At 52.2% G+C, this 117,674-nt stretch overlaps 3 protein-coding genes and 1 long non-coding RNA gene across 7 annotated transcripts in view; 2 read left to right on the top strand and 2 right to left on the bottom strand.

Annotated features, from left to right (window-relative positions):
• The first annotated feature begins 7,086 nt into the window (after nucleotides 1–7,086).
• Nucleotides 7,087–18,368, top strand: HTR6 (5-hydroxytryptamine receptor 6). Its single transcript, XM_072828068.1, has 3 exons — nucleotides 7,087–7,804; nucleotides 16,067–16,225; nucleotides 16,427–18,368. The coding sequence occupies exons 1-3, from the start codon at nucleotides 7,091–7,093 to the stop codon at nucleotides 16,874–16,876; spliced, it is 1,323 nt and encodes a 440-aa protein (XP_072684169.1). The 5' UTR covers nucleotides 7,087–7,090; the 3' UTR covers nucleotides 16,877–18,368.
• A 543-nt stretch (nucleotides 18,369–18,911) lies between these two features.
• On the bottom strand, nucleotides 18,912–109,829 carry TMCO4 (transmembrane and coiled-coil domains 4). 3 transcript variants are annotated; one of them, XM_072828064.1, is made up of 16 exons: nucleotides 109,763–109,829; nucleotides 103,717–103,823; nucleotides 100,078–100,225; nucleotides 94,442–94,619; nucleotides 89,104–89,278; nucleotides 87,720–87,747; nucleotides 77,000–77,132; nucleotides 69,746–69,843; nucleotides 69,335–69,478; nucleotides 68,465–68,584; nucleotides 64,127–64,291; nucleotides 63,108–63,244; nucleotides 60,659–60,743; nucleotides 31,234–31,351; nucleotides 25,613–25,730; nucleotides 18,912–20,031 (listed from the first exon to the last, which is right to left on the bottom strand). In XM_072828064.1, exons 4-16 carry the CDS (start codon nucleotides 94,570–94,572, stop codon nucleotides 19,657–19,659), a joined length of 1,827 nt encoding a protein of 608 aa, XP_072684165.1. In that variant the 5' UTR covers nucleotides 94,573–94,619; nucleotides 100,078–100,225; nucleotides 103,717–103,823; nucleotides 109,763–109,829; the 3' UTR covers nucleotides 18,912–19,656. The 3 variants fall into 3 exon arrangements, with proteins under 3 accessions (XP_072684165.1, XP_072684164.1, XP_072684167.1); XM_072828063.1 differs by having other exon boundaries at nucleotides 100,078–100,173; XM_072828066.1 differs by lacking the exon at nucleotides 94,442–94,619 and having other exon boundaries at nucleotides 100,078–100,173.
• On the top strand, nucleotides 92,745–96,117 carry LOC140634305 (uncharacterized). Of its 2 annotated transcripts, none has more exons than XR_012031824.1 (3): nucleotides 92,745–92,859; nucleotides 92,960–93,102; nucleotides 95,157–96,117. It is a non-coding gene; the product is annotated as an uncharacterized lncRNA (long non-coding RNA). The 2 variants fall into 2 exon arrangements; XR_012031825.1 differs by having other exon boundaries at nucleotides 92,960–93,129.
• A 7,717-nt stretch (nucleotides 109,830–117,546) lies between the features above and the next one.
• RNF186 (ring finger protein 186) overlaps nucleotides 117,547–117,674 on the bottom strand; it is a 9,228-nt gene continuing 9,100 nt past the window's right edge. Inside the window, exon 1 of the mRNA XM_072828067.1 lies at nucleotides 117,547–117,674. This exon is cut by the window's right edge and continues 9,100 nt beyond it. The gene's annotated coding sequence lies outside the window, so the exon portion shown is untranslated.

Genomic DNA, 117,674 nt, shown 5'->3' with positions numbered 1-117,674 from the left:
TATAGACACCTTGGGTGGGCCTCCAGACCAGGCACTTCCAACCTTCACCCCTGGTCCCCTTGGGCCTGCCTCATGTCTCTTCCCCCTCACAGTGACTCAGCATCAGCCTTTCTCTAGACCCCAGCCTAGCCTGGCCCAGAAAAAGGGGAAAGAGACAAAACCGGTGGTTATAGATGAATATACAAGTGGGGTGCAGTGGGGTGCTGTGCTAAGTACTTTACACAGAGGAACGCACTCAGTCCTCAGCACCGGCCCGTGATGCGGATATTGCCTGCGCCGTACAGAGAAAGCATCTGAAGTGGCCAGCGGTGGTCCTCCGTCCAGGGCCAGCGGTTGACGACGGCAGCCTCAGGCCTCGAGCCCAGGCCTGGTCACTGCTGTCGGGATCACCTTAGCGGTTGTCACTTGTCCACCTCCTACTCTGTGCCAGGTGGGTGCCAGACCGCCTCACAATGACCTGTGGGTTGGGGATCGTTACCCCCATCCCATTTGGTCCCCCCGAATTCTCCATCATTGAGAACAGCAGGGCCTGTGGGGTGGCTGAGGGCCTCGACCCTTTCTTCCTCACGCCCAGGGCTGTGAACACCACTACCAGGCAATTCACGTGTATTATTTCGAATCTGGAAAATCCTTTTGCGCCTAAACCCGTTTATGTTATGCTGCCGGCGTGCTGCTGTGCCTGGGCCCGCAAGCCGCGGCACCCACATTTCTAATCTAGGGGCCCTCTGGTGGCTCGGTTGTGTACCGCACGCATGACTTCCTCGCGACACCGCGTCCCCTCCGGGCGGCTCTGCGCTGTTGGGCAGGTGGACGGCGCCCCCTGGAGTTGTGCGGACATAACCATCCCCCGGGGCCCTGACGTGGAGTTGGCCTGGAGAGGAGGACACGTCCTGCTGGCAGACTTCAGTGGCCCCCAGTCTGGTAGGGACAAGGCCTGGTCGTCTTCGCGGCCATTCTACACGCCTGGAGGTGAGGCCCGACCCGAGGGCACAGAGAAGATGCTGTGGGGCTTCCGGGGACTCCGAGACTCCAGGTCCCCCCGAGGCCCTGTGCCCGGTGCTGGACCCCTGAGAAGCAAGCCCCGCGTTGGCAGGATGACTCTTGGTCAGGAGCCGCCTGCATCCTGTGTTGGAACCAGGCACGGGTGACAGAAATGAAGAGTCCCCTTGGGAGGAAAGCAGGAAGGTGGGCTGGCGTGGTGGTGGCACGTCTGGAAGGCCAGCCAGTGTTCAGACTTCCGACTTTGCAGAGCCCAGAGGGGCCTGCGCAGAGCTGGGTTCCCGGGAGAGTGGAGACGGGCGGTGGTGACTGCAACAGTCTGGGCCGGAGCTGAGACCCAAGAGGCCGCGGCGCTGGGGACACGGGGCCAGGCAGGAGGGCGCCGCTGATTGGATGCGGGAGCAGCAAGTGGGTGGAGCCAGGTGTGAGCCAGACACTTGTGCCCGCATGCCAACGGGCCTCAGATGGGGCGTAGTGACTCTGATTTGCCTGCCAACCTCAAGCTGCACCCCCAAGAAAGCCCAGAAAAAACATTGCAGATCCTCCCCTAAGCCTCGCTCCCGCTGCCCCTCAGCAAGGGAGCAGAGACCTGAAATCTTTAGGAGGGAGGAACCTGACAGCACAGGCCCCTCTGCAAGGGCCGATAATTAGCACCAGCTAAACCCCATTGTTTGCCTACATGGAGCCTACGACCCCCAGCTCGTTTTCTTCCCCTGCTCTAAGCCTCTGGGAATCCCCAGTCAGCCTGGGTTCAGATCCGGGGCCACTTCTAGCTGTGTCACCCTGGAGCCGGGTCAGTTAAGCCCCCTGAGGTTGGGTTTGCCCGTCTGCAAAATGGAGACCAGTGACCACACCTCTCTCACTCCCGGGGTCCTGGTGAGCTTCACATAAATTAAGGGACAAGTGGAGCTTGGCCCAGTGCCTGGTGGGTAGCAAGACCTTGAAAAATGCCAGCGGTTGAGGCACCTGGCTGGCTCAGTTCGGAGAGCCCGTGACTCTTGATCTCAGGATCTTGAGTTCAAGCCCCACGTTGGGTGTGGAGCTTACATTACAGAACAAAACACACGCAAGAAAAATGCCAGTTGACAGCGTAATGATTTTTTTAAAATTGTATTTATTTATTAATGAGAAGCACAGAGAGAGGGGCAGAGACACAGGCAGAGGGAGAAGCAGGCTCCACGCAGGGAGCCCGATGTGGGACCCGATCCCGGGCCTCCAGGATCACGCCCTGGGCTGAAGGCGGTGCCAAGCTGCTGAGCCACCCGGGCTGCCCGACAGCGTAATGATTGAGAACGAATGATTGGGTCACAACTGCTGCTGGCGAGGCTGATAGTTTTGTTCATTCATTCATTGAACAGATGTTTGTTGAGAGCCCATTATGTGCTGAGGATACGGCAGTGAACGGAACAGACAAATCCCCGACCTCGGGGAGTTTATCCAGTTAATCAACGCCTTCTGCGACAGCAGCTCTGAGCAGGCCTCACAGCCTCCCCGCATCGCGGTGTCTCCACCCCCGTAATGCGGAGCTCCGGTGGGCCTGGAGGTCCGGGGCAGAGGACTTCTGAAGAGTCAGCTGTTCCGTCGTGGCATCAGCTTTTTCCTCCAGAGAGGGAGCTCCCCGTGGCTAGAAGTAAGCAAGCAAAGGCCTCTGAGCATCCCCGAAGGTCCCTATCTACCCTGAGAGGTTAAGGAAATCTAGGGCTTTATGATTCCATGACAGATATGATAAACGTAGGAGCACACACACAACTCTTGAGGGCCGCCCGGGGGGCTCCGTGGTTGAGCGTCTGCCTTTGGCTCAGGTCGTGATCCCCATTCAGGGATCGAGTCCCGCATCCGGCTCCTTGAGAGGAGCCTGTTTCTCCCTCTGTCTATGTCTCTGCCTCTCTCTTGTGTCTATAGTGAATAAATAAATAAAATCTTAAAAAAACAACAAATTTTTGAGAAGTTCTTAAATTCAAGATAACAGTGTGGCCACAAGGTGGCACCACCACCCAGGCCCAATCTTGGAAAAAAAAAAAATTATAGTTAAGGGGCGCCTGAGTGGTGCAGTGGGTTATGCGTCTGACTCTTGGATTTGGCTCAGATTGTGATCTCAGAGTCGTGAGATCAAGCTCCTGTCGGACTCCACGCTCAGTGCGGAGTCTGCTTACAACTCTCTCCCTCTCCCTCCAGAGTGCATGGGCTCTAACAAATAAATCTTTTAAAAAAATTATAGTTAAGTACAGATCATAATAAAACAAATGTCTGTGAAGCTGTCACAAGTATCAACAAAGTTGTCATTTTTTTTTTAATAGGCCTTAAAAAAAAATAAGGCCCCAAGAGCACAGAGCCAGTAAGCAAGAGCAACGGGATTCCAAGTCTGATCTTTAGGATTTTTTCAGCCTGGTGCTTGATATCCTGTCCTCTGGGGCAGGGCAGAGATTTTCACAGGGGTGTCACATGGGAGGGAGGACAGGCCTTCTCCTGCTTTCATGGACTATCCGTGGGCACAACTGGAACTCTAGGCCCCAAAGGGTGGTTTGGGTGTGGATGGGGCACTGCAGGGTCTTGAAGTTTTTCTGTCTTGGGTGCTGGACAGTCCTTAATTTCAGTTCCATGGGGTCTCTTGCTGCTGGTGACCTTGGGTGGGGCCTTCGGCCTCTCTGAGCCCCAGTTCAACACCTACTTGTCAGCATTATTGTAGTGGTAGGAACAAGGGGATAAAGCCCCCGGAACTAACAGGAATTGTACACATGGGAGGTACGACTTTTCTGTTTCTGTGGAGGGAAAAACACCCTCTTCCCCTTATTTTTTTTTAATTTTTTATTTATTTATGATAGTCACACAGAGAGAGAGAGAGAGAGGCAGAGACACAGGCAGAGGGAGAAGCAGGCTCCATGCACCGGGAGCCCGATGTGGGATTCGATCCTGGGTCTCCAGGATCGTGCCCTGGGCTAAAGGCAGGCGCCAAACCGCTGCGCCACCCAGGGATCCCACCCTCTTCCCCTTAGATTCCCTTTTGTTGCTCTTCATTTTCTTTTTTTCTTTTCTTTTCTTTTTTGTTTTTAAAGATTTTATTTATTTATTCATGAGAGACACGGAGAGAGAGGCAGAGACATAGGCAGAGGGAGAAGCAGGCTCCATGCTGGAAGCCCGATGTGGGACTCGATCTCAGGTCTCCAGGATCACGCCCTGGGCCAAAGGCAGGTGCTAAACTTCTGAGCCGCCCAGGCTGCCCATTTTCTTTTTTTCTATAGCAGTGATCCCTTTATGATGACTGTAAGAGTCCGTTATGCTTGTTGTTTATTGTCTGTCTCCCTTCCACTAGACTGTAAACTCCACAAAGCTGGATCTTTGTCGTGGTCACTGGTCACTGTCGTGTCCTGATTGGCCAGAGCAGCATCTAACACCTAGGAGGTGCTCAATAAGCGTTGAATGAATGAGTGGAATCCGCAGTGTTGATCTGTGAAGAGTCTGGTAGACACACTCCTTCGCTAGGGGGGAGAGGCACACAGTGGGTCACCTTCATGGGGTGCTACACCCCTACCTGCAGTGTCTCTACCCCACCTGGCCTAGGGATCCCCAAATCCCTAATCCACATTCATTGTTAGACTGGCGGAACCAACAAATCGGGGGCTTCCGGGGCAGCCCGGGTGGCTCAGGGGTTTAGCGCCGCCTTCAGCCCAGGGTGTGATCCTGGAGACCTGGGATTGAGTCCCACGTCGGGCTCCCTGCTTGGAGCCTGCTTCTCCCTCTGCCTGTGTCTCTGCCTCTCTCTCTCTCTCTCTTTCTCTCTCTGTAGATCATTAATGTATGATACATATATCTCACATTTTCTATATCTCTCCATATTATATATAACATAATATAATACTTATATAAATATATATATATATATATGGAGAGAGAGAGAGAGAGATCATGTAATATATATACTGATGTAGGTAGGTAGATACGTAGATACATAGATAGATAACCACAGTGGAATATTTTATTCAGCCAGAAAGAAAAATAAATCTTGCCATTTGCAACAAATGGATGGACGTTAAGATATTATGCTAAGTGAAATAAGTCAGAGAAGGACAAACACCATATGATCCCCTTTATATATGGATTCTTTTTTTTAAATTTTTATTTATTTATGATAGTCACACAGAGAGAGAGAGAGAGAGAGAGAGGCAGAGACACAGGCAGCGGGAGAAGCAGGCTCCATGCACCGGGAGCCCGACGTGGGACTCAATCCCGGGTCTCCAAGATCATGCCCTGGGCCAAAGGCAGGCGCCAAACCGCTGCGCCACCCAGGGATCCCTATATATGGATTCTAAAACAAACAAAACCAAAGTCATAGGCTCAGAATAGGTTGGTGGTTGCCAGAGGCAGGGTTTGGAGAGTGGGCAAAATGGGTGAAAGTGGTCAGAAGGTACAAAATTCCAGTTATAAAATAATTAAGTCGGGGTACCTGGTGGCTCAGGTGGTTGAGTGTCTGCCTTCTGCTCAGGGCATGATCACGGGGTCCTGGGATCGAGTCCCCCATCTGGCTCCCTGCATGGAGCCTGCTTCTCCCTCTGTCTGTGTCTCTGCCTCTCTCTCAGTGTCTCTCTCTCTGTGTCTCTTGTGAATAAATAAATAAAATCTTAAAAAAAAAAAAATCAGGGGCTTCCTCCTTAGTGCCTGGTGCGGTCGCAGAGTGGTGGGTAGAAACCTCAAAGGACCCCGAGGAGGAGGAGGTAACCAGCTGTTTACAGGTTGGAAGGAAGCATTCTGGGGTCACTATATATTATGTGTAGTATGATCTACATGTCATACGTGCGCGTGTGTGTACACACCTGGGTGTTAAGCGAGCTCCCCAGCGGCTCTCAGGGGTCCCCGGAGCGCGCGGCGCCCCCCGCGGCAGGTGGGTGACCCCCCCCCCCCGGGGAGCAGTCCTCGATAAAACCGGCCGCGGCAGGTCGGAGAGGGGTGTGCGGGGGGGGGGGGGGGGTGCCGGGGTGCGGGGCGGGGGCTCGGCTCTCCCCGCCCACCGCGGGGCGGGGCGCAGGCTCGGCGGCTCCGGGACCGCGCGCCCCTGGAAGCGCCACCCGCCCCCCGCGCGCCTCCCGGGCTCCCTGGGCGCCCGCCCGGCCCGCGGCCGCCGCTGCCTCCCCCAGCCCCGCGGTCGCCGGCAGCGGAGCAGCTCCGAGCGCAGGTACCGAGCGCGGGCGGGCGCGGGGCGCGGGGCGCGGGGCGCGGGGCGCGGGACCCGGGACCCAAGGCGGAGGCGGCGCGGCCCCCGCTGCTCCGGTGCCCGCGGCCGCCCGGGCCGCCCCGCACGCCGCAGGGGACCGTGGCCGCCGCGCCCGGGCTGCCTCTGCGGCGGCGCGGACCCCCGCCCTCCCCACGCGGGGCTTCGCTCGCGGCCCCCGCCCTGCCGCCCCAAGTGCTCGCGGCTCCCCACGAGCGCGCGGGGCGCCCACCTGCCGCGGAGGGGCTGCCCTCGGCCGAGCGCACGGTGGGCCCCTGCACCCAGCGCCCGGCCCCGGCCCGGCCCACTTCCGCCCCCCCCCCCCCGCCCACCTGTCCACTCCGGGTCCCCTCGCGTCCCCGGCCCCTCCCCCCACTCGCCCCCTCTAGGGGACTCTGCTCCCACCTGTCCACTCCGGGTCACCTCGTGTCCCCGGCCCCTCCCCCCGCCCGCCCCCTCTAGGGGACTCTGCTCCCACCTGTCCACTCCGGGTCACCTCGTGTCCCCGGCCCCTCCCCCCGCCCGCCCCCTCTAGGGGACTCTGCTCCCACCTGTCCATTCCAGGTCACCTCGCGTCCCCGCCCCTTCTAGGAGACTCTGCTCCCACCTGTCCACTCCGGGTCACCTCGCGTCCCCGCCCCCTCCCCCGCCCCTCCCCCGGGGGGCTCTGCGCCTCCCATCAGGCGCCCCCTCCCCTACGTGTCCCCCCCTCCGTGCTCCTTGGGTCGCCGCCCCTCCACCCCGCCCTGCGCCCTGTCCCTGGCCTCCCACCTGACCCCTGCTGGCGGTTTACGCGCACCGCGGACCCCACGCCCTCCAGGTGCCTCGCCCAGGCCTGCGGACCCCTCCCGGGCCTGCCCTCCTCGCCCCCCGCCCCCCGCCGCCCCCATGGTCCCCGAGCCCGGCCCTGCCAGCAACAGCACCCCGGCCTGGGGCTCGGAGCCGCCGTCGGGGCCCGCGGGCAGCGGCTGGGTGGCGGCCGCGCTGTGCGTGGTCATCGCGCTGACGGCGGCGGCCAACTCGCTGCTCATCGCGCTCATCTGCACGCAGCCGGCGCTGCGCAACACGTCCAACTTCTTCCTGGTGTCGCTCTTCACGTCGGACCTGATGGTGGGGCTGGTGGTGATGCCGCCGGCCATGCTGAACGCGCTGTACGGGCGCTGGGTGCTGGCGCGCGGCCTGTGCCAGCTCTGGGCCGCCTTCGACGTCATGTGCTGCAGCGCCTCCATCCTCAACCTGTGCCTCATCAGCCTGGACCGTTACCTGCTCATCCTCTCGCCGCTGAGCTACAAGCTGCGCATGACGCCCCCGCGCGCCCTGGGGCTCGTCCTGGGCGCCTGGAGCCTGGCGGCGCTCGCTTCCTTCCTGCCGCTGCTGCTGGGCTGGCACCAGCTGGGCCGCGCGCGGGCCCCTGCCCCCGGCCAGTGCCGCCTGCTGGCCAGCCTGCCCTTCGTCCTCGTGGCGTCGGGCCTCACCTTCTTCCTGCCCTCGGGCGCCATCTGCTACACCTACTGCAGGATCCTGCTGGCCGCGCGCAAGCAGGCGGTGCAGGTGGCCTCCCTCACCACGGGCGCGGCCGGCCAGGCCTTGGAGACGCTGCAGGTACCTGGGGCGCGTGGGGAGACCCGGGCCGCGGGGTGGAGAGGAAAGAGCAGCCGTGGGGGGCCCGCCCCGCATGCATCTCACCATATATACGCAGGCTGGTGACCCCTGGGTGCCCATTTCCAGACGCAGCCCTCTTGGGTGCTCCAGACTCAGGGCTGTCTGCAGGACAGCGCCGTGGGCATGTGGGGCAGCTTCCAGAAAGTAAGGCGGGCCATGGGAATTCAGGGTTTCCCAACCCGCCCCACCTCCGCCTCCCCCGCCTTTCCCATCATGGCAGATGGAACCATCACGGCGTTACCCCACAGGAACGTAGGAATCATTTTTCTCCCTTCATGCTCACGGGGTTCATTATCAAGGCCCGTTGGTGCGGTCCCCCTAAAAGTGTACCTCCTCCAGTGCCGCCCTGGTCAACCAGGCCGCCGTTGCTTCTTTCCTGGAAGTCCCCACGAGTCTCCCTCGGGCTTTCCCCAGCTTCCACTGCGGACGCACTCCTGTCTGTTCTGGGCACAGGAGCCAGAGCAATGGACAAAACAAAAGTGATCCCGTCACTTTTAAGCTAAAAGAGGAGACGTCTCCCATCCCATGTCAGGATGTGGCCTGGGAATCTGGGCCTGCCAACCTCTGCAGCTCCACCTCCTCCCCCTGCCCTCCTTCCTTCTGCACCAGCCACGTGGCCCTCCTGGTGTTCCTGGAAGGCATCAGACTGACTCCTGTGTCCAGGACTTTGCATCGCTGTTCCCTCTGCCTGGAACGCTCTTCCCTTGGGGCTGCCTTGCCTGACTCTTTTTCAGCTCACGGGTCACCTCTTCCTAGAGTGTGTCCCTGTCCACCCTGTCTGCAGACCCATCTGCACTCCCTCACCCTGTTATTCTCTATCTTAACAACGGGTTTACTTGTTGACTCGTTCATTGTCTATCTCCTCCACTAGATTGTAGGGTGGGCACGACTGGGGCGGTTTTCATCGCCGCTGTACGCACTAGGTGCTTACTAATTACTTAGTAATTAGTGGTAAGGCCCTGCAGTGCTGCTCCTGTCACTTAGGCCATAAGGCATCACAGTCTTAGTGTCTATTGTCCTAATCCCCCAAGAAATGGTTGACCAGGCCTGAGCCCCAAAGGATGAGGTCATAGGCCCTGAGACTGGGCTCTCCGATCTTGATGTAGCCCCAGGAGGAGGCTCCTACGGGATGGGTGGGTACCTGGGGGTTTGGGGTGGATGGGGGCTGAAATACAGTCCCCCTGGTCCATGTGGCCCAGAGCTGCAGCCTCCCCATCAACCAGGGGAACAGGGCTTGGGGTGGACAGGAGGTCCTGGCTACAGTCCTACACCCTCCCTCTGTCTGTGCTCACTGGAGAATGTTCCAGAATCGCAGTAGGTGGCTGTGACCCTGACTTGGTTCCCCAGCAGTGGGAAGGCTGCCCTGGGCCATCCACACTCTCTCTCTGGGTTCTTTCAAAGGAGTGGTTCCCAAACTTGAGGCATCTGGAACCACCTTGGACTATCTATCTGCTTACTTTCCACCCACCCACACGCCTCAGGTGGCTTCCTTATCCTGTTTTTTTTGCATTTTCTCTCCATCACCTCACTTATCTTTTTACTTCCATGCATTTGTTTAGAAAGGAAACTTATCTCTTCCGGAAATGGAAACTTTTGCCATGCACAGAAGGCAAAGACAGCCTCAGTGAGCGGCAGGAACCCCGGCAGTGGCTTCACGGTCATGGTTGTAGTGGCCCAGCCCCAGGCTCGCTTCCTCTTTGGTGTTAGCGGATGTTAAAGACGTAGCAGCATCAACACCAACTTTCTCTTGACACAACCAGAAGAGCTGGAAGAGTGCTGGAAAAGGCCAATGTTCTCACTCTGGCATTCAGTTATTTTATGGGTCCATTTACCACTTCGGGTCATCTTCCACTTCTGCGCATTGGGGAGCTCGCTCTAGGGATTAAGGATGTGAGAAGGTGACTGGTCCTGGTGGGGCCGGGGTGGGACAGGTCTGGATTTTCTGTCCCCCATGATGCACTTTTCTGTCCATGAGGGTAAGTGGCTGGTACCAGGATCGAATGTGAGACTGTGGCCTCAGACGTGGGCAGGAGCCCAGGGGTGCTGACAGCTGCAGCCCCACAGTCTCTGAGTGCTCACTGTGTGCCAGGCCCCGAGCTAAGTCCTCCAAACACCCACCCAGGCAGGACTACCATCATCCTTGTTTGAGAGATGGGGGGCCTGAGGTTCAGAGAGAGAGAGAGAGAGAGATGGGAAGTGTCAGACCCAGCTGCTAAGCAAGCCTCCTGCATGCCTGTTTTCCTTATTGTCTGCACAACTGCCTACATTTGTGGAATTTGTTTCTGGGATATAGACTCCATCTTCCTGGGTCATGACCTCTTCCCTCCCACTCAAGCTGGCCTGCCCCCGAGACCGGGCTTCCAGCTGGGCAGTGGAGGCTTGAAGTGCCTGGACCTAAAGGAACTGATGAGGATGAACAAAACTTGGGGTGCATTGCTCTCCTTCCTCCTGTTTCAAGCCCGACCTCGCCCTTGGCTCCCTTCCCCAATCCAGCCGTTAGCTTCCCCACGGAGGGTGGAGGGAAAGGGGGATGCAGGTTCCTGAGGCCTCAGCTCCTCTGGGTCTGAGGACACGGTGACTGAGCAGGCACGAGCATTTTAGTCAGCCCCCCCAACCCCCATATCTATGTAAGTATGTGAACAGGCTTTTCAGAAGCCACTGATTAGCTCAGAGGTTTCGGCCCAGCTTTCCTGGCCCCTCGACTATGAGGTAGGGGGTCTTGCTTCCGGCCCAGGCAGAGACTGGGGAAGACGAGGGGGCGTGGGGAGAGCAGTTTCGGAGTGAGTGAGATGCGGCCAGGGTAGGGGCAGAGGGAGAGAGAGGCAGACAGAGCTGTGTGCCAGGGTGGCACGGTGCTCATCCTCGGGAGGGACCAGGGTGGGAGCTCCGGGGTGGAGGGCGGCCGGGGAGAAGGAATCTGTCGGGGAGTGTCCCTCCCCAGCCTCTTGGTCCGTGTGCCATGACCTGTGCCTTCGGTCCGGAACCCTTTCCCTGCTGCCCTGCTCTTCCCTGCTCCCACCCCTTTCTCTTCCAGGTCCTTCTCGCTGCCTTCCCTGCCTTCCCCATCCCCCCATCTTCCTCGCACCCCCTCTCCCATCAGTTTCTCCCCTTCTCCTCCTCCGCCAGCCTTCTCCACCCTCCCTCACCCAACTCTGCATCACTTTGTCTAAGCGATCTGTCTCCCCTTCCACCGCTGTCCTTCCTCCTCCTCAGAGGAGGCTGTGATCACAGAAATATCTCGGAGGAGGAGGAGGAGGGGGCTGAGCTGGGGAGAGGCTGACAGGAGCAGTGCCGAGCATGGCAGCCTCAGCTGCTGCGGGGAACAAGGTGGCCTGGAGCAGCAGAGCTGGGTGCAGGAGCTTGGGCTTCCAGCCGGTCAGGGGTTCAAATCCCGCCTCCTTTCCATCGCTGCTGATGATGTTGGGCAAGTCATTCGGCTCCCACGAGCCCAGGGGTAATGCCGCTTATCACATGAGGCTGTTTGAAGAGTCGGTGGGATAACATCTGTAAGCCTGGCACCTACTGGGTGCTCAACAAGTGTTAGTTCCGCCCCTTTCCTCTTGGTGGTAAGATGTGTGGTTCTGGAGAAATCATCCATTTGAGCCTCTCTAGGGAAAAAGCCCACGAAGGCTGCCAATAACAGTGTCATCGTCATAATCAAAGAGCTGAGCTGGACCCTAATAACGGAAATGCCGGCTGACTCTTACACGGGGCCTCCTGTGTGCCAGGCCCTGGTCAGGTGACTTTGTGCCTATTATCTTAGTCCTTACCACAAGCCTATGAGGCGGATGCCACTGTAAAATTGCCATTTTACAGATGCGACAGCTGAGGCACAGGGAGGTGAATCTCTTCGCTTGAGGTCACACAGCTAGGCAGCAACAGAGCCACCGTTTGAAACCAGACAGTCTGGCTCCAGAGTCTGTCTTAGAACCCTCGCACTACGAGTAGATGATCGGAACAATTTTTGAATTACACAAAAGAATACATAAATACACTTTAAAATAAAAGCCCAGGGGGTGCCTGGCTGGCCCATTCATTAGGGCATTTGACTCTTGATCCTGGGGTCATTGGATATAGAGCCTACTTAGAAAAAGGAATAAAAAAAAAAAAATCCAGCCAGAGAGATAAAGTGAAAGACCCTCCCAAATCCCACCCTGTCACCTTCTGTTCCCAGGGACACTCTTAACGATTTAGGATATGTCTTTCCACTCCTTTTTCTTTGCGTTTCCATGTTTGCTTATGCACCTGAAGGGACTTATTGCTCTTTGTTTCATGTATTTTTTAAGCAAATGGAGTCCTGTTGTATCAATTATTTTGCAACTTGCCATTACTACTTAATTTTGATATTATCTCTTGGAGATCTTTTCATTTGGCCAATTATATTCTCTTTTTTTAAAGATTTTATTTATTTATTCAGAAGAGACACACACATACAGAGAGGCAAAGACACAGTCAGAGGGAGAAGCAGGCTCCATGCAGGGAGCCCAACATGGGACTCAATCCCAGGACTTCAGGACCATGCCCTGAGTTGAAGGCAGGCGCTAAACCACCCACGGGTCCCCGGCCAATTATATTCTTTTAAACATCTGTGTCGTAGTCTATGGTGGGAATCTACCATGGTTTGTTTAACCACCATCCTTCCATGCACGTTTAGGCTGTTTCCAGTTTTTTCCAGGAATAGTGTTGTAATACACATTTCCATATATGCCGAGCGTGCAGACGTGCATGGGTATTTATTGAACGTAGGAACCTGTAAGTGGTGGAGCTGCCTCCTGGAAGGGCACTGACAGACTGTCTTCCAGGAGGCTGCCCTTGATGGCGACACATGCATGTATAAGGGGCACACAAACGCCAGGACATGGTGACAAGGGCAGAGGGAAGTGGGCAGGGTAAGGCTGGCGTCAGCTAGATCTCAGGGTGAGGCTGGGGACTGCCACTGACCTCTGCTTCATGAGGGCCTCTTGGTGACAGAGGTGGGGATTTCTATAACCTCCCCCCCCCCAACATGGAGGCGGTGTGATGGAGTGGAAGAAATGCAATTTCTGGAGTTAGAAATGACTCTGAATGCCTGACTTAACACTTAGCTGCTGTGTGACTTCTGGCAAGTTGTTTTGCCTCTCTGGACCTCACTGGCAAAAGGGGGAGAATAATACCTACCCCATGGAAAGACTTAATGGCTTGACTAATGCTGACATGTAGTAACTGTTCCCTAAATGCAGACGATGGTGCTGATTGGGGGTCACTTGGGGTGCTTTGCTTTGAGGCCTTGTACTGGGACGGTGTGAACTGGGCAAGGTCCTCTATCCTCTCTGAGCCTTGGTTTCCTTCTCTCTTCCTTTTGTCCTGTATTCTTGGGTCAACTCTTTAGGGAGAAGAAGAGAAAGAAAACCCAGGATTTTCCCAGGAAAATTCCTAGAGAGGGAATCCGAGGCCATCTTTAATTCCTTCTCTGGAACTCCCATCCTAGTGATTGCCTCCCACCCAAATATTTCTCCAGTGTCTCCGTTCCCCAGTGTCATAGAGCTCTGATAAGATCAGGGCTGTCTCTCGCTCCCCCAACCCCCACAGGTTACCAGAGGTCAGGGGGGTATCTGTGTGGGTGGCTCCTCTGGAGGTGGTGGCTCCCTCCTTCCCTACTGTCTGTCCCCATTGATGGCAGCAATATGAAGGTATGACAGATCTTTGGAGGAAGCAGGAGCCTCTCCTCCAAGCTGACCATGGTGGGGCCACAGAAGCCACCTAGAGTCTACTCTGGAAGGGAGAAAAGGAGAAGACGAAAGACAAAAGCAGAGCCTTTCCCCCTCCCTTGCTACAGCATGGTGAGTCAGAGCATTTGTCCTGACATCTGTCAGGCTGCTTGGGGAGCCTGAGCTGCTGGCAGAAGGACAGGGCCCCTGAGGGTGCTCAAAATTTCCCCAGCCTCCAACTCCACTTGAACCAACCTCAAGGCTACCATGTATGTAGCACATACTCTGTGTCAGGTGCTGTGCATGCATTTATTATCCACAGCCTCGCTACAACTCCACAAGCTGAGTATTGTTTTTCCCATTTTACAGATGTGGAAACAGAGACTGTCTCAAGATCACAGAGCGAGTAAGTGGTAGAGGCATGACTTGAAGCCAGATCACTTGTCTTTACAAGTCCAGCTCTGGCCTCCGCACAAGGCTGCCCCACCAAGACAGAGGAGGGGAAATCAAGGGCTTCTCTTAGGCTGCTCTTTGTGAATTTGTCCTTGGCATTCATATAACCAGATTTCACCTGGACCCACATACCGAGGGGGTGGGAGTGTGCTTCCTCTCTCCCCTCCTGCCCACTGCCATTCTGGACTCCGGCCTCTCCATCCCATAGAAGACAGCGTAGACCTGGGGTTTCAGCACCATGGACAGGACCCCAAGCCTGGCCACCCGGAGGAGGCGGGAAGAACAGGGCTGGGAAGGGAGCCCCTGCGCCTGAGAGCTGGGTGGGGGTTTGGCTTTGGTGCTCCCCGGGACTGACACATCTTCTTGGCTTTGCCTCCTCCGCCCCCTTTCCATCTGCGAAGGTTGCCTGGGAATCTGGTTCCCTTCCTGCCTCCTTCTAACTCTTCCAATTACCCTATACTCACTCAACCCACCTCTGGCTCCCTCAAGAGCTCAGCTGGGCTCTCCTGCAGTTTAGGAAATGGAGGAGGAGCGCCTGGCTGGCTCAGTTGGAGGAGCATGTGACTCTTGATCTTGGGGCTATGAGCTCAAGCCCCACGGTGGGTGTAGAGATTATAAATTTTTTTTTAAAGATTATTTAATAAAAATAAAATCTTAAAAAAGAAAAGGAAAAAAAAAGTTGGAGGAAGCCCTTGCTCCCAAAGTCCAGGTGTGTTCCCAGGGAACACATGAAACCTTTACACAGTTCAGTCAACTGTGCACACCTTGGCACGCTGGTATTTACTTAAACTGTAAATGTGGCTGGGTCTCACTTTGTGTAACACCGATGTACGAAACTCCAAATTGATTACAACACACAGTTTAGAGGGGGGCTTCGTGGCTGGACCTCACGGTGGTCTCGGAACCTGCTGGAAATGTGGGATGTTTTCTTCTCTGTGAGTGCATGTGTACAAATTTATAAGCTTTTTGTTCTTTGGGGAAATTTTAAAAAATAGATTTCATGGCTTCTCAATGAGCTCAGGAGGTTGAAAAAGTTAAAAGAACAGCTGGACTAAAGGATTGTCTGGTTCAGAGCTTTTTGATGTTTTGGGACTGCTGGTTGCCAGTTTGCAAAGTCAAATTTTAACCCCCTCATGCCTGTGTCCCTTTCGATGGCTGCTGCAGGGCAGCTCCCTTCTCCTTCTTTTCTGCCCCATACTCCAGCTCTTGAGGTTAACGTTTGGGAATGAAGATGTCTGTCTGTCCACAGTGTAATTTGAGTTGTCAAATGCCAAGGTCACTAGCACCCCTCGTAGTCTAAAATTGACTTCATTGCAAACATTTACTCTGTGCACATGTTTTCAGAAAAGCACTGTATCTTGTGTAGCACGAGGGTAGCGGTCCAGGCAAAATCATTACTCCCAAATATGAGGAGAATCCATATATGAAGAGACTGTCATGCTCTGGGCAGCAGCAGGATCTTTTTTGTCAAGTACTGTTTAATAGCAACTATTCTTGGAGGGCTAAAGGCTTTGTGTGGTGCTGGGGCTCATGGTCATGTGTGTTGACTGGTACCGAGTGTTGTCCTTTGTGAGGTGGGTGGCGGTGGCGGTGTGGGGGGGTCTTCTGAATTGTCTGATAGTGTTGCTCTGTCTCTCTGCCCTTCCTAGAGATCCTTGTGTCAGGATCAGGGCTCAGTCTATTGCTGAGCTCAGGCCACAGTCTGGGGCTAAGGTTGGGCTCAGTCTGGTCCAGGGTTAAGGCTCCGTTTGAGACCTTGGTTGTGTGGGTCTCAATCTATGGCAATTCTCAGGCTCAGTCTGGGACCATGAGCAGGGGCTTGGCTTATTGCTGATGTCAGCACTTGGTCTAGATCAAGGTTTACTCTGGAGTCCAGGTCAGGTCTACTATTGGGATATCTAGGACTACAGATGGGCTCAGTCAAGGCTCAGGAGGACTCGGTTTATTGCTGGGACTAAGGCTCCGCGTAGAATGAAGATCGAGGCTCAGTCTGTGGCTGGGATCAGGGTCAGACTGGGGCTCTTTCTCAGGTGACTTATGTGTGTGGCCTTGTGTTTGACAGGTGCCCAGGACCCCACGCCCAGGGATGGAGTCAGCCGATAGCAGGCGTCTGGCCACCAAGCACAGCAGGAAGGCCTTGAAGGCCAGTCTGACACTGGGCATCCTGTTGGGCATGTTCTTTGTGACCTGGCTGCCCTTCTTTGTGGCCAACATAGTCCAGGTAATGCCACCACAGGGGGCAGGTGAGTCCAGGCCTTGCTGGGGGAGGCCCCGAACTGCACCCCAGCCCGGACACGGGGATAGAGGAGGGCGGGCTGCCTCTCATGGCATATGTGTTTGTGGGTGCTTGTCCCATCCGTGCTGGCTGGGGTGGTCTGTGGCTCTGCTCCAGGGCCGAGCATGACGTACCCCATCTCTCCAGGCTGTGTGCGACTGCATCTCCCCAGACCTCTTCGATGTGCTCACATGGCTGGGTTACTGTAACAGCACCATGAACCCCATCATCTACCCACTCTTCATGCGGGACTTCAAACGGGCCCTGGGCAGGTTCTTGCCATGTCCCCACTGCCCCAGGGAACGCCGGGCCAGCCTTGCCTCACCCTCTATGCGAACCTCTCACAGCGGCCCCCGGCCGGGCCTGAGCCTGCAGCACGTGTTGCCACTGCCTCTGCCACCTGACTCCAATTCTGACTCAGGCTCGGGTTCCGGTGGCTCCTCAGGCCAGCAGCGCACGGCCCAGCCCCTGCTGCCTAGAGAGGCCCCCCGGGAGCCCCCGCCCCCCACCAGGGTTGCAGCTGTAGTCAATTTCTTCAACATCGATCCTGTCGAGCCCCAGCTGCAGCTGCACCCACTTGGCGCTCCCACGAACTGACGCGGGCTTGGAGCTGGTCAGTGGAGCGCTGGACTAGATGGGATGAAGTCCCCAAAGGCCTTGGACCAGCTCTTGGCTAAGGCTGGGAGGCTGCAGGTCTCCTGGAAGCCCTCTGAGTTCCAGTGGGGTGCACTGACCCAGCCCCCACTGCCCGCCCACTGGGAAAACAGCTGGCTCAGATAAAATTTTCTCCAGGATGCTCTTGCTGAGTGTGACCTGTGGGTGTGTGTGGAGGTGGCTGGAGGGCTCTGGCAGAGGGGAAAAGGACCTCTTGGTTCAAGTTAGGGTGAAGGCAATTATCTCCTTTGACATTTGATGAGACTGCAGGGGAGGGATGCCTCTATCTGCAGAGGTAGATTAGTGTTGGGCTGAATCCCTCACTCCTCCGGGGGCTGCCAGCATTAGTGTCACCTCCCTGCAGTTCGTTAAAAATGTACGCCTCTACCTACCCCCCACCCAAGACCCACTGAGTTAGAATCTGCACGTTAGCAGGAGCTCCAGGTGACATGTGTGCACATTATAGTTTGGGATGCGCTGGCTTGGATGATCTGTAACTGTGAGGATGATTTGCTGGTTTTCGGTCTAGCCACTGCCTCAGATGTGTGTGGGGCTGCACAGAAAAACACCTGCCCTGGGAGTCAGGAAGGCCTAAATTTGAATCTCTGCTCCATTACTCACTAGCTCTTGGACAGAAAGGTTCCTTAGCCTTTCAGAGCCTGGTATTCCATGTACAAAGTACCCAGTACCCACGGGTGGTGCTGCTGTAGGTGGTACTTGCTGTTGGTACAACTCCTGGTCATCCAGCACCCCCTGGCCTCTCGCTGTGGGCCCGGAGGGGCTGTTTGTTCCCACTGTTTTCCCATCTCCCTCCTCCCCTTCAGCCCTGGTCCACATCCCACCACCTGACTGACCATAGCTCCCCAACTCTTTGCTCTGGATGCCGAGTGGGGCTCCCATCCCCACTCCCAGGCTGCTCCACCACGACTCCTGGGGGCAAAGAGGGAGCTGGTGGTTTCTTGCTCAACACCAGGAATGGCTTTCCCTCCACCCTGAACTTCCTTGGACGTGGAAGGGAACCAGCTGATGGAGATAGACCAGCCCATGGCCCCACTGCCTCCTGGCATCCCTGGTCAGCCAGGGAAATAGAAGCGGCAGCCACTTGGGTCAGCAGAGCGGTCTCTGGTGTGGGTCGCTGCCCTCAGGCAGCTCGGTGGACCCTGGCACAGGGGCCTGGGTTGTTTTTGAGGGTGGGGGAAAAAATCTCTTGGTCCCCACAGTTTACCTGCCATGCGGTCCTTTTCATTCTGAGGCCCCATCAGGCCAAACTCCCAGGGAGCCCTCCACAGTGGCCTGGCGCTCTCCTTGGTGCTGATTAGATTCAACTCTGGCCCTGGGCACTGGCCACAGAGGGGCCATGGTGCTCGTTGGGGCTCCCTCTCTGCCCCCAGCCCTGCCTGAGTGGACTCCGAATAAACGCTACCTGAGGCGGTGACCGTGGTGTGGACTGGATTCACTTGAGGGGCCCCTGGGGTTGGAGAAGCATTTGGTGAAGTGGGATGAGACCTTGGGCAAAATGAGCCGTCTGAACTCCTAGCAGCCATTCTGTAAATATTTGTTGAATGAACAAGCAAGCGCGCATACGTGAGGATCCCCTCAGCTCTAATATTCTAGTTCCTTCTGCTGTCCCCCTCTGGGCTGCCTCCCCCAGAGCTTATCAATACTTTCTCTGCCCGAGCCTTGGTTTCCCCATTTGCACAATGGAGGAGAACCGTCTCTGGCCCCCTCATTCAGGGACACTGGAAGGAACACAGGAGGCTGAGATACAGTGGCCAAGAGTTCAGGCTCTGGAGCCTGAGTGGAGTTTGAGACTGACCAGCTGTGTGACCTTGAGCAGGCTACCTAACCTCTCTGGGTCTCAAGGACCTTCAGTAACATGAAGGTAATAATAGTAGCTATCTCCTAAGGTTATTGGTAGGTCAGCCGAGGAAACCCAGGTAAGCACTCTGTCCTTGGCAAATTCTCAATGAGTGGTAAGTTCTCTATGATTATTTTTATTATTATAATCATCACTCCCCTCCCTGCTGTAGGAAACCCTTGCCCCGTGGAATTCATTCTTGTCACCGGGCCCAATCCACACACACAGTGCACGCTGATTCAGCATATATTCACCACGCTGTGACAGTTACATCCAGGGCTACCACGTAGCACAACAAGGGCGGCGGCACCCTTCACATCACATCCTTGTGACCACACCCCAGTAGTTCTGCAGTGCACAGCTTGAGTGGCCGCACAAGGCACATCTGATCGTGCCTCCCAAGAGCAGAGAGTGAGCGGCTGGCTCCTCACCTGCACCTGCTCTGTAGGTGCATCAGTGATGCCTGGGGGCTGGCGGGCAGCCTGGCATGTGGATGGAAGAGCAGGCGTTCACCTGGATTTACTGGGACTGGGGGAGAGTGGTGGTGTGGGAGCCCCCTGGGCCCCCAGGTGGTCAGCCAGCCCCTACACCTGCAGCCCGAAATATGGGAAGCCCAAGGGTGGTAGAGTCCTGGAGCTCTAGACTGTGCTTGGTTGTCTCTGCAGGGCTCCAGCCTGGCTTCCTGGGGGAGGGAACACTGTCTCTCTGCCACTCCCCTCCTTCCAGTTCCTTTCTTTTCAATCCCAATGCCTTCCACTTGGGAAAGGTACAGGTGGAAATTCAGAGCTCGTGTGGGGCACCTGGTGGAGGGTAAGAGCGAGCTATGTGGAGGAACCTGGGAAGGCAGCTCAAGCCCCCTCTGCGGTCAGTCCAGCCCGGGGCAGGGCCCCTGGGTCTCGCTGGCACAATCCGGGCAGCCCAGTGGGTTGGGGTCCATGCCATGGCTGCAGATCTGGGGGCTCTTAGCCGGGCTGGTAGCGGCAGGAGGGGAGGCCCCTTCCTGGTCCAGCCCTGTTGGCACCTGGGCTCGGGTAGGGTCAGTGGATGTGGCCACTTTGGGGCTGTCTCCGGGTGTGGTCTTCTCTGATGACGAGGTGGTGGCTGCCCGGTGAGGCTCTTCTTGGGGCAGGCTGCCCGGGGCCAGCAGGAGCCCCTTTTCATCCCAGCCCGGCTTGGTGTGGATGCCCACAGTCTTCAGGATGACGTCCATCTTCTTGGCGTAGTCCAAGTGGCCGCTGACCTGTAGGAGGACAGTGAGCGAGGGTCATGGTGGGTGGTCAGAGCTTTGCCCTTCCCAGGGCGCCTAGCTAAGCTCCTGGGCCTCACCCTCTCCCTCAGTTACCTGATCACCAACGCCAAGACTCCAGCTCTCAATGACTCTCAAATCCAGAGTGGGGTGGGAAGCCTCTGGGGTGGGTTCATGGCCATTCTAGAATTTATTTTTATTAATTTATTTTTAGGTTTTACTTATTTATTCATGAGAGACACAGAGAGGGAGGCAGAGACACAGGCAGAAGGAGAAGCAGGCTCCCTGCAGGGAGTCTGAAGTGGGACTTCGATCCCATGACCCTGGGATCACGACCTGAGCTGAAGGCAGATGCTAAACCACTAAGCCACCCAGAGGCCCTCATTCTAGAATTTATTAAATAAAGATGAAAGATGTTTCTTTATAAAATCTGGGTCCTTTGGGGGCAGGAATTGTCACTAAGACAAAGGTTGAGAACAGAGAAGTGCCCACCTTCTTCCTCAGAGAATAGAGATACCCCCACTTTTGTGTTGGGATGTGTCAGTGAGTGAAGGGAAGGGGTGACTGGGAATGCCCTCTGCCTGACGGCGGTCATGGACAATGCCCGACACGTAGTATGTCCTTAGTACATTGTGGATGAACTCAGTGCACACGGTCCTTTGACAGGTATTGGCTGCTAACTGTTGATGAAGGAATAGAGCCTTCGAGAGGTAAGGTGACTTGCCCCAGGACATACAGCCAGGATCCGTCAGAGTTGGGTTTTGAATGTGGACCTACTGTCCTCATTGACAATGAGTTGGGGAGGGGAACTTTGAAAATCACTGTCGTTTTACCGAAGAGGAAAGCAAAGTCCAGAGAGGGATGGTGGTTTGCTTCGCGACACACAGCACGTGAGGAGCAAAGGCGCATGGGGCTCTGCTTGCAATGCTGCAGCTGGAGTCTGCTCAGCTCAGCTCGGCTCCTGAAATGCAGCCCTGCGCTCTCCCCCCTCAGTCCAGGGGGTCTGCTCAGGACAGAACCTTTCTTTTTGTTTAGAAAGAAGGCAGGAAAAACACGGGGGACCCTTAGGGAACCACACAAAGGCTCAGTTGATAACATCTGCATTTCCATTTGAATCACAAATCACACTGAGCTATTCAAATGTGTTTTCAAGAACACAAGATGACAATTCCCCGTATGGTTTTGTTATTTTCTTACAACCAGAACCTGCTGGCGACTCCCTTCCTTCCTTCCTTCCTTCCTTCCTTCCTTCCTTCCTTCCTTCCTTCCTTCCTTCCTTCCTTCCTTCCTTCCTTCCTTCCTTCCCTCCTTCCTTCCTTCCTTCCCTCTCTCTCTCTCTCTTTCTTTCTTCTTTCTTTCTTTCTTTCTTTCTTTTTCTCTCTTTCTCTCTTTCTTTCTTCTTTCTAGATTTTATTTATTTTAGAGAGAGCGAGAGAGAGCGAGCACGCAAGTGGGAAGGGTAGGGGGAGGAGAATCCCAAGCTGACTTCACACCCAGTACGGAGGCTGACGCAAGGCTCGATCCCAGGACCCTGAGATCATGGCCTGAGCGGAAAGCAAGGGTCAGATGTTGAACTGACTGTGCCGCCCAGGCGCCCCTCGTTCCTTTCTTTACAAACGCTTTAAAACAGTGTTCAGTGAACACGCACACGTATACATGCATATAAGGGGCTTTTCAGATCCCTGGGTTCAGGGTGGAGGTCAAGGTGGAGGTCAAGGCAGCGTCTTCCCACAGAGGGTGGACATTACTGGCTGCAAGGCCCTAGAAAGAACCTAAGTTTGGGGTCAGAGCAATGGGGTTCTGGCCTCAGCTTTCTCATACTAGTAGTGGGTGAGTCCTTACAATGTCCTGAACTCCAGCTTCTCCATCTGTGACATGAGGATCCTGACACCCATCCTGAAAGTCTACTACTAGAGTTCAAGGGCCTGGCACTTTGTAGGAATCAGCATATGTGACCTCTGACTATTATGTTCCATCTATGGCCCAAAACACTTTCAGAGGGACCTCACCCAATTCGAGTTAGTGATACGTAGCTCATGGGGTGGGAGGGAAGAAATAATACATACAAGCCACGAGGTACCGCACCTGGCACATGGCCAGAGCCATGTAACTAGGAGCTCCCTTGCCTTAGTGTCCTTGGGAGGGGTGATGGGGGACAGAGGGCGGGGTCCTAGTGGGGCCGATCCATTTGGGGACCCCAAATAGCTGCTCAAGCTCTAGCCATCGCGTCTCAATTCCAGCCAGCAGAAACCTAGACCCACAGGGACAAACAGCTGTTGAAGGGCTGGTGCTGGGCTGCTGCTGGGCCGGGTGGAGGCAGACAGGAAGGAAGGCAGGTGTTCGTGGCCCCTGGCTGTAGCTGATTCTGGGTGGAAATCCCACCGTGCAGCTCCTCCAGCCCTTCCTTGGCTCCACGCTGGCCTGGGTCTCAGCCAACCCTGGTCTCCAGCTGCCACTCTGCAAAGCCCCAGGGGGACAACTCGCTGGCAGAGTCCCAATGGAGGGAATCCCATCTCGAAGGGACGGGAGAACCGAGGTGAGGTGGGTGGGAGAAGGATCTCTCCTCGGTGGTGGGAAGGTCTGTGTGGCTGATGCACGACCACCTCCCTGGCTGCCTCCATGGAAACGCGCCACCTGTCCACATTCACCCTGGGTGTCACCGGGGCTGAGAAGCCCTCCCTGACCTTCCCACGCTGGCTAGGGACCGTCCCCGGGCTCCCCTGTGGCAGGTTCTCTGTGCCCATCATCTTCATCTGCTTGCTCGTCCGTGTTCTCTGACGGACTGTGGGCCGAGGGAGCGTAGGGAGCACTCCCGAGTCACTCCGCGCCACGCGCTGTCTGGACGGGCCTCAGCACCGCCCGCTGCTGCCTGGCGAGGCACCTGGGGACGTGCCCAAACCGGGCTGGCTGTCCCCCGCCTCCCCCGCCCCAGGCTCCTTCCAAGCCTACCAGGCCCCATCGGGTTCCTCTACCCCCTGGGCCTCAGTGTCCTCCTCTGTACAGTGGGGCCGGCACGGCACCTGCTCCATGTGTGCTGGTGTGAGCAGTCAGGGAGCTGACCCATGGGCCGGAGCCCTTGACCCGGAGCTAGAGGTCACTGACGGGACCCCACAGACCACGCAGGCCGCACAAGTGCGCTGGCGACGAGCCTGGGTTCTGGGGCTCCAGCACTCGCAGGCAGCCTCAGCTTCCCCGCCTGTGCATGGGGCCGCTCCGGGACCAGGGGCCTGGCACCTGCTGGCTTGGTTGTCATTAGCTCGTGCCCCGCCCTGTCCGAAGTTCTGGAAGTCCGCTGGCGTTTCCTCTGGGACGTGAGGAGTCAGGAGGCCCCTGTGCTGGGTCTCTCGTCTGCCCCCTTCCAGAAACTTCACGAGCCCACCCCTTCGGTGGCAAAAGCCCCACCTGCCGCACCCCTGTGCCCGCACAGCGGAGGCCGAAAGGCAGGTGGGGGGCCTGGCCTTCGTCTGCTTGCCTCCCCCCACGGGAGACGCCCCTCCCGTCCGTGGCCCGCAGGGAGGAGGCCCAGGCAGGCCTCTGCTCTGAGCACCAGGCGGCCTCTCCTCTCTGCCCGCAAGAATTTTCAAGAAAAACAGGAGGGCAGCACAAAGGCAATGCTGATTACCTCCAATTTACCCAGAAGAGAAAGGCACTGCTTTTCGTGCTGTGCTCCTGATGTGTGATACAGAGCTACGATCCCCTAGGAGCCGGGAAGCCGCTCCAGAGACGGTCTGAGGAGGGGGATGGTCTGAGACGGTCTCAGGGGCAAAAGAACCAAAGGTAGTGGCAGGGCCAGGAGGGGAGGGGATTGGCATCTAAATGAAGGCCTACTGTGGGCCAAGCATCCGACACGCGCTGCCTCCCCTGGAAGGCAATTCTCCACATTTCATAGATGAGAAACTGAGGCACAGAGAGGTTAAGCAATCGGCCCAAGGTCACACAGCCAGCACACCAGCGGCAGAGCCTGGCCTCTCTGGGGCCAAAGGCTGCGCTCTTGTCACCGTATCCCACTCAGGGGCATCCCAGGACAGAAAGCGGGTCTTGCCAGGGCCCTGTGGTGTTTACAGGGAATTTCATTTACAAGGAAGTTTCTTCTGATCCTTTTCACTTTTGATTTAATAGGACAGCAAGCCCTGGACATGGGGCAGGAGGCCTCGCTCTGGTCCTGGTGTCTGGTCACTCCCTGGCCCCCAGGGAGCTGGACAGCACAGCCCTGGGCCTGGTGGCAGGGCCCGGATCCACGGCCTCTGGCCGTATGAGCCCATTCTCTCAGGTCTGTTTTCCAGCCCGTGAGGTGCAGGTGCCCAATACGTACCAGGTGCCTGGCTCCGGCCCCCATCCAGGTGCGGGTGGGGGCTGCTGTGAAGCCCAGCGGGGAGCCCGGGTCCTCCCGAGTGCGCCTCCCCCACGGGGTCTGGGTGTCTGCTTGCAGGCAGGGTGGTGCCTTATGCGGACCCTGGGGAAACAGGGATGGGCCCGGGAGGCGCTTGGCCCTCGAGCCTGGCCGCCAACAGCGCAGGAACTGGAAACCAGCGCTCTGGCTCTCGTGGGGCCTTGCGTCGCCGGATCTGCACTGGCCGCAGTGGGCCTGTGATGCAGCTGCAGCTTAGCGCCCGCACCCTCCTGCCACCGAGCAGGAGTGATGCCCACTGGCCTCAGGCCTGGGTTTGAGTCCCGCTGTGTGGCCCTGGGCAAGTCCATCAGCCTCTCTGAGCCTCGTGTCCCCATCTGTACAGTGGGACGTGGTGCCGGCAAAGGCGGAGGGCAGAGCTGGACACGGACACCGTCCCACGCGAAGCTCTCAGCTCCCCGTGACAGGCACGTGCAGGTGGATGAGGTTCCTTCAAGCCTGAAGGGTGGCTCGAGAACCCCAAGCTCGGTTTGTCCCACCCTGTCCCCAGCAAGAATTCTTTTGAACCATCTGCATGCCCGACCTCAGCTTAGCCTTGGATGTCAAGGACCATGGGGGGGCGGTCAGGGGGGATTATTTCCCGGTGTCCCCTGCGGGGGCGGATGTCCTACATTATAAATAAACCCCAGATGATTCCAAGGTGGGGGTTCTGGGAACACCGTCCCTGCTCTGCATGGCAGAGGGGCACAGCCTGGCAGGCAGGGGCTTCTGTTGCGGTCCCGCCCCAATCCACCTGCGACCTGTGGGTGCTCTCGGTACTTGGGGGGGAACCGGGCTGTCCTGACGAGTAACTGGGGGTGGGGAGCGAGGGAGGGCACTACTGTAGGGTGCAGAGCGCGAGCTCTGGGGGTGCACACCTGGGCTACTCCCAAGCCTCAGTTTCCCAGTCTGTGACATGGGCACAACCATGACTGCCCCAGGGGCTGCGTGAGGATTAGAGACAATGTGCATAAAGGACCTGGTGACAAAGGCCCCAGCTCAGAGACGTGCCCGTCAACAGGAGTTACCTACCCCCCCTCCCCCCGCCTGCCCCAAGCAAATTCTTACAGTCTCCCTCCTCTGGGGTGAAATGGGCCAGTGTCCCAGGGCCCGGGGAGGGGGCGGCTGGGGTCCTGAAGCAGCCCCGCTGGCAAATGCAGGGCCCCAGGCAGGGTGGGCGATACTCACGACAGAGGACAGGTCCACGTTCTCCACCCTCCTGTCCTGCAGCAGCACGGGCCGTAGGCCGGCGACGCGGAGCCGCATGGACGACGTGCGGTACACGAAGCTCAGCAGCCAGTCCCCGCTGCGGGCAGAGACGGGGCGTCAGCCTCGGGAGCCCTGCACCTCGCCCCGGGATCCCCGGCGGGCCCGGGATCAAGTCCCGCCCCGGCAGTTGCTAGCTGCGTGAGCGTGGGCCAGCTGCCTGGCCCCCCAGCCTCGGTCTCCTCACCGCCTCTTACCTCCCAGGTGGGCAGGGGCGCACGGTGAGGCACCGCGTCATGGACACGGCGCTCACCCACGTGGATATTCGGGAAGCATCTGGTCCAATGTTGCCTCCCGCCCCAGGCCCTCTTGCTGGGCCTGGTCTTCCAGCGTCCAATGGGCTGTCATCCGTCCTTCCAGAATTCAGCTTGGACATCACCCCCCCAGGGAGTGCCCCTGAGCCCCTCCACCTGGTATTATTAATCCTTTAAGCCTCATGTGCTTGGAACATGTGCTCCTTTGGGGACATGAGTCCCATGTCCTCTGTGTGTCCATTCTTGGGTCTTTTTCCTTTTCTAGGCAGAGAACTTACTGACGGCAGGACTGCGCCTTCGTCCTATATCCTGTGTCCTGCGCTGGGGCGGCACTCCAGGGTGGGGGCCCAGCCAGGTAGGCTTCTGGCCCCCCCCGCCCCCAACCTTTGTTGAGGCAGCAACCACAACCAAACTCTGGATTTGCTGCCACATGGCCAGTGGGATGGCTGCCTCGGCTACTCACAGGCCTGGAGGCCACATGCAAGCAGGGGTCCCCCCTGGTCCTTTTACTGTCATCCCCTCCTCACAGGGTATTTGGAGCAGAGGCCACAGGAGCGCCCCAGGAGGCCCACCGTGGAGTTACGCGGGCCTGCCTCAGCTCACATCCTGGCTGTGCTGTGTGACCTTGGCCAGGCCCCTGAGCCTCTCTGAGCTTCAGTTTCCTTATGGTACCACAGGGAGCAGTAAGTACCGCTCGCCCTGGCTGGCTTCCAGAAGGTTCATGGAAGCTCAAGTAAGTGAACGGATTTGCAGAGAGCTTTATTAGTATATATTATATACACTTAAATATGCTTACTTTTCGGTAGTTTTGGCCTGAAGCTCCCCGCACACGGACCCTCCACTCCCCACGTTTAAGGAGGTTCCAAGCAAGTAGAACACCTCTGCAGGCCAATTACATGAAATCCTGGTTGGTGCTTAGTTTAAGCAAGAAACTACAGTGACTGCTGGTCTGTGTCCCCCCACACCCCCCAAGTCTCCCTCCTCTTCCTCCTCCTGCTTTCTCTCTAGAGAGATGGCTCGGGATCTCACAAAATAATTGAAAACCAAGTTTATTAGCCTCAGGTTTGCAGCAGAACAGATGGGTTTAATAAGTTTTTGCTGCTTTCATATCGCACCCGTGCAATCGTAATTCTTTCCCTTTGTTGTTCATGAAAAGCACCAAAAAATCATGTGCGATGTGAATGGGCCCAGTTATTATAACTGCTATAGTTTATTGGGCAACTACTATGTGCCAACCCTTTTCTAATCTTTCCAGAAGCCCTGTGCAGCAGGAGGGAATATTATTCCACAGATAACTGGCAGAGCCAAGATTTTAACTGGGGACCTTTTTTTTTTTTTTTTTTTTTTTTTACTAGATAAAAAGTAAGAGCATGAGTGGGGGTCAGGGTGGTGATGGTAGTGAGGGGCAGGGGCAGAGGGAGAGAGAGCTCCTCAGGCGGACTCCCCACTGAGCGTGGAGCATGACCTGGGGCTCGACCTCAGGACCCTGAGATTACGACCTGAGCCGAAATGAAGAGACGGATGCTTAACTGACTGCATCACCCAGGGGCCCCAGCTGAGGTCCTTCTGACATCAAAGCTTCGTCGGTTCTTTTTCTTCTCTTGTTTTTTAAAACTATCCTTATTTGGGCAGCCCGGGTGGCTCAGCAGTTTAGTGCCGCCTTCAGCCCAGGGCGTGATCCTGGAGACCTGGGATCGAGTCCCATGTCGGGCTCCCTGCATGGAGCCTGCTTCTCCCTCTGCCTGTGTCTCTACCTCTCTGTCTCTCTGTTTCTCATGAAAAAATAAATAAAATCTTAAAAAAAAAATCCTTATTTTAAAAAATCAAATTAAAATCTCTTTTTACCTCCAATCTTTAGGGGTGGCCGTTGTTACCAGTTTCCTATGGTCCTTCGGGACCTTCCTGCGCATTTACAGACACCTAGATACTCAGATGTACACACAGAAGTTTTTCCCCCTCATACATGGAATCCTAGTCTGTACCGCTGCACTTGCCTTTTCCCTTTTTTTCCCTCTGTACCTATTCTTCCATTTGTGGTCATTTAAATTGTTTTAAATATTTAGTTATAAATGAAGCTGCCACGATTCTCTGTACATCCATTTCTGTGCGTGTGTGTACCTAGTACAGCAGGATCACAGAAGTTAGAATGTGTGGGACCAGAAAACTGGGACATTAAAAATTTTGGTGGATATGGCCACTTGTTCTCCAAAGAGTATTTACTAAGTTCAACTGTCGCCAACAGCATATGGCGGTGCTGTTTCTCCACATCTTTACCAACGCCTGATGTTATTCATGTGTCAGATCTTTGATAATCTGATGGGTGATAAGTCGTATCTTACTGATTTTAATCTGCATTCATTTCATTCATGATGAGGTTGGGCATCTTTCAAAATATTTGTTGACTGTGGGGCGCCTGGGTGGCTCATCCAGTTAGGTGTCCGACTCTTGATTTTGGCTCAGGTCATGAACTCAGGGTCATGAGATCAAGCCTGCATCAGCTTCTGTGCTCAGGGGGCAGTCTGCTTGAGCTTCTCTTCTTCTCCTTCTGTCTTCCCATCCCCCAATGCACGCTCTCTCTCTCTCAAATAATTTTTAAATTTAAAAGTTAATTATTAAAAATTAATAATTTTACATTTAATAATAAATTTTATTTAATAATTAAAACTTATTTAATATTTATACATTTTTTAATTTTAAATTTAAAAAAATTTATTGACTATATTTATTCTGTGAGTTTATGTGTAGATATCCTTGGAACACTTTCTTATTAGCTTCATTGATTTGCATGAGCTCTTTATATATTATGTCTCTGTCTTTTGCTTCTTTGTTCTTCCTACCATATCCTAATTCTAAGAACTCAGCTTAGAGTATAAGTGATAGAGCCAAGCTGATGGTCAGAACTCCTGTGTCCTGGCTAACGGTCTCTGCCTGTGGCGGAGAATTATCTTTATCGTTAGCTCTGAACTACACAGCTGTTGCTCTGGGCGAAATCATCAAAATGATAAAGACTTTCCCAATTTTTTCCATTTAGTTTTGGGTCCTACTTTGGATGATCGGGCTTAGGTCAAAATTAAGGTAGACTGGTCTCAGTTTTCTCATTTGTAAAAGGGGATTAAAGTACTAACATCACAGGGTTTGGGGGAGGATTAAAGGAGATCATGACCCCAAAGACAGGGTCTGGCAGGCGGTAAGAGTCTAATACTCAGGATATCCGTCCCCCTCACATTGCGGCATGGTTGCCTTTTTTAGTTTTGACTTTTTGATAATTGTCGATTTCAATGTGTCCTTTTCTTTTCGTTTCTTTTCTTTTCTTTTTTTTTTTTTTTTAAGGATTTTATTTATTTATTCATGAGAGACACACAGAGAGAGGCAGAGACACAGGCAGAGAGAGAAGCAGGCTCCATGCAGGGAGCCTGATGGGGGACTCAATCCAAGGACCCTGGGATCATGCTCTGAGCCACCCAGGCGCCCCTCCACATGTCCTTTCCACTAGATGTGAGTCCCTCCCATCCTACCCATCTTTGTATCCCAGCCCAGCCACAGCCTCGGGCCCAGAATGCTGGATGATCCCGCCTTTCTTCTAACCTCAGCTGGGAGCCTCTTCCTCCCCACAAACCCGAAACATATTCTTTAGAATCAGGAATCCAGCACTTTGCTCTTTCTCTACTCTTTGCCTTTCCAACGATCGCCCCTGACCCCTGGCTTCAGCGGAAGCTGGTGACCCCACGGGCCCTCACTCCAGCTCTGCCTTCTCTGAGCTCTAGTGCCACGTTTCCTGCCGGTTGGTGGAAACGTCATGTTCGTGACCCAGTGGATCAGCTGCCTCCCCCGAGTCCTACCTCCTCGTTTTCTAAATTGTTGTATTTTAAGTTGTGTTCACAGAGTCTACAACTAGTCAGCCAACCTTCCTGTTTCCTAAACTCCAGACCTGTCCTCGGATCTGAGCCCAGAATGTCACCTTCTTGTCAACAGCCTGCGCTTTGATCCACAAAATGCAGATCCCTTATCTAAAATCTCGGAGGCTGACTGTGTTTCAGAATTCAGAATAATGCCTTGGATTTTAGGGAGGTGATCCAGCTTGTAGCCCGCACATCACATAATCCACCTGCAAGGTTTGGGGTGGGGCCCCAAAGTCATCCAGCCCAAAGCCCAGTGGGAGGAGTAAAGCCTAGAAACGTCTCTCGGCAGCTCAGGACGCACCAAACCTGGGGAAAAGCCTTTGATTTCAGAGCTTCTGGATTCTGGTGTCGCACTCGAGCTTCCAGATGCCTGACTGGAGCTGCCTGTTTTCCCGACCAGCTTCCCCACCAGGCACTGGGTTCCATGGGGCTGGGGCTCCTTCCCTAGTGCACCTGGCACGAGGCTGGTGCTCACGAGTGTGCTGAAGGACTATCCCAAGGCCGACGGTGCTGAGGATCCACAGTAACATCCCGTCACTCACAGAGCATGTGTGCACCATGTGCAACTCTGTGGATCACTTAACTATCATCACAGCCTGGGGGGAGTTCTACTATCATTTCGCTGTCCCCCCCGTACACATGGAGAAACTGAGGCCAGCATGAAGTCCTAGGTCTGTGCAATTCTAAATCACTGCTCTTAAACACTGTTACCCCATCCTCTGCCTCATTCGGAGGCTGATGGGCCCGAGCACCTTCTCAGGCTCAGTGGTGGGCTTCATCTTTTCTTCCCCAAAGTCTGGGGCATGGCCTTGACCAGAGTTCCCGAGGCATTCTTCTGCAAGGCCACACAAGGGGCACCTCCCTTCCAGCCTCGCTGCTGCCGGCCCTCAGGCTCCCCCAGGTCCTGCCAAGGGTTGTTGCGCGGCTTGGGTCCCTGCTCCTCCAAGGTGTGGGTCCCGGCTCCTCCAACCTTAACTGCCTCTTCCGTCACCCTGCCTAGCCTCAGGTGCTCTGAGAGCTCGGCCCACACGCCCGCCCACCCCTTCCCACGAGGCATCCACAGACCTCATGCTGGGGCCCCATCTTTGTTTTCCAGTCTGACCCACTCACCCACATCCTCCACCCCCAGATGATGGTGAACCCCGTGGTCTCTCCTGTCACCCTGCTAGCTGGACTCAGGCCTGACACAGGGAGACACTTTACCCTCATCCTATGGGGATGGAGGCTTCCCAGGTCAGAACGCCTTGTTCCTAGCAGGCCAGAGCCCCACTGGTCCCGGGATCCTCCAGGACAGGGGCCAGGCCTCGAACACCTGTGTCCCCAGCACTGGGCCCGGGCACGCTAAGTGCTCAGTTAGTACCATCACCTCCGGTGCAAGATCTGGACGGACCTGCAGTAGCCGTTAATGATTCTCCCCGACACCACCTTCCGGAAGGGCTCCCAGTGCTTGGCTTCTCCTTCCACGGGCGCACCCAGCAGGACGACGTCCTCGATGATCCCTTGGCAATCTAGGGAGAGAACCCAGGAGAGGCCGTCAGTGTCCCTGGCCGCAGTGCGTCCTGGAGGGGACTCTCCAAGAGATGGGTGTCACACACATATGTGCAAGCACACGTGCTCACCCCACACATATGCTCACACGTGTCTGTGCACAGGTAGTCACGGGGGCTTCCACCCACGGAGGCCCAGGCCCTGGGACTGCTCTCTTCCTGCAAAGCACCATTCTCCCCATTTTAGGGTTAAGAAGAACCACAGACATTGTCGAGGTCACGTGGCTAGGAAGTGACACGGCCTGAGCTGGGACCCAGATCTAGTCTCACCATCTGTGAAGCGCCCAACCAGCTATGGACTCGGAGGGGACATCTTCCTTCAGGAGGGACCGGTGGGCCCCGGGTCATTGTGCTTGCCAGGACGGAGACGCCACAGCCTGCCTTGGCAGCAGTTCCTTGGGGCCCGCGCAGCGTGGCGGGACAGTGGGAGGGAAGGGAAGGTGGGGCCGACTGGGTCCCAGGACAGGGGGTACATTCATCAGCTGCACTGACCAGTTGGTTCAGGAACATTTCGGGCGGGGTTATTCAAAGTGGGATCCAACCGACCAAGGCTGGCCCGTGGACTGTTTGTCCTTTCATTTATTAAAGATTTTATTTATTTGACAGAGAGAGAGCATGAGAGCGAGCACAAGCAGGGGGACTGGGAGGCCGAGGGAGAGGGAGGAGCAGGCTCCTCGCTGAGCAGGGAGCCCGATGCGGGGCTCGATCCCAGGACCGAGATCATGACCTGAGCTGAAGGCAGATGCTTACAGGCACCCCCGTCTGTCCTCTAAATACAGAGAGAGGGAAGCAGCAGTTCTCCCTCGTGGCGGACTAGGACCCAGCAGTTCACAGACGGGCGTGAGAGTGGACATTGAGAAGCACGGCTCCCGGCCAATGAGAGCTGCACATGCACCCCCGTCCGGTCCCCCTGTCCCGTCCCCCCGACTCTGTCACTCCCTGTCTTTTCCCCTGCTGTGGTTTTCTTCCTGTCGCATACTGTTTGCTCATGTTGTCTAGGTTCAGTGAGGGCAGGTGCTCGGCTGCCTCAGTCACAGCTGTGCGGCAGCGTCTAGAACAGTGCCTGGCAGGTGCCTGGTGCTCAGGAAAGATCTGAACGAACGAACGAAGAGTAAGTAAGGTGGCATCTCTCAGGGAAGCCAGTATAGGTACTTTGCAGTTGCAAGGCCCTAGCTTCAAATAACGTCTGAGTATGGGACTTGGCTGGGTCACTTGCCTCCTGGTGGGTAATGACCCTGGCCTTGAGGGTCTTTATTTATTATTTTTATTTTTTGAAAGAGATTTTACTTATTTATTCAGGAGAGACACACAGAGAGAGGCAGAGACACAGGCAGAGGGAGAAGCAGTTTCCCTGTGGGGAGCCCCAAGTGGGACTCGATCCCAGGACCCTGGGGTCATGACATGGGCTGAAGGCAGATGCTCAACCATGAAGCCATCCAGATGCCTCTGGCCCTGAGGGTCACAGTGTGGGAAAACCCCAGCACAGGTGATGCACAGGTGAAGTGAGTGTGCCCTCCCCCTGTCCCGCGCCTCCGCCTCCCCAAAGGTGGTTCTGTCTTAGGATTCTGAGTTTCTGCAGGTGCCGGGAAGCCCTATGCTCAGTGTCATTCCTGGGGAATGTGTCCAAGAGGGGTGTCCCTGCTCGCTGAGTGACACAGGCCTGGTGGCTTCCTCTCTCTGGGCTCCAGTTTCTAACCAGAGCACTTCCAACTACTCTGTTTGGGATTCCATGTCTGAGGAAAGGGTTCCAGGCTAACAGGTGTTTGGGAACCTCTGGAGTATCACGTGTTCTAAGAGCTCCTGTGTCTCTGATGTTGAAAGATGCCATGGCACAGAATTCTGATTTCGCTCCTTTTGCTTCCAGGAGGATGATAACCCGACAGAAGGGGATTTAAAACTTCGGGAAGCTGGCAGTGCGTGTGCTGAATAGAAAGGATGACTCAGTGGCCCCTCGGTGGATGGGCTATTTCAGGTGCTTATGTGGCTGGCAAAGCTGAAGAGAATGGGATTTTATCCTCCCCCCTTCTCTTTGTAGCCAAGGAAACTGGGTCTCAGAGGGGATGGGACATGTTCAAGGCCACACAGGAAGTGAGAATAAAACTGAGACCAAAGCCCAGACTGCACGGGCAGCAGCTGGGTCCCCGGGGCCATGCTCTCTGCTGTTTGCACTAACAACACGAAGCACCGTGATCACACGTGGGTCATCACTGCTCCCAGAGTGCCACGGAGGGCCACTGGCTGAGCTCAGCAGCTTTGTGGCCAGCCGTGGTAAAGCAGCATCCCTGGTGGGTGGCCCTGAGCCACTGCCAGGATCCTGGAAGCGGCTACTAGAAAGCTCATAGGAAAAACCAGAAAAGGTAGTTGCCTGTGACCTTGAACTGAGACCAGTAGTCGAACCTCACAAAACAGTCCAGGCCGGAGCCAAAGCAAGTCACGGTGGGCAGTGAGCTGGAATTGTATTTACCCATCAATGATGCCTGGCTGGCCCTTTGTCATCAGGCTGTTGGCCACACTCAGATGCATGCCCCAAAGAGGGTTTGCTCTCTGTGAGGTTGCAAACCTGGAGACAAGCCCTGCGGCAGGCTCTCGGTAACGCACCGGCGTTAGCTCAGGAGGTCGGTGAGAATTACTTTAGACCCATCCAAGGTAAAGTCCTCTACGGCAGGTCATCACCACCTGCCTGTTCCAGGGAATGGGATGGTCCAGCACGGAAATCTGGGGTCAGGAAAAAGAGGAACACTGGCTGCTGTAGTAGATGCTGGGAAGGAAAAAATGTCTAATTTCACCATCCGGTCCCAAACCTTATAATACCAGAACATTTCATTCTTTCAGGAAAAAAAGAAAATTCTCACTCAGGTCCAGCTTAGTATCAAGCTTAGTGTCCTCACTGCCTTCTTGCTGCAGGGACAACGAATGTTTGCCGAGACACGTTTGGATTTACTCCTATTGCTACCATCAAATTTTCTTCTTCTGAATTTTTTTTTTTTTTAAGAGAGAGAGAACACGTGCACTCTTGGGGGCAGGGGAGAGGCAGAGGGAGAGCAAGAGAATGTCAAGCAGAGCCCAATGTGGGGCTCGATCTCACGACCCTAAGATCATGACCTGAGCCACAATCAAGACTCAGATGCTTAACGGACTGAGCCACTCAGGTGCCCCTGTTCCTGTGAATTTTTAAGGTGTGAAGATAATTCTACAGCTTTACAAATAGATTTTTAATGTAAAGGGAGAGAGGGATACAACATGCATTCATTTATCTTCAAGTCAGGAGACTTGGAGGCTTTTGAGGCTTGGATTTCTCACTTAAAAAAAGATATTTATTTATTTTAGAAAGAGAGAGAGAGAGAGAGCAGGCACATGTGCAAGGGAACATAAGCAGGGGGGAGGGGAAATCCCAAACAGACTCCACACTGAGCCCAATGCAGGGCTCGATCAATGACCCCGAGATCATGACCTAAGCTGTAAAGAGTCAGATGCTCAGATGACTGGGCCCCCCCAGGCGCCCCAGATTTCTCACTTTTAAACACAACTCTGTGAAGACAAACCATGAGAGACTCCTGTCTCTGGGAAACAAAGGGTTGCAGAAAGGGAGGCAGGTGAGGGGATGGGGTAAAACTGGGTGATGGGCATTAAGGAGGGCACATGACGAGATGAGCACTGGGTGTTATACTATATGTTGGCAAATGGAATTTAAGTAAAATTAAAAAAATAAAGTGTTTAAAAAATTATAAAAAATAAAAACAATTATCTGTATATTTTTAATATCCTGCTTTGTTACCAGTGTTATAACTGGTGCAAAGGAGGCTCTGAGCCTCCAGGAGTTCGGAAAGAAAAGCCTGGCCAGTTACGTCTTTACCTCTGCACATCTAGTCCTTTCTGTTGCTCACATGTGTGGTGTAAAACGTTTCTTTCCCATACTTTCTTTGCTTCTACCTCTTAATTTGATTCTTAACACAGGAGCCAGAGTGATCCCTTTAAAATGCAAGCTGTAGGCATGAGGCGTCTTTCGGGGGGTGATGGAAATGTTCTAAAATTGGGTCGCGGTGACGGCTGCACAACTCTGTATGTTGAATAAAAGTTACTGAATCGTACACACAGAATGGGGGATTTTGGGGTCTGTAAATAATGCTGTAGGAAAGTCAGACCGTTTCACTCCTGCGCTCAAAACTCTCCTGTGGATCCCATGTTCCCTGGAGTCAAAGTCACTGTGACAGCCGTCAAGGGCCCAAGTGACCTTCCGGATGCTTCCACTTGCCCACTCTGCTCCAGCCACACCGGCCGGGCTGTTCCCTCTTCTTGAATGTTCTTCCCTCTAATACCCTCCCCCTCACCTCTTTGCTTAACTGCCACCCTCCCAGGGTAGACGAATGCACCCTCCCCCATGTGCCTCACCTTCCTTCTTTGATTTTTCTCCATTCCCTTAAGACTACCTGACTTTCTACCTGTTTTATTTTTAAAAGCCTCATTTATAGCCTGTCTCCTACTAGTATGCAGGCTCCCCAAGGGCTGAGATTGGTCTTTTTTTTCCCCTCTAGTGAATCCCCAGTGCCTGGAACAGTGCCTGGCACAGCTGCTGAGTGCGATAGCTATTTGTGGAATGAATGAAAGCAAGCAACGCAACTGAGCAGTGTGAACCTTTCACGTTGAGAATACATGCAAAGAGGCTACTTCTTTTTCTTTTCTTTTTTTTTGCTCTTGGCACAACTTCTTCCCAGCAGCTACAGCTGGGGATCTCCGAAGGCTGGATAAAAGCAAATGAAGATGCTAACCCAGCTGAAAATAAACGGACGCATCTTTAACTGCTGTTCTCAGCCCCTACAGTTGCTCAGTTCTAGAGCTCTGTTCTGGGGGAGCGGAATTTAGATAAATCAGTGTATATCTTGCTTGCCACACTTCTCACGACTGCAGTCTGAAACGGGCAGAAAGCAAGTAGTCTTCAAGTAGCTTCAGTGGTCTGAAACTACCACTGCCCTTGTCTCCTCCCCTGGCCTCAGAGGATGCGATCCAAAGGCTCACGGTAACCTTCCCAAGACCCTGATGTCAGCTGTATTTATAGACGCCCTTGCGTCTGGCCTACATACGAAGTCTCCAGGTCGCCAGCCCCTTCAGCTGATTCATGGTACAGCCCAGGGGTGCCCGATCTCTGGGGCCAGAGATCCAGAGCGACTCCAAGGACCTAAGAAACTGCACAAGCACCAACTGCTGTTGGCCAAGCCAATGTCTCCCATGACTCACACATCAGGTGTCATGATTTCAAGACTGTGCAGATGCTGCGGTGACTCACAGGATGCTTGGTAAGGCCGCTTTTGGTCATTTCATATCTCAACCAGGAGACCCTGACAATAGGACTGCCACCGGGGGCAGGTCTGTGAAGACATCTGCCATTAGAAAGGACCCACATGCTCAGGAAGGCTAGGACTCACCGGTCCAGGGAAAGCAGCCTGGCCTGTGGCATGAGAGAAACCTGTGTTCGAATCCCAACATCGCTGTGGTCTGAAATGAGGTCAGTCATTCAATAATGTGGATTCTCGGGGCACCTGGGTGGCTCAGTGGTTGAGCGTCTGCCTTCGGCTTGGGTTATGATCCCAGGGTCCTGGGATCGAGTCCCTATTGGGCTCCCCGTGGGGAGCCTGCTTCTCCCTCTGCCGTTAGCTGAGGAGGTCGGTGAGAATTACTTTACTTGTCCCTGCCTCTCTCTCTGTCTCTCATGAATAAATAAAATCTTAAAAAAAATAATGTGGATTCTCAGCTGCCTTATCTCAGCTGTCAGATGGAGAAAATATAATAATATTGATTCTCCAGGGCGGGAGAGAGAGGCCGTATGTTCAGGGCAGCGTCTGGCACAGGGCTTGGTCCGTGGTATCTATGTTCCCACATGATCGGTTTGGAACCAGGTGGAAATGGAGTGCACGAAGCAAGTTTTTGCAGATGGCCCGACCACTTAGAGAGGCATGCCTGTTTCTAGCCGGCCACTGGGCGCAGGTGCGGCGGTGGCTCAGCAGAGGGGGGCAGAGGCGATGCCCGGCAGAGGGTGGCAGGGAGAGCAGAGCCACTTCCTCATTAAAGCATAATCTTTAATTGTGATAAAATGCACAGAACATAAAATTTACCATCTAACCATCTTTAAGTGTACAGTTCAGTAGCCTTCAGTATGTTCCCATTGTCGCATTACCCAGCCTCACTTTTTATCAAGCAGAATTTAATTAATTAATTAATTAATTAATTAATTAATTAATTTATGATAGTCACAGAGAGAGAGAGAGAGAGAGAGAGAGGCAGAGACACAGGCAGAGGGAGAAGTAGGCTCCATGCACCGGGAGCCCGATGTGGGATTCGATCCTGGCTCTCCAGGATCGCGCCCTGGGCCAAAGGCAGGCGCCAAACCGCTGCGCCACCCAGGGATCCCTCAAGCGGAATTTAGATCTTGTCTTCACACGGTTCTGGCAGTTCACACTACACTCCTGACAAGACACTTTCATGCCCTGACACTCTGAAGATTGTCTTAGCTTTTCAAAAAACCCCCCCAAAACCAAGAACTGGGGGTGCCTGGGTGGCTCAGTTGGTTAAATGTCCGACCCTTGGTTTCAGCTCAAGTTGTGATCTCAGGGGTGTGAGACTGAACCCCAGGTTGGGCTTTGCGCTCACTGGGGAGTCTGCTTGAGACTCTCTCTTTCCCTCTGCCACTCCTTCTCCTCTTTCCATCTCTTAAAAAAAAAAAAAAAAAAAAGAAAAAAGAGAACTGAGAATAGACAGCGTCTTTATGACAGCAAATTTGTTTACACTATTGTGTTGGTCTTGAAAACTATACAGATTAAGTTTTGTGAAACTAAACAGTCTTACAACATACCCAGGAGGGTCGGTTCTTCCAAAGAGCCCCCTGGAGAATTTTTTTGTACAGCGAGGGGACCCTGTATCACTGGGGACGACCCCTCCTGGCTTGGCCTTTGTCATTTTGTCTTTTCCATACAGTAGGCTTTCTTAAAGTGAGGCAGGCCTGTGCAGAGCTTTTCAGGTATTTCCAAACAACTCCCTCTAGGAGTTCGCAGAAATCTCATCAAACGGCTGGAAAGGCGACATCACACACTCCCACATGCCTATCACGTTGCCAGTAATGAGATTCTCCTGGCCTGCAAAGACCAAAGGATCTCAAACTTGAGAAGCAAAAAAAGAAGCATTTTCTCTCTCCTGGCGCAGGGGCGGGTGGGGTGGGCATGTGTGTCGGGAGCGATAAGGTGGGAAACGGGGGAGGAAATTATCTCCTGACTGCGGGTCCAGAAAACAAACCTTGAAGGAAATGATATGAACTGCATCTAATACAAACAAAATCCACTCCAAAGACATGCACATGCATGCGCTAAACACACAGACAGAAGCAGCCAGAAAGGGAGGGAGCAGGTGGCCGGGCAAGAAGGGAGCTGGAGAAAGGGAAGCTCTGACTGTCCCCTGCCTGCCCAGGAATGAGGTTCACACTGGAAAGAATCGCCTCAGGGAGCCTGTCTGGATATACTGTAAGGATCTGGGATGAATCCTCTAGGAAAAGAGTAAGGCTTCATCCCCCACTTGGATTCCCGTCTCTTTGATCTAGCTGTGCAAGGTGGTAAGCCTGGCACCCGCATCCCGGGACCCTGGGAATTGATCTCCATGCCCCGCCTCTCCTTGCTCTGCTCCGGGGGACAGAAGCCTGGTCTGTCTGAGGACAAGGCAACTGGTGGGTGCAGTCCCCTGGAAGGGAAATAAATCACATCACACGTGATGTCTGCTATCATGGAGATGAGAGAGCCAGCTGACCGAACAGCAGTCCGCTCTGCATGTCAGCTGGTATCTAGGGACAGCTCAGAAGCAGTTTTCAGCCAAGTGGGAGCTTAGGGATTCAAGGGCCACGATGCCCAAATGCATCTGTGTGAGCTTACTGACAAGCTCTTTTGCCTTGGGTTTATCTCACAGACATTAGGGGTGGTGATGCTGGTCCAGCCTCGTAGGGGCTGGGCATGAGACTGGAGAGAGAAATCTTGCAGCAAAGGTGTTTTTTTTTTTTTTTTTAATTTTCGTAAACAAAATTCTAGAATTTGATTTTATAATTCCCTCCTGTTTCTTTATCATTATTACTGTCACCACAGCTTACTCTGAGAGAGGCTCAGTGCTTTATATGCATATTATTTCATTACTTCTCATAAGGATCCCAGGAGGTAGGTACAACTACTCCTATTCTATGATGGGAAAAGCTTGCCTCAGAGACACTAGGGTTTGTCCCAGTTCACACCGTAAGTGGCATCGTGGCATTTGATTATTCCTATGTGTTCTCTCCTACTCTCCTGTCCCCTCTTCCTTGTCTATCAAATATAAACTTGAACCAAAATCTATGTTTATGGATGACCGTGACATCTTCCACAATTGCATATGAAATGCGGGACACACACAGGCCGCCAAGATGAACATTTACAATTTGGTTGACTCAGGAGACGTATTAGTAGGTTAAAATTTGCTAAAAGGTTAATGATGTGTGCACAGGATAGCCATCCAGGCCACGGGTACGTGACCTTTTGTTTCGGTAATCTCTGGCTCATCTGACAAACCAAGTGGGTGCACAGATAATTGCTAAGAGAGAGAAAGCATGGTCCTGGGTTCTGGGCACTGTGCTCGATGTTCTTTCTATATCGTCACTGCTTTTTGTTTTTGTTTGTTTTTAAAGATTTTATTTTTAAGTAATCTCTACGCCAACGTGAGGCTCGAACCCACGACCCCGAGATCAAGAGTTGCTTGTTCCACCGACTGAGCCAGCCAGGAGCCCCATCCACTGCTTTTTGAAGTAGATCCTTGGTGGTTATTGCAGCAAAGGTCTCTTATAAACTTGCTCAGTGTGAAAATATCTGTATCTTGAACTATAGTTTCACCAAAGATAGAATTTTAGGTTGACTGCTCTTTTTCTTTTTCCTCTGGCTTCTATTGTTTTTTTCTTTTTTTTTCTGGCTTCTATTGTTATTCTGAGAAGTCTCATCAGCCTAGTTGAGCTTTCTTTGTAAGTGATGTTTTCTCCACCCCCCCTTTTTTTAAAAAAGATTTTATCTATTTATTCATGAGACTCATAGAGAGAGAGAGAGAGGCAGAGACACAGGCAGAGGGAGAAGCAGGCTCCATGCAGGGAGCCCGATGTGGGACTCGATCCCAGGACCCCAGGATCACACCCTGGGCTGAAGGTGGTGCTAAACCGCTGAGCCACCAGGGCTGCCCTCCCCTCTTTAAAAATCTTCTTTTCATCTTGCCAGTTCCACAATCTCACTATGATGGGTGTGGGTGTAAAACAGTTATCCGAAGACTCACGCTCCTTCAATCTCCAGAATCAATTCTGGAAAATGCTCGGTCAATAAAGCATATCTCTCTCCTGTTTTCATCTCTACTTCTTCTTCTTTTAAGGATTTTATTTATTTATTCATGAGAGACACACAGAGAGAGAGGCAGAGACTCTCTGGAAGCAGGCTCCCTGTGGGGAGCCCGATGTGGGACGCGATCCAAGGACCCTGGGATCACAACCCGAGTCAAAGGCAGATGCTCAATCACTGAGCCATCGAGGTGTCCCTCTCCTGCTGTCTTCTTTTGGCGCTGATACTAGGCAACTTTAAGCTCTGAACTTCTCTCCCTATCCTCCCTGGTGCATTGTGGGTAATTTCTTCACATCAATCTTCCGATTGATGATCTCTCTCTCTCCCTTTGTCTAATCTGCTGTTTAACTCATCCGCTAAGGTTTTCATCCCAATGACTTTGGTCTTTTCACTTCTAGAAGTTTCACTTGATTTATTTTCAAATCTCCCTGGTGGTTTTTTTTTTTTTTTCAGTAATGTCTTCTTTCAATTTATTTATAACATTTTAATTTAGGTCTTTAATAATTGTAAATCTTTTCTCTTCTCTTCTCTTCTCTTCTCTTCTCTTCTCTTCTCTTCTCTTCTCTTCTTCTCTTCTCTCTCTTCTCTTCTCTTTTTAGGGGGAGGCTCCTTTCCTTCCGACCATTCTACAAAGACTGAGAGTCTATTCCTGATGTTTGTTGTTTCTGTAACTTTCCCATCTGGTGGGTTTTTAACTTATGTTAAAAACTTGTTAACTCGTGTGGACTATGAGCTCATCTTTAAAGCTGGTCTTATGCAGAATCCATCTGTGTGGCCTGGTTGACGACTTATTTTCTCCAGAGTAGTTTGGTGTCAATTTTTTGACTTGGGGATTCTTGGATCCTGGGGTGTTAGAACCCTAAATCCATGTGAGGCATGGTCATGTGTCTCTGAATTCCCCAAGGAGACTTTTTTTTCTTTTCCTCCAGCCAGGGCACATGCTTACTACTCTCATTTTTTGCTTCCTCCTTGTTTCTCATCTCTGAATGATTTCCTTTAATTTTGGGGGTGCTGCTTTGCAACTCTTTATTTCATTTTGAAACAGATGGCATAGCGATTGCTAGTGAGAACAGTCAAGGCAGAGAGCACTGATCAATCTGCTGGTGGTATTAAGTCTGTATGACAAACTCCACCATCTCTTTTCATGAGCAGCCCTGCCAAACGGCAGAGCCCCAGGCTCTGGAAGGGCCAAGATCCAGCAGCAGCCGGCATCTTTGAGTGTCCCTGTGAGCAAGTGCGCATCCGTGGACCTCTCAGCCCAAGCCCAGGTCACCGGTGACACATCATGAACTTGCTCATCGTTCTTCAACCTCTCTGCCAATGACTTTTTCCACATGGGTCTCTCACGTGGTAGGGGCCTCCTAGTGTCCTCTGGGAGGCTGTGGAATTCTCAAACAGTCCCCTCTGAGTTCCCTTTCACTTTTAAAATGAGCCCCACAACCCTGCTTTTGTAGAGTTTTGGTCATTTTCAAAAAAAGGTGACTTGTCACCGATGGGATCCAATTTTTTTTTTTTTTTGCATTTTCTCATAAGAAATTCTTTATCAGACCGTTACCTCCTGATTTTCATCTGCAAAAAAATGAGGTCACTGAAATGGCAGCACACTCTGGGCTGCCAGTAAGTCCAGTCGTGCTTGGATGGCCAGAGCTTTTGCTCCGAGAACGTGTAAGCAGGGGTCTGAGGCTGGTCCCATGCTGCTTGGCTGTAGGGAGTTGGGGCTGGAGGGCACCTCTCTGTTTCCTTGTCTGGAATGTAGCCCATGAATCCCTAACATGCAAGGCTGTTGGGAAAGTCTGGAAACACCTATTACAGTGGGGACTCGATAAATATCCGTTCTTTACCCTCTCTGTATTTTGGTACCTAAGAAATGCCAACAAGAAGGGTATAACTGGGTGGCATGGGAATTTCTCAGGAAGCAGAGGCAGCCACACAGGCCCTCCACGAAGGCAGTCTGCAGACCCTCCCCCAGAAGCCAGCACCTGCTGGAAACGGGCCGGCTAGGCTTGGAGGAGCCCTTTGCCACCACAAGGTGGTGCTGAGGTGACCACAAAGGCTCCTGCTGCCTCCAGGGCCCAGCACTACTCCAGGGGCTCCCTGGAATGCCATTCAGATTAGAGTGTGGGGGTACCCTGACAGGGGAAGGGCTGATCACACTGCGGAGCACCTGCTCCCCGGGGACCCCTGAGAGGATCCATAAGAAGAGGGCTCTGGCCTTGGCCCAGACTTTACCAGCTGTGCAGCCTGGGTAGGTTGGGTAAACGCTCAGCTAAAAAAATTAAAGGGAGGGGCCCCTGGATGGCCTGGATGGAGTCGGTTAAGCATCCAACTCTTGGTTTCGGCTCAGTCAGGATCTCATGGGTGGTGAGATGGAGCCCCGAGGCAGGCTCCACGCTCAGTGAGGAGTCTGCTGGAGATTCTCTTCCTCTGCCCCTCCTCTATTCATGCACATGCACGCTCTCTTTCTTCAAATAAATAAATCTTTAAAAATGAAAGGGACAAGTGGAGGGTCCCTGTGGGAGTAGAGAGAGGCCTGCTGTGGGCGCCTTCACTTACATCTGTGTGGCGGTGGACAAGTTCCCTGGGCTCTCTGAGCCTGTTCCCTGGAGCACCGGGGATACCATGCCCCCCCCCCCCCAAGCTGGCTGTGCCGGTTGATGACACTACATGGGAAGGACCCGGCAGGAAGGGCTCTCGGTCAGCTGGCTTTGTGCGGTGCGGTTCACCCAGCCTCAGCCCTGGGGAAGTGGAGTAAGGAAAGAGGCCCCTGGGACACACAGACAGGTGGGTGGGTGGGCGCAGCCAGAGGCAGGGATGCGGGACAGGGAGCATGAGTGTGGTTGGAAGGGTGGGTGGTCTTGTCCCATCTGAGATCTCCCCAGGTGGGGCTGGAGCCTGGCTGACCTCTGTCCCCTGGACCCTGCACGGGTCGTGGCACACGGGAGGTCCTCTTAGCAGGTCACCCTAGTTCTGCTGATCGGTGGATAAATAAACACAAGGGAAAGAAGTGCCAATATCAAAGATTCAAAACATCGCCTACATCCAGGTCTCCATGTTCCATTTGACAGGTCAGGCCCTGAGTTCTGCACCCTACTCACCTCTCCAACCTACCTTCTCCCAACGTCCCAGAGAAACCTGGGCGCCAGTGGCCTGCCCTCCCAGACCGTTCACCTTTTTCCCTCTGGATCTTCTCTATTGCCAGCCCTGGGCTCGGAGGCTTCCTGTCTCCCTCCCAGCCTCTCAAGGGTCATTTTTTCTTCCAGACCTGCCACCTCCTTGAAGCCATCCCTGCCTTCTGGAAGGAAGCACTCTCTCCTCTGACCTGCTTACTGCCTAGGCCCATGCATTGTAAGCATTTGGTACTGTTGTTTATGCTTTAGGGCTGGCATCTATTCTCTTAACTAGATTACAGGCAACCTGAAGGCAGCAAGCTTATCGTGAGACACAGCATTAAAGGGTTCACAGGAAATGGTTTAGAGTCAGACGCATCTATGTTAGCATCCCAGGTGTCCTGTGTGTAATCCCAGATAACTAGCTGTGTGCCCTTGGACAAGTCGCTTAACCACCCTGGGCTTCTGGCTCCCCATCGGTAAAAATGGAAAATGCAACACCTGCTTCCAGGTGTAATATGCCCACACCTTCCAAGATCGAGGTGGGCCCTGCTCCTGCCTGGCACACACTAGGTGCGCAACGACCATCGGTTCCCTTCCCCACTCTCCACCTTGCAAAGATGGTTTCTTGTCTTGGAGATGAGCAGCTGTTCTCTGTCAAACTTCAGGAAAGCGTGGTGGAGTGAACTAAAAAGAAAACCATACTTTCCACTGTCGTCTGAGCCTATGATCCAGGCTCAACCATGGTCCCTGCAGCCTCAGTCTCCGGCAACTGCTAGATGACAAAATGTAAAATAGCCCAAATGGAAATGCAACTGGGGACTTGTCACCTACTTAGTCTCACGAGACAGCTCAAGAGATCATTACCTCCGGTCTGAGTTTCCAAAGAAGCCCCTGAGCCAACCTTCCTGATAACTCGGTGGCACCCTGGGGAGGTGATTCCCAACCACGACATTGTCCTCGTGGTTCCAGGTTTGTAACTTCCAGTTGCGATCTTTGTAGCTAACCAAAGGCAGAGACATCTGAGGCTCTGAACCTGAGCGCTCAGATAGAGCGAGTGGGGGGAGATGGAGCGGCTCGCTACCCACGGAGCTGGCGTCTGCTCTCCCCCTCACAGAAGTGAGAAATCCGCAGTCCTGGCTTTCCACGACTTCGATTGCTAGGAAGCTAATAGTGAAAATCACAGCTCATTTATTGCAACTGGGTAATAACAGGAGAACATATGATTAACAGGAACAGTGACATAACTAGTGGTTGCCGAATGCCAACTACTTGCCAGCCGTTCTGCTGAGTGCTTTGCATACACTGTCTCCCTTGATCAGCCTCTGAAGAAAGTACTACTCAACCCATTTCACAGGCAAGGAGACTGAGGCACAGGGATTAGGTGCCTGCGCCTGTTGGCTGAGCGAGGGAGCTGGAATTCGGACCCACGCCTGGCTGCAGAGTCTGAGCCCCTTCAGCTCCAAGCCCTGCTCTCCTGCATCTGAGCTTCCCAATGGGCTCAGGCCTCTGCTCACATGCGCTTTTTGTCTGCTTCCGATGTTCTACATTTATCCATAAGCTGCTGCACTTGAAGCTGTATTTCCTGAGAAGTCCAGTAAGTACTTTGAGGAAGGAAATGGGGATTTGCATAAATTATGCAAAAATGGACATTTGAGAAAATGGGTGAACAAAAGACTGGAAGAAATACACCATAATGTAGAGCATTCTAGAGGCCTGGAAGGTCAGAGTTCACACGGGACATCCCGTGCTGGGGTGGCAGGGACGGGGGCCCCAAATCTCAGACCCTGTCATTAAAACGCCAAGTATGGGGACACCCTGACCCACAGGTGGGAACGTTTTTATCTTTGGTTGCAAAACAGGCCTGGCCTTGTTCTACAAGACAACAGTCTGAGGACACTGGCTAAGCAGGCTTGCTGACCGGAGCACCTTAGCTACAAGGAAAAACCACAAGTTTCCGTTACAGAATGCTGTGAACTGAGATGGTTAATTAATATGTAAATCAATGGGACTTGGGGTGTTTTCTTCCCTGGTTGGAATCCACCCAACCCCCATGGGAGCGCTCCTTCACTGCAGAGCATCTGGAGTCTTCCATGCTTATCAACCGGGACTTGAACAGAGGACCTTATTTATACAAAATTCTGGGCCCGGGATGGCCCGGGAGGGAAAGAGACCAAGAATGGCCACTAGCAGCGGGATCTGTCCATGAGACTGGGATGGTCATCAGGGCCAACCATGGCCACGACAGGGAATATTCCTAGGGACCATCCCCTCCCTATCTCTGTGCTCACCACAGAAATTCTGACAGATAATCTGTTTCCCCAGGAGCTTGGGCAGTGAGTACAGACATCTGCTCCCATCTGCTGTCATTGGAGGGTGACAATTATGGGTGACCTAATGAATCAGCATTCAGTTCTCAGCACTGTGTCTTTTGAGTTTGCTTGATGGGACTCTGATCAGCTCTGGGTGCAAAGGAGACAAAATCATGTTTCTGAAAAGCCCAGGAGACCGAGGGATGTGCCGGCCGCCAAGGCACTGCAGCACTTGGAGCTCTGTCACTGGGCCCGTGGCCACCCTGGACAACATCTGAACAACATGCAGCTTTAACAGGTGCCCTGGACAGAGCCTGATGTCCCACAAGCCACAAGCCACTGATGCTCAGATGAAACCGACCTGTTGCTAAATCCTAACCACCCTGGGGTGGAGTAGTAAGCTTCCAGTTCCCAGAAGCAGATAAGCATGGGCTTGAAGATACCTCTGATGGATGCTGCCCAGGGGATCCTGGATGTGTGGAGGTCTGAACCAGAGGATTCCAAACAATCCTTCAGAACCTGCATATAGGAAATCTGTACTTCTGGTGTTGATGGGATGGAAGAATGAGCTGAAGTCCTTGCTGACTGACCCCAAGGATGTTGTGAAATGCCCCTGGATCGGGGTGCCTGGGTGGCTCTGTGGTTGAGCGTCTGCCTTCGGCAGAGGTCGTGATCCCGGGGTCCTGGGATCAGGTCCCACATCGGGCTCCCTGCATGGAGCCTGCTTCTCCCTCTGCCTCTCTCTCTCTCTCTCTCTGTCTCTCATGAATAAATAAAATCTTAAAAAAAAAATGCCCTTGCATCATCAAACTATGATTAGAGCATTAAATGCCTCTTCCAAAGTTCTAATGCTTTCAAGACTCAAACCAGTGATCAAGCATTTATTAAGTATTAGGCTTGTGCAAGGTGCCCCTATGTGCTGTTTTATCCTTATATCTCCGCAAGGTGGGTCTCATTAGCTCTATTTCACTCCTGAGGAAGGCTTGAAGAACTTGTGTAACCTGCACAGGGTCACAGAGTTGGTAGTGAGGCCAGTATCTGAACCCAGGGCTTTCTGACACTGAGCCCGTGATCTTGACCCTGTTGCATGGAGAACCGTGGCCTTCCAAGTAGTTATCAACAGACTCTTCTATGACTTTTCATAGAGTTAACCTCCTCATTCCACGTATATATTACAGTTAGGAGGAGGAAGCACAAATGCTAGTCCAGGTGGTAGGAAAGACAGGCCAGGGAGATGATGAGTTGATTTCCGGAGGCCACTGAAAGGTAAGTGGACTCATCTAGTAGGCCCTGGGGGCTGGTGGCCAGTCTGTGGGACGAAGTGGGACAGCTGGTGGCTCTGCCCTGAGGGTTGATGGTGAGCAGAGAGGCCAGGCCCCAGGGGCCAGGTGAGAGCAAGCCCTCCCTCCAATCCTTGCCTTCTTCACCCAGGTTCCATGTGTGAATAAATGCATTTCAGCAGGTGGCAACAGCCAAGGTCAAGGATGTCCGCAGCCCCAGGAGGATGCAAGTGCCTTTCAAAGGGAGTCAGCGGCTTAATATGCAGCCAAGCCTGGCAGAGAGACCCCGTTAGTTGAGATGAAAACAGCAAATGGATCCCATGTTCTGCTGAATCATTCCTCCCCTGGGAGCTGCCATCTAAAGATGTTCCTGTCTTAGAGCAAAGCTCAGAAGCAGCCTTGGAAAAATCCACCTGGATAAACTAACGGAGAAGGGAGACAGGAGTTCTTATTTACTGAGGGTCCACGTGTGCCAAGCACCGTGTTGTCACATCCACTGTATGGAAAGGCTAGAGTTGGACCCCGGGTCCACCATGTGTAGTGATCGCACCTCTGCCCTGTGCCAAGTCCTGTGCCAGGTGCTGGTGACACAGGGGAGAAGGAAATGGCAGATTGCCTGCCTTCAACCTCCTCCCAGGCAAGCCAGGAGTATCAATACCTACATCTTAGTGCTGTTTGTACATCAAAGAAGAGAAAATATGCAAAGTGCTTAGCACAGTGCCTGGTACATGGTAAGTATTCAATAAATAGTACTCAATCCCAGAACCAGCCTGAGAGACCTCAGTATCCCGATTTTTACCAACTAGCCTGAAGCTCAGAGGTGGAGTGACTTGCCAAAGGGCACCCAGAGTGTAACCAGCAGAGCCTGGTTGGAACTCGGGTTTCTAGACTCCGGGTCCAGTGTTCCTTCTATATGTCATTTGCCTTGGTTGCCATGATCCCTTGCATTTTGAAGATACAGGGAAGCGATCAAATGGAGCCACCTTACAGATGGAGCAGGGATGGGGGGAGCCAGGACTCACTTAATGAATGCACCCCAGTGCCCAGCGTGCAGCACGCCCGGCAGGCTTTTATTTGCGCAATGAATACGCCGACAGGAGGGCTGGCTCATCTCAGATGTCTCGCTGACCACGTGGACAGGGCCACAGGGCAGGGACAATATGTAATGCCTCTAATTAATTCCCCTCACATCCTTTTGGGATGAAGAGGAGAATAAATGCATAAATAGACTGAAACAGGACTGATTTTTTTTAGTTCATGTGGCCATTTCCTGGCGCAGCCTGCTATACCATGAGTCAGTCTGAATTGGGCTCGCTTTCCAACTACTTAATTTTTGAGACCTTTTAAAACAAATACATAGAAAAGTGAACAATCCGTTACGATCTGGGGCCCTGAGCCTCTCAGTGAGTACTCGGATGGTGGCTCTTCTTGGCACCAGGCACCGCTACCCTACCCCTGCCCACCTGCCAGGGCCAGAAATACCCTTGGTGGGAGGGTCAGTCACTCCCAAAGCACATTTATCCCGTTGGCTGGCAGATGGACTGTCGGAAGTGGCCCTGGGAATTCTGGCTCCATTCATTTCCTGCCCAAAGGCACAAACATTTGTTGGCAGGTGCACATTTTGTCTCAGTTTTGAGGGGGCAGGATCACTGCACGGGGTGTGCATGTGCTAGAGGATCATGTGTGCTGGGTAGTCTGGGAGTGGGGTGGCCCGGGTGGCCCAGGTGCCCTGGGTCACGGGGAGGCTGGCCCAGGTTTCCAGGGGCTGTGCACCGTCCTCTGCAGGCAGCACTCACAGTGAGCTTCCTGGCCACTTGCACGTGCCTCGTTAATGAATCAACGACTAACTCGAATCAGGCACCTCCTATGTGCCGAGGCCTGGGGGTGGGGAGAGAGGTGAACCCAAAAGCCAGGTAGGTCCTCCGTGGGGCTGACCACCCTCTGGTTGGGGAGGGAGACCTGTAGGCCCCCGTACAGCAAGTGCAGGGAGTGCAAGCCCAGCTGGCCTGTGTGACGGGGAATAGGCCACCTCCCTGAAGCAGAATGGCCCTGACTCAGGGCCTGGGGACTGGGCAGGAATCCCAGCTCTGCGACCTCCCGGCTCTGCCTTTGGGGCAAATCCCTTCAGCTCTCTGGGTCTCTGCCTCCTTCCCCAGCATTCTGTAAACTGAGACTGGTAATACCTGCCCCGTGAGGATGTCGCGGGCGTCAGTCAACAACACTGGGCCACTAGGCCCAAGCATGGATGTCCCACCCTGTGGCGGCCAACACCTGAGACAGAAGCAACCCCGCACTCTGTCCTCCAAGAGAAAACAAAACCAGGAGGGTCACCTCATGGCTTCTAGCTCCCCAAATGAGCAAGCACCTCCCACAAGCTGCTGACTCCTCCACGAGAGCAACTCTGTCCCAGGTCTGGTGCCCTCCGGTCTGAAGATTCTGATGCCACATGTGGCTTCCACAGCCTCCTCAGAACAGGCCTGTGCTTCTACCAAGAACAGGCTGACGAATACGGGTAACCTTGGGACTCATGAGTGTGTATGTTTTCTCTTTAGAAGCCTGCCTTCTGTGTGTGTGTGTGTGTGTGTGTGTGTGTGTGTGTGTGTGTGAGATCTGGCAAGCTTGGCTTGCTGAAATCTGACTGGCTTATATCGTTTTGCAAGAAACGGTATTTATTTTTTAAGATTTTATTTATTTATTCATGGGAGACACACACAGAGAGAGAGAGAGAGAGAGAGGCAAAGACAACAGGCAGAGGGAGAGAGTCAGGCTCCCTGCAAGGAGCCCGACGTGGGACTTGATCCTGGGGGGATCATGACCTGAGCTGAAGGCAGATGCTCAACCACTGAACCATTCAGGTGCCCTGAGAAACATTATTTTTTTAAAAAAAGATTTATTTATCTGTGAGAGAGAGAGAGAAAGAGAGAGAATGCAAAGAGAGAGAATCTCAAGCAGACCATGTGCTGTGCAGAGCCCGAAGTGGGGCTCGATCCCATGACCCTGAGATCATGACCTGAGCTGAAATCAAGAGTCGATGCTCCACCGACTGAGCGACCCAGGCGTCCCAAGAAACACCTTTTCTTTTCCAACTGCTCCAGAGACTTCCTCCCACGAGGCATGGGGGAGGAGGGGCTGTTGAGCCACACCCTGAAGGCTGTGTCTGAGCCGGCACCTCGCCTGGGTTGGGAGAAGGCACACAGCTTCTGGGCGGCAAGCACAGGTACAAAGCCCAGGATGCTCTGACCCAAGCAGAGGGAACATGTCCTGAACCTGCAATTTTCTTTCTTGGGCACGAGGCAGCTCTGAGAGAAAAGCAGCTGATGGGAATCTAAGGCCTTGCAACCAAAAAGTCCTAACGGAGGCCCCTGGGAACATCGCTCGGCCTCACACTGAACCTTTGCTGCAAACTGGAGATAATCATCGTGACTTTAGGTTGTTGCAAGGATCAGGGACCAAAGTCGCGAATAAGAGCATGAGTCAGCCACTGTGGATGCAAGTTCCAGCTGAATCATTACCAGCCCTGGAACCAGGGGCCAGGTGCTTTATCCCTGTAAGCCTCAGTTTCCTCATCTGTAAAATGGGGATAGTTAAAGTCTCACGGGATTATCGTGAGGATTGAATAAAATATGGCATGTATAGTACTTGGCTGTGCCTGGCACATCATAAGTGCCCGCTAGCTGTCAGCTGGGGAGAGGATGAGGACGGTGAGGAGGACTGCAATGAGTCAGTCACGCACACAGGGAGCACACTCTAGCTGAATCTGGGTCTATTTCTGTCTGAAGAGGGGACTCCTCGGCCACAGGAGGCATTCAAAATACTCATCCAGGGACGCCTGGGTGACTCAGTCAGTTAGGTGTGTGACTCTTGGTTTTGGCTCAGGTCCTGATCTCTGAGTCCTGAGATGTGAGTTTAGCGGGGAGTCTGCTTCTCTCTCTCCCTCTCCCTCTGCCCCTTCCCCAACTCATACACACGCTCTCTCTCGAATAAATAGAATTTATTTATTTATTATTTATTTATTTTTAATAATAAATAGAATTTAAAAGAAATACTCCTCCCGGGACACGTGGATGGTTCAGTGGTTGAGCATCTGTCTGCCTTCGGCTCAGCTTGTGAACCCAGGGTCCTGGGATCGAGTCCCGCGTCGGGCTCCCTGTGAGGAGCCTGCTTCTCTCTCTACCTATGTCTCTGCCTCTATGTCTCTCATGAATAAGTAAAAATCTTAACCAAAAAAAAAAAAAAAAGAAAAAGAAATACTCCTCTAGAAGACAGGGATTCCTCCCCCCCCCCTTTTTTTTTTGACAAGGGATTCCTATGGGGAGTTGATCCTTCTCATTCAGCTGGGGGCATATGTGACTACGCCGCATGGCTGCTCTGAGACCTGGGATGCAGAGGGAGAAGGCTCCATGGGTAGAGCATGGCTCAGCCGTTTATCTGCACACTCAAGCCACCTGCCTGGAGCAGAGCAGCCCTGCTGAGCATCTGACTGCGTCCTGGGGCAGTGGGGGCGGGCAGGCGCTTGTGTTTCCTTCTGTTTTCTAAGCCAAGTACTTACAGGAGGGAGATCGTGCTCTCTCCCTAAGTGCAGGGCACTCGGGTTAAGGATGTCAGCCCCAACCAGGCGGCCGTTTGGCAGAATGGTAAGAATGGCCCATATTGAGCGCCTACTGTGTGCCAGGTGCTTTCCAGATGACTGACACACATCCCTGCAGACCTCCACAGCCATCCTGCAAGACCCCGGCTCACGTCTCAGATGGCAGGTTATTTCCGCAGACTGGACCCCAAGCTCCGTGGGGAGAGGGGGGTGTACGGGCTTACTCACTGCCCCTCAAGGCCCAGTGTGGTACCTGGCACACACCAGCTGCAGGATGCATACGAGCCGACGGAGTGGATTTTATTTAGAGGCCTTCTGCTTGCCAGGTCTGGGCTGAGCGGCTGCTTTGAGTGAAAACATCCAGCCAGGAGGGGCCCAAAACAATAAAGAGGAGCTCTGGAGTCAGAGAAAGGTTTCAAGATCTCAGTCCTAGGGGCAAGTTACTCCACCTTTCACCGAATCTCCGTCTCGTCATGTGAAAAACGGGGGCAGAATGACCTGTCTCAGAGGGCTGCTGTGTGGACTGGGCAGGATGCATACAAATCTCCCAGCGAAAGCCAGGCAGAGAGCTGGGCCTCCGTGTACGGCACCGGCCTGCGCTCCCAGTGCTATTAATATCCCCAGAGCCCTTCCCATTTGTGGGCAGCTCTACATTGTCAAGGCATTTCCACCAGGTCATCACCTCCAATTCTCTGGGCCCAGGGCATGTGGTCTGGAGCCCACTGCCATCAACAGAACTTAGAGGTCCGGCCAGAATCTCCCCAGGCCCACCCCCTGCCAGACTGGACCCAGCTCCATACTGGCCTCAGTATGCCGGGTGTCCCTCCTGCTTCTGTCTGCGTGGGGTCTCCTGGCTAGGCGCTCCTCGGCACTGCCAATCGCTGGGGTTCTCACCTAAGCATCCCCAGGGCCCCACACAGACCTTCCATCAAGGTGTACTTCCAGCTTGTAAGGCAAGGTAAGAGAAGGTGGGCAAGTCAGCATTCTGTAAAGAAACTGAGGCTTCCCCTGAGAATTAATCAGAGGCCAGAATCCAACTAAGGTCTTTGGTCTTCACAACTGAGTGTGAAGTTCTAGTATGTGTTCAGAGAAGGAAATACGCTACGCAGTGTTACTTCTGTGGCACCACGAGGCCCCCATAGTGGATACTGGAATAATGAGTGGGTGGCAATCACTGCTGTTGCTCACTGCACAGTCCTGGCCCCCCCCCGCCTTCTGAGCACATGGTGCGGGTACATTTACTGGCCCCTCTTGGACGTTAGGAATGTCCACTGCCTTGCTTTGGCCAATGGAACTAGAGTAAAAGTGACCTGTGTTACTTCAAGGGGAAAGCATCTTTATTTTCATTTCTTTATTTATTTTTTGAAGGGAGGCTCCATGCTGGGCATGGAGCCTAATGCCAGGCTTGGAACCCATGACCCTGAGATCAAGACCTGAGCTGAAATTGGGAGTTGGACACTTTACTGACGGAGCCACCCAGGCGCCCCTTCAGGGAAAAGCATTTTTAGACCCAGTGCAGGGCAGCCCGGGTGGCTCAGTGGTTTAGCGCCACCATCACCTCAGGTTGTGATCCTGGAGGCCTGGGATCGAGTCCCACGTTGGGCTCCCTGCATGGAGCCTGCTTCTCCCTCTGCCTGTGTCTCTGCCTCTTTCTCTCTCTGTGTCTCTGATGAATTAAAAAAAAAAAAAAAAAGAGCCAGTGCATAACTCAAACATTCTCAGTCTCCGACCGAGGAAGTGCATATTGAGATGGAGCCTCTGTCGGCCTGGGTCTCTGAATGACAGCAGTGACCAGAGCCCCTGCCTACCCGCAGTGGATGGGTAGCATGGGAGAGAAATGAACCTTTGTCGTGTGACACCTCTAAGATTTGGGGAATGTCTGTCACTGCGACACAACTTAGCCTATCCTGGTGGATACGATGTGAATGCTTATAATGCTACACTTCAAGTGCAAATCACTTAAAGAGCTGGCACTGTCTGGTGGCTTCATCTCAGGTACGGGAGGCACAGGGGTCAGTCAGACACAGTCCCTGCCCTCAAGGACTCTTTGAAAGGAAGCTGATCATACGGAGCCGGGGAGTAGGGCAGACCCTGCGGTGAGGGGCACCTCACAATCAGTGACGTGTCCTCAAAGCAGTCGCCCGCTGCTGTTTGCGACATCACCCAAAAGGGGAGATGAAGCTGTGAGGGTGGTTAATTCTGCAGGCAGCTTTTCTTGGGCGGGAGGGAAGGAAGAATGAGCTGCACTAGGAGGCAGTGGGGGGGAGGAGGAGGCCGGCTGAAGCATTATATGCTTGGGGTGACTCCGGATTTATGGCTCCATTTCATTACGAAGCATCGAGGGACTCCAGAAAACAATGAATGGATTCAGATGCATCACAGCAATTCCTTTTTTACACCCCCTGACTCAGATAATGACAGCTTTCCTGCAGTTAGGAGAGGGTCCTCCTCAGGGCGCAGATTAACTGGGTGTTAAGCAAGCAGGGCTGCCATGAAACCAGACTGCTGCGCAGGAATGAAGTAGATGGGAAAGGGTGAATAATTCATTCACGATCACGGCCAGCCGGGGACTCGAAGATGCCCCATCAGTAACACAAGGCCAGGCTTGGGAAGGGGCTGCGGAGGGAGAGGGGGAAGGTGGGTGCAGAAGCCAGAGGCCGGCTGCTTCTCTGCTAGGTCTGTGTGCCAGGCACCCTGTGCAGGGGGTGCTCCGGTCCTAGGTGCCAGCCCCCTTTATAAAGCTCCCGACATTCCCTTGCCTAGCATGAGCGCTCAGTAGGTTACTGGGCTCCTACACATGAGCATTTTACACACACTGTGTCTAATCCCACAACAACCTCGCTGAGATACTATCTTTTTAAAAAAAGATTTATTTATTCACTTTAGAGAGAGAGAGAGCACACACGGGGGCGGCCAGAAGGGGCAGAGGGAGAGTCTTAAGCAGACTCTGTGCTGAGGGTGGAGTCCAACACGGGGCTTGATCTCAGGACCCCATGATCGTGACCTGCACCGAAATCAAGTCGCCTGCTTAACTGGCTGTGCCGCCCGGGCACCCCAGAGATATAAATCAGTGCAGTGGAGACAGGTCAGGTGACTCGCAGAGTGGTGGGTCTGGGACCCCCCCTGCAGAGCCCACACGCATGCAGCTCCCGAGCTGGATGCTTCTTGGTGGGGAAGAGCTGTGCCTCCCGTCATCTCATGAGCACCCAGACCTGCATCTTGCTCCCTTCCTTCCCGCTGTGCCCAGTCTGCTGAATGGGGGGGATGGAGTGGTAGGCTGTGCAGCTCTGAAGGCCAGGGCCTCGCCAGGTTGCCGGTAGAAGGGCGCACCCAGTGGGGCTCTGAGGGTCTCATCGCAGGGCAGATGCGTAAACACACCTGTGTGTGCGCATGTGTGTATTTGTGGCCTGTGTGTGTCTGTGTTTTTTATATGTTTTAGTTTCTGGTGTGGGTTAAAGAAGTCAGGCCCACAAGGTGCTGCTAGAGTCCCTGCCTGCTTCCTCAGCCCAGGGCTCCTCAAGGACTGTCGGGGAGTCATGCACTTGGGATTCAGGCCCTTTGAGCTCCCCCTAGATTTGGAGAGATCGCCCCTCCACATGGAGTCCTGAGAAGGCCAAGGGCGTGAAGCGGGTTAAACCGAGCGTGACCTGCACACCCCTGGCATGAAAGGAGCCTTCTGTCCGAGACAGCCAGGCCACAGGCCACATCTCTACGGAGGTGCGCACAACTGCCACTACGTGGGGAATGAGCCAGGGCTAACTAAGGGGCAGAGCCCCTGGAGCATCGGTGACCAAGGTCAAGGCAGAGGGTTACAGAGCCCTCTGGCTTCCCATCCAGGCACAGGTGGGGCGGGATGTTATTAACAGCGGGGAAATGAGCAGATGGATTATGAATAAAGACTTGCTCAGTCTTCTGGCCGTGAGTTCTTTCTTCTGGTGGGCAGAAAGGAGAAAACCAGCTGCACTTTGGACATCTGGGTTTCTCTTTTTCTTTTTTTTAAAGATTTTATTTATTCATGAGAGACAGAGAGAGAGAGAGAGAGAGAGAGAGAGAGAGGCAGAGACACAGGCAGAGGGAGAAGCAGGCTCCCTGCAGGGAGCCCAGTGCGGGACTCGATCCCAGGACCCCAGGATCACGCCTTGGGCCAAAGGCAGATGCTCAACCACTGAGCCACCCAGGTGCCCCTGGACTGCTGGGTTTCTATTCAGATTCCTATCAAACCCTTGTTATTTGGAAAGCTTCCCATCCTAGTTTCTCCTGCTTCTTTTAAAATGCAGAGGTTTTCTCAATCAACACAGACGAGCTATGCTACCAACACCAAAAGGCCTCCCTTTTCCCTGTAAAAATTTATGAGCATCTGTGCTCGGTGCTGGAGGTGCACAAAGCTGAGCAGGACCTGGTTCTTCCCTGCAAGGAGCTTCAAGAATCGGGGAGGCTGACATGCCGACCCCTGCCCAACTCACGGCTCGTTCCTCCACTTGGTTCACTCCTCACAGGTCCACTGGCACTGAGTGTGTGCCAGACATGGGCTGGCGACAGGCTCAGGACGCAGTGACGAGAAAGAGAAGCAGCACCTCCTGCTCCCCCTGCCACCGTCTGAGCTGTGGTTCCCGGTCAGGGCTGCATATCACACCTGTCGGGGGAGCTATTTCCATGATAGGGGGTGAGAATTCCTCCTTCCCTGTGCCTGCCTGACTCTCTAGAGTGCCCTTCCCTCTAGCCCCACTGGATGACCTCTGCCCACTGTTCAAGGTCAAGGTCCTCTGCAAGGCATAGCACAGGGGTTGAGAGTGAGGCTTCTGGAGCCCGGTGCCCTGGGGTTGAACCCTGGCTCTGACACTTGGGATTTGCATGGCTGCCCCTGGAGGCCTGAGTTTTCTTGTTCACGAAGCATGAGAATGGCTGCCTCCCAGGGTTGCTATGAGCTGGAACGAGATCCTGCATGTAAGCGCTCTGTATGTGGCCTGGTGCATGGGGAGTCTGAACCCGGCGCATGAACCCATCAGCGTGTGCTTGAGTAGCCTTGTCCCAAACCTAGTTCCTCCAGCTTCCTGAGCACTCAAAACGTGCCAGGCGCCAGGGAGTCAGTGGAGCCTGGGAAGACCCCCCCCCCCCCACTTGGAGTTCATGGTCTCAGAGGGGGCCAGGACGTAGACACAAAATGATGAGCTCCTTTATCTACACCACACTCACCAAGGTTCCCTGTGCAGAGTAGGTGTTCAGATCAGAGTTTCGAAGCAGAAACACCGAGTGTCCCCAAATCAGGGCAGTAAGTGTCCCTACTTCACATTCATCATCTCATTGTCATCTCCCAACCAGCCTTCAAGCTGCAGGTAACCAAACCTCGTATTCAGATGACTAAGCCGAGGTTCAGAGAGGTTAAGTGACTTGTCCAAGGTCCCACAGCTAGTGGGCAACGAAGCTGGGACCCAAATCCAGGTCTGCCTAATACTGAAGCTTCAATTCTTATGAGTGGGCCATGAAGACCCAGGGGAGGGAGCAGTGACCAGGAAAGAGGCAGGAAGGAAGGTGCCCCAAAAGGCTGAGGGACAGGAACATCTCAGTGTTTCACCGAGAGGCCACGGGCCTCCCTCCTGCCAGTTTCCAGCCTCACATTCAGCTGATGTGTGACCTCACTTGTGACTGTCACAGCCAAATGGTCAATGGTAATTAATTCAATTTGTTCAGCAGGGAAATTGAAGACTTGGCTTATATTAGTGATCTGACGTTAACGTGTAATTTAAGCTAGTGGGAGTCACAGACGTGCCGTCCTCCTCTAAACTGAGAACGAGGGACGCCTGGGTGGCTCGGTGGTTGAGCGTCTGTCTTCGGCTCAGGGTGTGATCCCAGAGTCCCGGGATCGAGTCCCACATCGGGTCCCTGCAGGAGCCTGCTTCTCCCTCTGCCTGTGTCTCTGCCTCTCCCTCTGTGTCTCTCATGAATAAATAAATAAAACTTAAAAACAACAACTGAGAATGGGTCCTACTAGAAGACTATGTCACTCCAGGTAACGAGGAGTCCCAGGAAGGACTGAGGCATGCCAGGTTACCACCTGCAGCAGCGGCCAGTCAGTGAGGGAGGTTGCTTGCGGGTTCCAAGCACTCCGGCTCTGACCACAACTGCACGAGTGAGCCCAGGCATGAAGAGGAGAGGAACTTCCTAGCTAATCACAGAACTGTGAGAAATATCCAGTTATTACTGTTTTAAGCCACTAAGTTTGGAGAGGTGGTCTGCAGCAACGGATAGCAGACACAGAACGTTAGTAAATACGGCCTACCGGAGGTCTTCGATGTGCATGTGTGGTTTGCCTTGGCTCTGGCACTCTAGTGACCCTGACCTACCGTAAGAGAAACATGCCCTGGGTGGCTGCTGCCCCTTCAACCCCACCACAATAAATGCAGACGGAGCCGACGTGAGCCCAGCCCACAGCCTGAGGCCGAGCTTGTCCAACCCATGGCGAGAAACAGAGCCTGTTCTAGAGCAACCGAACAGTAGCCAACCCGCGGATCCTGAGCACGGAAATATTTGGTGTTGTAACCCTCTGAGTTTGGGCGGTAGCCAGTTATGCCGCATCTTTGTGGCAAAAGCTGACTGGTATACCCGCCCTGCCTCTCTATAACCTGCACATTTAAAAAAAAGATTTTATTTATTCATGAGAGACACAGAGAGAGAGGCAGAGACATAGGCAGAGGGAGAAGCAGGCTCCATGCACCGGGAGCCCGATGTGGGATTGGATCCCGGGTCTCCAGGATCGTGCCCTGGGCCAAAGGCAGGGGCCAAACCGCTGCACCACCCAGGGATCCCTCCTCAGTGTTTTTTTCCTGACTTCTGAACCCAGCCTGGGTTTTCCTGGTGAACACAGCTCCAAGCTAGCTCCCTAGGCCCTTCTGCAGGGTGGTCCTGGGGTATCTAAAGCTACAGGAAGCAGGACAGAGGTGCCTCCCCATTGCTTAGTGATGCTGACAAAACAATGATAAGGGGGCTGCTGAGAGCTACTAGTGAAGAGGGTGCGGTGGGGGTGGGGTCCTCCAAAATGACAGGAGATGTGAGGCTCTTGTGCAGGCTCATACACAGGGGCTTGGCCCTTCCATGGTAAATGCCAGGGACGGCGCACCCACTTTACCCTAGTAACCAGGAAAACAGCTCTGATCCTCAGTCCAAGGTTGGGGGACATTTGAGCAAAAGAGAAAGAACAGGAATGAATCAGGCCCCAAAGCCCCTGGGTCTCTCCCACGCCCTCCAAGGATGCCAACGCTGAAAAAAACACCAGTCAGCCCCAACCCGTCCGGCTCCCTCAGGTGCAGACAACGGCAGACATTCTCACGCCTTCTCACTTGCTAGCAATCGGTCAGCAATCAGGTCACATACTCGGGCTGACCAAGGAGTGGCCAGGGACCATCTTCAGGGCTAGCCTCAGGCTGGCAGCAGCTCCAAAGAGCAGATGCTGCAAACTGACATCCTGGAGCTAGATTTGATCAATGAGGGGTTTCACAATTTGCAGAAATACTATACACAGGGCACCTCAACGCAAGCACGCAGGCTGGGTATTCGGACTCCATTCTGTAAGTGGGGAAGCCAACACCCAGGGAGGTGAGCCAGGAAACCCCCAGTGGGATGGCTGGGTGGAGCTGCGGCCCCCTCTGCTGCCCACTCTTTGTTCCCAGGCCATGGAGTCACTGTGTCAGCTCCTTCTCCTGCCTCAGGGGCCTGATGCTCCCTGCTCAGGAGAGGGGTAAGTCTGGGTCCCACTGACCGAGGGCCACTCCGAGAGCCCCAAGCTCTGCACCCGCCTCCCCCAGCTGTCCCCTACTGATTGATCTGTCCCAAACTGTCACTCTATCCTGGGGACCTCCCCCACCCAAGGTCCAGAGCAACAGAACTCAAGCTTTCCACTGCTCTGACACTCGAAGTGTGTCATCGGAAAGGGTTGACACACACCCCCAGGTGTCTGCAGTGGCTTGAATGGTGGCTCCAGAAACGTATGTCCACCCAGAATCTATGGATGGGAATTTCTTTGGAAATGGTGTCTTCAGAAATAGTTGAATTATGCAAATGTAATAAAGCTAAGGATCCTGAGATGGGATCATGCTGACTTTGGGGGTGGGGGGGCTAAATCCAATGACACTGTCCTTAGAAGAGAAGAGAAGACAGGAAGGAGAAAGTGACGTGAGGACAGAGGCAGAGAATGGAGGGATGCGTCTACAAGCCAAGGAGGGCCAAGGACTGCTGGCCACCAGCAGAAGCTGGAAGGACAAAGAAAGATCGTCCCCTAGAGCCTTCAGAGGGAACGTGGCCTTGCCGATACCTCGGTCTCAGACTTCTAATCCGACTCCTTTCCCTCCCACTCAAGGACGCACATGAGAACACCAAGCCAACGTCATTATTAAAGGACCGTCTCACCTCCATTCAAAATTTATGTACAGAAAGAATAAACCCTTTTCCAAATGACTTACCTGTTGTGCTATTCTCAAACTATTTTTGATTTCTAACTACTATCACCAAGAACTGGGAACACATTCACCAGGCTCACGATCCCTGGCCCCAAACCTCCTGCCTGGGGGATGAACCTGGGAAGCGTTTTCACCTGGGACGGTAAGCCAGACTCACCTTTCTCCTGAGCCATCTCTTGCAGACAGAAGTAGATGACCCTGGCTCCCAGGCTGAAGCCAATCAAGGTGACAGGTCTCCGGCCCTGCAGGAGAGAGGACACAGGTGTCTAGGGAGGGGGGTACACAGCCAGTTCTAGCAAAGCATCAGTCCTGAAGGGGATTGCCCTTGCACCCTCCTCTGGGCCTGCCTCCTGCTCAATGACTCATGTATGTACAACCCCCGGTCCCGGAGCTCTGATGCCTTAATCAGGATGGGCAGGGCTCTCATTCATGCAGGAGTGCACCTGCCCTGTAACTGCTTCCTCCCAGGGCCTCCAGGCAGCCGCTGGCTGGGTTAATTCCCTTTCATCTCGAACTATTATCTGACCATCGACTCTTTCTCCCCAGGGGTCAGGACTCATCTGTGAGGCCCTTCTAGAGCCAGGGAGAGGAGGTGGCAGGTTCCGCCGGCTGTGGTGATGGGTAAAGAGGCAGGGACATGTGAGGGATAACTGTGCTGTTTCTAGACAGGAAGGTGGGGATGAAATATTGGCTTTAAATAAGAGAAGGTAGTAAGTTAGACACAGAGAGGAATTTTCTGACTAAAGAACTTATAGGAAAGACAACTCCTAAGAAGAAGAAAGTTACCTGGGGTATCTGGGTGCCAGTTTTACATGGGAGGAGGGGAAAGGAGCAGAGGAGCTCCAAAGGTCCAGTCTGGTCCTGCCAGTCTATTCCTTTTCCTTGTTTTTGTGCCAACATAGGCATGTCTACCCTTCCCTGCTCCCACCCCAACCCCGTTGATGACAATAGGAAATCCCTGATCAGATAATACCCAGTTGTACAGAAATCGTGTGGCTACAATTGCTTGTCATCCCCCAACGCCCACTCCCCCTTGGTCCCTGGTAACAGAATTCCTGAGTTTTGCTGGCGCACAGCTCCCAGGCCAGAGACAGAGTTTCTCCGACTCCCTTGCAGCTAGGGAGGGCCAAGGGATGAGAAGTGAAGCAACGGTGTGACTGCCGTGCCCTTCGCTCCACCTTCTCGCCTCTGACTGTCTGGAATGGGGGCGTAGTGCCAGCAGATCTGTGTCGGACCGCAAGACAGACTAAATGCTGAGGACATGTGATCATGGCTTGGAAGGAGTCCGGGCTCCTGGTGCTGCAAAGCTGCCCATGTGGGAGGCAGAGTAACACTCCCCCGCCCCCCCCAGGGATCGTCCCATCCTAAGCCCGGGGCCCTATGGATGCTACCCCATATGACAAAGAGGGAGGCAGGAGGGTCAGAGTCAGACAGGTGACGTGCTGGCAGAAGCAAGGGACACGGAGAAAGATCTGAAGAGGCCACGCTGCTGGCTCTGAAGATGGAGCTAGGGAGCTACCAGCCAGAGTGTAGATGGCATTTGGCAGCCAGAAAAGGCAGGGAAGTGGATGCTCCCTGCAGACCCGTAAAGAGCGCAGCCCTGAAGACCCATTTCAGATTTCTGACCGCAGAGCTCTAAGATAATAAATCTGTGTTGTTTTCAGCCAGTCAATCTGTGGTGATTTGTTACAGCATCAAGAGGAGCCCGATGTGGGACTCGATCCTGGGACCCCAGGATCACGACCTGAACTAAAGGAAGATGCTCAACCACTGAGCCACCCAGATGCCCCTAAAAGGTTTTATTTTTATTTATTTTTTTATTTTTAAAAATATTTTTATTTATTATTTATGATAGACATAGAGAGAGAGAGAGGCAGAGACACAGGAGGAGGGAGAAGCAGGCTCCATGCCAGGAGCCCGACGTGGGACCTGATCCCGGGACTCCAGGATCGTGCCCTGGGCCAAAGGCAGGCGCTAAACCACTGAGCCACCCAGGGATCCCCAGTTTTTTTTTTTTTTTAAAGATTTATTTATTTGAGAGAGAAAGAGAAAGAGAAAGAGAAAGAGAAAGAGAAAGAGAGAGAGAGAGAGAGAGAGAGAGAGATCATGAGGGAGAGGGGCAGCGGGAGAGGGAGAGAGGATCCTTAAGTCGACTCTCTGCTGACCATGGAGCCCAACTTGGGGGGTCGATCCCAGGATGCTGAGATCATGACCTGGGTCAAAATCAAGAGTCGGTTGCTTGATGAACTAAGCCACCCAGGTGCTCCCAAATTTTAGAAGTTTGATGCTCATTTATCTTCCCGAGCATTTTACACGGTATTTGGGCCACTGAAGATCCACTCAGATGGTAGCTCTACACGTGTAGGAAGGAGCACCTGGCCTTGTCCATACCCACAGATATCCCTGTTATTCAGTCCTCACCTAACTACCTGCTAGAAATGCACAATCTAAAATTCTCACTTGTCAATCCTGGGATGCTTCTGTGACTTCAACTAAGGGGCGGTGAAGACCGTCCACCCGCCCAAAGCCACTAGACTACCTCCATGTGGACTTGTCTCTAGGGCTGACGTCTGTGCACAGGTCAACTTGCTCACTTCCCCTCTTACCTGCTGCCGCGAGAGCAGGATATGGGCCAGGTGCTTGCCAACCTCCACTGACCGGTGGAGACACACACCCCAGGGGTTGTCGATGACGTTGGCGACAGTGAGGAGCGAGGCTGGCCAGGTCAGGGCAGCCACGATGCCTGGGGAGACAGGATATCAGCGAGGAAAGCAGTGAAGGGAGTGACAGGCTAGCCAATGGATGCCCAAGTGAATGCATGCAGAGTCTTGAACTTGGAACCTGTTGGCTGTCCAAGTGCTGCCAAACCACTGAAGAGCAATGAAGAAAATCGAAGCTCATGTATTTTTGATTCATGGTCTAGATTCCTTCTGTTCAAGCACCTGTCATGATTGGGATTCCAAAGATGGCCTTGATTTGTCACTCCACTCTGTCCTCCCACCCTGTGCTATACTCTGCAATGCCCCAGCCCCTGCTCTGCTGTCCACGCTAGGCTCAGCCATGTGACTTGCTTTGGCCAACAAGATATTAGTAGACATGAGACTTGAAATGATTTTGTGCATCGGGGCTGGCCTCTCGTGCACCTCTATAGCTGGTGTGGGCTAGCCTGCTGATCCCAGTGGGGGGGGGGGGGTTGACAGACAAATGGAGCAGAGCCGAGTTGCCCGAATTGCCCTAGTGGCCCCAGACACTCTGCTGGGCCTTAGGATCTCAGAGAGAGGTTAAGGCTGCACACCTGTCCATGAAGTGTATAGTCTTTGTGGGGAGGTGACAGGTAAACAACCGATCACATTGTCACACAGCGTATCAGGTAGCTATTGCTGTGTAACAAGCAACCCCAAAACCCAGTAGCTTAAAACAGCAGTCATTTCTCATAATAGCTGAGAAATTGTGAGGCTTCATTTGGCTGGTCGTAGCTGGGCCTGCTCATGTGTCTATGGATCAGCTGACTGTCCACTCTGGCCTTGTCTGGGGCAACTAGGGTGTGTAAAGATACGGCACCAGTGTAGGTTGGGAGCAGTGGGCATGCTGCTGCTGGCGGTGGGGTTGGGGCGGGTGGGCTTACCAGACAACACCGTGTACTTCAGGGCCTCCTGGGCCACCATGTTGGCAAGACCACTGAGGATGGTCTCCAGGGCGTTGCCGAGCTCCATCAGGTACTTGGCTTCCCACGCCAGGCAGTACTGCTCGCGGCTGCGGGCCAAGGCCGCCCATGGAGCGCTGAAGGTGCCTAAGGGAGAACACGGGTAGGTGGGGTCTCTCCTATCTGTGACAGAGGGTGCCCCACCCCACCTTCCCAGGCAGGTGGGGACAGGGGACCATGTGCCCTTGTGGAGAGACAGAGGCCCACCCCTGCTGATGAGCGGCAGCAGTTAGCAGAACAGATGAAGCACCCGACGGAGCACAGCGCCACCTCGTGAGTCAGCAGGCTGGGGTTCGAGTCTCAGCTCTGCATTCGTTAGTAGCTGGGCGACCCTGGGCACACCACTATCCACCCTGAGCCTTACTGTGCTTATCTGTGCAGCGGGGAGATGAGTATCTATCTCTCTTTACAGTGGAGTCGTAGGAACGAAGTGTTCGAGCTTCTATGTGTGTGCAGTGCCACTCTCTCCCACCCTGCAGTCATTCTGGCATCAGCTGCTGAGGGTGTACAACAGGAACGTGCACTGCAACAAGCAGCTGGCTCTGGGCGTCAACGGGAAGTCATTCAACAAACTCAGGCTGGGAGGCAGTCTGGAAGTTTGGGGCAGAGGCACCTGAGCCCAGCTCTGCCACCATCTCACTGGGTTGCCCAATGCTTCCAAGTTTCAATTTTCTCACTTAGGGACTGGAAATGGGTGGATGAGGACAGCAGCACCACAGTGACCAACGTCGGGCAGAAGTCGAACCTTGACTTTCTGCCTCCCTCTCTCCCCAGCTCCGCATCCCTTCCCTCGGCTCTGGGGATAATGTCACCTCTCCGGCACGACCCCGAGGCCCTCGGTGAGCTGGCCCCTGCCTTCCTCCCCAACCCATTGCTCCCCAATTTCTCACTTACACTCTGCCCCCCAGAAACACATGCTTCCTCTCAAGGCCTCTGAAATAGGGTGGGTCAGGAGACGTGGGTTCGAATCCTGCCACTGCTTCACAGCTGAGGAAATGGAGCCACCTAGGCCTCAGGCTGGGCCCGGGCAGGGCTGTGCACACATCACACAGTCGCCCCGCTCTGCGAGAAGGACAAGGGGGCACAGCAGGATGCCTAACCTGGCCCCCCATGCATTTTTGCCTGTGGCCCAAGCAACCTTTCCAAAACAGGAGTCTCCTCCCTCCCCTGCCTAAACCATCACTCTCTCTGTTCACTTTTACTTGCCCTGAGCTTCCAGTTCAGTAGCGTCTTCCCCGGGGAAGCCCACGTGGCCCTTCTGGTGGAGCAAATGCACCCCGTCCTTTTCCACTGAGAGTTCTCGTCGCAGCGTGCAATTACACGCATGGTTGTGCACCTGTGTTCAGTGCACATCTCCCACGGTCTGTTTGTCATGGATTAGGAGCCCGAAGCCTGGTGACATGGCACGTAGCAAACACTCACAAAAATATGACCATGAATGAATGTGTGGCATCAGCTTCCCTGAGGCTTCGGGTTCTGGGTGTCAGCTCCCTGCTGCACTCCAAGGCCTTACCCCTAGCTGAGGGTGCCATGCTGATGCCGGGGCCACCCTGGGGCTGTTCCCTGCTCTGCAGGGACCCTGTCACGGCCCGCGACAGCTCAGGATGGAGAGCAGGGGCTGGGGTGGGGGAGAGTACGGATGAGGAGGGCTGTGTCATAAGCAGCTTTGTCAGCCAGGCAGGCCGCCCTCGTGGGCTTTGGTCCCTACACCTGTAGGAGTGGAATGATAACATCTGACTCCTGATCCACGGGGATCACATGAGAAGCTGAATGCACAGCACTGTGTAAACTCTAAAGCACCGTCTGCGCTGTATCACCCCGTGGCCCAGAGCAGGGGCTGTGGAGCCAGTGAGAACGGTGGTGAGCCCTGCCCTGGTCCCTGGCTAGCCTGGTGACCCTGAGCAGCCCTTACGAGCCTCAGTTTCCTTGTCTATAAAATGGGGGTGACGGTGATGCCCACCTCCCTGGCTTGCAGTGAGGGGCTCAGTGAGCAAGGCATGCGAGATGCTTGGGGTGGAGCCTGGTTGGCTGCAAAGCTGTTGTCATTATTGCATATAATCCTGTTTAATAAAGGGGTGGGCTGCAGAGAGTCCAGCTATCGCCACCACACACAGAAGCAAGCGTGGGATGACCCAAAGGCTTCTCTCCTGGCAGAGACGGGAAGAGATGCCTTATCTCCCTCGTTGGCGTCATCTAGCTTCCCACATTTCTTTTTAAAAATTTTTAAAGATTTTTTATTTATTCATTAATGAGACACACACACACACACACACACACACACACACAGAGAGAGAGAGAGAGAGAGAGAGAGAAGCAGAGACAGAAGCAGGCTCTGTGCAGGGAGCCCGACGTGGGACTTGACCCTGGGTCTCCAGGATCGCGCCCTGGACCAAAGGCAGGTGCCAAACCGCTGAGCCACCCAGGGATCCCCCACATTTCTTTTAAACACCCGCCCTCCCTTCTCCTGGAGAGCACTGCAATGGCTGCTGGAGGAGAATCCTGAACAGGATTCCCTCCCCCTACAATGAATTTAGTCTTTGACTTGGGGCAAACCGAGCGAAGGGGATTAAAACAAAGATAAGGAATTTGCTTTTCACATTGGTCAGAATCGCAAATTCCTTAACTTAGATGCTTGCTCTTGTTCCCGCCTGCAGCGTGCTGTCAGGGAAAGGAGAGAAGGGAGACAGCTATGAACTTTGGGTCAGGAGATGTGGGTTCGAATCCTGCATCTGCCACTCACCTGACCTCACATGCCCCTCCTGGGTTTCCTCTCCTGCCCACTCAGGACAAGAACAGCCCCTGCCTCAGGGTGTGGATGTGCGGATCTCGCGAGGTAATGCCTATCAAGTTCCCATTGTGTGGGCAAAATGTGACTCGGGGTAGGTACGGACTAGGTGCTCCACTAACATTAGAGACGTGCTGCATGCGGCAGGGGCTTGGCGATCACACACTAATCAGACTCTGGCACCTGTTCGTGCCTCCACATGGAGCCTGGACATTTTCTCACTTGCTTGCTTGTGTCATTTAGAAGAGCTGTGGCTTCCACCCTCAGATCCCAGAGATTTGGAAACTCAGAAGGCTGTTAGCTCGTGTCTGGCTGGGATGCTCCAGATTCCCTGACCTGCCCTGCGCTCTGTCTCTCTCTCTCTCTCTTCGTAATGAACTGTTTGCTAAGCCTCACACGAGGCACTTGCAACAGTGAGCCAGGCAGTGGGGTGGACCATGGTATTAGCCCTTGAGGCCACCCTGGTTAGAATCTCCCCCAAAACACACGTTCAAATGAGAGCAGCAAAGGGAAAGAATGTCAGTGAGAAACCGGGTGCCTGCCATGTGTTGTCTTGTTTAATTTAAACTTTGCCAGTATCTTGAAAGGCAGGGATAATTTGTTCTACTTTACAAAGAAAGCAGCTGAAGCATAGAGAGGTTAAGAAGTTTGCTTGAGGTCACACAGTCAAGACGCACTCTCACCTACTTAAAGTCTTTTTAACTTTACATCCCATGCTTAAAGTCCTTTGTTCTCTCCTACTGGCTCTGAGGATAAATTCAAACTCCTTGCCATACCTCACATGCTCCAGCATGATCCGACCCTGTCATTACTCCTGCCTTCCAGCGCCCCGTTCCAGCCGGACCTTTTGCACCACTGGGCCTTGGTACATGCTGCTCCTTTGCTCAGTTTATACTTTTTGCTCCATCTTTACCCAGTTAGCTCCCAGTTTTTAGCTTAAATGTCCCTTTTTCCAGGAACCTTTCCCTCACTCCCCAGAAACACTCTGTTGATTCCCTTACTGGGCCATCCATAAAACTTCCCTGTAATTACTACTCATCACTGAATTCCTAGGGTCTGGCTCAGTGTGTGGCATGTGGTATGTACAATACTCTATAAATACTGCTCAATGGATGAATTGATAGAAGAATGGATGGATGCGTGGATGGGTGGGTGGGTAGGTGAATGGGTAGATGGGTGGATGGGTGGGTAGGTGGATGTATGATGGATGGGTGAGTGTGTGGATGATGGATGGATGGGTGGGTGTGTGGACAGACTGGCAGATAGATGAAGGGTGGATGAGTAGACGGGTATGGGATGAAGTCCTCTCAAGTTCTTGAGCCTCAGTTTCTACCTCTGCAAAACAGGGCTCCCCCCACCCCTCTAGAGACATACACAGGTAAGAGCCTACCAGAGCTTAGCCCACAGCAGCAGTCCCAGCTCAGTCAACACTTCCCCCGTCCCCCACCCTTCTCTGCTCTGCCCCTGGTCCTCACGGTATTTGCCGGACGCCAGCCACCCTGTGATGGCGATGGTGATGTGCAGCTGCCTGCCTTCTGTTAGAGGCAGAAATGTGAACTCTTCAATGGCCCCCACACGCTTCTTCATCTTGTATCCTAAAAACCCAGATACAAAAATGAGGGTGGAGATGGCTGAGGACCCCAGGAACGTTAGTCAGAGTGGCGCTCTGCGCTCATACACACTCACAGTGAGTGCCAACTGTGTGTCCTGCCCCTGGACAAATGTCCCATTTTTTAAGTCATTAAAGGTAGGTGCTGATTACAGCCAAGGGTAAGGGGCTTCCAAAGACCAGCCAGCTCTCCGCCACAGAGCTGGAGCTGGAACTCATTGCTCCATCCTGACTCCGTGGTTCTAGATCTTTTCTTCCCATGAACACCATGGATGTAAACTGACCATGTTTCTCAATGTGGGGAGGGATGGATTCCACCTGGGGAGTTACTGGGGGCTGGGGTGCTGCTGGCACATATGATTTAGGACCCCCACCCCGCCCCCGTGATACTGGTTAACACAGGATGGCCATACGGCATCTGAACATGAAGAAGCCACGTGTTTCCAAGGTGGCCAGCCTGGAAATTTCCTGGATGGAGACAAGCAGTTCCAATCAGATCCTTCTCAGAAAGTCTATACAGGTGCAGATGCCCACCTGGCTCACGCCAGGCTACTGGGCCAGTTCTGTGGGAAACCTGCTGAGAGTTCCAGCGGTGCTGGGACTCAGCCTAAGAAGAGCCGCGTCCTCCTCTGTCTCCTGGAGAGCCATCTCAGGTGAGAATCTGGGCATGTACCATAAGAGCTTGGCCACCCTGGCTAAAAATCCCCCCTAGGCCACCACTCCCCTGGAACCTTACCTGTCAGGCCAGCTCCAGCTGCACCAAATAGTGAGGTCATGACAGCGATGCCGGCCACCGAGCCCAGAGCTGCTGCCCCAGCACTGCCAATGATTGTTGCGGCGCCAGCAGCCACGAGAGGGGCAGCTAGACCCCCAGTCACGCCTGCAAGGAAAACAGCCCATAGTAGGTAAAGATGGGAAGATGCGGCCTATCGGGTTCTTCCCCCGTTGGCTGCTCACTGCCTTTCACGGATGCTTCTATGAACTCGGATGAACTCACTTCCTGCTGACAGGGCACCTGGTGTGCGCCGGGGGCCACCTCCCAGCTGACCCCTTACACTCTCCTCTCTAGCTTCGTGAGCCTGGCTTCGTCCCTTGCTCTGCACTGCCCTGACCCATGTGCCACCGGCCCGACGTGGGCTGGCCTTACCGATCACTGTCCCTCCTCCGACGGTTGCCAGGCCTATCAGGAGATAGCGCTTCCATTTCCTCCGGTTTTCTTTCTTCTTCCGGGATGCCTCAGCCGTTCTGGGGGGAAAGAGGTTGGTCTTTAGGGCTGGCTGTGCCTGGGACCCCTTGAGACCACCCCGCCTCAGTGAGCCCCCCAAACTAGGATCAATGCTGGGTACGCTGCCATGCAGAGCGAGGTACCAAAGTCACCCTGGGCCCAGCGATGGTTTTAAGAAGCTGTGAAGTTTCTAAAACCCAGCTGGAAAATCCCAGTGTGCAGGATGTGCTACTTACCCCATGGATCCATCCTAACGGGGTTGCAATTTGAATAATAAAAGACAAAAAAATAATAATAGCAAAAGCAGCACAGACAATATCTTTGAACAGATGGACCCAGAACAAGTACCAAATACGATCCCAGACTCCATCGCCCTGCCTTCCCGTTCCCTCCCTGTTCCCCACCGTCTGATCCCATCTCCCTCTGCAAGTGTGGGCCATCGGGGAGACCTTGGCCTTGGAGCAAAAGCTAGAATCGGCCAGACCTGACGTTTAAAAGCTATAAAATTGAGCAGGAAGGAAGCGTTGGGGATAAACTGGGTCAGATGAAGCTGAGGATGGCCACTGTGTGTGCAGAGTGTCACCAAGCCCAGCAGCTCTCGTGTCAGGTGCATGGCCCTCAGGGCTGGGGGGGCAATCAGGAGCAGGAGGAGGGATCAAGGGCTGGTCGGTGCAGTCTTCGTGAGTGCGAACTCTGAGCTGAAGTTGGAGTTTGGACAACTCCATGTACAGCGTGATAGCAGATGACGGCGATCAAGAGGGAAAATGGTTAATATTTACTGAGGGATTGCGTCTAGCCAGCGCCGTGCTTTGTGCTTCGCATGGTTTCTCTTACCCTGGAAGCGGTTTTGTTCTTGTGTTCGGATCACAGACCAGTGAAGGGACAACAGCAGCCCCCTCCTGAGGGGCTGCGGGCATCGAGGAAGAGAATGTCAGCCAAGCATTTAGCGTAACAGCACACTGCAAGGGACAGATGACCAAAACGGTGGCTGGTGCCACACTCCTGCACTTCCCCAAGCCTCAGCTTCCTCTTCTGTGAAATGGGATTAATAACAACTGTCATGTCAGAAGTGGGTTGTAAAGACGAAATGCACTCTTTCTTCATCCACCCATTCAACAGCTGGTCACCAAGAGTGGGCTTCGGGCTGGCACTTCTGGATGTCTGTGCGCAGGACAACACAGCCCTCGACCAACACCCGTTTCCTTGCCATCTCGTTCCTCCCGAATCGCACATTATATCGAGAAGTAGCTCATCCTCGGGTCATCGAAGAGAAGTGGGATTTGAGCTGGGCGTGCAGGAGCTGCTATGCCTTATGGTTCTTTGCCAGTTCACCCCAACAAATTCTTTCCCCACGGCCCATCCGGGGTGCCGAGGATAGCCCTTCACAGCTACTTTGCTAAAGGGAAGCAGACACTGCACATAAACGTCCCCGTGCTGCATACCACAGGTGTGCCAGTTTTCCGTGGCTGAGATTCATGCCATCGGGCATGGGATGAGGCTCAACTGTGTATATCTAAGGGAGTTGGAGGCAGGATGGCGACAGAACGTGGGTCCTGACCTGCCAGGAGCAGACCCTGTGAACTTGGCCTCGGCCCCTGTTGTGTGGTAGAGGAGCACTGCCCACCAGGTGTGCTTATCTCTCCCCTGTACTGGTCCTCCCTACACAAACAGTACACATCCCCGCCCTGTAGAGCAGAAGGGGGGAGGGCATCACACACTTTCACTAATGAAATGCACCGTGTGTCACTTCTGGCACAATCTTTAAGAGTTAGTGCAGGTGGTCTGATGAGTCTCCTGCCCTGCCTCAACCTACCAACATTCCAGACAGAGGTCATTCTGTCACCCTGCGTGGGACCCAGAACCAAGACAGTGAGTGGGTTAAAGTCACCGCCAGTCTGCCAGGGACATGTGTTATGAAGAAGAAATGCACCTTTGGGGGCACCTGGGTGGCTCAGTGGTTGAGCATCTATCTTTGGCTCGGGTCATGATCCCGGGGTCTTGGGATCGAGTCCCGCATCGGGCTCCCAGCAGGGAGCCTGCTTCTCCCTGCCTGTGTCTCTGCCTCTCTCTCTCTCTGCCTCATGAATAAATAAATAGAATCTTTTTTTTTTTTTTTTTTTTTTTTTTTTTTTAAAGAAATGCACCTTTGTTGCAAGCAAGCCATTGAGACTTGGAGGTCATTTGTTACTGCAGCAAAAGTCAGTCTATCCTGATGGTTGAGCTACTAACTGTGACTAAGCACCAATTACTTGACCCGTCTGACTTGCCTCACCCCACCTGTGGGGATAATTATAGCACTTCATCCCCGAGGGCACCGTGGGGGTCAATGAGATAATCCATATGCAGCGACTGGCATATTGTAATCAGGTATGTTTGCTGCTATTATCATTCCTTTCATTATTATGATAACATCCGCCTCCATGCAGGCTGGAGATATACTTTGGCCCTTGACTGCTAGCACCATTCCATGCAAACGGGAAGGCTGGCAATTAGCTGCTTTCAGCAGAGTTCAAGGTCTGAGGAAAAGACTCCAGCTGCTGAGGGCGGACGTACAACAGGATCGTGCACTGCATCAAGTGCAGAGCAGCTGGCGCTGAATCAGCAGCATCTCATTTAACGGGCTGGGAAACAGTGTGGAAATTTGGGACAGAGGTATCCTGATGAGCCCAGCTCTGCCACGATCTCGCTGGATCCCCCAAGGCTCCTGAGCCACAATTTTCTCCCATAGGGACTGGAAATGGGGGGGATGAGGACAGCACCACCACAGCGATAGACAGTATGACCCTGACCCTCTGCCTCCCTCTCTCCAGCCTCTGTGCCCCCTCCATCTGCCTTGAGTGAGAATAGTGTCACCTCTCTGACATGACACTGAGGCCCTGGGTGACCTGGACCCTGCCTCCTTTCCAGCCTCATTGCTCATTATTTCTTCACTGACACTTGGCCCTCCAGAAACACTACACTGCCACCAGGCACACTGCCTAGGACTTCTCGGTCCCTGTGCTCCGGGGGGACCTCGGCTTCAAGGACCTTCTCACCTTCCTCTGGCTGGCTAAACACTAGTCATCATTCAAGACTCACCTCCTCCAGGAAGCCTCCCTGAGCCCCAGGGTTGCCTAACTGCCTGGACTCTGGGGTCCCTAACCCTCTGTACTCAGCATGGAATTCTAGACCAATGGTTTTCAAAGGGTGGGGCCTTGTGTATCAGCTGCATCACAAACCCCCAGGGTAGCTGTTAAATTCACAGCTTCCTGGGCCAGAAGCTCTGGGCATGAGGGTGAGGCAGCTGTACCCGTAGCAAGCCCTCCAGGGACCCCCTGTATCTTGTTTGACACTTGCACAGACAGGGCCTTTCTTGCTCTCTACCCTCAGCAGCTTGCCCGGGCGTGGGACCTGGAGGGCGCTCAGAAAACATTTATTGAACTGAACCTAATCATTCCAACAAGGACTGCGTGTGAACACGTTGCTGCGGTATCTATTCTTCCACTCAATGCCCACATCTATAAGACCAGCCGGGCATTTTGGCTAAATAAAATATTTAGCCAGAGAACAGGCCAATCGCCGTCAAGAAGAAAACTTCTGAGATACTACGACCAATCTGAAATGTTGTAAAATTTTGTAAATTTCTGCTTCTAGATTCTTCCTGCGGTGACATCTGCACAACCACGATACTAGATCATCTTCCCTTTGAGCTGAGTTTATGCAGGGGAGGGGGGCGACTCATATCCTAAAGGGAATAAAGTAACTAAACAGGAGCTACAGTCCTTGAAGCTCTTTTACTTAAATGTGTGAGTGCTAGTGTATCAAATCAATTTTGCAAAGATTAGATGGATGCTATATTCTAATCTCTAGTATTCTTATTTAAAGGTTTATAAAAATGTGCTGAATCAAAGAGACTACAATGTTCCCTCCAAAGTTATTTAGCTAAGGACCTCTTTCTCAATGTTTATGCAGACTGATTGCCTTACTTATTTAAGTACTCGAATGTCCCTAATAACTGTTTTGTACGTAAAATGAAGCGATCTGCTAATCATCATTAACTAACACAGCATTTTACTTCTGCAATTAATTCCATTGTCTGGCTGAATTTCAACATCTAAAGCACCACAGGAGATGCTGTCTCGGAGTTACTCTACAATGCGCTCGGAGTTACTCTACAGTGGGAAATTCAGAGCATGACAGTAAATCCAAAGGGAGCCCCGTTCCCATTACTGACTGCCCACAGGTCAGATGCCATGGCAAATCTCTGCCATCATCCAGGCCTGGCCACACTCATGGTCTGGGATGCCAGAAATGACCTTGAGTTGGTGTTCCCTGTCAGCCTTCCAAGGACACCCAAGGCTGGGTGTCAAGGACAGAAGCTGTCCTTGAGCTGTCACTCAAGGACAGAAGCTAGAGCCATGGATACATGGTGAAGAGCAAGACACCCACATCACCATCTGAGGGATCCATGAATAAATATCACCCACTGCCACCTCATCTCCCATGAGAGGGTGTTTCTTACCTTTCTCGCTCAACATCAACACCTTGTTATTATCATTATTTTTAATCACCTCCTCTAGTTGATAGAGGGAGAGCTTATTTCTGGGAGGTCTAGAGACACTTTCCTAGTAAAAGCGCAGAAAGCTCCATTAAGAATTATCCTTACTGGGGCGCTTGGGTGGCTCAGTTGGTTAACCATCTGACTTGATTTTGGCTCAGGTCTTGATCTTGGGGTCATGAGTTCAAGCCCCCCATTGGGCTCCACACGGTGCATGGAGCCTACTTAAAAAAAGAATTATCTTTACTACTTTCTTCAGAATTAAGGAAGGAACCTGGGCATGTCAACCATGCCGTAAGGGATGTACTGGGTGCCATTCAGATAGATATGGTGGTTGAATCTGATGGTGCCACTGGCCAGCACTGTGACCTCGACCGAGGTACATCATTCCTCTGACCTTGTGTTTCTTCCTCTGCAAAAACACCAGGGGATTGTCTGCGCATCTGATGAGATGGCATCTTGTCCTGCATCTACGGAGAGCTCACTGAAAGCTACACGTTGGCCATGTCATTCTGATGTGATCCGTGTGAACTGCTGGCAGGGCAGTCGCCAACGCTTGCAGGCACCTACTATGTGCTCTGCACTGGTCCAAGCTTCTGATATGTATCCATTCATTGAATCCTCTCAACAGCCCTGTGACGGGGATATTACCATCACCCCCCTGTTGGATGTGAAGTCACCAAACAGGCGGGGGAAGCTCAGATGGCCTCAGGGTTCAGATGGGGACCCAATAACAGAAATGTCGTACATCACACTCTGATGTCGAGTGATAAGCTCACCTTGCAGAAATACAAACCACAGAGCTAAAAGGAACCTGCACAGAATTTGATCCTCTACTTGTATAGGTGAAAAAACCCAGTGCTGTTGCCCAGAGAGGGAAAGTAGTGCGCCCAGGACCATACAGACACTGGGAACTTGGCCTCCCCTGGATCTCAGACTCTTCCAGCAACCCTAGGAAGAACCTGAGAGGTCTCCAAAGACCCTAAAGAAGAATTTAAAAATCACACGTGTGGTATATCTTTCAGAGGCAAGAGACCAAATGTAGCAATGTCAACAATGATGACTTTACTACAGCAAATAATGGTATTTTTCAACTAGTTACCCCATGGAAGGCCTGCTCAAAGCACTTCACATGTATGACCTCATTTGAGTTCTCCCAAGGACCCTTTAAGGAGGTGCTATAATTGTCCTATTTTGCAGATGAGGAAATGGAAGCCCAAGCCCAGTGTTCCCCCAACACCACACCCTGACAAGCGGCAGAGCCAGGCTGTCCTAGAACTTGTTTCACATCATCCCTGATCTGGCATTATACAGTATGGTCAGAACAAATCCTCTTGACATGTTTTTTCTGATAATAAGATTTCCAAGCTAATAGCTAAGATTTTCTTCCATTTCCAGGCATACAGATACGTGCGTGTGTGTCTGTGCACAGTAATATATCCAGAGAGTCTGGGCCTTGTTTCTGATTATGGCAATTGGCCTGGATCCCGGTGTTTCCTCACTGACAGAGTTCTGGGAATCCAAACAAGTCTGTTTTCAGGTTATTTCAACAGATCAAGTTTCTTCCTTAGTCAAGGAAACACCTCCTTCCTTTGCCCTACAAACCCTGGTGGGAGGGCAGCTCTAGCTCTGAAGCTGGCTTCAAAGCCACATTCCCAGCTGGGTGGAACTTGCACAAACTGGCTTGCTCACAGAGAGCCATCATGGCCAGACAGAAAGGACGCTGGGAGACGTGCCTGGTGCAAGGAGCATGCAATTAGGTTGTGACTGGGATTGACTTATTGCTCTAGTATCAGATCCTGTGTAAGGTATTTATTCATTCCCCCAAGAGCTGAGCTCTGGCCAGGATAATTTCCCTCTATACACACCTGACCATATGTAGCAAGGCTGCTCTGCAGCTGGTAGCTCAGAGGTCCGTGGGGGAAGGGAAGGACTCAAATCTATGGCACACCTGCTGTGTGCCAGCCCTGGGCCAAGCCCTCTACATGACCACATTCGTTTTTCACAGTAACCCTGGGAAGACTCTATCCTTATTCCCATTTTTCAGAAAAGAATATTGTGGTTTAGACAAGAGGGGGCTGGGTGCCTCAGTTGGTTAAGTGTCTGCCTTCAGCTCAGGTCATGATCCCAGGGTCCTGGGATCCAGCCCTGTATTGGGCTCCCTACTCCATGGGAAACCTGCTTCTCTCTCTGTCTCTGCCTCCCCCCTACCCCGTCTCTCATGAATAAATAAATAAAATCTTTAGAGAATGGGGGACCCCTGCCCAAGGTCGACAAGTAGATGGGTGTCAGAGGTAGGATTTTAATCCAGGCCACTCCAGCCCATGGGCGAGGTGTTACAAGAGCCTGAGGTGGAGCATGGTGTTAAAGTCATGGACTGTTAAAGTCACAGACTTTAACACTTTGTATAACTGAGGACTGGGGCCCAGAGGGGAAATGACTTGCTAAGGCCACACAGCAAGTCTGGGCTGCACTGGGACTCCTGGTCCAGTGCTCCTCCCATCTCAGTGCACCACCATCTCTTAATGGGGTGATGGAGGAGGGAGTGATGAGGGGAGCATCAGTTATCTGAACAGTACACTCAAGGGGAAGTCCTTGCTTCCTGGCTAGCAGGAGTGAGGGTCACAGGGCTCCCTTACTCAGATTCTTCCTCTTTGGTTTCCTTCAGGCTCTCAAGGAACGTCTCTTCGAGGAGATCCAGCTCCCCCAAGGGCACTCGGAAGAAGGAGTTTATGTGGCAAATGAGGACTCGGGCCCGCGCATCGTAGCGCCCTCGAAAGAGAGAAACAAGGGCAGAGAATCAGTTTAAGCTTTTAAGCCCAGAACCCCGAACAACAGTATGATGGATAAAGTCCCAGCCCTGGAAACACCCTACATGCATGACCCCGCGGGCAGCGGTCAACTAAACCCCAGGACGGCGTCCCGGATGCGCTACCATGCAACGCTGAAAGCCATTGATCAGAAGCAAGGTGGTATTTTTCACCAAATTAGCAAAGATCAATGTTTTTGATCCCAAAGCTGTGAAGGAGGTGATGGAAACAGGTGGGTGCTCAAGGACATCGCTGGTGGGAGGGTGCATTGATTTGAACTGCCTGGAAGGCAATTTGACAATATGGATCAGAATGTGAGGACAGTGTGTACCCCACAAATTATAGAGACACAAAGTAGAGCAGCGACCAAGGGCTGGGGGTGGGGGGAGGAGGAATTAGCATTTAGGAGGACGGAGTTTCAGCTTTGCAGGATGAAATGAGCTCTGGGGGGCACCTGGGAGGCTCAGTCATTTGAGTGTCCTGTCTGACTCAGTTACAGCTCAGGTCATGATCTCAGGGTTGTGAGATCAAGCCCCGCATCCGGGCTCCATGCTCAGTTGGGAGTCTGCTTGAGGATCTCTCTCCTTCTCCCTCTGCCCCTCCCCCTGCTTGTGCTTTTTCTCTCTCTCTCAAATAAATAAATAAATCTTAAAAAAAAAAAGAGCTCTGGAGATGGATGGTGGTGCTAGCAGCACAACATGGTGAATGCACTTACCACTACGGAACGGTACACTTAAAAATGCATAAAATGTCACCTTTTAGGTTATGAGTATTTTATATATATATAAAAAAAGGAGGCAGGAAAGATGTGCATCCCGCTGGCCCAGGAATTCCATCTCTGAGATGCTAATCTTAAGAAAACAATCCTAAATGTGGAAAATAGTGAGTAAAGGCCTTACTGCTGCATTTCTAACGTGGAAGTGATAGGCATCTGGAGATTTCTAACATCAGGGGATTTGTTAAGCAAACTACAGCACATCCGCCCCATGGAGAATAAGCCCTAAAAAAAAAAAAAAAAAAAAAAAAAAAAGATTCCTAAGGAAAGTTTGTAAATCTGAAAAAGATGCTTATGTAATGAAACATGTTTTTAAAGGGCTAGATTGACTGGATAATAAGCCATAGGGCCCCAACTAAGGAAGAAAAGCCCACTGAACAGGAAAAAGGGAGAGAAGTATGTCAAACAGGATTTTTTTTTTTTTTGCCTTTTCAACATTATCCATAACAAACTTGGGCTGATGTTATAACTGGAAAAATTAATTGATCAAAACTTAACCAAAGGTGGTCTGTCCAAGCTCTATTTATATGGCACAGAAGCTTGTATGAATGTGTTGTGATCAGGTGAGTGAGGCATGAGGGACCTCAGAACATGATCCTGCTCAGCCACCCAAGCTGGAGGTGGGGAATCTGTCCACCCTCCTCTTTCATCCCACACATCAAAAGTCCCCGAGACCATTAGTTTATCTCAAAATGTCTCCATTGGGTACCTGGGTGGCTCAGCAGTTGAGCATCTGAGTCTGTCTCTACAAGTGCACAGCCAGGTTGGAGGACCACTGCTCTGGGGCCAGAAGTAAGAGGAACAGAGCTGCTGTCCCCCCTGACTCTGCTCTCGGGCTTCCCTCCCTCTGGCTCCCCCTTGCCCTCCTTGGTTCATCCCCCAGCCCAGAAGCATCTCCAGGCCTGGAGATGGGACTCCAGTCAGGGCTCCCGACATTCTGCTTTCTTCTTTCTTTGGTGATAATATAGAGATCTGTCATGATTAGAACCAAATCCAAACCCTACCATGACCTTCAAGGCCCCTGGTCAAAGTCCCTGACCTTGCCTTCTAGAATGTTCCTGCTTTAGGGCTGTAGCACTTGCTCTTTCTACCACCTAAAAGGCTCATTCATCAGATCTTCATGTGAGGCTTCTCCTCCTCGTTCAGGTCTCTGTTCAAAGCCTCCTGCCCAGGGAGGCCTTCCTGAGCACCTGCCCATAGCTCGTTATCACTTTTTCCCTGCCTTTTGTTCCTCACAGAGCTCCACTCTCTGATATATTCGTTTACTTTTGCTTGTTTGTCTCTCCTCCCAAAATATAAACTTTATAAGGGCAATCTTATAAAGGTAGTCACTGCCCTATCTTTAGTTCTCCGAGCAGTGTTTGCCACAAATAATATATGTTCAATGAATAACTTGACAGACCCGAGGTGGGATCCTGTTTTTGTGCCTACCCCTGAGCAAACAGCTCATCCTTGCTCGGGTGGAAAACAGAAATGGTGAGAGTCACCTCACAAAGGCATGAGGAGAGGACTCCTGGTCCACGAGAGGCCCCTAATGAATGTTATGGGATCAGACTCCTCCGCTGGGTGCCCGTGATGTGGGCAGTTATATTATACTAAAGTAGTAGTGGCTAGCCTTCACCACGCACAGCCCTCCAAAGGCCTGAAGCTTGAGGTTTCAAGCTTCTGCAGAGTAAGCCAGTTCCTTCCTAGCACCAGGGCACCCAGAACGAGCCGCAATCTGGTGGCATTTGGCCTGCTGTCCTTGACTGCAACTGTCTACGTGTCGGGGAACAGACATGTCGTGTCTTGGGGTTACTAGGTCAGTTAAAGCTTCACAAAGGAGCTCTCCGCTTTCGTAGACTATTGCACCCAGGTGATAGTGGAGCAGTGGAAAGCAAGCCAGCGTTGGCCACAGTGATTAATTGGTGGCAATTATAATTAGCTGCGAATTCATACTCCACTGGTTAAGGCAGCAGTGATTCAGCTCCTGGAATATAGGTTGCCAGGTGTATAGGTGGGATCACCTCCCAAAGTATACTCAGGCACGGGGTTCTGGAATGTCAGCCTTGTGTAAGGGTCACTGGTGGCCAGGCATCCAGTCCCTGCTGGACTAGGATGCAGCTGAGGCCCTCTGAAGGCAGAGGGTAGGTGGTGAGGGATGGGCATGAGCCCCAGGCGACCCCGACACTGGGCTTTCCTGGTCCTGGCTCTACTGCCAACCTGCCAGGTGGCCAGCTCACTCCTCCAGGGCCTGACTATCCTGCTGTGGAGCTCAGGTCAAAAGCCTGGGCACTGTTCCTGGTTTTTCTTGTTGCCCTATCCTGACATCCAATCCATCCACCAATGAATGCTGTCAGTTGCACCTCTATTTTTTATTTTTTAAAAGATTTTATTTATTAATGAGAGACAGAGCGAGAGAGGCAGAGACATAGATAGAGGGAGAAGCAGGCTCCACGCAGGAAGCCCGATACGGGACTCGATCCTGGGACTAAGGGATCACGCCCCGAGCCAAAGACAGATGCTCAACCACTAAACCACTCAGGCGTCCCTGCTGCACCTTTAAAATATATCCTGAGTCCGACCCCGGCTCTCCACTACCACTGCCTGCCGTGGCCACTGTGACCACCTTCCCTCTTCAACTACCAGCTGCCACCCTTACCAGCACTCTGGCCACACCGTCTCCAACCCTGTTCCTACCACTGGTGCATCTGTGGATAGCTCTATTGTCTGGCTCTCCCCACCAGACTGTCAGTCCTATGAGGGCAGCAACTTTGCCTCTGTTCCTTATTGTCTCCCAGGGCCCAGGATGATGGCCAGCAATTAGTGAGAGGTATTGGCTCACTGGAGCTCTCCGATGTGCCCACCCTCTTCCGCCTCCCACCTCCAGCCAAGACTTATTCTCTCTTTCCAGTACCCTCTGAGCCCTGCAGCCCCAGGGAACAAGGCGGACAGTGGGTTTGCTGGGTAAGGCCTCGCTCCTCCTCTGGGTAGGGTCATCTCTTACAGCAATGAGTTACTCTCAAATGTCAAAGTCTTGACAACGCCTTGAATACTCTCTTGGATCTGCTCATCACTCCGTTTCTTCCTCAAATGTCACCTTCCCTGAGAAGTCCTTCCTGACTCCACATCACTGCTTTCTATTCCTTTATCAGGAGGTATTTCTTTATCACCATTTAAAACCTATTTTTAGGGACACCTGGGTGGCTCAGCAGTTGAGCATCTGCCTTCGGCCCAGGGCATAATCCTGGAGTCCCGGGATCGAGTCCTGCATCGGGCTCCCTGAATGAGGCCTGCTTCTCCCTCTGCCTGTGTCTCTGCCTCTCTCTCTGTCTCTCAAATAAATAAATAAATAAAATCTAAAAAAAAAAAAAAAAAAAACAACCACAAAACCTGATTTTTAGATTGGCCCACTTGTTTGACTCCCTCTCTAGAATTTAAGCTCCAAATTCACTATACATCCCTAGCAGCCAGGCCTGTGCCTAAAACAAAGCAGATACGTAATAATCTTGGTAAGAATAAAGAATGGAATATTTGTAGGAATGAATGAATGAACTGATCTGTGTTGGGAGAGGTCCAAAATAGGGGAGGATAATTATGCTGCATAAGATTTGTATCCCCTTCCAGCAGAAACACCCCATGATTAATACTCATGTTAACAGTGGAAGCTGCATTTATGCACCGCTCCCTCCAAACCAGATCTGGTGCTACCCTCCATATGAATTGAGTCCCTAAACGTCACAGCCACCCCAGCAGGCAGCTGCTGTAGTATCTCTGTTTAATTAAAGAGGACACAGAGACAGCTGGGTCACTTGCCCTGGGCCACCCAGCTGGTCTGGCTGTAGAGGCTGTGCCCTTGGCACCGCCCAGGACACGGGAACCGGGGCTGAGGCAGCAAAACGCTATCTTTACACACCTCCCAAGCCCATATATTGCTTTTGGCTTCCACTCTTTCCTCCTGGCCTCCCCTTGAATCTGGGCTGGGCCTTCATCTTCCCCAGCCCACCCAGTAGTGGGCAGTAGGCAGGCAAGGTCGCCTCGGCTGCTCCTGAGGACTGCTCAGGTCCCAGCCCAGCGCCTGGGATGGCACTTCTGGAAACCCACCTGAAGGACCAAGGCCAGAGAAGCTGGTCTCCTGAGGTCCCTTCCAGCTCAGAGATCTAAGGGTCAGCTTCGGGGTGCCTGTCCTCACCCCCTCCAACCTCAGGGGGAGGGTATCTTCAAAAGTCCAAGGTCACTAGGACTTGAAACAGCCCCAAAGCAGCCTCTGCAAGATCTTTCACCAACCTCAGGAGACCAGAGTCTGCAAGTCACTGAGCACCTGAGCCCAGATGATGTGACGTTGGGTCGAGACCCACAACGGCAGGTCACAGGGGAGCTCACCAAAATTCAGATTCCTCGGCCCCGCCTGAGGTCTGGCATGGGGCTTGGGAATCTGTACTTTTAACAGTTGGCCACCTGATTCTGAAGCAGGTGGTCCCCACACTAAGAAACATAGCAGTGGGCAAACGGGTTGGCGCTTCCTGGTCTGATAAGGTCCGGGTGCCCTCAGGCCCAGAGGCAGGGGCACGATGGAGATGGCCCCCGTGCTGCCCCTGCAGGAAGGAACCCCGCCATGCTACTAAGTGCCGGGCATCACCCGAGGAGCTGGCATGTGTCATTGCTCACCCTCCCAATGGTCTTAGGAGCTTGGTATGACGATGCTCAGCTTTTCACAAGAGGGAAGAACAGGTGCAGAGGAACTTTGTAAAACAGTCACTCAGCTGAGAGAGTGGTGGAGCTCAGATAACAAGCCAGGATTATCTGATGCCAACGTTTCCATCCATTCCACTGTGGCTGTCCTTTAAAGGCAAATCTACTCTCGAGTGAGTTGGAGGTTCCTGGACAATCCCATGGTCTGCAGCCAATCCTCTTTCTGGCTTCAGGGGTTATGTGGTGTACACACACCTCCAGGTATAGCCTAGGCCATGGTCTGTAAACACATATAAAGGCGAGGACAGGTTCTTTGGAAAATCTAGGTGGTTGTGGTGGTGATGATGGGGTGTGTGTGGGGGGGACCCAGGGATCTCAGCTGTGCCACCAGGGGGCAGGAGTGTGCCAGCCCTGCACAACTGCTGAGCAGCCCGGGGTGGGGGGCACCCCCAGACACACAACCACATACTGTGCAAGCCCTTGCTGCCTAACTCGTCCCTCTGGCCTAGGAAGAGCAAGGGGCGTGTCCGAAGTCACCCAGTATGCCCAGGACAGAGTGGGGGCCAGAACCCACACTTCTGGGCTCTTTCCTCCACCAGCATCTCTCAATAGAGAAACTACTGCACCCTGACCTTCACTGTCCAGTGCTGTCCTACTCATCAAAGGACGCGCTGCCCTAAACACTAGCTGCCATCAGGTGACAGTGTGTGTAATTTCATCATGCCCAAACACCAGTATCTCAAACGTTTCTGATTCACCGGGGAGGTAGGGTTTGCAATTCACTGATAAAGCCCAGGTCACAAAGTAGAGTCAAGCTTGCTTTAAGACCGCTGTCGCCTGTGGGAGGCACTTCCTTTGGCTTCAGGGTGCAGAGGGCAAACCCTGTAATTCAGGTGAAGTTGCCCGGGCATCAATGCAGAGCTCCCAGTGACATTCGCTTTGCCCTAAATGGGGTTTTGAAACACTCTGAAAGGTAACCCTGGGCTATTTAACCTCCTGAGCCTGACTTCCTCCCCGATCAGCGGGGATAATGTTAGCTTCCTTCACAGTTGACCTGAAGATTATATACTATGCAGCAATCCACAATCTACATGCAGGACTTAGAACAACTAGGATAACTTACAAAGATCCCCAACTACAAATAAACCGGCCCCACGAGACCTGGACAAATGCTGGGTTCTAGCGTGGTGGTTCTCAGCCAGGGACAGTTTGGTCTCCAGATGACATCTGGCAATTATGGAGACATTTCTGGTTGTCACAGCTCAGGAAGTGCTACTGGCAGCTAGGGAGTGGAGGTCGGGATACCACTAAACATCCTACAGGGCCCAGATGGCTTCACAACGAAGAATGATCCAGTCCCAAACACCACAGTGCTGAGCTTGACGACTCTTGATTTAGAGTTATCAGCTTAAATTCAGCTTAACTGTCAGCACGAAAAATAATTATTTTTTCACTTGTGTGGGAAAAGAGCTTGGTGGGTTGTGACTGGGTGAAGAGACCGCGGCTACCACACACAGAAGTCCACCCAGCTGCCAAGATGGCACCGTCTGGTGACTAAGATCCCAATAGTGTCGGTAAAGGTCAACCTTCCAGGAAGTTCTGAGAAACCCAGCCTTTCTTATTGATTTCTTGGGCTGATTCCATGACTAATCACCCCACCTCATACTCAGAATCCCAGCGGCACGTAAGGTTTCTATCTTCCTGATCTCTGTAGAAGATGGTTTAACCCTCAAGTTCAGACAAACCACCCTGCTAGTACCTAAGCTCATTCTCTAAAGAAAGGTCGTCCTTCCTTCCTTCCATCCACCCTTCTGTCTATCCATCCATCCTTCCATCTATCCATCCAGTAAGCAATCACTAAATGCCCACCAAGTGTCTAGCAGTGCAGATGTTGGGATGGCATGGTGAACAAGCCAGACCAGGGCCCTGCCCTCATGGAGCTTATGGGGGAACCACCTGAACAAATGGCCAACTTTGACACCAACCTTCTCCTTATAAGATCCTTAAGCATGCTCTTAGAACCAAAGACTATTTTTTTTGTTTTTTGTTTTTAAGGAGCATCTGTCTGTTGCCCCTTATTTGTATTTGATGCTGCATTCACAGAGGTTAAATGACTTGCTCAAGGTCACACAACGAGAGTCTCAGAGACAGGAGGAGTATTCAGGTTTCCCGACTCCCAGGGCTTTGCCATTTTACTTCTAATCACCACCACGCATGAGCAGCACTCACGGCCGGCTCTGTTTGGAGAGCTCTGCTTGGGATATCTCATTTAATCTCCACTCCCGCCCTCTAAGGTAAAGACGACTGGTATTCCCATTTAATGCCTGAGAAACTGAGGCACAGAGCCATTCAGTAACTTGCTGAAGTGGAGCTTGAATTTTAACACCCAGGCAGGCTGACTCCCCAAACGCCCCCACTTCTTGGTCCCTGGTTCTTCATTAATATGAAGCATTGGGCACAACAACTACTGGCCAGCCAGCCCCACCTCCAGGCCTCATTTTCCTACCTGTGTGCTGAGAGGGTGGTCTAGATGGTTTGAGGATCCACCCATCTCTGACCCCTGTAGACCTTTGGAGCCCTCGCACCTGACCATGTGGGGTCCCTGTGTGGCGGCAAAGCCACAGGTGCCTGGGGAGGCTAACCAGATAATCCAAAGGCACCTCCTGAGGTCACTGGGGAGGGTGCATCTTAGATACAAGGTATTAGTATATTCTGTGGGGATGTGTCTGTATATCCCAACCCTGTGGGTAAAATCCACTAAGGTTTTGGGTATTAGTACTTGTTTCAGAAGGTCCAGCTCTGCCCCTTACCAGCTTCGGCCAGTTGACCGTGCTGAACACAGCTTCATGAGCAAGCATGCATGAGGATACACTTGACCCGCTGTGTAGGCTGGAGGAGGTCCCAGCGCCCTTCTCATAGGGTCCCCGAACCACCACTCTGCATGAAGGGGTCACCCAAGACAAACACCAGGGTGCGCCAGCCGCACCCTAACACCCTAGTCAGTGGCATCGGGCAACCAGAATTCCAGAGCTGAGACGCTGCTCCCGGCTCCTTTCCTGAATTTCCTCCATCTGGTCGGTTGGCGATTCTGCGATCTCTTCGGTCAGAACCACTCCTGGGTCAGCCCCTCACCCCCAGGGTCTCTGCTGCCCTCGGTGATGCTGTGTTTCCTCACACCTGGCTGAAGGAGATGCCTCCTAAAGTCTGCCCAGGTGAGATGCATCCTGCTCCCTTCCCAGCTCGGCTGCCCGCGCCCGCCAAGGTGGCCCAAAGCCCTGCCCCGGGGACCTTCCCCTGTGTGCACTTTCCTGCCTATGCTCCTGCACACACTCTTCCTGTTCTTTTTCCTCCTCCCTCCCCTCTGCTCCCCCATGAGCCGGGGTTCCAAGGCAGGCTTGGTACAGTTGCACCCTATGTAATTTTTCATAAAGGTGTAACTTTTTCCCAAGCGACGGTTTGGAGGCTGTTGGGGTTTCGCTTGCCATTCTGCGCTCCCCCTCCCTGCTCGCCATCAGAAGAAACATTGGAGGTCTTTGTGCCAAAACCTCTTGCCAGCTCAGGGAATGGAAGAAGCCACACGCACAATCACAGGGGAGCCCAGCAGGGAGGAGGTGGGGAGAAACTGAGGCAGAGCCACAGGCTCAGGGAGGTGCTTGTGGGCAGCTCTGTAGTGGTTTGATGCAGAACACTCTGGGGTGCTGCAACGGGTTGCATGGTGACCCCCCAAAAAAGACACATCCAAGTCCTAGAAGCTGTAAGGTGACCTTATTTGGAAAAAGGGTTTTTGCAGATAGAAATAAATGAAAGAGGTCCTTACAGGAGGCCCAGAGAGGAGAGGACAGGGAGGAGCAGGCCTCGGGAGGACGAAGGCAGACACTGGAGAGACGCAGCCCCAGGCTGGGGAATGCTTGGAGCTAGCAGAAGCCACAAGAGGCAAGAAGGGTTCTCCCTACAGCCTTCAGAGGGAGTGAGACCCTGCTGACATCTGCTTTCAGGGCCTCCTGAGCTGTGAGGGAATACATTTCTGCAGCTTCAAGCTTCCCAGCATCTGGTAATTTTTTACAACAGCCCTAGGCAAGAATGTAGATGGAATCCTGCACTGCCACGGACTGCGCAGCCTTGGGAAACCACTTAGCCTCTCTGAGCCAACTTCTTCATCCACAAAGTGGGGCAGTAACATCTATCTCATTAATTCATTCATTCGAGATCTACTGAGTATGTACTATGCTCCAGGTGCTGTGTTAGGGACCAGGAATATGGCCGGGGGCGGGGCGGGGTGGTGGTGGTGAAGAAAATCAGATAGGGCTCTGTCTGCCTGGAGCTATGGTCTGGAGGGGAAGCCTGCAAAGAAATGCCTTAACTATTCAACCACAAGCATGGCCACGTGGTCCTGGGAGGAGCATCCCAGACGGGAGGCCAGAGAAGTGATACCTGAGCCAAGGGATGAAGGCAAGGTAGGGAGTCACTGGGCAAGAGGAACAGGACCCTCTGTGGCCAGGGGAAGGGCATGTGCAAAGTCCATGGTGCAGGAAGCACGGGCACTCGGGGAGGCCCATGGTGGAGAGTGGGCAGGGGAGTGCAGAGAGGAGAGGTGGGGGTGGGGCCAGGGCCAGCCCCTCTCCTGAGTACAGGATGGAGCCGGGAGGCAGCACGGTCCCATGTGCCTCGGAAAGCTCAGAGTTGCCGTGCTCTGTGAACAGCCTGCCAGCTAGTGTGGAGACAGGAAGACCAGTGAGGACACCCCTGCCATCATCCAGGATGGCGGGGGGATGGTGGCTCAGACCAGGCTGGTGGGTGGAGTCAGGCTCAAGAGCCCCTTAGGAGGTAAAACCATGGGGCCTTATGAGGAGAAAGGAAATAACCACAGCATTTGGCACCAATGAGGTGCTCACTGGCTCCCCAAGGACACAGGGTTCCTTTCCTTTCATGCACCAGAATGCAGGTGGAATCCCGCACTACACGGGGCCATGGGGGACAGGCCCACAGGTGGCAACACCCATTTCTGGCTTTACTGGCCAAGTGGGAAGATGAGCACCCGAAAGTTACAGAACTTTAAAAAAAAAAAAAAAAGGTTTACAGAACTTAGAAAGAAAATCAGCTCACCATCCTTGAGTGAGAAGCTCAGAAGGTCCTGGGGAGAGAAAAGTAACAGGAATTAGCAATATGTTGATGGGTAATTAGCCTGCTCATTTGACCAATATTTACTGACTTTCACTAAGTCAGAGAACAAGATAGACCAAGTATCCCTGCCCTGTGTTCTAGTGCTGAGCCAGACACACAGGGAGGCCAATAAATGCACAGATGTGTGAGAACCCCAAGGAGTGAAATCTGCTCATTTGACAATAGCCATGTCACAAGCTGCCTGCTTTGACTGCACACAGAGCAGGTTAGTGACCTGCTAACAGGTTAGCACAGCTGCTGCTTCCAAAGAGAGGCACCCCTGGGGATCCCTGGGTGGCTCAGCGGTTAAGCGCCTGCCTTCGGCCCAGGGCGTGATCCTGGAGACCCGGGATCGAATCCCACTCGGGCTCCCTGCATGGAGCCTGCTTCTCCCTCTGCCTGTGTCTCTGCCTCTCTCTCTCCATGTTTCTCGTGAATAAATAAATAAAATCTTTAAAAATTTAATAAAAAACAAAGCAAAACAAAACAAACCAAAGAGAGGCACCCCAGCTCAGCACTCAGGAACCCGGACCCTGGAGTCAGACTGCCAAGGTTCAAATCCTGGCTGAGCCACCTGACCCTGAACAAGTCACTTAACCTCCCTGTGACTCAGTTTTCTCATTTATAACAAGGGAATGATCACACCACCTACTCATAAAGTGGCTTTGAGAATTGAATGAGTTAATATTCGGAGGGTGCTACCATATAAGAAGCACCATGTAAGCACTGAATTAAATCAATGGTAAATACTCAATAATGTAAACTCACTATTAGCTGTGATCATCATCCTGTGATAACAGGATGAAATATTTTATCTTCCTTATTTACTTTTTAAAGATTTTATTTATTTGAGAGAGAGAGAGAGAGAGCAAGTGTGAGCGAGTGGGGTGGGGTAGAGGAGAAGAGGGAGAGGGACAAGCAAACTCTACACTGAGCGGAGCCCGATCCCACGACCCCAAGGTAACGACCTGAGCCAAAACCAATGGTCAGGTGCCAAACTGACTGAGCCATCCAGGGGGCCCCAGAATATTTTATCTTTCAACTACATCACCCCACTAGATACGATTTTCAGACTGACTTTGAAGGGAAATGAGGGACGTCTGGGTGGCTCAGTGGTTGAGCATCCGCCTTTGGTTCAGGGCATGATCCTGGAGTCCCGGGATCAAGTCCCACATTGGGCTCCCTGCATGGAGCCTGCTTCTCCCTCTGCCTGTGTCTCTGCCTCTCTCTCTGTGTCTCTCATGAGTAAATAAATAAAATCTTAAAAAAAAAAGGAAATGATCTGTTCTATGTTCCCCAGCAGCTGCCCCTGGGGTGGTGCGTGTACCTGTATGATCACCAAAGGGTCATCCTTCAAGATGGGGTCCTTCAATAAAATCGGAGCAAACACGTCTGCTCCTTCACCTCCCAGGCCTTTGGCAAAAGCAGTCATGGTTGGCAAGACGGCTTCGGGCAACTCCAGCCACTTCACGAGGTCCGTCACGAACTCTGTGCAGAAGGAGCTGAAAGAAAAACAGGGCTTAGATCCTGGAACAGTCTCGCAAGGCCGCATGTTTAGGTCTGATACAGTTATGGGTGTGAGCAGCTGGCCCAGACAAAAACCACGGTGACTGCAGTCTGTGGAAGAAGATGGAGAGTTGCAAACCTAATTTCCGGTGATTTTGGGTCTTAGTTTCTTCCCCTACCAGAACTTTTACCAAAGCCGCTGGTAAACCACAAGAAGGAGGGTGAGGAGCAGTTGGTGACAGGTGTCCTGGGCCCGGCCTGAGCCCGAGGCTGTGCTGGGGGCTGCAGAACCCGAGAGCAGGATGCCACCTCTGGGGAGAAGCTCACAGCAGGGCAGAGCCACAGATGGGACTCACACACTCTTGTGTCACAGTGTCGCACGATACACCAGGAGAGGCAGGGCTGAAACCCTGATGAGTGCAGAGAGGCAGCACCCAAACCACCTGCGGAGGGGAAAGGAGGCGGGGGGGGGTGGGTAGGAGAGGGGCTGCGCTGCTGGAGAAAGCATCCTACAGAGGGTGGTCGGCCACTGTTGGAAAGCAGAGAAGACACCGCAGGAGCAGGTAAGTGCACAGGAACGGTCTGTCCCCACAAGGTGTGAAAGGATGCCGTTGGCTTCAGGTCCACAGGAGTCCCCGGACAGGGGACGGTTGGGTGCCCGAGGGGGAAGGAACCCGTGAACTGTGGGAAGCACACAGCATCTGGGAGACGAGGGCACAGTCCACGTCGGGCTTTGCTTCAAAGCCACCATTCCTGGTGGTGAATGGGATGGCGGGGCTGGGGATGTCCTCTACTGGTGTCATCAGTCCAGAAAAATGGCTGAGGCCTAGAGGCCACATCTATCTGCAAACCCTCATCCCAGCCCGCCTTGACTGCACTGTTCCGGGGTTCCCTGCACTGGCTTCTGCACCCCGGGTTCCAACCAGGGCAGGGCAGAACCAGGACTGCCCCCCGCCCCGAAACAGAGCACCCTGGTGGTACGGGTGACCTCGGGAGGGCCCCTGGATCCCATCAGCCCGCCCACCCCCTCCCTACAGCCTCCATGCTGAAGCCCAGTGGAGAGGTGTGCCTGCCACTGTCATGCGTCAGGTCCCCAGGAAGCAGCTCTGAAATGGAGATAATCAGGGGGTCCTCATGGGAGGGAAGAAGGAAGCAGGACTTGGCAGGGGGCACAGGTGAGTTGCAATGCAGCCTCAATTAGAGCCTCAGCCAGTCCTGTGGGGATTTCTGGAGATGGGTGACCCTTCAGAGCTGCCCCCAGTGGGACCTTTATATCCCTCCCCGCATCAGGCAATCATTGAGCCAAGGCTGCCAGGGGAGGGGGGCAGAAGCATGGGCAAGGTGGCTCTCTTCAGCAGAGGCAGCGCTCTCTGCAGGGGCAGAAGGAGGCCATTGCAGCAGCCTGCCAAATAAACTGACCTCCCATGCCTCAGTTTCCCTATCTGCAATGGGTTTAAGAGACCAACATTATGATGTTATTTGAGGAATCAATGAGTCGGTACATACAAAGCACCCAGAGCAGAGACTGGGATGTGGGAGATGCTCAAGGAATGTCAGCTGGCCTCACGACCTTTGTTTCTAAGGTGACCAAGGGAGGGAGCAGAGGATAGGTTTCAGGGTCGGGCTCTGACGTGCAGGGCCCACGGGAGTCCTGGCTCCCTCGGTGACTGGCTTTGTGCCCTTACTTCACCTTTCTTCGCTTGGTTTTCCTCTGCTATAAAATGTGGATGATAACAGGATGTGCCTCAGAGATTGGAGAGAAGATTAAGTGACATCGTAATAGGGCCTGGCACCTGATAACCGTCAATAAATGTTAGCTACTGCTAGTACAGTTATTACAATTTGCCCCATTGCCGTCTACAGGGACAACCCGGGGGCGGTTACGTGGGTGTGTACGGAGGCAGGAAATGACTTCGTGAGCTGAGCGCTACTTACAAGTAAGCTAAGCATGGCCTGGCCCTGTGTCCAAGAGGAAGGCCTTGGGTGTAGAGAAGCATCTCCTCATAAGAGCGGAGGGGGTAAAGAGCACAGACTCTGGTTCAAATCCCAGCACTGCCACTAGCAGTGTGATCTTGGATGAGCTACTCGACCTCTCTGTGCCTTGGTTTCTTGAGCTGTAAAATGGTGGTGATAATGAAGAAACCCATTTCATAGGGTTGCTGAAAGGATGCAGTAAGTTAACGTTTGTCCTTGTGCTCGGAACAAAATCTGGGCCATATAAAGCGCTATATATGCGTGTCTTTAAATGAGCAAACGGGGATCCCTGGGTGGCTCAGCAGTTTAGCGCCTGCCTTTGGCCCAGGGTGTGATCCTGGAGTCCTGGGACCGAGTCCCACGTCAGGCTCCCTGCATGGAGCCTGCTTCTCTCTGCCCGTGTCTCTGCCTCTCTCTCTCTATGTCTCTCATGAATAAATAAATAAAATCTTTAAAAACAATAAATGAGCAAACAAATTAATAAATACGTACGTAAAGTGGCAGCCCAGCCATGGATTATGGAACAAACAGTGTCCTAGATTGGCAGGGCCTCCGGAATTGCTTCTGCTGTGCTTGCTGCGTTAGCCAAGATGTGTGAGAATCAGCAGCAGCAATGATAACATGTGACAATCACAGAGCAAGTATCTGCCAGTCCCTGTGCCAGGTCAGTGCTTTATTCACCCTGACTCACCACACCCCCTCTGGGGAGGGAGGTGCTACTTTTACCCCCACTCTGGAGATAAAGAAACCCAGCCCCAGAGAAGTGAAGAGACAGCTCTAGGGTTCAAACCCCTATCTCCATGATACCAGAGGCCTTGCTTACCCACCGCAGAGACTGCACCCTGCAGTGATTACATTCCCGGGCACTCACCCTAGCCGGGTTCTGGGTAAGCAGGTGCACCCGACGTCCCCTTGTTTGGGGGTGCCTCTTGGCCTCCACTTACTGATGGAGCACCTGGCCGCAGAGGTTAAATCAAGGGTCTCACGGCTGGCAAGGAGCAAACCTCACCCGAAATCCAGGGTTTCTCACACTGTGTCCAAGTCTCCTCCTACTCACCAGGGACTGGCGGACGAGCCATGGGGGCCAGAGCTGGCCTGCAGCCTGCTTTTGTAAATAAAGTTTTATTGGAACACAGCTGATTCCATCCTCTACATCTTGTCTCCAGCTGCTTGCAGCCTATGACAGCAGAGCTGGGAAACTACCTACCATAGAAGCTACGTGGTCCGAGAGCCTAAAGTACCTGGCCCTGCACAGAAAACATCTGCTGTCCTCCACTCCACCCCATAATTTCTCCATATTTCGTAAACAGAGTTAATTACAGGGAACAGCATCGGTGATGTTTACGGCTTAGATAAGAAATATATTAAAAAAAAAAAAAAGGCTGGCTTGTATGTCCCATGTGGGACAAAAAGCTGTCTTCTAAAGATTACTGAAACCAATGGTGTATCTGGGTTCTAAAATGATGGGAATTGTTTTTAGAATGTGTTTTGGGCCTAAGAAAACTGAGATTGACCATGTGCATTCTGAATCGGCATTCTGAAAGGGAAACTTTCAGGAAGGAAACACCCCAGGGCACATGCTTTCGGCCAAGTGAAGACACAGGTGCTTAGAGCGGTCCCTGGGTGTGTGTGTGTGGGCGGGGGGGGGGGGGGGCTGGGGGGACACACAGGACAGTAACTAGCTTCTCTACGTGCCCTCCTAGGTGGTGCCCAGTGCAGGCCTGGAACACAGCGACGGCTCATAAACATCTGTTTATGGGAACAAAGAACACAAACATCTTCCCCCTCACTATATGCTGGCTTGTCAGGTACACCCAGCTGTCCAGGAAGCTCTGGAAACTCACAGGTGAACAAGGCAGCTCCTGCCCTCCAGGTGCCCAAACTGGATGGATGGTGGGTGTGGGAAGAGCTGCAGGGCAGCGTGGTGGTTGCAGGGCTGGGTCGCTGAACATATGGCTGGAGAAACACTCTGGTCTGGGGCATGAGGAGGGTCCAGGAAGGCTTCCTGGAGGTGACTCCCAAGAAGATAAACATGCTCAAGTATTTAGTCCCAGGGGAGAGACGAAGATAAAAAACAAATAGAACAAATAAAAACCCAGCTAAGACCTAAGGCATGGGGAAGTTTACTCATGGGGGAACCTTCTGGGAGGAAGTCTAGAAAATACTACGGATGTAAAAACTTCCTGTCATTTCCTGCTCCCATCTGTTGCTTGGTTTCCGTGATGATATTTCTGTCCTTCTATCCTTGCCCACCACCTAGAGGTTTGGGGCCACAGTTATTAGTTCCTCCCTCTGCTCCATCCACAGCATCCGACCTGTCCTGGATTCGACTCCATTGAGAGTCAACTCCAAGGAAAGTCTGTCTCACCTGTGCGCCCCTCCACCTCCCGGTCATTGCCCTGGTTCCCCAGACAACTGTATCAGCCTTCCTGTGGGCTTCCTCCTGCCTCGAAACTCTCTCCCCCACGACTCCTTGAAGGACTCAGGAGGCCAGAGCCTCAGCTCTTAACCACTCAGCTATTCTGACACCAAATGTCTGATTTCAACACAAGCCTGCTGGACAGCAGCATGTCAGATCCTAACACTATTATTCACCCTGTCAATCTTTTGTTCCTGTGACACCTGGTTTAAACCCATCCAGGCACTTACCCCATCTGTCTGGTATAATGGTAATCAGTTATTTGGGTGCCTTACCCCAGATTGTGCCCCTAAATTAGGGCAGGAGCCAGGCCTTGTTTGTCTTCTCCACAGGGCCTAGCACTACCTCTAGCACAGAGTAGGTGCTCAACAAATGCGTGTTGCATGCATGAATAAACTTCCCCTGAGAGGAGTATCACCTCCTCTGAGACTCCCTCTCTGCCTCCCAGGCTCAAGTACTCACAGGGCCTGGCACATACCTTTTCTCCCATTAGACTGTGTCCTATTCATCTCATTCATGTATACCTTCCCTGTACTCTAAATCATGCCAGGCATGATTTAGTAGGTGTCAGAAAATGCTTGGTGTAGGTATAAATGAGTGAGTATGAAATGATGTACATCTTATCCCCCAGATTGTGAGCTTCTTAAAGGCAAGGACAATGATTTTCTCCTCTTTGCTGGTGATACCCAGGGTAGGTGGCTTGGCTGTCAATAGCTGCCTCCCTGAAGAAGCCATGACATTCCCTCTGTGAGACAGAAGCACTCACCTTTGCTCAGGTTCTGGAAATAGCTGGGACAGGGAGATGCCACAGAGGGCGGCATAGGCAAAGCGGTTGGCCTCGGCCAGCTCCCGGCCCGTGGGCAGGTGCGGCTCCCCTTCCACAGCTGGCTCAGCCATGGGAGGCAGTCTCTGGCTGGACCTGTCCCCTGTGGCCACACCCAGCCCTGTGGGAAAAAAAATCTGTGAAAAATGCAACCAGGGGGCAGGTAAAAGTTACTCAAATGGGACACAGTAGCTACCAATCATGAAAGAAGAGGCTGATAAAGGAGCCTTTATTCAGATTAAGAACTGTAAAGCATCATTTTCAAGAGAGCCCATGGACTGGGGGCAGATATTTTCAATGTGTGTATCAACAAAGGATTTATACCTATAGTGTATAAACAACCCCTATAAGTCATGAAGAAAAAAAAATGAGTCAAATTTAAAAATGGGCAAAACACTCAAACAGGTACTTCATAAAAGATACCCAATGGCCAACAAGCCAATAGTCATCCGAGAAATAAAGCTCCAATGAGACACTGCTATTTACTTGTCAGAACGGCTAAAATTAAAAGGCTGACAATACTAAGTGTTGCTCAGGTAAGGGACACGGACACATAGAAGGTCCACATGCTGCTGGTGGGAGTATTCGTGGTACAACCTTTGGAATATGGTTTGACATTTCCCACTAACACTAAATATATGTCTTTCCTACACTCCAGCAATTCTACTCCTGAGAAACGAGGGCTTAGGTCCACCGGAGGGCATGTACATGAACACTCACAGAAGCTTCATTCACAATAGTCCCAAACAGGAAGCAAGCCGCATGTTCATCCACAGTGGAATGGAATAACTGTGCCATATTCAGACCATGGAATATCACAAAGCAACGAAAAGGAATGAAGTCTGGCTAACCAGAACAACATGGGTGAACATCACAGACAATGATAAGCAGGCGTACTTATTTGTGGAACTGTGTTCATATGAGCTTGAAGAACAGGTCGAACCAATTTAGGGTGGAAGAAGACAGGAGAGAGACTGCCGATGGAAGGTAGTGAGTACTGGCTCAGAAGGCGCACAGTGAGGCTTCTGGATGATGGAAATGTTCTGTAAATATATCACCCAGTGGTGATTATATGGTTACAAATTTATTTAAAAATTCATCAAGCTGTAGGCCTAGGATTTGTGTACTATATGCATGTTACACTTCCATGAAAGGAAGGAAGGCGAGAAGGAAGTGGAGGGAGGTCTCCTTTTCCCTCTCCCTTTATTCTTTCCTTCCAGAAGAGGAAGCAGGGAAGGCAGAGGAGGAGACACATGAAACCAAGGCAGGTATCCAAGGGGCAGGAAGGGTCCCGGGAGTGGGTACCAGGAAGGGAACCTGCCTTGACTCCAGGGCATTGTGGATATGAATGCAGACTCAGGACCAGACAGACCTGGGCATGAATCCAAGCACCTCCATCTGATAGATATGGAGCCTTGGGCAATTCAACCTTTCTGCGCTTACATTTCTTCACCTGCAAATGGGGCCTATTAGCAGTTATCTGCCTGGAGGAGCTGTGTTAGCAGAAAGCGACATAGCTGTGTGGGTTAGTATTCGTAAGGCCCTTGGAACAAAGCCTGGCACAGGGCTCATACCACAACAACGTTTGTTAAAGCAATAAATGCATTAAAAAATCAACAAACAGGGATCCCTGGGTGGCGCAGTGGTTTAGCGCCTGCCTTTGGCCCAGGGTGCGATCCTGGAGACCCCGGATCGAATCCCACATCGGGCTCCCGGTGCATGGAGCCTGCTTCTCCCTCTGCCTATGTCTCTGCCTCTCTCTCTCTCTCTCTCTCTGTGTGTGTGACTATCATAAATAAATAAAAATTAAAAAAAAATCAACAAACAAATCAATGAAGTGCTCAGCACAGTGCCTGGCACACAGCAGAGGCACACAGACACTGGCAAGAGCTAACATTATCGTGCCTGTGGCTGGCAGCCAGGCCTGCGGCTGCGGTGTTAACGTGCCCCGTCCCAGCTGACTCCACGAGCCCGGCACTACCATAATGTCCAGTCTGCAAACAGGGAGCAGGCTCAGGGGAAAAGTAACTGGGCCCGAGTCACAGCCAGCAAATGGCAGAGTGGAGGCGAAAGCCAGAGCTCTTGGCTGCTACCTCTGCTTAAACACTCATCGCGTTCCCAAGAGACTTCAAGTCTAATAACCACAGTCTGTGCTGAATTTCTTCCATAAATTCATTCTCATCTGGCTGAGCAATAAAAACTTTTGTCCTCAATATATTACTTCTACAGAGGACTCATTTAAAAGTCTGTGCACGACTAATATTTCATGAGCTTTGCAAAGTAACCCCGAAGTAGTTAAAGGCAACAAACCAACATCTGTACATCGTGTAACAGTTTAGGAAGCACTTTCCAATGCAATTAATTCTCACAGGGTTGAGTAGGATGGGAGCCGTTATGATTCCCTCCTATAGTTGAGAAACAAACTCGGAGAGGCCAAGTGCTTTTCCCAAAGTCATACAGTAAGCAAGTGATGAAAGCCAAACCAGACTTTGGCTCTGACCCCTGGGCTCTTTTCTCTACATATGCACAGGGATCCTCATTCCCTTGTTTCAGATGGAGGAAGCGAGGCCCAGAGAGGTTAAGACCTTGGCCGGTGTCACCCAGCAAGACTGGCCTCCAAAGGTTGCTCCAGGAGCCCACGTTTGAGATCTGCAGATTTCCCTGGCTCTACAGGATCAGCCCAGACCCTGTTGGTGAATGAAGGGGATGGCAACGAGTCACAAACGCAGGATAGCACCAAGGGCAGCACCCAGTCATGATGTTGGCAGGCTTAGTGATTTCTACATTTAATCCATTCTGCATGCCATTTGGAGGCTGCAGTAATTGTGCCTACCACCCAGAGGTGCCCAAGATGGAATTTTATTGTGTTGGTACCTAGAGAGCCCCAGGTTACTTCTTAATTCAAGAATAAATAGCTTCAGGGCACCTCGGTGGCTCAGTGGTTGAGTGTCTGCCTTGGGCTCAGGTTGTGATCCCAGGGTCTCGGGATCGAATCCTGCAGGGAGCTTGCTTCTCCCTCTGCCTATGTCTCTGCCTCTCTCTCTCTGTCTCTCATGAATAAATACATAAAATCTTTTTTTTTTTTTAAAGAATAAATAGCCTTTTAATCAGAGAAACGAGGTGGCCTGTCTCTATCCACAGGGGAGAAGGAATGTGCTTAGTGCACAAAACGCTGCGATCAGGGCAAATTGGTTCATTTGTTCAACAAAATACACCCTCGATATCCCATAATCCATTCTCTACATAGCAGCTGGAGTGGCCTTTTTGTCATGTATACCAATCATGTCACTCACCTGCTTAACAGCTTCCAAAGGCTTCCCCTCACCACAGGACAAACACCAATCCCCTAAGGATGGCCCCTGCCTGCCTTTAAACTCCATCTCATGCCCCCAAACCCGGCCTGCCCACTATGCTATGGCCACACTGGCTGTTGCTGGGCTTTCAAACATACCAGTTGGGGGCTGCCCAGGTGGCTCAGCGGTTTAGTGCCGCCTTCAGCCCAGGGCCTGATCCTGGAGACCTGGGATTGAGTCCCACGTCGGGCTCCCTGCATGGAGCCTGCTTCTCCCTCTGCTTGTGTCTCTGCCTCTCTCAATCTCTCTCTCTCTCTATGTCTCATGAATAAATAAATAAAATCTTTAAAAAAATATATATATATACCAGTTGGTCTGTCCTCCTGCTGTCTCCTCTGCCTGGGACACTCTTCCTCCGACCTTCACATCACTCTGCTTCAGCCTGAATGTTACTTCCTCTGAAATGCCCTCCCTGATTTCCCAGGCTAAAGTACTCCTCTATCCCAGTACCCTGTTCTATTTTCCTAATACTTATTCCCACCTTAAATAATATATATTTAGGGGTGGGGAAAAATGATATATATTTAAAGTATTTGTTTACCTGTATATACGAATAGAATATAAGCTTCTTAAGGGAGGCCCTTGGTTGGTTTTTTTTTTTTTTTTTTTTAACTATTATGCCCCCAGCTCTCTGAACAGGCCTTGGAATATTACAGGCATTCAATAACTTATGCTAGATAAATGAATAGGGGAAAATGACATGTGATGCCCTGTCTGGGTCTTGGGGCAGATCAGGTGATAAACTGACAAATTCGCTGCTTACATCCTGGTGGGAGACAGGGTCCTGAGACTGAGCTCCATGTTGGGCTATGCGCTTAGTACAGATTCTAGTTGAGATTCCCTCTCCCTCTGCCCTTCCCCCTAGTCATGCTCTCTCATTCTCCAAAATAAATAAATAAATAAATAAACAAACAAACATCTAAAAAAAAAAAAAACCAACACAGCAATACATAATAATAATCTAAGTAACATGCCCAAGACTACATAGCTAGTTAGTGGTGGAACCAAGATTCATACTCAGGTCTGATGGTAGGATCCACGCCCTTAACAAGTTGGTCAGGAAGTAGGCATCTGGGAAAACAATCAGGGTGAGGGGATATGAAGTGTCGGGTAGGAGGGGGTGACAACAATTGGCAGTTACAATGCGAGGTACCAGCAGAGGTCCGCAGGAAACAAGGGGGGCAGCCCTGTGGTTGGGTGGGAGAGGGCATTCCGTAGAAGAAACTGTGCCGTGGTAGAGACAGACAAGTAAACAGATGATGACAAACCAGGAGGATAAGCACTGGGATGGGGCCGGGGGTGAGGTGGGGTGAGAAACATAGATGGAGGGAAACAAACAGGCCTACAACCCAGAGCTGGCTTCTAAGGTGCCACCGTCAGGGGTGGGGTGGTAGGAAGAGCGTGTTCTGGGCTCAGGGGACAGCATGTGCCAACTTCCAGAGGCAGAAGAGACAAGATGCTTTTGAAGAACCATGAAGATGCTTAGTGTAGCCAGGGCTTGGACAAGTGGGTGGGCATGGAGGGGTGGGAGGGAAGAAATGAGCGGGTGGGGAAGCTGCTGGGGGGCACCATGCAGAACCAAGTTGTTCCAGCTCTGGTGTCAGACTTTATTTTTATTTTTAAAGATTTTTTTATTTATTCATGATAGACATAGGGAGAGAGAGGCAGAGACACAGGCAGAGGGAGAAGCAGGCTCCATGCAGGGAGCCCGACATGGGACTCGATCTTGGGTCTCCAGGATCACACCCTGGGCCAAAGACAGGCACTAAACCGCTGAGCCACCCAGGAGGGATCCCTGGTGTCAGACCTTAATTGTAAAGGCAGCAGCCATGGGGAAGCTGAGTAAGGGTTTGTGGGACCTCTTGGGACTAATTTTGCAACTGCCTGTGAGACTATAATTACTTTAAGATAGAAAGCTTTCAAAAAAGCAGCAGGATGTCTCTACAGAATTTTAAAGAACTTTTCTTAAGTTCTAGAGAAATGAAAAATAAAAGTCCACCTCACCCCAAATGAACGAGTCCATTTAATAAATGCCCATGGGCACCTACGTGCTGCCAGGCATCATCCTACACGCCGTGGACACAGCGGGAGACACAACAGACAGCAGCCCCCCGCCATGGAGGTATATTCCAGTGCGGGAGACAGACAATATGCAAAGATTTAAAACAAGATGATTTTAAATAATGGCAAGGATTTGAAGAAAAAGAAACCTTAAGTAACACTTACCCAGATTTCAGGAAATAGTTGTGGGCCTCCCGTCTCTGTGTCTGAAAACAGGCTGTTCAGCTTCTTGAAGGTTCTTGGAGGAATATGCAAATTGCCCTGGGGGGAGCAAACCAGAAAAACCAGCCTATGGGTCCATAGGGTGTGGGATCTGCAGGAGGAGAGAGAGATGGGCTAGCCCCAGGTTCAGGGGAGCCTCCCTACTACTTACACTTCTCTGGGGCTTGGCCCCAGCAGCTTGCCCTATTTGGGATCCTTTTCTCAGCAGGGCTGCAGGCTGCGGTACCCACTGAGCATAGCCTGGGCACTTGGCATAGGTTGTCTCATTTAATATTCCTGTTTTTTCTCACTCTTCATAACCTGAGATGTGGTTATAGCGCCCAGCTCGGTGGTTAGCCTGGCAGTAGCCACCAGGCACCCCATCTCCTTCCTCTCTGTTCCTGGTGCCCCAAGCACTCACCTGCCACGGGGTGAATGCTCAGAAGACGTCTGTTACCAGGGCGCCTGGGTGGCTCAGTTGGTTAAGTGTCTGCCTTTGGCACAGCTCATGAGCTTGGGGTCCAGGGATCAAGTCCCAAGTTGGCATCCCCACTCAGTGGGGAGTCTGCTTCTCCCTCTCTCTCAGCCCTTCTCTCCTGCTCCTGCTCTTGCTTATTTTCTCTCTCTCTCTCAAAAGAATAAATTAAAAAAATCTTTAATAATTAAAAAAAGATGTCTGTTACTGGAATGAATGAATGAACTAGGTTTTAGGCTTGAGGAAGGGCTAGATTTTCTTGCTGATTCTCTTCCCACAGGCACTCCTGTTCTTATAACTTTGATTGACCATCAGATGAGGGAGGGAGATGGGGCAGGGGCCAAGCATCTGGAATTGCCCAGAGTCTCCCAAAACTTCAAATATCTGAGTTTCACCCTAATGGCCACTTTCCATGCCAAAGAACCAGAATATTATTTTCTGCCTCTTTAATATTTTTTTAGAGATTGTTATTTTTATTATTTCTTAATATTTTATTTATTTGAGAGAGAGAGAGAACACGAGTGAAGGAGGGGCAGAAGGAGAGGGAAAAGCAGACTCCCCACTGAGCAGGGAGCCCAATGTGGGGCTCAATTCCAGGACCCTGGATCAGGACCTGAGCCGAAGGCAGATATTTAGTTGACTGAGCCACCCAGGTGCCCCGATTCCAGGTATGTTTTTTTAAAAAAAGTTTCACGGAACAAAAAGATCACAAGGAAATCTCTCCAAATGTTAATGATCGTTGCCTCTGGGGGGTGGAGCTGTGGGACTAGAAGTAATTGTTTTTTTTCTTTCCTATTTTTCTGTATTTTTAATATATGCCAACCTGAGCACATTAGTGCTTTCATAATGAAAAAAAATTAAATTAAAACAATTTTGCTCTCAATCCCCAGAAGAGGAGTGCCTTATCTCAGAGAGCCCTGGCCTCGTGTGGACCACCAAGCCTGTGGGGCTGAGGTCACAGTTAAATCCCATTCCACTGACCAACAAACAAGTCTTTATAATCAACAAAATGGACAAGGGGTAGCATGACAGGCTAAGGCAATCCCCATCTATCTGTGAAGGTGTGATGGAGGAGTCCTTGGTTCCAAACCTGCGGGTTGTCTCCTTGGATGGGCTGCGCCCCCAAACCACTTCCAACTGAGGGAGTGTGGATGCAGCTGTGGGGCTGGGAGATCTATCACCTAAAGTGTGTACACTGGTCAGCAGGGGACTCTACCCCCTGGACTGATTTGGGATCAGGATCTGGTCTAAGTTGAGCTGAGATTCTCAAATATGTCTGAGAGGGTAAACTGATTTCAAGAGGGTGTGAGAGGGACACCTGGGTGGCTCAGTGGTTGAGCATCTGCCTTTGGCTCAGGGCGTGATCCTGGGGTCCTGGAATTGAGTCCTGCATCCGGCTCCCCGAGGGGAGCCTGCTTCTCCCTCTGCCTGTGTCTCTCATGAATAAATAAATAAAATCATAAATAAATAAATACATAAATACATAAATACATAAATAAATAAATAAATAAATAATAAATAAATAAGAAAAAGACCAGTGGTGACTCCATGTCTTGGGGCCACCTATTGCACAGAGAGCTGGTCCAGCAGCACCCAGGGCCAAGGAGGTCACTGATGGACACAGTAGCTACCAGGGGTCTGTCCCTGTCTAGATGCTGTGGAGACTCCAAGGAACTCTGAGAAAGGCCTGTATTTGTCCCAGAAGAGCACCAACTGGCAGGGAGAGGACATACGCATGGTGAGAACCAGCAGGGCCAACGCTCACCCATGGCTGGACTGCTAAGCCCAGGCCCAGGACGGACAGGCGTTACACTGGAGTGGGCCGTGGCATGCTGGTCTATGATTATGAGTTTCACCGAGCCAGCTCTCTTACCTACAGCCAAAGGAAATGCTGGCCGAGCCATTATTGTCAGTAGTGAGGGGAGAGAGCCACTCCACACCTGTCCTCAGCTCTGCAAGCATCCACAGCAGGTGCTCAACCATATTTGTTAAGTAACACCATGAACAACGCAGCGGGATTTCTCCTCAATGAGATGAAAAATCCCAAAGTCAGCGTTGAGGAAAAAACAAATATGATCAATGCCATCCTGGAACGTCCTTTAACTCATCCTTAAAGCTCCAGGACCTGAGCCTTTAGGGGGTCACGTGCAATAATGAACTTCTTTTGTGTTTCTTACACACCAATCTGTTATGCTTTTTACCTCTTGGAGCAGCCAGTGAAGGTCAAAGTCAAATTTGATGTGTATGTCCGTGCATGGGGCAGGTGGGGACAGGGGTTCTCTTTCTTTCTTTTTCCTTCTTTTTCTGGTGAACTGGTTAGAATTGAGTTTGGTTCTTTTCTTTTTTCTTTTCTTTTCTTTCCCTCCCTCCTTTCTCTCTCTTTCTCTCTTCTTTTCTTTTCCCTTCCTTCCTTCCTTCCTTCCTTCCTCTCTCTCCCTCTTTTTATTTATTTATTTATTTATTTATTTATTTATTTATTTATTTATTTATTATAGTCACACAGAGAGAGAGAGAGGCAGAGACACAGGCAGAGGGAGAAGCAGGCTCCATGCACCGGGAGCCCGACGTGGGATTCGATCCCGGGTCTCCAGGATCGCGCCCTGGGCCAAAGGCAGGCGCCAAACCACTGCGCCACCCAGGGATCCCTCTTTCTTTCTTTTGAAGGGCAGAGGGAGAGGGAGAATTGCAAGCAGACTCAATGCCCAGCCCAGAGACCAATGCGGGGCTGGATCTCACAACCCTGAGATCATGACCTGAGCTGAAATCAAGAGTCAGACACCCAACTGACTGAGCCACCTGGGCACCCGTACAGTTGAGTTTTTAGATGAGCCTGCTGTACAGTGAAATAAGCATCACAGCGGGAGAACGACAGTGTTATGGGAGGGCTGGGGACTAGATGTTCTGGAGCCGAGGAGAAAGAAAAGCATCCTTCACAACAAATAGCTATGGCATTGTTCTTAGGCCAGAAACTCTGAAGATGGTAGTTCAAAGTTCAGACACACACAAACGTGTACCCAGACACACAACCTTGAGATGGTCCTAGAAGGGAGGACTCTAGGCAGTCCCAGTTCACTCCCTCACCCCACCCCCCTCCAGCATTTTAGGAGAGAAACTCATTCATTCTATACCTCTCTCTGGTAGTTAAATCGGAAGCCAGTGGTACATGGAGCACTCAGGAGGTCTCCATGGCAACAGTTCCAACACAGAAGAATCCAGAGGCTTTCGGACAGTCCCCCTACAGACCAGAAGAAGAAAGGGATGTTGGCATACGGGAGAGTCCCTGTCCCATGACGCTTCAGCAGCCTGGACGATGGGCAGGTGGTGAAGTGGGGTGACAGGGATGGGCGCTCAGGTTGTGTGACATTCTGTGCACATTATGGCCACTCCATTCCTCCCCCACCAGTCTCCTGCTCCATCTGCTCTCCCCATCCCATCCACCACGCTGTGGCCAGAGAGCTCCATTTCCACTCGGAAATCAGATCATGTCCCTTCTTTGCTCCAAACCTCCACTGACTCCCTTCCCAGAGTCACAGTTCTTCCAGTGGTAACTGCGTCATATGCAATCTGTCCCCTGGCCTCTCTGTCCTTGTTCACTGCTGTCCTCCCTTCACTTGCTCTATCCCAGCTGCACCTTCCTCCTTGCTGCTGCTAGAGACCACCAGGCATGCTTTCACCTCAAGGCGTTTGCACTGTCTGTTCCCTCTGCCCAGAATGCTCTTCTTGCCCTCAACCACATGACCAGCTCCCTTACCTCCTTCTTGTCTCTGCCCAAATCTCAGCTCATGAGACCACCCTGCCCCTGCCTTTCCTCCCAATCCCCCTTCCCTGGATGCTTTGCTTGGTCTCCTGCACGAATCACTGTCTGACATACTAGATCATTTCCTTGGTTACACCTGTTGCTTACTGGCCACCTCTTTCTGCCGTTATGCCAGCCCAGCAGGCACTCAGAAACATCTGTTGAATGAACGGTGGTTTCTACTTGGGAATAGCTAAGACATAACGTGAGGCACATCTGTTGAGGACAGAGGTGGAGGGGACATGGCAAAGGTCCCAGTTGATCCACTGGTTTTCAAACTGCCCCATAGGCCCCCAGGGACTTCTCTTACTCTGGTGGGCAAGACAAAACACGGTGGGGATCCTCAACGCCCCACATTCAAATGATAGCAGTAAATAATCCAGCAGTACCACTTTTAGGTATTATCCATCCAAAAGAAATGAAAGCAGGGTCTCAGAAAGATATTTGTTGTGCACCCATGTTCACAGCAGCATTGTTCACAATAGCTAGAAGGTGGAAGCAACCCAAGTGTCCGTCAGTGGATGAATGGATGAACAACAAAAAGGCAATATATCCATATGATGGAATATTATCCAGCTTTTAGAAAAGGAAGGAAATTCTGACATAGTACCACATGGATGAACCTTGTGGACATTGCGCTAAGTGAAATCAGCCAGTCACAGAAAGACAAATACTGTGTGTGATTCCACTTCCGGGAGGTACCTAGAGGAGTCAACATGATAGAGACACAAAGCAGAACGGTGGGTGTCAGGGGCCTGGGAGAGGGCGAAACAGGAAGTTGTTTAATGGACACGGAGTTTCCGATTTGCAAGTGGAAAGGTTCTGGAGATGGGCTGCACAGTGATGTGAACACGCTTAACACTACTGACCTACACACTTAATGATGGTTAAGATGGTGAATATTGTGTTATTTTTTTAAAACAATATTTTCAGGTAAGTACTCCTCCCCACGTGGGGCTCAAACTCCCAACCCCGAGATCAAGAGTCACACGCTCTCACCGACCGAGCCGGGCCAGGCGTGCCAGTAAATTCTGTGTTATTTTTTCACAGTTAAATTTTTAAACATTATAACAGTGAACGCTTGGTAGATGTTAGCCACCGGCCTCTCCTTTCCATCCATCATTTCTTTTCCTCCCAACAGTCCTCCAGGGTAGGTGCTATTATCCCCCATTTATAAGAGGACAGAGAGGCCCTGAGAAATGAAGTCAAGGTCACCCAGATGGAAGGCACCTGGGTCTTGGCCCGCCGCAGCCATCTCCTCTACGATGCCACACGGGTCTCTGGCCGAGCTGCTGGCCTGAGGAGGCCCAGGGGGTCTCAAAAAAGCCACCAGCTCAGACGAATCTCACTCGCGCCCACCTGTCCACAGGCTAACCCCCCACTTCTCAGCCTGCCCCAAGCACCTCTGGGACGGACCTAACCTGCCTTCCCAGGGTCATTTTCTTCCAGCCAGGCCTCAGTCAAACCATACCACCTGCTGCTTCCTGCCCGCACTGGGGTTTCCACCTCTGACCTCAATTCTGCTGACCTCCCGGTGGGTCCTCATGCCAAATGGTGTCCTTTTATCGAAAGCACAGTTTCATAACAAAATCCGAGGTGGCCAGAGGTTTCCTGTGGGTTTATTCTCAGGAGCCCATTCCAGCCTCACGACAACCTCATGAGGAAGAAACAGTCACTGTCCCTATTTTACAGATGGGAAAACTGAGGCTAGGGGAGGTGAAGGCCACACGGCTGGCAGGGCCAGGATGCAGCCCACAGGCCTATGTGACTTCAAACCCCGAGTTCTCCACTTTACTAAAGGGGCCCAGGGACCACCATGGGCCACCCTGGATTTGGTCAGCTGACCTGGGGCCTCTTGCCTCTGAAGCCCCTGGGCTTCATCTGCGCAGCCCCTCACCTGCCTGGCCTAAGTGCCAGTCTCCCCACCTGGGAGGGAAGTTAAGGCCCAGGACATCAGTGCTTCCCCCAGGCTCGCCAGCAGAAAGAGCAGGCCCTGCGTCTCCTCCCTCCCAGCAGACCCTGCGTGGCTTTCTTATCAAATTTGCTACCACCACACAGTGGGCCACGGGTTTACTGGTCTGTGGTCTCTGTGTCTCTAGAAAAACCTTCACCAGGGCAGTGCCTATGTGACTTTCCTTAATGTACCCTGGCAGAGCAGGGGCTCGATCCCTGTGTGTCACATGAATGAACGAAGGAATGAACAAGTGAACACCTACCCCCACAACTGCAAAATGACTTCAGCCTTATATATTTTTTTCATCCTGCCTTCCCGCCTCAGCTTACATATTCACACACACACACACACACACACACACACATATTTGAGAGAGAGCACGTGTGCACACAAGGGAGGGGAGGGGCAGAGGTAGAAGGAGAAGCAGTGTCCCTGCTGAAAACCGAACCTGACTCGGGGCTGGATCCCAGGACCCCGAGATCATGAGCTGAGCCAAAGTCAGACGTTTAATCGACTGAGTCACCCACAAACCCCTCAGCCTTATATTTTTGAAGAAAGACAAAACAGTTTTATACAAAGCGAGGTTCCCATATTTGCTCTTTGCTCAAGAGATACTCCTGGACGTAGGTTTCATTACTGAGCACCTCTCAGCAAACTCAGTCCAGTCCTGGAAGTCAGGAGGGTTAGAGTTGGGGTGGCATAGAGGGTATAGGCAGAAATTAGCCCCCAAATGAGGACACAACTCCCTCCTGAACCAAACCTCCCACACATCTGGGGCTATCTTGTAGTGTGGGGTTGCGCTCAGATCTGAAGGATAAGGAAGGATGAGGAAGTGTTAACCTGGGAAAAGGGAGATAAGGGAGGAACGGTGTTCTAGAAGAGCATGTGCTAAGGCCCAGCATGCCACAAGCACAGACGGCTACTAATAAAGTGGTCTGAGATGTGGCTGGAGGTACAGGCCAGGCTGCACGGGGTCTTATGGACCATGTTAATGGATTTGTTCTTTGTCCTAAAAAACGCAGGAAGCCACAGCAGAATTTTGAGCAGAGGGTGGTACAACTGAATTGGTCTGACTGTCCATGTGGAGGGTGGCTAAGTAAAAAAGTGGACTGGCCCCCCCTCCTTCCTTCAGCTCCCTTCGGCCTGCTAGAACACATTCCAGGCAGTGAGCCCCTCATCATTCTGCAGCCCTGGATTATAATGTACAGCAATGTTTACAAAACACACAGGCCATAAAGGACATGGTGATAAGTCACCTACTGACATTTCTCAGGTGTCACATGTACTGGCCCAAATAGCTGGTCCTGCCTCTGCAGCCCGGTAGCACCAGTGCGGGGAGACATGGCTTCGGGCTCATGGGAAATTCTCTAGACTCCAACCTTCACCAGCTTCCCAGGCTGGGCTACAGTAACCTACTTACTCAACGGTGGCCGTCCGATTGCTCCTGGGCCTTCAGTCAAAAAGCAAAAGAGGCTCCCGGAGTGTCAGACATAGGGCCTTTGTGGCTTCAGCTACTTTCATCCTCATGACAACCTTAGAGACACTATTTTACAAATGAGGAAACTGAGGGCACAGAGAGGTCACGTGGCTTGTCCAAGATGACTCAGGAGGTCACTAAGCTAGGACCTGAGCCTACATCAGTCTGCTATTGCACATGTGACAGCAACGGCTGTGGAGGCTGAAATGCTGTGTGGCAAACATTCCGTTTCTTGAGCCTGGCAGGGAGCCTCAGCCTTCTTGCTTGGAACTCAGCCACCTCCACCTCTACCTCTTATATTTCTCTACTGAGAGCGGTAACAGGTTACCAACAGGGTCGCTGGAGCCTCTAAATAAATACACCCTTGCTTACATCTCTGATTTGCCAAGGCCTCTGCTATAGGCCACACTTTGGATCACGCTTTACCATTTAAGAAGCATTCTGACATGGTATCATCAATGCCATGTACTTTTATGACCCCCATTGAACGCTAATGAAACAGAGGCCCACAGAGGCGATACGACATATCCAAGGTCACACAGCTATGAAGTGGCAATGCCAGGTTTCCAGACTCTGAGGTTAGTTTCGGGCTTCCTTTGGACCATCCTCTACCCACCTAGGTCTCCCCACCCAATCCCTGGGGAGTCAGGGAGCACACTCATGGTGGCTGGGCAACTCGAACAAGGCCCATGAGGCTTTGATGTTCATTCTCTCCCTGCCCTCTTCACATATGTCACAGTTAATAAGATTCCAGTGGTCTGTGTTCTCTGCCCAGCCCTCCCCACCCCTCCACCCCCTGAATGGAGGGCACTGTTTTGTTCTACTCTTCCTACTGTACTCCCCAAGGGCAACACTTGTCTTGTTCACTACTGTATTTTCAGTAAACAGTGCACCCACTGGCACACAGTAGGTGCTCAATTAACACTTGTCTAATGAATGAACAGATGCCCCCTAAAGCTTAAAGGAGTTTCGTGTTTTCTTCAGTGAAATGAATACTGAGTCAGGGAAAAGAGAACATGTTAACTCCTACTTTGTGTTAGGCAGTGGTCTCTAGGCCAAGACCCAGAATCTAGCTGTGCTCCTAACTCTGACTCCAGGGCAGAGCAGAGAAAGAGCACCGTGAAAGCCTCCTTTGCCTCTGTGCTAGGCCCTGGGTCAGGTTCTGGAGTCAGGTAACCCAGGTTCTTAAAATGTTCTCCTTCCTAGGGGTGCTCTCTTGGGGAGGTCGTCTCTCTGAGCCTGTTTACCTCGCTGTTAAATCCCCCCCAAAGTCAGTAACAGTAATTCTTTTCTCACCCTACCAACAGGTGGCAGGGTGGGAAACACGGCCCCACCTAACTAGGGGCCTGAGCTCCCTTCCAGAAGGAATTCCCAGCCCTCTTTTGGAGTTCCCAGTTCGAATGTGTGCGATGAGCTCACAGGGCGGTAGGGGCGAGGAGAGAGGGGATGAGGGGTGCCGGAGGCCTTCCCCACCGGTCCCTGGAGGGGCCTCGTGTGACAAGAGAAAGCGCAGTGACCCTGTGTAACCTTGGGCAAGTTCCTTGGTCTCCCCGGATCAGAGCTGCGTCCTCACTTATCACGGGAGGTGCTGGGCGACCTTCCCGGGTTCAGAGCCGCAAGCTGGGAGGCAGGAGATGCCTGGGAGCTCCGCCCGGCCTCAGTTTCCCCACCTGCCGCCCTACGTAATTTCTAAAGGTATTTTCAGCCCTGAAAGCAACAACCAAGCAACAACCAGGCAGCCTGGACTCCCGGCAGTCAGCGCTGGGAGTCGCGGGCGGCCCCTCCTCGGGAGGCTCGGCGCCCACGGGGCGGAGGGCAGGGTGGGGGGCAAAGGCCCGCCGGGTCGGGTCGGGCCTTGCGGGAGCAACCCTAGTGAGGCCAGCGGCGGGGAGTGGCGCCAGCGTGGACGAACTCCGCCCTCGTCCCATTTGAACCCCTGCTCCTTACCTGGCGGCGGTGGCGGCGGCGGCTGCAGCAGCGGAGGCTCCGCCTCCTCCCACCCCGCCCTCCGGCCCGCCCCAAGCCCCGCCCCTCAGCCCCGCCTGGCCCCGCCCCCGCCCCAGGCCCCGCCCCGGCCCCGCCCCCTCGGGCCCACCCGGCCTATTCTCCAGCCTGCGCTCCCGGCCGCCCCGCCCCGCCCCTCCAGCTTGGCCCCGCCCCTCCAGCTCGGCCCCCGCCCCGCCCCTCCAGCTCGGCCCCGCCCCTCCAGCTCGGCCTCCGCCCCGCCCCTCCAGCTCGGCCCCGCCCCCCGCCCAGCAGGTCCCGCCGCCTGCGCAGACCTTCCCGGGCGCGGGGGCTGGCCTTCCGGGCCCAGGCTCGCTTGCTGAACGCCCCAATCCGGCTCTCCCTGCCGCCACCCTGCAACAGGGGTGCCGGCATCAGGAAGTGACAGCCCAACCGGGGCGCGAAACGCGGTGTGTGGGCCTTTGCCTTGCAGGAAGCAGCAAGACCTCAGGGCCGGAGAGGGGCCCTGCCAGGTTCCACCTTGCGCCACTGCTAGGACATTGCTAGTCGCGCTGGCTCTGATTCTTCCTTTAGCTTGTCTAACGCCAAGTGTGGGCCACACTCGGGGCCTTTGCATTTGAGGTTCCTGTGCCTGGCACTCTGTTTCCAGCTTTGCATTACGGTGTCCACTCAGGGTGGTGTCTGTGGGTCTTCCCTGACCACCCAGCACATTCAGTCATTGGACACATATTTACTGAACACCTGCTATGTGCCAGGTACCGTTCTGAGCACAGGGGATCACACCAGTTTCCATTCCCGTTCTATTTTAATGGTCGTAGTTAACCACTCTGGAATTAATTTCTTTCTCTGTTTGCAGTTACTTAAAAAAAAGAAAAAGATTTTATTTATTTATTCATGAGAGACAGAGAAAGAGGTGGAGACATAGGCAGAGAGAAAAGCAAGCTCCATGCAGGGACCCCGATGTGGGATTTGATCCTGAGACCCCAGGATTACACCCTGGGCCCAAGGCAGAGTCTCAACCGCTGAGCCACCCAGCTGTTCCTGTTTGCAGTTTATTGTCTGCCATCTCCACTAGAATTTAAAGACTCTGGGTGTAGGAGTCTCTGCTGCCTTGTCCTCTGCTGTGTGCCCGGTCCCAGGGACTGTGCTGGGTACTTGGTGGATGTTTAGAATTTTATGAATGCAGAATTATTCATTGTGTATCTGAAATTGAAATGTAACTGGGTGTCCTGTATTTTATCTGGCAATCCTGCTTGAGCCCCACTCCCAGAGATTCTGATTCTGTTGGTCTGGAGCCTGGCCAGGCATAGGCATTGTTCACAGCTCACCAGGTATTTCTGATGTGTGCTTAGCTTCAGGAACCACTGAGCTTGTCTATCGATTTTATTCTTTTTTTTTTTTAATTTTTATTTATTTATGATAGTCACAGAGAGAGAGAGAGAGGCAGAGACATAGGCAGAGGGAGAAGCAGGCTCCATGCACCGGGAGCCCGACGTGGGATTCGATCCCGGGTCTCCAGGATCGCGCCCTGGGCCAAAGGCAGGCGCTAAACCGCTGCGCCACCCAGGGATCCCTCGATTTTATTCTGTATGAGGTGGAGACTAGTAGAAGATCCTGGGCAGTGATGTGACATGATCTCACCTTTTACACAGATCCCACTGGTTCCTTGCAAGGGCAGAGATAAGAATGGACACAACTGGTTAGGAAGCTGTTGCAATATCCAGCTAGGGAAGGGGCTTATATTTGTTGAGTGCCTACAATGGGCTAGGCATAATAAAAGTATATAATGGAGGCATATATTATGGAGCCCAGCCCCAGGCCTACCAATGTAGAATTTTTCAGGTGTGTAGGAGCCTAAACACTTCTATTTTTAACAAGTTCCTCTGGTGATTCTGCTGATTAGTCAGGTTTGGAACAACCAAATGATTGGATTCGATTCTCGTAGAAATAACCATGAATACTGTTTAGGGCATAGTACCCTGTGGCTGGCTCTACATGGTTTCCATGCTTACTTTATATCATTCAATCCTATGCAGTTGATACTATGATTAGCCCCATTTCATAAAGGAAGGAACCAAGGCTCAGAGTGGTTAAGTAACTTGGCCAGTGTCACCAAGCTACCAATGGCAGAGCCAGGATTTGATCGCAGACTTGGCTTTTTCTGCTGTCTCGTCTTTCCATAGGTTTAAATATCAATACAGGTTCAGAGATATTTAGAGGAGTTTCAGATCATGAATTTCCCAGCAGATGAAGGCTTCTTCATTATGTCCCATAGATGTCTGTCCTTCCAGGATGTGGTTGGGGCTGGCCCGGCATTGGTGCTTCTTGAACAGAACTGAATTATGGGGTGATGTTACTGAAGGCAGCCCTGAATCCCTTACTGTGGAGTATCCTTGTGATGCCTTCAGGCTAAGCTTGAGACCGAAGGGCCCAGGAGATTGTTTATGGTCCCTTCTTTCCTTTTTTTTTTTTTTTTTTAAGATTTTATTTATTTATTCATGAGAGACACACAGAGAGAGAGGCAAGACACAGGCAGAGAGAGAAGCAGGTTCCCTGAGAGGAGCCCAATGTGGGACTTGATCCTATGAACCCTGGGATCATGCCTGAGCTGAAGGCAGACGCTCAACCACTGAGCCACCCAGGCATCCCTGGTCCCTTCTTTCCTAATGACACCCAGAATAAAACAGAAGTGCCTTGGGGAAGGATGGGAGACACCTTCAGAGGAGGCCCAGGGTGGAGGGCACGGCAGATGGTTTGTGGTTACCATGGATATTGTGATACTGTTGAGCAATCTCTTGTTCATGTTTTGAAGGGTTCTTTGACCCAGTGAACTGGACATCATTTTGTTAGTTGGACCATCAAATGGCCCAATTAATTGGAATCGGTGAGGCTAAGTGGCAGAGTGGGTTAATATTTTCTCCCTTTGTTCTTATGCTCTAGTTTTGTAGCTCTCTGCCATATCTCTTACACAGAGGCTTGGGTGACGACCTCTGCCTGCTTCTTAACTAACAATGCTTTACATTTGCCCCCGGTCTCATATTTTCTAGTGGAGGATGAGACCCACATCATCAGTGGTACGTGAGATATCTTTAGCTGGCGTGAGAACTTGCATTAAATCTCCTTGGATCATACATGAGAAAGTTATTCCCTTCAAGCCTTATTCCATTGAGAACACAATTTAATGCTATCGAATCTTTCTTTCTTTCTTTCTTTCTTTCTTTCTTTCTTTCTTTCTTTCTTTCTTTCTTTCTTTCTTTCTCTCTCTCTCTCTCTCTTCTTTCTTTCTTTCTTCTCTTTTTACTCTTTTTTTTTTTAAAGATTTTATTTATTTATTTATTCATGAGAGGCACACAGAGAGAGGCAGAGACACAGGCAGAGGGAGAAGCAGGCTCCTCACAGGGAACCCGATGTGGGATTCAATCCCTGAAGCGGGATCATGCCCTGGGCCAAAGGCAGACGCTCAACCACTGAGCCACCCAGGTGTTTTTTTTTTTCTTTCTCTTTTTAAAAAGAGACACAAAGACATAGAGGGAGAAGTAGCCTTCCTGCAGGAAGCCTGATGTGAGACCCGATCCCAGGACTCCGAGATCATGACCTGAGCCAAAGGCAGACTGAACCACCCAGGTGCCCCTCTTTCTTTTTCTTTTTCTTTTTCTTTTTCTTTTTCTTTTTTTATTTTGAGGTACAATTTAAAATACTTGTTTCTTATAAAGTAATAAGGCCATTAATTAAACTCCTATTTAAACCATTTTTTTGTGACTTACAGGTTCACAAACAGAACTGAGGTACAATTTAAAATACTTGTTTCTTATAAAGTAATCAAGCCCATTAATTAAACTTCTATTTAAACCATTTTTTTGTGACTTACAGCTTCACAAACAGAAAGTATATATGTATATACACACACATATATACACACATACCATATATATGTATATGTCCATATATACATTTACCTTTCTTTTAAATAACATTATTGAAAATCTTTGATGTATAAAATTACATGACTTTAATATTTGATATTTTGATGTATGTATACCTTGCGAAAAGTTCACCTTGATCATGCTAGATAGCTTAATTCACCACTTTTATACAATTAATATTTGTGTGTGTGTGTGTGTGTGTGTGTTGAGAAAGTTTACTTTAAGATCTATCCCCTTAGGAAATTTCAAGTCTCCAATATAGTATTGCTACCTATGGTCGCCGTACTATACATTAGATCTCTAGAACTCATTCATCTGGAGCAACTAAAACTTTGACCTTTGATCAACGTCTCCTCATTTCTCCCTTCCCCCTGCCCCAGACCCTGACAACCACCATTCTACTCTCTGCTGAGTGTGACTATTTTGGATTTCACACAGGAGTGATATTGGTCACTATTTGTCATTCCGTGTCTGGCTTATTTTACTTAGCACAACGTCCTCTGGGTTCGTCCTCTGGGTTGTCACAAATGGGAGGATTTCCTTCTTTGTTGAGTAATAATCACTGTACTCCTCTAACATTTGCTTATCTTCCTTTTTAACAGAGGAAGACTAGGCCTCAGCTCAGAGCCTTTGACTCTCTGAAATACTGAGTTAGGATTTGATCCTTCTGTAATTTATTTACTTAATAGCCATTTTATTTTGGCATGAGCTCAGATTGACAGGAAAGTTGCAAAGGTAGTACAGAATTCTTACCTAAGAACCATGTATCCACCCTCTTTCTCCTGTGTTCACATCTTACAAACCATGGTACGTTTGTAAGGACTAAGACACCAATATTGGTAAATTACTATTAACTAAAGTATGGACTTTATTTGCTGGTTTTTCTACTAATGTTCTTTTCCCACTCCAGAATCCAATCCAGGATACCACATGCCCTTAGTGGTATTTATTTATTTTTTCAGTCTTTTTTGTTCATTGAAGCATAATTAACATAGAATATTATTTTAGTTTCAAGTATACAGGGTGGTATTCAACAATTCTATACATTATTCAGTGCTCGCTACAATAAGCGTACTCTTCATCCAACCCCCCACTCACCTCTCCTCTGGCAGCCATTAGTTAAAGACTGGTTTTTGGTTTGTCACTTTTTCAGTCTTGATCTCATTTTTAAAAGTTTTTTTAAAAAATATTTTCAATAATGCAAATTTTTAAATGGGTGGCAGTGATCTATTTCCCTTTAAAACATTAAGCAAAGAAAAATGGATGATTAAAAAAATCTATAATAGTAAAAGTGGCATGCAGATATGGTAAAAATTCTTAATTCCCTCTGGGTTGATTTCACCTGTAAGAAAATCTTCCCCATGGGCTGGTATGGTGGTTATCAGACAGATGGATGGTCTTCCAGCCAGGCTGGCTTCTCTCACTAGTCTTGAGAACGTATGTTTCCCTTAGGATGGTCGGCCACTGTGGTAAATATCAGACACGGACCAGCACGGTGGCCCAAATCATGACACTGTTGACTCATGAAACATAAAATCCAAAGGGAGGTGGCTCCAGAGTTGGCCCAGTAGCTCGGTGATGTCAGCAAGGACCTAGACTCTTTCCACCTTCCATTACTCAGCATGTTGGACTCCTCTGTCCTGTGGTCCAAAGATAGTTCTGTCAGTCATACACATCCTTCAGCAGTTATGTTCAAAAGCAGGAAAGTAAAGGGGAGAAAGGGAACCCTCTCCAGGAGCCTTTCCTTATGGGCTTTTCCCCCATGGTCAGGGTGGAAAAGATTCCCTGGAAGCCCCCTTGCTGGGATCATATATCTATCTGCATCACATGACCATCCCTGGCTGCAAGGGAGTCCGGGAAAGCAAGGCTCTGGCAAGGAGACAGGCTCAGATCCCTATAGGTGGGAACAAGCCAGTCCTAACACTTGTGGAGCTCAGGGCAAGAACATGAGATGAAGCCCACATGAAGAAGCAAAACATGTCCTGGCCTTCCAGCCTGGCAGATACACGTTGAGAATCACGTGGAAGATCAGTTGTGAATTTAGAATCCTTTGACTCATCAGCATTCCATGCCAGGATGTGGCTCCTGGCTCGCTGCCCACCTTCCTTCTCTCTCATTCCCAGTTCCATCCTATACCACGTGGGGTCTTGCACATAGCTGTGTGGACACTCCAGCCCTCGCATCCAAGCTCTGCCTGCCCCTCCCACAAACAGCCACTCCTTGGCTACTCCTCAAACCCAGGAATGTGGGTACTGGCTGTACCCTAGGGAGAATGGGTCAGGGAAGAGGCTCATTCCCGCAGGCTGGAAGTGAGCTTGGGGCTGCTTGGACAGGGAACATTGGGGTGCTACATATCCAGAGTGTGGGCTTCGATGGGCACATCTTCTTGGTTTTGTAGTCTCTCTCCGTTGGGATGGGCATGGCTGGATGAGGGTCTAAAGGATGGGGCCCAGAGCGGAGACTGCTCTTGCCAGTGATGATCGGACACCTGGCTGCCCAGAAAAAAAGTCTTAAGGCAGGAGGTGGAAAGGCTGTTGAGTAGGTGGCCCTCAGTGTCCAGGGTAAGTTCGATGGTCTTTTTTTTTTTTTTTTAAGAATAACTATTTTTTAAAATTTATTTATTTATTTATGATAGTCACAGAGAGAAAGAGAGAGGCAGAGACATAGGCAGAGGGAGAAGCAGGCTCCATGCACCGGGAGCCCGATGTGGGATTCGATCCCAGATCTCCAGGATCACGCCCTGGGCCAAAGGCAGGCGCCAAACCGCTGTGCCACCCAGGGATCCCAAAGTTTGATGGTCTTAAGTCTTATTGACCCCTCCCTGCCTCTCTAGGGCCTAACTCAATGCATGGTATATGGTAGGTGCTCAATACTTACTGAATGATCGAATGCATAATGAATGAATGGATATCACTATCAGTGGTGTTTGAAACTGCCCCACATCCCCCTCACACCAGGATAGATGCAATTGGAGGCCAGAGTCTAGAAGGGAAGCCCTGAGGGAGCTTGTTCAGGATCCATAGTGGAACAACAGCCCAGAACTCCTGACACCTTGCGTGCTGTACCCCATCCTACCATGCTCACCTCTAGTGGACACATCCTTTTCAGGTTCATAGCCAGACTCTCCTCAGGGCCTGCCAGCAAGGGTCTGCTGTTGCCATTTCAGAGTTTCAGGGCTAGGGACTCGCAGGCCAAGCCCTCCCTGGACAACAGTGGACCTCTACCACCTGGCATACAAGCGCCCTCACCATCAGGCCTGCCTTCGTCCCCTGAGAAATCCCCAGCTCAGACAGGTCTGCTCTCTGCCCCCGAGTATACTGTTTATATTTCCAGCTTCTGTGCTGTCCTCACACTTCCTGCTGCCTGCGTTGCTCTCATTCAGCCCATTTTTTCCTGGCTGTTCAAATCAAATCCTCGTTTCAAGCCCCAGCCAGTTCCTGTAGCCTTTCTGAGGCTCGCCTTGGCTGCCCCTTCTTCGCGTCTGCCCTAGGAATTCACATATGTTGTGTCCTGCCCTGAACACTCTTCCATTTAACATTCAACAGTGGTCATGGGCCTCACCAGGCACCAGATCTTATGTTGGGGGAAGGGATAAGGAGGTATCAGAATTCTCTGGGTAACTAGCTTATTTAAAGAGAGATATGAAAATATATGATGGGGGTCTCATGGGCAGGCAGGAGAGGAATGGCAAACAGCTAGGACCTATCAAGACTGGTGATTGGGAAAGTCAGGACATGAGGTTTCTCTCTTGGCCTCCAAGAGGCCATGTGGCCTCCCTCTTGCCTGCCTGTGAGTTTCAGCTCCATTAGTCACTGGCATTCAGCTCCCTACCTTTGACATGCACATGGATCCATATCAGCTCCTTAACTTTCACTGCACGTGACCCTATAACTCAAGCACATGCGAATGAGTCAGGGTTCCTTTAGGTTACAAGAGAAACAACCCCATCAAAATGGTGCAAGCAAAGAAAG

This window comes from Canis lupus, chromosome 5, assembly GCF_048164855.1.
Source record: "Canis lupus baileyi chromosome 5, mCanLup2.hap1, whole genome shotgun sequence".
NCBI classification, from domain to species: domain Eukaryota; kingdom Metazoa; phylum Chordata; class Mammalia; order Carnivora; family Canidae; genus Canis; species Canis lupus.
Note: the sequence above shows the minus strand (reverse complement) of the source record. Positions and strands in the feature narration are given on the sequence as shown.

Excerpts from the sequence above, each read along its gene's own strand:
- HTR6 (XM_072828068.1), top strand. The coding sequence starts at position 7,091 with ATGGTCCCCGAGCCCGGCCCTGCCAGCAACAGCACCCCGGCCTGGGGC. Across the intron at positions 7,805-16,066 it reads AGGCCTTGGAGACGCTGCAG|GTGCCCAGGACCCCACGCCC; the intron begins GTACCTGGGGCG and ends TGTGTTTGACAG. Across the intron at positions 16,226-16,426 it reads TTGTGGCCAACATAGTCCAG|GCTGTGTGCGACTGCATCTC; the intron begins GTAATGCCACCA and ends CCATCTCTCCAG.
- TMCO4 (XM_072828064.1), bottom strand. The coding sequence starts at position 94,572 with ATGGCTGAGCCAGCTGTGGAAGGGGAGCCGCACCTGCCCACGGGCCGG. Across the intron at positions 69,479-69,745 it reads CGGAGGAGGGACAGTGATCG|GCGTGACTGGGGGTCTAGCT; the intron begins GTAAGGCCAGCC and ends TTTTCCTTGCAG. Across the intron at positions 60,744-63,107 it reads TCCTGCTCTCGCGGCAGCAG|GGCCGGAGACCTGTCACCTT; the intron begins GTAAGAGGGGAA and ends TCTCTCCTGCAG.